The sequence below is a fragment of the Balaenoptera ricei genome, chromosome 7 (genome assembly GCF_028023285.1).
Source record: "Balaenoptera ricei isolate mBalRic1 chromosome 7, mBalRic1.hap2, whole genome shotgun sequence".
NCBI classification, from domain to species: Eukaryota; Metazoa; Chordata; class Mammalia; order Artiodactyla; family Balaenopteridae; genus Balaenoptera; species Balaenoptera ricei.
Genome location: NC_082645.1, coordinates 59,401,597 through 59,544,030, shown reverse-complemented (window position 1 = coordinate 59,544,030; position 142,434 = coordinate 59,401,597). Strand labels below are relative to the sequence as shown.

Below are 142,434 nucleotides of genomic sequence, written 5' to 3'. Positions count from 1 at the left end.
ATTATGGTTTCTTCTTTATATCTTTAGTGGTAGAAAATCTTTCCTGCTGGTCTTCAAGTGATTCTCATAGATCGCCGCTCTGTAAACAGTTGTAATCTTGGTGTGCCTGTGGGAGGAGGTGAGCCCAGGGTCTTCCTACTCTTTCATCTTGGCCACACCTCTCAAGTCCTTTTTTTAAAAAGTGTATTGAAATCTAAGTGGCTGGGAGTAATATTATTCCAGGAAAACTTTGATCTTGCTTTAGTGCATATAAAATGTCATTTGCAAATATTGATACTTTAGGAACAGTAACATATTACTGATGTAACCAGGGGCCACAAACTCATTTGTTTATGGAGGGAATGAGTTGGGCTGGATACAGGTGGAGGAAGAGAGAAGTTAAGTAACTTGCCTAAATTGAAGCAGCCGGTGTGTCAGAACCAGATGTGGTACCAAAGTCTTTGACCATATGTTCAGAAATCCTTCCATTGCACTAATAATTAGAGCACTAACAATTAGAGCACTAATAGTAGCCCTCATTTATTGAATGACAGCCGTATATGTCTTACACCCTTAACAGTTTATAAGCATTATCTTTAATCATCAAAATAACTTTGTTAATGAAAGGTGGTAACTTCATTTTTTTAGAAACTGGGATGCAGAGAAGTTAAGTGATTTGCCCAAGATTCCACAGCTAGTAAATGTAAATCAGAGTTCAAATCCAGACGTATCAGTTTCAAAGTTCATGCCATTTAGCTACACCATGCTGCCTCTCCCTGGAATGGAAGTGGAACTAAAGGGTTGTAGCTGAGTTTACACGCTTACCTCTCTTTCCAAGCTGGAGGAGGGAGAATTCAGCCCAGGGCTACATAGGAGAACACTGAAGGTAGCTGGAGGGTTTGTCCTATTTCATAGTCCTGTGTGGAGAAGAATAGGGAAGTTAAACTAGGGACCTCACTATTAACATTTTAAAAATCTCAGAGCTAGCTGGAGAAGCCCTGTTATTGAAGAATACATTTTATTTTATTTTTTTGGCCACGTGGCTAGTGGGGATCTTAGTTCCCTGACCAGGGATTGAACCCGGGTCCTTGGCAGTGAAAGCATGGAGTCCTAACCACTGGACAGCCAGGGAATTCCCATAGAATACATTTTAGAAAAGTTCAGAGACTACATTTAGGTTTTAGTCAGAACATGTTAATGGCAATATTGCTACATTGATGTTTCTAAGATATTGTGAGAAAAAAAACCCTCCAATCTGATCAAGCTTCTGGAAACTAACCACACATATTCAGTAAATACAGCACACTGAGGAACATGTTAAGCAAGCAAACTCCAGACTGTGGGCAACTACAGGACAACAACCTGGTTTCTTCAGCAAATAAAATGCAAGGAAAAAAAAAAAAGATAGGGGAGGGAAAAACCTACAGATTAAAAAAAAAAGACTTAAGAGGTATATAAACAAAACACAATGTATGGCTCTTGTTTGGCTCCTGATTTGAACAAACTAACTGTAAAGACATTTATAAGACAACCTGGGAAATTTGAACACTGACTAGATATTTGATAATATTAAAGAATTATTGTAAATATTTTAGGTATGTTAATAATTATTCTTTTAGAAATACATACAAAATTGTGAGGGCTTTGGGCTTTCCAACTTCCCTGTGTCATTTGTGATATTTTTAGATCTTATTACTTAAAAAAAATAAATTTTACTTATTAATTTTTGAATAGGTAATACACTCATTTGTAACAAGATTCAACAGATAAAAAGAATGAACAGTGAAAACTAAGTCTCCCTTTGACAACTGTGGCCAAGTCACCCAGGAAGTTCCTTTCCCTGGAGGCAACCAATGCGTATCCTGTTGGAATCACTCGATGTAATTTATTATGATGAGAGTAGTAACAGATCCAACCTAATTTTTTCCCAAATAGTTACTCAGTTGTTCTAAAACTATTTAGTGCATTATTCACATTTTCCCAGAAGAAATATAACTTGAAATATAACCTTTACCAAATACTAAATTCCAATATATATTTCATTCTATTTTATATCTAATCTTTCTATTTTGTCCCATCGTCTATTCATGAACCAGTGTCACATTGCATAAATTACTATAGTTTTCCAATATATTTCAATAGCTGGTAGAGTGGTCACTTTATTATTCTTTCTTTTCAGAATTTTCCTTCTATCCTTGCTTGCTTATTTTTCCACATGTACCAGATCAAGGAGTGGCAAACTTTTTCCATAGAAGGCCAGAGAGCAAATATTTTAGGCTTTGCAGCCACTATATCTCTATAGCAATTAGTCATCTCTGCCATTGTATAGTGAAAGCAGCAATCAGCAATAAGTAAGTCAGTGGATGTGCCTGTGTTCCAACAAAACTTTATTTACAAAACCAGGATGCATTAGACTTGGCCCATAGGCTATAGTTTGCTGGCCCCTGAAGTAGACAAACTCATTTGCCTAGTTAAAAAAAAATCTTAGTATTTTTACTGGGATCTTGTTAAATGTATAGATCAGTTAGAGAGAATTAATCTATACCTTTATGATGTTGAGTCTTTCTATCATAGAATGGGAAATGACTATTTGGTTAATGCTCATTTGGTATCCTTCAGTAATATTTAATTTTTTCCTATATATTCAAATATACATTCAGATTTAATATTTTAGTTCTCATTATTAGAACATTAAATGTCTATGTGTTTAGCTCTTCCTTGGCTATTTTCTATATATATAATTTTCTCTTGAATCCTCTTTATCACTGTTCATCTCTGTTTCATTTTTCTTGCTTTTCTTAATCCTGTCCTCGTGTTTCTTACAATGTTTCCAGTAAAGTATTTCTCCTTTGTGTTGTCCTCAATGTGGGCTGTGTTGGAATGCTTTCAGTTGCAAGTAACATAAGCCAACTAAAAGTGGCTTATAAGTTGAGGAAATTTTATTATTTCATATAATAAGAAGTTTGGAGACAGAGAAATTCCAGAGTTGGTTAACTCATGGTCTCAATGATGTCAGGGCACAGGGAAGGTGAGCTTCTCTCTGCTTCTCTTAGTTTCTCATACGTGAAAACAAGACGGTGGTGGCAGCTCCACATGTTACATTATCATGTGACAGCATATGAAAAGAGAACATATTTTGGCTTTGTATCTTTTTTTTTTTTTTTTTTTTTTTAAACTGTCAGGCAATTTTGAGATCCTGCTTTTTTTTTTTTTTTTTAAATTATTTATTTATTATTTATTTATTATTTTAATTTTTGGCTGTGTTGGGGCTTCGTTTCTGTGTGAGGGCTTTCTCCAGTTGCGGCGAGTGGGGGCCACTCTTCATCGCGGTGCGCGGGCCTCTCACTATCGCGGCCTCTCTTGTTGAGGAGCAGAGGCTCCAGACGCTCAGGCTCAGTAGTTGTGGCTCACGGGCCCAGTTGCTCCGCGGCATGTGGGATCCTCCCAGACCAGGGCTCGAACCCGTGTCCCCCGCATTGGCAGGCAGATTCTCAACCACTGCGCCACCAGGGAAGCCCTGTATCTTTTTTAAGACCAAGGAACACTTTCTTAGAAGCCATCCAGAACATATGTTTTATCAGCCAAGGTTGTATCACGCCTGAACCAGACTCTGACAAAGAGAATAGAAATACCAGGCTTGATTTAGACGAATTGGTACTTACCCTTGGGACTAGGGAAGGGCCCATGAAGAGTTTGCCCCCAGAGAGCTTATGTCCTCAGTCAACCCCCTCCAGCATGAGCCAAGGATGCCATGTTCCTTAGGCCACCCCCACCATTGGCCTAGACTCTCTCTTTGGAGATATGCCTCTGCTGGTCAACCAGAAAGTGCTTCTCCAGCCCTATCCTGGAGGAAAATTTCTTTCAATGAGAAAGTTCAGTCCAGGTAGAGAAAATCAATGAGTTCTCATGCTAATATATTCTTTGCCTTTGCTTTCGCTGTTTCCTGCTGAGAAAGCCCTTCTTACTATTTCTATCTTCAGTGAACTACAGCTCATCTTTTAAACTGAGCTCAAAGCCTCACTATAGGAAGCCTCCCTTTGACTACCTCCCATCTGATGAAAAGTTTTGTTTACTTTACCAGATGATAAAAGTGATACATGCTCATTTAAAATACTACAAAGGTGTATAATTAAAGTAATAAAAAGTCCACTAACTCTCATACTCTAACTCTACCCCTCTGAGATAACCAGTGTTAAGATTTGGGTATGTATAGTACCATTTCTTTCTCTAGACAAATACAAACTGATACAAACCTATGTACATACACATGCGTTGTTCTTTTCTTCTCTCTCACACACAAAAGTGTTACATTATACACCAGATTTTTCAGTTTGCTTTCCCTCTTCCTTTCATTTAATATGTGATGAACATACTTCTATTTTAATAGCAATATCATAGTTCCCAATTAGATGTTTGTGACAATGTCTAATTTTTATTTTCTATAAAACTCCTAGAGGAAAACATAGGCAGAACACTCTTTGACATAAATCACAGCAACATTTTTTTTGGATCTGTCTCCTAGAATAATGGAAATAAAAACAAAAATAAACATATGAAACCTAATTAAACTTAAAAGCTTTTGCACAGTAAAGGAAACCATAAACAAAATGAAAAGACAACCTATGGACTGGGAGAAAATATTTGCAAACGATGTGACCAACAAGGGCTTAATTTCCAAAATATACAAACAGCTCATACACCTCAATAACAAAAAAACAAACAACCCAGTCAAAAAAATGGGCAGAAGACCTAAGTAGACATTTCTCCAAAGAAGACATACAGATGGCCAATAGGCTCATGGAAAGATGCTCAATATCACTAATTATTAGAGAAATGCAAATCAAAACTACAGTGAGGTATCACCTCACACCGGTCAGAATGGCCATCATTAAAAAGTCTACAAATAATAAATGCTAGAGAGGGTATGGAGAAAAGGGGACCTTCCTACACTGTTTGTGGGAATGTAAGTTGGTACAACCACTATGGAGAACAGTATGGATGTTCCTTAAAAAACTAAAAATAGAGTTGCCATATGATCCAGCAATCACACTCCTGGGCATATATCTGGAGGAAACTCTAATTTGAAAAGATCTATGCACCCCAATGTTCATAGCAGCACTATTTACAACAGCCAAGACATGGAAGCAACCTAAATGGCCATCAACAGATGAATGGATAAAGAAGATGTGGTATATATACACACAATGGAATACTACTCAGCCATAAAAAAGAATAAAATAATGCCATTTGCAGCAACATGGATGGACCTAGAGATTATCATACTAAATGAAGTAAATCAAACATCATGTGTTATCACTTCTATGTGGAATCTAAAAAATGATACAAATGAACTCATTTACAAAACAGAAATAGACTCACAGACATAGAAAAGAAATTTATGGTTACCAAAGGGGAAATAAATTACGGTGGGGGAGATAAATTAGAAGTTTGGGATTAACAGATACACACTACTATTTATAAAATAGATAAACAAGGACCTATTGTATAGCACAGGGAACTATATTCAATATCTTGTAATAACCTATAATGGACAAGAATCTGAAAAAGAATATACATATGTGTGTGTATGTATATATATGTATATATATAACTGAGCCACTTTGCTGTATACCTGAAACTAACACAACATTGCAAATTAACTATACTTCAATAAAAAATGATTTAAAAAACCCAAAAAAACTTGCTGTATTATTTAAGACTTCCAAAAGGAAGTGATTACTAGTGGTATCTTACTCCTGGTTTAAATGGAAATGTATTTAACAATTTATTACTTAATACGATGTTTGCTCTCAGTTTTTGCTAACTAATCTTTATCATGTTAAGATGGAATCCTGCTAAGCCTACTTTATTTCAAGTTTTTATTAGGAAAAGCTGCTGAATTTCAGCTTATGTCAAATGCCTTTGGATGTAATTCCACTTAATCCATGATTTTTCTCATTTAACTTGTTATGTTTATAGGTTTTTTAAAATGTTGAAGCATTTTACATTCTTGAAATAAGTTTTTTTGGATACGGTATTATTTTTTCACTATGCTGCTGCATTCCATTGGTAATACTGTATTTTATTTATTTAGAAATTTAAAATCTATACCTATAACTGAAATTGCTCTGTAGTTTTCTTTTCTCTACTTATCAAGCTGTGCCTCTATAGCACACTAGTCATGCCTCTACATAGTACTTATTACCATGATGAAAATTGTATATCTAATTGTGTACGCATCAGCAAGTGGAGAGCAGGGACCAGGTCATATTCAATTTTCTGTTCTTTGTGTCAAGCACAATGCCTAGGACATGGCAGAAGTTCAATGAATCTGTGTTGAATGAAGGAATCAACAGCTTTGGGAAACATTTTCCTTTCATCTAATTTTACCTAGTATTGGTAGTTAGCCATTTATTATCTTTATACCTCTTTTCTTCCAATGCCATGTTTCTATCTTCACTTGTTCCCTTGCAGAAATACCATTATTGAATGCAATATTGCAGTTGAAATGAATAAACTAGAGCCACATATATCAACATGGTAGATCTCAAAAGTATAAGGTTAAACAAAAAAGCAAGAATATGAATAGCGTAACACTCTCTATATAAAGTTTTTAAAATGTAAACAATATTGTGCACTTGTGCTGTTGGCTCTCAACCCCACTCCAGCCCTTTCTGTGCACCCTTCTGTATTGCAAAGGGCTGGAAACCTGTGAACTACATGTTGCAGTTTCCCTTGTTACCTGGCTTCTAGTTAGGTTTTGCCAGTGCCAGGCAAAACCAAAGAAAGGGAGATGCCATTTTCCTTTCCATTCCTGGCAGTGCTTCCAGCACACGTGGCAGCAGCAATAGTAGGAGGTGACTGAAAATGAGCATTTCAGTAGTATCGGTGGCTATTTTAGCAGTGTCAGTGCCAACCTGTAGCACCCCAACAGGGAAGAATGCAGGTAAGTAGATACTCTGATCTCATTTTTCTCTTCCCCTCTACTTCTGGCCAGCACTTTCCACTGTCCAAAACTGACCGGAAATCAGGTCAAGAGTCCAGTGGGGCAGTGTGTACAGCTCAGCTTTCTGAGTTCAAAGAAAGGTGCAGAATTGACCTGGAGGGGCAAGTGGATGAAACTGATCATAGCCTCCTCATCCCGTTTACATCTCCAGCCCTTTCTATACTTCTATAACCAATTCTCAGTATTAAATCTCCCTTGTGTCTACTACATAGTTTCTGTTTTCCTGACTGGACAGTGACTGATTCAGTATAGTTTATGGATAATCACATATGTAGCAAAGGAACAATAACTTGCATGGGAATGATAAACTCCATGTTCAAGATAACGGCTCCCTCTGGATAGAAAAGAACAGAATGGAGTTAGGGATAAGTACATAGGCATCATCTTCTGTATCTAAAATATTTAACTTCTTAAGCTGGGAAGTGAATATATGGATATTTTAAATTATTCTCTATGTTTGTTATATGATTCTCTATTTTTTCATATGCCAGAACTATTTTAGCCATCCTCATAATTACATATGTGTGCTTATATATGTGTGTGTGTGTATATATACACACACAGACATATATATGAATAAATCAATGAATGAAAATGAATGAGACCTGACTCTGAATTCTGACTGTCAGATCTCAAAAGTATAAAGTTAAACAAAAAAGCAAGGAAATGTATAGGATGACACTATCTATACAAAGTTTTTAAAATGTAAACAATATGGTGCCTTTGTGCTATTGGCTCTCAACCAACTGAGAGCCAACTGAGGTAAGTTAAGCTACATAAGTTCTCTCAGACTTTGCATCCTCACCCATAAGGATAAAGATAACAGTGTCTACCTTTCACGATTATCGTGATGATTAAGTGGGATAATATGCAAAATGTCCTAGCACAGTGCCAAGAACATGGCCAACCATAGTTTCCTCCCTCCTGAACTTTCAGGAAGAATAAGGACTTGACTTTGATAAACTTTGAATTACAACAATTGTGCTCTGCCTCGAGGAGGTGCTTGCTTTATTTCTTCTTTAAAGCCTTTAATGTTTATTTTCTGATTACAAGAGTGGTAGTTGTTCAATGTAGAAAGTTTGAAAAATATAGAAACATATGGAGATAAAAATTTAAATATATGGTAACTCTACCCCTCATAAGTGCTACAAATGTATACAAATCTTAAAAATTAGAATAACACTATATAGTTCTGTGACATAGTTCTTTCACTTCACAACGTAAGGTAAACATTTTCCTGTGTCATATATTCTATGACATCACTTCTGCAGGCTGTATAATATTCAGGTGGCTGGGATGTTTAGGTTTTTCTAATATTTCACTCTATAATTAATGCTGCGATGAACTTCCTTGTTGATAAGTCTTTGCTCACATTTCTTATTATTTCCTTGGACAAAATACTTGTCGGAATCTTGGTCAAGTTGCATGTGCATTTGATGTCATCTTATGCCTTTGGCTATCTTGCTTTCAAGAAAGATTGTACAAAAAGAAAGAAAGAAGATCGTACCAATTTACACTGCCTCTAGCAGTGTTGGAGACTACCACTTTGCCACATCAGGAAACTACTTTTAAAAAGAGAAATTAGAACAGACATGAACTTAATAGTGGAATTTACCACAATCGATTCTAACTAGTTAGCTGTTTAAAGAATAACAGCAAAGTACCACATCTTCACAGAGAAGAGGACTTCCATGGGCCATTGAAATCTAGTTTTAACAGGCTACCATGCAGAGGGATTCCAGTCATGCTTTCAAGGGTTAATTTCTATCTGGAATCAACTAAACATTGACACTAGCTAGAGGTGATTTGGAACCCAACTGACCTGTGGATTTTCTAAATTCAGACCTGATAGTGATACACTAGTTGGAAAATGGTGAAAGACGAGCCAAGTACTCTACTCTGTTCCTGGCCGAGGCCTGAGACTTGGGCTTCTTGGGTCTTCAACATTCAGTTCTTAACTTTTCTCTACCTCCAGATTGAAGGGTCTTAGATCCACTCTAAACTGGTTAAATGAGAAAAAGGAAGATAGCAAAAAACATCAGCTAATAAGAGCTTTCATTCTTTGTTAATTAATTTCTGCAACTCTAACCCTCTGGCACCTGCCAGCTTCACTGTACTGGAGCCAACGGATTTCAAACATAATTAAAGTTAATGAGCTGCTCTTTGTGATAGGATGCTGAAAACTTAACAGCCATAATTAGTAGGAAGTGTGAAGTGGGGAAAGTGTCACTTGCTGATAAATAGAATTTCCTCATCTTGTAGATACAAGAATCCTGCCCATATGTGAAAGTGATGCTCTATTGAGTCAAAGAAGATGTATGACTGGGTTTACAAATGGGAAGTAAATTGAAGAACAAGTACCAATCTTGAGAATGATATCCCTAGGCTAAAATCAGACCCCTCCCCCAAAGTAGCAAAATTAATGTGTCAAAACGTTGGTAACAATTCATGGCAAAGTCTCAGGCAACCTTAGAGAGTCGGTCATTACAGTCGATGGCCCAAAGTAGGGCATCGACTTTCCGTTCCTTGGTAACAAAAATAAACATGGGAATTATGGGTACTGAGGAGACAAACACTAAATTGGCAGCCTCTCTCTGTGAGTTCAGATTGGGCATGATTTTTCAGCGTGGAGTTCTTGGAAGCCAATGCAAATGAAGTCTGGAAATGGCTCAGTGGCTGAGAGGAAGTGACGAATCTGAGCAGGTGGAATCTCATCTAAATGTGGGGTTTCCCCCAAGGGATCCTGCATTCTATTTTAAGATGATTTTAGGTGGTAAAAAGTCAAATGTGTCTTTTTCATTTTAATGTTTATGTATTTATTGTAATTCATATTTAAACCATTTGACTAGCACATCAAAACCTTCATTTCATATTTATAAGAATAATATTTTTTTTCAAAATAATGTATTCAGGTTTAAAAAATGAGATGAGTTTAAAAATTAATTAAATAGTAATATAGGTGGAATTTTGGTTCTGTCCCAAATTGAAAATTTGGAATGTTGGGGAAAATTTCAAGGTAACTATTTTAGGAGCTTCTAATTATTTCTAGGGCTTTGAAATGTACTACATTTCATCAAATCTAAGAAGCTTTTAATTGTACAATGAACCATTATATAATATGTCTTGAAGAAACAGAGAATGCTGCTAACTGAACTATGGCCCATGCTTTCTTAGCACTTAGAATTTTGTTTTGTATTCAATGAAAGCTCTCTTTCATTCACACTAGGTACAATTTTTTTTAAATCATATACTGCAGTACTCTGTTTCTGTGCCTTCCCGTTTGTACAGTAACTTTTAAAAAGTATTTATTTACTTATTTATTTATTTGGCTGCGTCGTGTCTTTGTTGCGGCATGCGGGCTCTCTAGTTGTGGCATGTGGGCTCTAGAGCACAGGCTCAGCAGTTGCCGAGCGTGGGCTTAGTTGCCCCGTGGCATCTTAGTTCCCTGACCAGGGATCGAACCCTCATCCGCTGCATTGGAAGGCGGATTCTTAACCACTAGACCACCAGGGAAGTCCCTGTACAGTAACTTTTGATCTAAATCATAGTGTAATCTTTTTGAAGACATTTTAACGACGATAAATTTCAAGTCTTATGGCACTGACAATGTACCTAACTGAACTGAAGTGACAGCTGAGCTCCTTTGATCACGGTTGATCATGAGAAGGCAATGGCAAAGCTTTCTAGCTGCGTCCAATTTCAGAGGTGAAAAAGGTGAAAAAAATGTGTGCCTTAGAATCAGTGACATACAATAACACCTTTTTAAAGGTCACTAGGAATTGTTTCTCTTCTTGTGCCCCAGGCTTTTTTTCCCCAAGAGCAGAGATCACCAACAAAGGTAAGGTAATTTAGAAAGCCTTAAAGGAAATAATGAGTTAGATATCAGAGCCCTGTGACACTTCATATTATCGTGTGATGTACAGGGTCCTGACTCAGTCATAGCCCAGCTGGTGCGATGGAGCGACTTCTTCACGCAGCAACTCATTACAAAATTGTGATGTACATGCAAGATTCCCAGCCAACTTGAGGGTAGAATTTATGCAGGAGTCACCTCTGTGGCTTCATGCCTTGCACAAAACAGGTAATAGACGAATGATAGTTGACAGGACAATTAGTTGTAGACAATTTACAATTTCCCTTCTCAATGAAATAATCTTTCAGTAGTGATATTCTTTAATAAATGCTCACTATGAGTGAGCATTATGAAGACATACTATAAGCCAGAGCACTGTTCTAACTGCTTTATATTTATCAACTAATTTACTACTTAACAACACCAAGGTAGATCTGTTATTATCCCTATTTTACATATGAGGAAACTGAGGCACAGAGCCATCAATTAACTTGCCCAGGATCACATACCTGTGAAATGTCAGAGCTACATTTGAACGCAGGCAATTTGACTTAGCATTCATGCACCTAGCCATTATACTTTATTGCCTCTACCATATAATACTGAAGAGCTATAATAAAAGAATAAAAATGCATATGATTGTCTAAATACACAGCTACTCAGTAAATGTACAAAGTAAACCATGCTCCCTGGATTCTCAATAAACATTTGTTTATTGATAGTTCAAAGAATGAGTGTTTTAAAATGAACAATAACAAAACCCATGCTGGCAGCGAATGCAGGTTGGAAGACTGATCTTAAAGCTTTGGGGACTTCCCTGGTGGTCCAGTGGTTAAGGCTCCGAGCTCCCAATGCAGGGGGCCCGGGTTCAATCCCTGGTCAGGGAACTAGATCCCACATGCCGCAACTAAGACCCCACATGCCGCAAATAAAGATCCCGCACATGGCAACGAAGATCCCATGTGCTGCAACTAAGACCCACCAAACAAACAAACAAATAAATAAATATTAAAGAAAAAAAAGCTTTGACCATGAAGTCAAGGCAAAATGTCAGACCAAGACAAAAAGTTTCAGGCTCTCCAAAAATCACCAACAATGGATGCACTACTCAGGAGTCCTCACATGGGCCAGCCACAAGTTAAGTCCAGGCCTGATCTTGACCACACAGCCCTGAGACAATATTTGGAATTTAGCGAACTACAGCAACAACCTTGAACTGAAATCAAGTATTATGAAGTCTCTCAAGTTATCATCTGAATTCTGGCCGGCTGTGGTGAATACTGCATTAGGAAAGTTAATTAAACTGAGGAACTGAATTTTTCTTTTTTAAGGAAATGGCCATTGGGTGTTAATCAGCTGTAAAGAAGAAAGCAGAAAGCTTCTTTTAAGGGAATCCATAAAAGAGCTTTGCTCTGTAAGCACGGTTGCCTCATCTCTGACCTCCATAACTGAGAAAGAATTTGGCTCCTGCAATATTCTCTGTGAAGTTAGCAGCTTGAATCACTGCCACCAGCAAATGAGTTTTCTCCACTGAGAATGAATTCTCCTGAACTGATGAAACAAAGGTCTATGTTCCTGAATGGCTATTATTTATTTGGAAGATTGCTACAGATACTGAAAAATCTGCTTCCCACCTCCACCCACCTCCTGCAAGCTGTGGTATTTAGCCGCTGGTCCTATGGAACAAAACACACAGAAAGGAAAATCTGGCCAGGCAAGTGATATGCCCGGAGTGAAATGTGAAACTTGCCTTACGAATACAGAGACACACCAAATGAGGGACTTACTTATTGTACTACTTCATACCTTTGAGATAATCCACATAACTGAATTATTGATTTTGGATTGTGCCAGATATTTGGGGGCAGGCAAGGAAGAGGGGCTGAACTCTACTGATTTTGAAATCTGAGTCAGCCGTAGTGAATTACTAGACAACTGCCACAGGGAACATCCGGAAGTTTCCATTTCTCTCATGTCAGCAGTCTGGAGATTTTCACATTAAAAAGTTGTAACACACATCACTGTAAAAACGGATAGATGTTCCATTACCACTGTTAGTTGTATTTCCATCACTACCCAGCACAAACTCTTGGTAAGTTTGCCTTTTGTGAAAGCATATTCCCCTCAGGTGAGTTGGCTGGGAATAAGGTAATGTCACTTCTTCCCGCTCCAAGGAAACCATTTAAGGCATGTCATCTCCAGATCCTGTCTAATCACATGGTTCTATAAAAACAATGTATCATTCAGAGGAGTCCATTTCCATCCATTCAGATCTTATGCCCTTTAGTGTTCTGATTATGTGTTCTATTTCAAATGAAATAGCCCTAGTCTCCTGAATGCTGAAAATAAAATCTTTTTGAAGAAACAAAAAACAAATAGTTATATATGTAACAATATTTCTGTTGTGTATTTATTTATTTTGGCAAGCGCTGTCCCTGGCTCATAGTAAATACGCAATAAATATTTATCAAATAACTAAAGCAGAAATGTGCGGTGGATATTAGCGATGCAGCTAGATATTTTGGAGATGCCCCAAGCCCAAGCCATCACTCATTGTCTTCTGGTCACTTTTTCTCAATGATGCCTCCTGAACTGCTCTGGATCCTTCTGTACCCTGATCCTGCTATGACAGCCAAGGTTCCATTAGTCACCTGGAGAGCTGCTTCAGTTCCCCCCACATCGTTAGGAGCCTAAGCTCTGCATCTCCTCTCTCTGTGTTCTGCTGTGGGTCACCCAGGTGCTAGGGGTACAGGGTGGGGCTGTGGGGGGCACATGGGCCTATCCATTAGCCCCAGGTACCCTAGAAACCTTCCATGGTGACTCCTTCCCTCTTCTCCCCTTCACCTGTCACGTCCCATCCATCTGTCACTTTTAAGGTGACAGCAGCTGTGCCTATACAAGAGCGTCCAGAGACAGCCCCAATGGAAAAATGGACATAGGACACAGACAGTTTTCTAGGGGAAAATACACAAATCTCCAAGAAAAATAAACAGAGAGAACAGATCCCACTGGTTATCAAACAATGCAAAATTAAAAGTAATAGGATATACCTACGAAAGACAAAAAGTAAAACGAATGAGGGAGAGGATGAGGAAAATGCAAAATCCTGGTTGAGGAATGTAAATTTATACAACTTACTGAAGGACAATTTTATGTATAAAATCCCTAAAAGAAGTTTACTGTTAAATTCAGGAATTTCACTTCTAGGAATTTTCCTAAGGAAAAAGAAATGAGATGAAGTGTATATCCATGGATGTTCAATACAACAATATTTATAATAGCAAAAATGGGAATTTGGTTAAATAAATTTTGCTACATTCTTAGAATACTATGTAATCCTTAGCATATAACTATATATATATGTGTATATATATATTTTTTTGACATGGAAAGATGTTTTAAATATTGTACTTAGTGAAAAAGCAGACCACAGAACAGTTGGTTGGATGGGATCATATTTTTGCAAAAAGATTTCTAGCATGTTTTGGTTAGGTAAAAGTCTGGAAGGATATATACAAAATATTAAAGGTGGTGAGAGTATGGAAGATTTACAGTTTAATCTTTCTGCTAATATGTATTTCTACTTTCTGGCAAAATATGTGTGCTATTTGAGTAATAAAAAATAACTGCTCATGTGTAGTGAAAAATATAGATGTTTTCATTTTTCTATTTCTAATAAGAAAACCCACAAAATTATAGTATTTTAAAGCTGAAAACTTTCATAAAGAATACTTTTTCTTATTTTACAAATAAGTGGACCGAGGCCCTGGGAAGTTAACTGACTTGCCCAAAAGTGTCACCTAGAGGCCAAGTCAGAGTGAGGGGCTGAAAAGGAAAAACCCACCCAATTTTCCCCTCTTAGGAACTGGGAAAAATCCAGTTCTCCCCTACTCTTTATTATTATTTTTTTTAAGTAGAAAAGGATAGCTTTATTACTTTGCCAGGCAAAGGGGGACAAAGAGGGTTCCTGCCTCAAAAAAATATGTCTCTCCTCTACTCTTGTGTCTTTCTTTACTCTCACCCAGAATACCTTACTTCTGGTCACCAAATATGTGGAAGTTTTTCTCCACACCAGGCAATTCTCTGTGACACCAGCTGGGTACCCTACAACTTAACTAAATTCTGACACTAGCATCAGATCCCACAAGTTAAGGGCACGGTCCCCCAAGCCTGCTCCCACCCCATTTCAGATGTCAATTGCAAGTAGTAGGTCCCCAGATCATTCACAACTTCTGTCCAATTTGGCTACAAAACAGAGGTTCCCACAACCCTTTCCTCAGGTTCGATTAATTTGCTAGAGGTGCTCACAGAACTCAGGGAAACACATTTACCAGCTTATTAAAGGAGATGATAAAGGACACAGTAGAACAGCCAGATGAAGAGATACATAAGGGTAAAGTCTGGGGGGGAGGGGTCCCGAACACAGGAGCTTCTGTCCCCGTGGAGTTGGAGTGCGTCACCCTCCTTGTGTGGCTGTGTTCGCCAACTTGGAAGCCCTTCGAACTCCATACTTTTGGGATTTTATGGTGGCCTCATCCCATAGGCATGATCAATCATTAACTCCATTTTCAGCCCTTTTCTCTTCTCAAGAGAATGGGGGGTGGGGCTGATAATGCCAAGCCTCTAATCATGGGCTTGGTCTTTCTGGTGACCAGCCCTCGTCCAGGAGCCATCCAGGAGCCCACCCAGAGCTGCCTGATTGGCGGGGTGGGGGGGGGGGGCTCGGGGGGGGGGAGGCGGGGCAGAGACCAATATACATATTTCCACTACACATCACAACTGCACAGGGGCAGAGTCAGAATCTGAACCTAGCGGCAGCTCATTGCTCCTTCTAAAGCGACATGGTACCTCTGAAGGGGGCCCAAGCACACGCGTGTTGCCAGGAGGGCTGTGTGGCTTGTGTGTCTGTAGGCACAGCCACTCACTGGCTCTCAGTAGATCTTGAAAATGATCCAGACCACAGGCTGCTGAACAGCTGAAAGAAAACTCTCAGAGCATGAAAAATGCTCCGCCAGTCTGCCTGACAAGCTGTATTTTCCCATTTGGCAGATGAAATCCTCTCCCGAAAAATGCTATATTATAAAGAACTCCTTTCTCTGAGGTGTCAATGACATCTTTCATAAGGAAGGCTCAAAGGTGATAAAGTGGATGGCAAGAATAATTAAGCAAGCCCCTCAGCCAGGAGGAGACTAAATGGACCAGCCTCCATTCAGTGCAGTTTGGATCACATGAACAGATCAGCTAAGATCAATAAAAGAAAAAAGTAATTAGAGATTCTTACTGATGTGTGCTGCCCCTGCCATGAGGTTAGTTCCTGAGGTGACATGGAGAGGCCTCACTAATTCAGCTTTGGGATCTGGGTGACACTTTGAATTGATCCCTGCATCTTTACATCTATATAGGGGGCAATTAGCCTACATGTGGTGGAGCTCTTAGGCAGGGCACCCTCCCCTTGCCCCTCCACCCAGCCTCCTCCTTCCTGTTACTCCCAGCCCCCTTAGGCTTCCTCCAGGGACTTGGACCAAAATCCAGTAAGATTTAAAATCATTTTCCTCCGGTCAGGCAAAGAGCCATCTTAACATCTTTGTGCTGGTTAGAGGAATATTTTCAGCTCAATAACGATAAAACTTTCAGTTACTGAGTTGATCTGGCAGCTATATATTTTTCCTGAACTGGTCTTTTGCACTTTTTCCTTGAATTGATTGTTTCTCCTTGCTTTCCAGGGGACCTTGGGCTAGGAGGGCTCAAGGATGTCTGGGGAACTTATCCAAATGGTGAGCCCTACTTGCATTAGTTTGGATTAGGTTAGGCTGCATTTACAGAAGAATACACATATCTGGCTTAAATTGACAACAGTTTCTCATCAGTGGTTCTCCGTCCTGGCTGTATCTGAGTGTTACCTGGGGGGCTTAAAACTATCGATGCTTGTGCCTCAGCCACAGAGATTCTGATTCCATGGGCCCTGGGCGCTAGATTAAAAGAAACCACACTCTGTTCAATTGCTTTTAACCCTGGTGACACATTAGAATTACCTGGGGGTGCTTAAAAAAGCAATGCCCTGCTGGGGCTCCACCCTGCGATGCTGATTCAATTGGCCTGTTGAGGGGTCCAAGGGCCGGTAGTTTTAAAGCTATCTCAGGTGACACTTATGTGCAGCAAGGGTTGAAATCCACTGACCTCGATGCTCTAAATTAGCTTGAATGACCTGACTCAGAGGAGTTCCAGAATATTGAAAACACTTGCAAATGAAATCGTTGAACTCCATTGATCATCTTGAAGGAACTGTGAAGAATGTGTTGGAAGAATATTAGGAGTGGTTTTGGAAAGCCTTGAGATGGGCAAATATGATCCCAATTTTCAAAAAGTCAAAAAAAAGAAGGTGCTCTAATCTGTAGTTCTGGCATTTTGGCATTAAGCCTCAGCAATATTTCTTTTTATTAAAACTATGGTTTAACAGCAGGGACCCATATGTACCTGCACAGGTTCAGCAAGAAAAAGATGCACCGAACTAACTATATTCCTTATTGCAACAGGGTTGCCTGATTTTTAGATAAAGGGTGTGTGTGTATAAGTTCATTAAATTTCAGAAGGCATACGGCAAAAGTGTGTATGTGTGTTTGTGTTAAGGTAAGGATCCTTAGGTAAGGAAGATCCATGCTTCTCAAGCTTTATTGTGCAGTGAATCCCCTGAGGATCTTGTTAAAATGCAGATTCTGAAGGTCTGGAGTAGGGCCTGAGAGTCTGCATTTTCACAGGCTCCAGGTTGTTGCCCAAGTCCAGACTCCACACTTTGAATAGCAAGGGTGTAGACTGCACAATAGTACAATTCGTGGGTTAGTAAGCAATTAAACAGCTGTATCAAAAGATTGGTCAGAGAGGGTGTGGAGAAAAGGGAACCCTCTTGCCCTGTTGGTGGGAATGTAAATTGATACAGACACTATGGAGAACAGTATGGAGGTTCCTTAAAAAACTAAAAATAGAACTACCATATGACCCAGCAATCCCACTCCTGGGCATATACCCTGAGAAAACCATAATTCAAAAAGAGTCATGTACCACAATGTTCATCGCAGCTCTATTTACAATAGCCAGGACATAGAAGCAATCTAAGTGTCCATTGACAGATGAATGGATAAAGAAGATGTGGCACATATATACAATGGAATATTACTCAACCATAAAAAGAAATGAAACTGAGTTATTTGTAGTGAGGTGGATGGACCTAGAGTCTGTCATACAGAGTGAAGTAAGTCAGAAAGGGAAAAACAAATATCGTATGCTGACACATATATATGGAATCTAAAAAAAAAAATGGTTATGAAGAACCTAGGGGCAGGACAGGAATAAAGACGCAGACGTACAGAATGGACTTGAGGACACGGGGAGGGGGAAGGGTAAGCTGGGATGAAGTGAGAGAGTGGCATGGACATATATACACTACCAAATGTAAAATAGCTAGGTAGTGGGAAGGAGCTGCATAGCACAGGGAGATCAGCTCAGTGCTTTGTGACCACCTAGAGGGGTGGGATAGGGAGGGTGGTAGGGAGACGCAAGAGGGAGGAGATATGGGGATATATGTATATGTATAGCTGATTCACTTTGTTATAAAGCAGAAACTAACACCATTGTAAAGCAATTATACTCCAATAAAGATGTTAAAAAAAATAGGATAAAAGAATTTCATTAAAAAATGGGAAAAATGTCATTTTTTTAAGGGAGCAGAAAAGAACAAAACAAACTTAATTCAGTGTTTGTAGACCCAAAGGTTAGAAGTACAGTGGAAAATCTTGTGTCTGGATTACTATTTAGGTGTCAGGTTTGCTAGAAGAATCGAGAAAGAGCTCTAACACCGAAAAAGAAAAAAAAAAAAAAAAGATTGGTCAGTGGGTCATTGTCATCATGGGGGGAGGTTTCTGTGGTTAGGATCTAGTGTTGTTTAAGAATATTAATAGTAGCTTAGACATTTATAGGATGCTTATCAAATTTTCCAATGACATGGAATGGAGGAGAGAGCTAGTGACAGAATCATCATCCGGGTAGCTTTCAACAGGGTCTTTTTCTCTGACCCAGAAGGATAGATGGCTCATGTCACAGTCTTTTAGAACATGCTTTCTGATTGGCCATATAACTTACTAGATGAGTGGTCTTAGGCAAATCAGTTACTCTCTTGGACTCCCAGTCTCCTCTGTAAAATGAATGGGATTATTAGTTCGAATTCTGTTAGTTGCGTGTGACAGAAAATCCAGCTCAAACTACAGTGGTCCCCCCCCCTTATCTGTGAGGGACACATTCCAAGAACCCTAATGGATGCCTGAAACCACAGATAGTACTGAATCCTATATATACTATATTTTTCCCTATATACACATACCTATGATAAAGTTTAATTTATAAATTAGGCACAGAAATGAACAACTATATGAAAAATAGAACAATTATAACATACTGTAATAAAGGTTATGCGAATGTGGTCTCTCTCAAAATATCTTATTGTATAAATTTAATGCCTTTTTCATCTTAACACTTATCACACACTGTGGTCGTAACTTTTGCAATCTGAGGTGTGACAGCAAAACTTCACAAATTTTTTTTCTCCTTCATAAAGGAGAAGAAGGTTCATTTTTACCTAAGGTTCATTTTTACCTTAAAGGTTCATTTTTATAAATGAAGGTTCATTTTTACCTAAGATCTTAGTAACCTTAGCATGTAATTTTTCTTATTAAGTGGAGAACTTGCACCTTTTCACTTAGAGGAAGCACTTTGTAGCATCTCTTTGGCAGATCCGAAATGCTAGCATCACTACTCATGTGCTTGGGGCCATTAGTAAGTAAAATAAGGGTGACTTGAATACAAGCATGGTGGTAAGGGAGATGGGTAAGTGACAAAAGGGCAGGATACACTGCACAAAGGGAGGATTCACACCCCAGGCAGGATGGAGCAGGGCAGCATAAGATTTCATCATGCTACTCAGAAAGGCACACAACTGAAAACTTATGAATTATTTCCTGAATTTTCCATTTAACATTTTCAGACCGAGGTTGACCACAGGTAACTGAAACCACAGAAAGCAAAACTGCGGATTAAGGGGGGACTACTGTAGTTTAAGGGGAAAAAAAAGGAATGAATTGGTTTCTTTGGGCACAGTTGGATCCAGCAGGTCAAATTGTATTATTAAGGTTCTCCCTCCCTCTCTCTTTCTCTCTCCATCTCTGTGTTCTACAGGACTTTCCTTGTCTTCAATCTGCCTGCAGGCTTTCTCACGTCATGGGGAAGAGGGCACCTGGCAGCCTCCGGGCTTGTTAGTTTAACAAAACACATCTATCAGAGAAAAGACTAAATGGTCCTATGGGGGTCCCATAGCCACCTCTGTACCAATCACTGAGGCCAGGTAAGAACAGATTCAGGCTGGATCATGTGCTTGCCACTGAGGATGGAAGGGACAGGACACCATAAGGGACATTCCAGTCCAGCACACTGGGAAAGGGGTGGTTTCCTCGAAGAAATGATGCTGAGTGACTCAATACATTCAGGCAGATATCAGCAAATCCTCACACCTAAACATCACAGAATGATGAGGGCACAATTCTTTATAATACAATGCTACTGAGTTGGCATGAGATAAGTTTGCTATTCCTGGTCTCTAAAGTCCCATTTTGTAAGACCGTAAGCTGTGCTTGTGTAACATCCTCCAGTATCAGTATTTTTTCTGGAGAAAATTCCTTGAATTCAAAAGGTTGATGGAGTAGGTATTTAGGCTGTTGGGTGACCCTCAAATCACACTTTCCCTCCTCAGAGGCAGGTCTTGGCGGAGCAGTGGCATTTAAGGAGGCCTGCCCACACTGCACCCTGCTGGGAGAGTACCTGCCCACAGTCTGCCGAGGACCCTTCTGCCAGCCCCTGACGGCCCCTGACGCCTCCGTGCAGAGGTCAGCCTCTGCCCTTGGATCGGCATAGCTTGGCCTGAAAAGATGATGTGAATTCTCACAAGCTGTCTTGAAAATTAGAGCTGAAGGTTACAGAGGGAAATCCCAGTGACCTGTGGGATGAAGTAGGAATGAAGTACAGGGTGGGCTTCGTATAAATTAACAGAGGAAGTTGGTTGAGACTAAAAAAAAGGCAGAGTAGATGCACAGAGAGAAAGAGTGACAGAGGGAGGGTGAGACCAGTGGTCCTGGGAAAGGGGGGCAGGGGTACAGAGAGAGAGAGGATGAGGGATAGCTGTGGCTACCTATTCATCCACACAAGCCATGGGCTCTGCCCAAGAAATGGCTACTCTTCAGGAGGTCATCTGTGGCCTCAGGTTTAGGCCCTGCTTTGTATCCTGGCTAGTTGTGAGGAAAGATCACCTTACCTGTGGGTGACCCTCGGGATGGGGGTCACTGGAGCTGTAAATATTCTAAGAGGTAAATTAGAGACTTGAGATGGGAGTTACTGGGGCAGTTCTACTGGCACCACTGAGCCTGAGAACACGGTGGGGAGTGAGGCCCTTGGGGAGGCACCGGGTGACCCGGGTGGGGGGCGGGGCTGGAATGAGAGGCACGAGGGAAGGGCGCACTCCTGTGGACCCAGGGAGGAGAGCAGGAGAGGGAAGAGCTTCTGGTGCGGAGAGTGCGGGGGAGGAGAGAGAAAGGACATCAGGAAGCCCACGCCAGGTGCAGTGACAATGAAATCTTTCTAACACTCTGGGACTAGGGTCAGACCTGCTGTTCTGAAAATGGCCGGAAAGCCAGGTACGCTGAATCAGTGGGAGGACAGAGGGCTGTCAGAGCTGGCGCTGGTGATTCTCAGTCAGTGGCCAGCCAGCTCATCCAAGGCTTTTTTTTTTAAGCTTTTGGCCACACCCCGCGGCATGTGGGATCTTAGTTCCCCGACCAGGGATCAAACCCATGCCTCCTGCATTGGAAGGCAAAGTCTTAACCACTGGACCACCGGGGAAGTCCCAAGGCTTTTTAACTGTTTGGCCTCTTACAGCTAACCACCTGGGCTTGGGGGCCCTCTTCATTAGGTGAGTATCTACCTGTCCTACAGATACCTTGGAAGAGCTAAAAACACCCTGAAAAGGGCATTTGGTTTATTGAAAACAAGGAAATAGAATCTGGGTCCCCTTGCCCAGTGTTCATCTGTTGGGCCATTAGTGAGGACTCCTTAGTCATAGCTAATGGGACCCACTTCATTTACAATATTTATTCCGCAAATACTACTGACAGTCTACTGTGCTTGGCCCTGGACTTACAGTGGAAAGACAAAAATCAACAAGAAAACCCCAAATCAAATAAATATATAAGTTACAGTAAACTCTATGGAGACAAAAAACAGAATACTGTGAGAGAATGGGGTAGAAGGATAGTTTGGGTAAAGTCTTGGTAAGGTCTCTGGGAAGCACTGCCATTTAAGCTAAGACCTAAAAGATGAGAAAGTGCTATTTGTGGGAAGAGGGCTTCAGGTAATGGAAATACTAGGGTGAAGGTTGTAAGGAGGAAAATATGTAGTTACAGCATAAAAAGCAAGGAGAGCAGGGGTCAGAAATGAGGTTTGAAAGGGAGCCCAGACAGTGTGGGACCTTGAAGTCTGCCGCATACAAGTTACCCAAACTTAGTGGCTTAAAACAATAAACACTTGTTACCCTTATGGTTTCTATGGGTGAAGGATTTGGGAGAAGCTTAGCTGGATGGTTCTAGCTAGGAATCTAATGAGTTTTTAGTCAAAGTGTTGGCCAAGGCTTGACTGGGGCTGGAAGATCTCCTTCCAAAGTGGCTCACTTACATGGCGGGCAAGAAGAGCTGGTTGATGGTTGGGGAGCCTCAGTACCTTTCAACTTGAGCCTCTCCATAGGCTGCTTGAGTGCCCTCAAGACACAGCTACTGGAGTCTTCCAGAGTGGGCAAGACGCAAGAGAGCAAGGTGGGTGGCAATGCCCTTTACAACCTGGTTTTGAAGGTCACACACTGTCCATTCTACCCCATTCTCTTTGTTGGAAGTGAGTCACTAAATGCAGCCCACATTTCAGGGGAGGGAGTTTATCGTTCACCATGGGAACGGAGGAATGTCAAAGAATTTGTGGATGTATTTTAAAAGCATCACCTAGGCCATGATAAGAGACCAGTTGAAGCAGAACTTAGGGCTTTGCTATAAGGCTGCAGGGGGAGCTCATGGAACCCTAGGGAAGGCAGAAATGAAGCTGAGCATCAGCCAGGGCTGAGTCCAGGGGCTGGAACGCTCTCAGAACACTGCACCTTTATCTCTAGTCCTCTCCTGTTCACTTCATTCTCCTTTCTCTTCAGATTGGCTTTCTTGCTTCCCCTGTCCACAGGGTGGCATGTGACATGCACCTCCCACCCCCAACCCCTGCTCCTGAGATTGCAAAACATACACAGACCAACTAAGTTCTCAGTCTGAATTCCAAATTCCTGGGCCAGAGAACTGGATTAGCCCGACTTTGGTTAGATGTTTCCCTCAGGTCCAAGCAGCTGTGACCAGGCAGTGGGGACTTGTAGTATAAACATGGCTGCCAGTGCCCAGCTCTGTGGAAGGGGGTTCCTGAGAGAGGGCGAGCTGGGCGGCATCCCAGCAGTGTCTAACCACAGCCTTTCTATCCGTCTTGTCAGTCTGTCATTTCATCCCACACAGCCAGTAGATTTTCTACAGGTGGTAGTTCCATCAGTTGGAGCCTTCTAGAAGTAGATGAGTTTGATCACAAGAATTTTGAAAGTGTAGTAGGTCCTGCTCGTTAAAAAGGCCCCTAGAAAGGACTCATGAGCATTTTATGGGGTACTTTTGGAGACTGTTAAATAAAATGGTTTAGTCATAAAACAGTTGGAGTTAATCAGTTGAATCAAAATATAAGAGGGCTGTTTCAGTGAGTTAGCTAGTGTAAGTCTTATTAAAATTAGAAATGGGAGCCAATACCAGCAGCCAGACAGCACATGAACAAAGATCTTAATAGACATATTAAAGTGGTTCCCCGGGCAACCTACCAGTGAAAGGCAGGAGCTTTTATTTTGGAATAGCTGCTGCAGAAAATGAGGGCACCAAAGACTCAATCTCAGCATCGTCACTGGGCTGTTTTCAGGCAGGGACTTCCATTCTTCCAGCAGGGAAGTTAGGATGGTGGGCAGCTTCAGGGTCTACACACATATTAATAGTTGCAGGAAGGTAACTTGACATTAGATTTCAGAATTTCACGTGACTTCCCCTTGGTTGAAGTACTTTTAGATGGGGAAAGAATCTTTTATTCACTCCCTAGAGGTAAATGTACAGAGCAATTATCACGAATAAAGGTAGCACAGGGCCTGGCACCAGAGACTATCATAAAAGCAAGCTTTGCTCAGATGTGCATTGAACATATAAAGTTGAGAGGAGGAGATGGCAGAAAAGGAGTTTAATGGGACTGAAAGCAAACTTTAAATTCCTAACACTTTAGCCTGGGGTCAGTTTTGAATGAGAAGTGTGTTTCCTTGCATAAAAAAATGTCTGGGGATAAAATAGGTAAACAACAGGAACCTACTGTAGAGCACAGGGAACTATATTCAATATCTTGTAATTACCTATAATGGAAAAGAATCTGAAAAAGAATATATATGTGTATATGTATAACTGAATCACTTTGCTGTATACCTGAAACATTGTAAATCAACTATACTTCAATAAAAAATGGAAAAATATATACATAATAAAAACATATGCAAATAAAAAATGTCTGGGGAGAGTCTACTACGGCCTAGTTTAAAAGGAAAAAAAGTAGAGGAGAAATATTGCTTTTGAGTACTTAAAAGTTAGAACTCTTTTAATGGGCTTCATCTATAGAAAATATTTTCTGAGATGTGGGCCGTAGTAATACACTCTAGTCTGGGGTCAGATAGCTGAAAGGAAATGGTGGTGGTAGGTGTGGGCACCATAGTCAAGGAACTTTGAAGGGAGGACAGGGCCAGGTTTGTTTTGGGTAAGGTAAGGGGAGCTGACTTAGTTTGAGTCATCTTTGTGGCCTATTGTGCTTTCACATGATAAACACAGTCTCAGAACTCTTCCCTTTAATTTCACTGATTGTTCATCTAATGCCACTCACGAGTCAAGGCAATCCATCTAAAGGTAAGTGTACTTGTATAGGCAGGCGTTCCCATTAGAGAAATAAAAAACAATGGAAGAGTGTGTTAATTTTCACAGCCAACAATATTGGCCCACATTATTGGACTATTATTATAGTTAGTTTGCTGTCTATTTATGTGTCGGTTACTTTTTTAAAAAAATGATAGCATCAAGTATAATTATCAAGTAATCTTCAGGGCATAGAACGGAGCTTCATTCAACTCCTCAATAATAGCACTCATTACTATACTCTCTAAAAACAATTGGCTAGCTACTTGCAGCTTCCAAAAAGCTCCCAAATCTGGAAAACTGCAAATTACATAGTAATGATTATTGAGGTTCTGTGGTAACTTCAGTCATACTTTCAATGTAATTGGTAGAGCACAAATGATTATGAATTATGAGATATATACAACCTATTTACAGGGAACTCACATAGTTATTTGTGGTATGAATAAAGCAAAGCTTAAATTGAATGTTAATTTTAATAAAAATCACTTTTAAACTTCATTTTCATTTGAATGGATACCATCTGTTTCAAGGTACTAGCACAGAGCAAAATAAAAATGAACTTCAAAAATACAATTATTTGTTGTTTCCCACTCTCTCAAATCTAATGCTGAAAGCTCATGAATGAAACAAGAGATGTTGATCCAGCATCACTTTCCAGGGCAGGGGATTATCAAAGACATCAATAGGCATTCATTAAGAATATTAGGACAACAAAAAAGCAAACAACCCAATCGAAAAATGGGCAAAAGACCTTAATAGACATTTCCCCAAAGAAGACATATAGATGGCCAGTAGGCACATGAAAAGATGCTCAACATCACTAATTATTAGAGAAATGAAAATCAAAACTACAATGAGATACCACCTCACACCAGTCAGAATGGCCATCATTAAAAAGTCAGCAAATAACAAATGCTGGAGAGGGTGTGGAGAAAAGGGAACCCTCCTACCCTGTTGGTAGGAACGTAAGCTGGTGCAGCCACTATGGAAAACAGTGTGGAGGTTCCTCAGAAAACTAAAAATAGAATTACCATATGATCCAGCAATTCTACTCCTGGGCATATACCCAGACAAAACTATAATTCAAAAAGATACATGCACCCCTATGTTCACAGCAGCACTATTCACAATAGCCAAGACATGGAAACAACCTAAATGTCCATCGACAGATGAATGCATAAAGAAGGTGTGGTACATATATGCAATGGAATACTACTCAGCCATAAAAAAGAACAAAATAATGCCATTTGCAGCAACATGGATGCAACTAGAGATTATCATACTAAGTGAAGTCAGAAGGAGAAAGAAAAATACCATATGATATCACTTATATGTGGAATCTAAAATATGACACAAATGAACTTATCTCTGAAACAGAAACAGACTTACAGACATAGAGAACAGACTGGTGGTTGCCAAGGGGGAGGGGGTCAGGGAAGGGGTGGAGTCAGAAGTTGGGGTTAGCAGATGTAAATGATTATACATGGAATGGATAAACAACAAGGTCCTACTGTATAGCACAGAGAAGTATATTCAGTATCCAATGATAAACCATAATGGAAAATATCAATAATATAAAAAAGAATATATATATGTATAACTGAATCACTTTGCCGTACAGCAGAAATTAACACAATATTGTAAATCAACTATACTTCAATAAAAAAAAATCAGAAAAAAAAGAATATCAGGACTTTTTCCTAAGCTTACTAAGCTAAAAAAGCTCTTGAATTCCAGTTTAAGTTTTCAGATTTTCGGTCGTTGTTTAGCTTTAGAATCATCTGAGCAAACTCGAGACTGACATTTGATCACAAGTAGTTTTCCTGTGAGGCAACTCCAGGAAACACCAGTGAGGGGCATGAGGTCAGGAGGGCAAGGAAGTGAAGGAAGTGGGCAATTGGGGGTTGGTGCCGCTGAGGCATCTGGAGATGACAAGGAAGTAACCTCGAAGTTGTCCAGAACAGGGGGCAAGGAAGTTGGGGTATTTATTCACTAACACCTTATCTGGAAGTGTCTAAGGGATGCTTCCAGGGCATTAGCTCTTCAGGCTTGCCTTGTGTAGAAGAGGACAAGCTGGCGAGATTGCTTCCTCAGACAGAGGATCCCATTCTCCAAAGCACCCCTAAACTGAATGTTGTTCATATGCAGCAGACTTTTTACTAACATTTTGGGGTAACAGAGGGGATTTATATCTAAATGAACATATTTATTCTAAATACACAGAACATTACACTGAATATTAAACACTGCTATTCTTAAAGGTCCTTGCCATCTATCCCCAGAGAATTTCTCACCAGCCATCCTTTTCCTCACCATTTGTTATATGTTGAATTGTGTCCCCCCCAAAAAAAAGATATGCTGGAGTCCTAATCCCCAGTACCTCAGAATGTAACCTTACTTGGAGATAATGTCTTTACAGAGTAAATCAAGTTGAGGTCATTGGGGTGGGTCCTAATCCAATATGTCTGGGTCCTTATAAGAAGGGGACATTTGGACACAGAGACAGATGCACATAGAGAGAAGATGATAAGAAGAGACACAGGCAGAAGATGACCATCTACAAGCTAAGGAGATAAGCCTGGAATGGATCCTTCCCTCAGAGCCCTCAGGAGGAACCAACCCTGCCAATGCCTTGATCTTGGACTTCAAGCCTCTAGAGCTGTGAGACAATAAATTTCTGTTGCTTAAGCCACTGGTACTTTGTTAAGGCATCCCTAGGAAACCAATACACCATGGTACCCAGATCCCCCCTCTACCAAGACTATTCTCTTTCTCTCCTATATTCCTGCAATCTTGCTCTTTTGCACAACAGAGGAAGATTCTAATTTTCTCTGATTTTACTGTGAAAAGCAACTGAATTCTCTTTAACTAACTCTTTCCCATCTAGGTTAATCTGCAAGGAGCCTACTTGTTCATAACCAGTTACATCCATTAGGCTGTTCTTGTAAAACAAAAGAGTAGTTCTCTTCCTACCAGTCACCTTCTGGCCTATCAGAATAAAGACTTCTCTTTGCACCTAGATTTGGCCATATAACTATGCTCTGCCCAGTGGAATATAAACAGAAGTGTTCTCTGGTAGCTTCCAGGAACTTTTCAAGGAAAATGACAGGAGGTATGAGCCCTCTACCCTCTTCTTTGTCCTGTCTTCCTTCTTATTAGTTAGATTATAGACTTTGGCTGGACATGGAATTGTCATTGAGGACCAGGAGGAAACCATTCCTTGGGAATGGAGGCCATGCCTTCTAAAACAAGATCGAAGGAGCCTGGATCCCCGAGGACGTTATGGAGCAGAACCTGGGCTGCTCATTTTGGGATTTTTACATATGAGAAATAAACTTTTTTTTTAAGTTGCTATTTACCCACCCCCCTCCCTGCCATTCACAACTCAACCCAATCCCAACTGATACATTCCTTTAGCTACAGCTCTATCACAAATTAGAAAATTATTTAGTGTTCGCCAGTTGGAATTTCTTAGAGAAAGATAGATCTGTCTAGCCCCCTCTTTTAATGCTTGCAGTAGAGGTGACTGGCTTCCACCAGAGATTTTGTTCCCTTTCCACTGTGTAGAGTTGTGGTTGGGAAGGAGCTGTACAGTCTGGACTACGTTTCCTAGTCTACCTTGCATATAAGTGAAGCTGTGTGTGTCATTTATGAACCAAAGCTCTTAGGAAGCACCTGTTCTCACTTCTGCATCCTTTCTTTCCCTGTGAACCAGACAGAAGAGAACTCTGAGGCCACCGGAGAGGGTAATTATATGGGAGGAGACTGGTATCCTTAGTTACCATGTAGAAAGCTGGCTGCCAAATATCACATAGAATTGTAATATGAAAGAGAAATAATTAACACAAAATTGTAATCAACAATAAAATTTTTTTTAAAAAAAGGAAGAGAAATAAGCATTCTGTGTGTTAAGCAACTGAAATTGAGAGGTTTATCTGTTACAGCAGTTAGCGTTACCCTACCACAATGCAAATTTGTACATCAGGGTCCCCCTTCCTGACTATGGGTTGGCTGCCTGTGGTAGACTATATCACTGTTTAGCAATATCTGGTTTCCTTCCCCAAGGAAGGATTATACTTCCCACCCCCTTGATTCCAGGCTTGGCCATGTGACCTGCTTTGGCCAATGAAATGTGAATAGAACTGATATGTTTCATATCCAGATGGAAACCTTTTTAAGAGTCAAAGCATGATTCATCACCAGAAAGGAAAAGATTAGCAGCTGGCCTGCGACCCATTCTTTTTCTCCTGGGGATACCAACAGGTAGTAGGGGGGATTCAAAGACAGAAACTATTCCTTGTAAATGTGCTAAGCACACCTCCTGATGGCAGATAATGGAGAGTCTTCACCTATAGAATGTTATTAGCAGGAGGGACTTGGTCTGTTTGGTTGCTTACGGTCAACAAATCTGGAATTTATGCATTCACAGGGCATGGCCCACTGGGAAACTCTCAGTCAGTTATGTCATGACTAGAGTATAAACTGGAGATATTTCATAGCTGAAAGGCTCCCTTTTTCCAAGTGATGCCCTTCTTAAAACCTAGATTTAGATTTTAAATCTAAACAAGAATATTTTCTAATCCAGAAAGAAAGGGAGAACTGCAGTGACAGTCCCAAATTTCTCCATGTTCACTTGTATCTTAGAATTGCCTGTATCTTTTTTTTTTTGAATTTTAGAATTTTATTTATTTTTTATACAGCAGTTTATTAGTTATCCATTTTATACATATTAGTGTATACATGTCAACCCCAATCTCCCAAGTCATCCCACCACCACCACCCCCGCCACTTTCCCCCCTTGGTGTCCATACGTTTGTTCTCTACATCTGTGTCTCACTTTCTGCCCTGCAAACCGGTTCATCTGTACCATTTTTCTAGGTTCCACACATATGTGTTAATATACGATATTTGTTTTTCTCTTTCAGACTCACTTCACTCTGTATGACAGACTCTAGATCCATCCACATCTCTAAAAATTACCCAATTTCATTCCTATTTATGGTTGAGTACTATGCCATTGTATATATATACCACATCTTCTTTATCCATTCATCTGTCGATGGGCATTTAGGTTGCTTCCATGACCTTGCTATTGTAAATAGTGCTGCAATGAACATTGGGGTGCATGTGTCTTTTTGAATTATGGTTTTCTCTGGGTATATGCCCAGTAGTGGGATTGCTGGGTCATATGGTAATTCTATTTTTAGTTTTTTAAGGAACCTCCATACTGTTCTCCATAGTGGCTGTATCAATTTACATTCCCACCAACAGTGCAAGAGGGTTCCCTTTTCTCCACACCCTCTCCAGCATTTGTTGTTTGTAGATATTCTGATGATGCCCATTCTAACTGGTGTGAGGTGATACCTCATTGTAGTTTTGATTTGCATTTCTCTAATAATAAGTGATGTTGAGCAGCTTTTCATGTGCTTCTTGGCCATCTGTATGTCTTCTTTGGAGAAATGTCTATTTAGGTCTTCTGACCATTTTTGGATTGGATTGTCTGTTTTTTTAATATTGAGCTGCATGAGCTGTTTATATATTTTGGAGATTAATCCTTTGTCTGTTGATTCATTTGCAAATATTTTCTCCCATTCTGAGGGTTGTCTTTTCATCTTGTTTGTAGTTTCCTTTGCTTTGCAAAAGCTTTTAAGTTTCATTAGGTCCCATTTGTTTATTTTTATTTTTATTTCCATTACTCTAGGAGATGGATCAAAAAAGATCTTGCTGTGATTTATGTCAAAGAGTGTTCTTCCTATGTTTTCCTCTAAGAGTTTTATAGTGTCTAGTCTTACATTTAGGTCTCAAATCCATTTTGAGTTTATTTTTGTGTATGGTGTTAGGGAGTGTTCTAATTACATTCTTTTACCTGGAGCTGTGCAGTTTTCCCAGCACCACGTATTGAAGACACTGTCTTTTCTCCATTGTATATCCTTGCCTCCTTTGTCATAGATTAGTTTACCATAGGTGCGTGGGTTTATCTCTGGGCTTTCTATCCTGTTCCATTGATCTATATTTCTGTTTTTGTGCCAGTACCATATTGTCTTGATTACTGTAGCTTTGTAGTATAGTCTGAAGTCAGGGAGTCTGATTCCTCCATCTCTGTTTTTTCCCCTCAATGTTGCTTTGGCTATTCAGGGTCTTTTGTGTCTCCATACAAATTTTAAGATTTTTTGTTCTAGTTCTGCGAAAAATGCCACTGTTAATTTGATAGGGATTGCATTGAATCTGTAGATTGCTTTGGGTAGTATAGTCATTTTCACAATACTGATTCTTCCAATCCAAGAACATGGTATATCTCTCCGTCTGTTTGTGTTATCTTTGATTTCTTTCATCAGTGTCTTATAGTTTTCTGAGTACAGGTCTTTTACCTCCTTAGGTAGGTTTATTCCTAGGTATTTTATCTTTTTGTTGCAATGGTGAATGGGATTGTTTCCTTAATTTCTTTCCAATCTTTCGTTGTTAGTGTATAGGAATGCAGGAGATTTCTGTGCATTAATTCTGTATCTTGCAACTTTACCAAATTCATTGATTAGCTCTAGGAGTTTTCTGGTGGCATCTTTAGGATTTTCTATGTATAGTATCATGTCATCTGCAAACAGTGACAGTTTGACTTTTTCTTTTCCAATTTGGAGTCCTTTTATTTCTTTTTCTTCTCTGATTGCCATGGCTGGGACTTCCAAAACTATGTTGAATAATAGTGGCGAGAGTGGACATCCTTGTCGTGCTCCTGATCTTAGAGGAAATGCTTTCAGTTTTTCACTATTGAGAATGATGTTGGCTGTGGGTTTGTCATATATGGCCTTTATTATGTTGAGGTAGGTTCCCTCTATGCCCACTTTCTGGAGAGTTTTTATCATAAATGGGTGTTGAATTTTGTCACAAGCTTTTTCTGCATCTATTTGAGATGATCATATGGTTTTTATTCTTCAATTTGTTAATATGGTGTATCACATTGATTGATTTGCGTATACTGAAGAATCCTTGCATCCCTGGGATAAATCCCACTTGATCATGGTGTATGATCCTTTTAATGTGTTGTTGGATTCTGTTTGCTAGTATTTTGTTGAGGATTTTTGCATTTGTATTTATCAGTGATATTGGTCTGTAATTTTCTTTTATTGTAGTATCTTTGTCTGGTTTTGGTATCAGGGTGATGGTGGCCTCATAGAATGAGTTTGGGAGTGTTCCCTCCTCTGCAATTTTTTGGAAGAGTATGAGAAGCATGGGTGTTAGCTCTTCTCTAAATGTTTGATAGAATTCACCTGTGAAGCCATCTGGTCCTGGACTTTTGTTTGTTGGAAGATTTTAAATCACAGTTTCAATTTCATTACTTGTGATTGGTCTGTTCATATTTTCTATTTCTTCCTGGTTCAGTCTTGGAATGTTATACCTTTCTAAGGATTTGTTCATTTCTTCCAGGCTGTCCATTTTATTGGCATAGAGTTGTTTGTAGTAGTCTCTTAGGATGCTTTGTATTTCTGTGGTGTCTGTTGTAACTTCTCCTTTTTCATTTCTAATTTTATTGATTTGAGTCCTCTTCCTCTTTTTCTTGATGAGTCTGGCTAAAGGTTTATCAATTTTGTTTATCTTCTCAAAGAACTAGCTTTTAGTTTTATTGACCTTTGCTATTCTTTTCTTTGTTTCTATTTCATTTATTTCTGCTCTGATCTTTATGATTTCTTTCCTTCTACTTACTTTGGGTTTTGTTTGTTCTTCTTTCTCTAGTTTCTTTAGGTGTAAGGTTAGATTGTTTATTTGAGATTTTTCTTGTTTCTTGAGGTAGGCTTGTATTGCTATAAAGTTCCTTCTTAGAACTGCTTTTGCTGCATCCCACAGGTTTTGGATCATCGTGTTTTTGTTGTAATTTGTCTCTAGGTATTTTTTGATTTCCTCTTTGATTTCTTCAGTGATCTCTTGGTTACTTAGTAATGTATTGTTTAGCCTCCATGTGTTTGTGTTTTTTATGTTTTTTTCCCTGTAACTGATTTCTAATTTCATAGCACTGTGGTCGGAAAAGATGCTTGATATGATTTCAATTTTCTTAAATTTACCGAGGCTTGATTTGTGACCCAAGATGTGATCTATCCTGCAGAATATTCCGTGTGCACTTGAGAAAAAGTATAATCTGTTGTTTTCGGATGGAATGTCCTGTAAGTATCAACTAAACCTATCTGGTCTATTGTGTCATTTAAAGCTTGTGTTTCCATATTAATTTTCTGTCTGGATGATCTGTCCATTGGTGTGAGGTGCTAAAGTCCCCCGTTATTATTGTGTTACTGTCGATTTCCTCTTTTAGAGCTGTTAGCAGTTGCCTTATGTATTGAGGTGCTCCTCTGTTGGGTGCATATATATTTATAATTGTTATACCTTCTTCTTGGATTGATCCCTTGATCATTATGTAGTGTCCTTCCTTGTCTCTTCTAACAGTCTTTATTTTACAGTCTATTTTATCTGATATGAGTATTGCTACTCCAGCTTTCTTTTGATTTCCATTTGCATGGAATATCTTTTTCCATCCCCTCTCTTTCAGTCTCTGTGTGTCCCTAGGTCTGAAGTGGGTCTCTTGTAGACAGCATATATATATATGTCTTGTTTTTGTATCCATTCAGCGAGCCTGTTTCTTTTGGTTGGAGCATTTAATCCATTCACGTTTAAGGTAATCATCAATATGTGTGTCCCTATTACCATTTTCTTAATTGTTATGGGTTTGTTTTTGTAGGTCCTTTTCTTCTCTTGTGTTTCCCACTTAGAGAAGGTCCTTTAGCATTTGTTGTAGAGCTGGTTTGGTGGTGCTGAATTCTCTTAGCTTTTGCTTGTCTGTAAAGCTTTTGATTTCTCTGTTGAATCTGAATGAGATCCTTGCTGGGTAGAGTAATATTTGTTGTAGGTTCTTCCCTTTCATCACTTTAAATATATCAGGCCACTCCCTTCTGGCTTGTAGAGTTTCTGCTGAGAAATCAGCTGTTAACTTTATGGGAGTTCCCTTGTATGTTATTTGTTATTTTTCCCTTGTTGCTTTCAATAATTTTTCTTTGTCTTTAATTTTTGTCAATTTGATTACTATGTGTCTCGGCGTGTTTCTCCTTGGGTTTATCCTACCTGGGACTCTCTGCGCTTCCTGGACTTGGGTGGCTATTTCCTTTCCCATGTTAGGGAAGTTTTCGACTATAATCTCTTCAAATATTTTCTTGGGTCCTTTCTCTCTCTTTGTCCTTCTGCGAGTCTTATAATACAAATGTTGTTACATTTAATGTTGTCCCAGAGGTCTCTTAGGCTGTCTTCATTTCTTTTCATTCTTTTTTCTTTATTCTGTTCCGCGGTGGTGAATTCCACCATTCTGTCTTCCAGGTCACTTATCCGTTCTTCTGCCTCAGTTATTCTGCTATTGATTCCTTCTAGTGTATTTTTCATTTCACTTATTGTATTGTTCATCTGTTCGTTTGTTCTTTAATTCTTCTAGTTGTTCATTCTTTAATTCTTCTAGGTCTTTGTTAAACATTTCTTGCATCTTCTCGATCTTTGCCTCCATTCTTTTTCCGAGGTCCTGGATCATCTTCACTATCATTATTCTGAATTCTTTTTCTGGAAGGTTGCGTATCTCCACTTCATTTAGTTGTTTTTCTGGGGTTTTATCTTGTTCCTTCATCTGGTACATAGCCCTCTGCCTTTTCATCTTGTCTTTCTGTGAATGTGGGTTTTGTTCCACAGGCTGCAGGATTGTACGTCTTTTTGCTTCTGCTGTCTACTCTCTGGTGGATAAGGCTATCTAAGAGGCTTCCTGATGGGAGGGACTGGTGGTGACTAGAGCTGGGTGTTGCTGTGGTGGGCAGAGCTCAGTAAGACTTTAATCCGCTTGTCTGCTGATGGTGGGGCTGGGTTCCTTCCCTGTTGGTTGTTTGGCCTGAGGTGATGCAGCACTGGAGCCTACCCGGCTCTTTGGTGGGGCTAACGGGCAGACTCTGGGAGGGCTCACGCCAAGGAGTACTTCCCAGAATTTCTGCTGCCAGTGTCCTTGTCCTCACGGTGAGCCACAGCCACCCACTGCCTCTGCAGGAGACCCTCCAACACTAGCAGGTAGGCCTGGTTCAGTCTCCTATGGGGTCACTGCTCCTTCCCTTGGGTCCCAATGCACACACTACTTTGTGTGTGCCCTCCAAGAGTGGAGTCTCTGTTTCCCCCAGTCCTGTTGAAGTCCTACAGTCAAATCCCGCTAGCCTTCAAAGTCTGATTCTCTAGGAATTCCTCCTCCCATTGCCGGATCCCCAGGTTGGGAAGCCTGACGTGGGGCTCAGAACCTTCACTCCAGTGGGTGGACTTCTGTGGTATAAGTGTTCTCCAGATTGTGAATCACCCACCCAGCAGTTACGGGATTTGATTTTCTTGTGACTGCGCCCCTCCTACCGTCTCATTGTGGCTTCTCCTTTGTCTTTGGACGTGGGGTATCTTTTTTGTTGAGTTCTAGTGTCTTCCTGTCGATGATTGTTCAGCAGTTAGTTGTGATTCTGGTGCTCTCGCAAGAGGGAGTGAGCACACATCCTTCTACTCCGCCATCTTGAACCCATCTTGGAATTGCCTATATCTTTTGAATTATTAATACATTTTAGTATCAGGTAGGATCTATGATCCCTGCATGTTTGGTCTGACAATTCAACTCCTTGTATTATCTCAGCCATTTTCTTGTTTTTGTTTTTTTGGTTTTTGTTTTGTAGTGACCAGCAATGCTCCAGTATGTGGTTGTCCCTTCAACCTCTCCTGGATTGAGGACAATCTGGAGAGGAACCCCCACCTGACATGTTATGGACAGGGAGTATGATCAGGAAATAAGCCTGTATTCTTCCCCCATCCCATGTTCTTTGAAGCCACTAATAATGTGGGTGTTGTTTCTTAAGGTAGCATAACCTAAACTATCTAGACTGTCCTGGCATCAAGCACCTGCTCCTGGCCAAGTGCTGGGTTGGAATAACATGCTTAGGCCCATACCTTCATCAAGATTGTCTAGGCAGGACAGTCCCAGAGAAGGGGATGTGGGCAGGTAGGTATAGGTCATGTTTACTGCCTTACTGCCACTTTATTTCTGACCACTGGCACTCTCCAAAGTCTTCTGCAATAGGACTGAGCAGATGTATTAGTTAGGATTTTTTTGATTGTGAGTGTCATAAACTCAATTCAAATGAAACTGGACCACTATCTTACACCATACACAAAAATTAACTCAAAATGGATTAAATACTAATACATTAAATAATGTAAGAAACCATAAAACTCCTGGATGAAAATATGGGTGGTAAGCTCTTTGACATTGGTCTTGATGAGGATTTTTCGTATCTGACACCACAAGCAAAGGCAACAAAAGCAAAAATAAACAAGTGGGATTATATCAAACTAAAAATCTTCTGCACAGCAAAGGAAACCATCAACAAAATGAAAAAGCACCCTACTGAGTGGGAGAAAATATTTGCAAATCGTGTATCTGATAGGGAATTAATATCCAAAAAAGTATAAAGAAGGCATACAACTCAACAGCAGAAAAGCAAGCAATTTGATTAAAAAATGGACAGAAGATCTGAATAGACATTTTTCCAAAGAAGATACACAGATGACCAACAGACACATGAAAAGATGCTCAACAACACTCTTCGTCAGGGAAATGCAAATCAAAACCACAATGAGATATCACCTCATACCTGTGAGAACAGCTTTCATCAAAAAGATAAGTAACAAGTGTTGGTGAGGATATGGCAAAAAGGGAACCTTTGTGCACTGCTGGTGGGAATGTAAATAGGTGCAGCCACTGTGGAGAGCAGTATGGAGGTTCCTCAAAAATTTAAAAATACAACTACCATATGATCCAGCAATTCCACTTCTGGGTACTTATCTGAAGAAAAGAAAACTAACTCAAAAAGATAAATGCTCCCCCATGTTCACTGCAGCATTACAATAGCCAAGACATGGAAGCAACTTACACGTCCATTGATGGATAAATGGATAAAGAAAATGAGATATATATATGACTATTATTTAGCAATAAAAAAGAAGGAAATCTTGCCATTTGCAACAACAAGGATGGACATTATGCAACATGAGGGCATTATGCTAAGTGAAATCAGCCAGAGATAAGTCAGAGAAAGACAAATGCCACATTATCTCACTTATATGTGGAGTCTAAAACACAAAAACAAAAAAATCCCTAAGCTCATAGATGCAGAGGACAGATCGGTGGTTGCCAGAGTTGGGGGTTGGGGAGTGGGAAAAATGGGGTCAAATGTACAAACTTCTAGTTCTAAAATAAATAAGTCATGTGGATGTAATGTACAACATGGCAACTATAGTTAATACTACTGTATTGCTTATTTGCAAGTTGCTAAGAGAGTAGATCTTAAAAGTCCTCATCACAAGAAAAAAACATTTTTTTGTAACTATATATGGTGATGCACGTTAACTAAACTTATTGTGGTGATCATTTCACAATATATCCAAATCCGGCATCATTATGTTGTACACCTGAAACTAATATGTCAACTATACCTCAGGAAAAAAACACCTCAATTCACACCAGCTGAAACATTCCTTATACCCACACTCTTATGGGCCCCAGAAGTTTTGGCCAGGCCCAGAATGTGCATGCAGTGGTATAAAATACAGAATGGGTCAGAGGACTGATGGTCCCTGGCTAGAATGAATATACTGTATTTCTGCTGGCCGGTGCCACTGCCTTGAATAATAATGACCTTCTAAAGGTCAGATCTCCGTCTTGAGGACCAATGAGCTCCAACCTGCCTCATCAGGCACCTCAGGTTCCAGACCCTCGGCTTGTTGCTGACCACAGCTAGCTGTAAGCCCCCGCCAGTCCGCAGCTTCTCTGGTTCCCAGCTCCTGCCCTGAGTCTAGCAGCCGCTGCGTCCCCTTTGTTTACCCCAGCTCTCGGGGCTCTCTGGCTCTCTTGGGCCACTCTCTGCCAGCCTGAATCATCTGCTGCCTCTACCCCAATGTGAGGGGCAGCTTTTGAGAGGCTGAAACACCGTTTACACCCCTGCGTCTGGTAGTTGAAGCAAGCTAAATAGGAAATCAAACCTGGGCTGGCCACGGCTGCCGGCTGGGTGTGAGTCCACCGTTTGCCCACTAGGTGGCGTCTCTTGAGCCTGAGGAGAGAAGAAGAGCTTTTCTGTTAAAACAGCACAAAGGAAGTGTTCTGCTGCTTTGCTTTTTCTTTTCTATTTTTTTCCACCCACCACCATCGCCACCGCCACCACCTCCAACCCTAAAAATAACATTAAAACAAGGCACCTTTCTACTTCTCCCTCCCGGGAGGATTCCAGCTTCTCTGACTGCCCGGACTAAATTTAAGGCAAGAAGGCTGTTCTTTTATCAAGTCCGAAACGACGGCCCAGTGAGTTTCATTTGTTGTTAGGTTGTAATTGGAGCCCGCTGAGAACCTGTAACCCTCAGCCCATTCCATTCCTTCCTTTCACCTGATTTTCTCCAAGACCCACAATTAAGTTTAGCCACAGGTGTTATTTTTTTTCTCTCTCTTCTCTCTCCTCCTCTCCCCTCCCCGCCTCCCCTTCCACTCCTCTTCCTACTCATCCCTTTTCTCCAGGTGTTGTTTTGTTTTTTCTTTTTTTCCTTCTAGGAAAGGGTAGGGCAGCTTGCCTACTATCAGGAGAAAATAAGATTCTTGGTGCTTATTCTGCCATTATTGTAAATTCGTTGTAAAGATTTCTAATAACCCTAACTCTTGGGGGGGGGGGCATAAAACATGAACCTGTTCTATTTGTCTTCCAGTCTGTAGCCCCAAATGTTGAAACTTTCTTTCTCACTATGTAGGGGGTCCCTTGGCAATAGCTTAGATTCCGTAACTTACTTTTCACTCTTGATTATTAAAAGACAGTCCAGCTTTTCAAAGCTGTCCACTGCCCCGTCCGTACAGGCTGGCGGCTCACCGACCTGAGTGGGAGGGGAAGGGCCGCGAACTGCTGGTTCTTCTTCCTTCTGCCCTCGCCTCATCAGGGAAGGGCTTGTATCTCCTCTGGGAGGCCGCCTCCCCTTCAACCTCCAGGCTCCAGCTGCTCCGGGGTGGTGGGTCTCAGCTCACAACCCTGACAAATCCCTTCTCTCCTCTCTGGAAAGGTGGTGGGCCTGGAGGGCTGGTCTGAGGCTATGGCTGCTGTTAGAAGGGCCGGTTCTACCACCTCCCAGTAAGCTCTGGGCAAGGTGGGCGCCCTGGCGGTGGTGTAGCATGTGAAGTACTTACGGCTTTTTATCTCTCCAGTTGGATCCTAAGTACCGCTTTTGGGGCAAAGAGAAAAACCCCACCTGTTAACCTGCCACAAAGCACCTAACCATCCCTCACACCCTCTTCCCTCCCCCTTCCACATGCTATGAGGACCAGGAGCACAGGCAGACTCCGAAACAGCTCACCAAGCCACACCCTCCTGCCATTTGTTCACGCCTGCTGGAGTGGCCTGAGTAGCGCAATGATGGCCAGGTTGTCCTGGTGTCGGAGCAGAAGCATCTGGAGCCCTGGCGGCAGGATACCTTTGTCCTTTTTCACCCTTTTCTTGGAGGCCTTGAAATGTACTTATGAGTGGGGAAAGTACCCTCAAAAGTTAACCACTCTGAAGCCATGTCATTGGAGTCTTTGTTCTAGCCAAACTTAACCCAGTAACTTGAGGTCCAGGCAGAAGGCAGAGCCCTTCCCACAGAGCCATTGGACTCTAGTCCCCAAACACCCCCATGGGGGTTCCACTCTGCTATGTGGCTCCAAAGCTATGCCAGCTTGTGTTCTAAATTTCTCAGTTTGTAGTGAAATGAATTCTTTTCTTACCACCTCCTCTTCACAGATTTCTGGTATTAGTTCTCAGGAATAACCCAAGGTCTCCTTTTCCAAAAAACTAATCTCAGTAAGACATTCCCTGATGAACTTCACAGATTCCTCATCACACCAACTCATTGTCCTTGGACCATTAGCTGTCTCTTTCCCTCAGATGAGGATTTTGTCAGGAAGTACCTTGGCCTCAGTGCACATTTAACTCATGGTGGATTTTACCCATAGGCCCCCCAAAAGCTTCACATCCTTATCCCTGGAATCTATGAATGTGTTACATGGTAAAAGGGAGTTTACAGGTGTGATTAAGTTATGGATCTTGCAATGGGGAGATTACCTTGGATTTTTTAAGTGGTCCCAATATATTCACAAGGGTCCTTATCATGGAAGGAGCGAGGCAGGTGAGTCAAAGATGGAGATGTGAAGTAGAGCCATGAGCCAAGGAACTCAGACAGCCTCTAGAAACTAGAAAAGGCAAGGAAACAGATTTTCCCCTAGGGCCACCAGAAAGAATGCAGCTCTACCTTCAGAACTGTAAAAAAATTAATTTATGTTGTTTTTTAAGTCACTAAATTTGTGTTAATTAGTTACAGTACCAATAGGAAACTAATACAGCCCTCCAGACAAGTTCAGCCATTATTAAAGAATCTTGGAAAAACCTAGTCTGGGCTTCCAAGATGGGGCCTCCATTCCATCTGTTGTGTCAAGGCCAAGATTGCTAAGGCTTCTCACATGTTGCTTTGCTCATGGAGTCCTTATTGACTAGGGCTTCATCACCTCACCTGACAGCCTGTCCAGGGTCAAGAGTCCATCCCTGTAGCCCAGGGGATGGAATACCCTGATTGGCCACACTTGAGTCAGATGACCAGCTCTGGAATCAGAGAGTGGGCTCATTCCTCCAATTACACAGGGCAAGAATGAAGAAAGGATATCCTCTCAAAGGAAAATTAGAGTGTTATGATCAGAAGAAAAGAGAATAGATGTAGGGCAGGCATAAAACACAGATGTCCACTATGCAGACTGAGGGAATCAGGAGATGGAGTTTTGCAGTGGTTTTACTGGAATATTAAAGCAACCTTGTATTATGAAAAATTCCATTCTTCAACCCAAAATAAAGTGAGATTCCCTTTATTAAACTGCTTTACATCATTTGGTCAGATTAAAGGATTTTAAGATTCTTGCAGGTAAATTTGATGCATGTATCTAGTTTCTTTTATCTGTAAGAGATAACAGAATCCTCATAAAGCTTAGAAGCAGGGCCCCTTGATGTGACTGGAACATTTTCTGTTTAACAAAGTCTGCCTTATCTAAGAGTTACCTTTTCCAGCTTCAAGGCAGCAAATCGCCTGAATCACTATGCTTTCAAACCAGCCTCACAAATGATGCCCAGGAAGCAATGTTAGAGAGCCCATTCTCAGAGAGGGGTTATTAATAAGCTTCAATAAAGGAAAGTTCAAACACGTGCAGATCAAGGAAAAAGAAAATGACCCAAATGGAAGGTCTGAGATGTAAAAAGGAATCATGCACAAGGGAGTGGTAAATATGTGGGTATATCTAAGCAAAAATCAATTGAATAAAACTATTAATAATGTATAAATTATAGGGTTAAAAAAGAGATACCCAAAATACTGGATAACAATGGTGTATATATTGGGAGGAGGATGATCAAAGCAAAAGAATTCTAAGGTTCTTTTGTGATTCATGAGGAGAGTAAAATTATTAACTTTTGAAACAGTAAAGTATTCATGCTAATATCTTTAGGGTAGACATAAAGAGTATAATTTATCAGCAATTATACCCTCATAAGTTAAAACTGAAAAGCAAGAGAAACAAAAAACAAACCTCAATTAATCCAAATCTTTTACAAGAAAGAAGAAAAAAAGAACAGAAAAGGTGGAACAAATGGATAGCACAAAATAAGATGGTAGAATTAAATCCAAATATATCAGTAATCACAATAAACGAAATTCTTCAGTTAAAAGACAAAGATGGTCAGATGGAAAAGATGATAAAATCCAGTTATTTTTATATGAGACACACCTAAAGCATAAGGATACAGAAACATTATAGTTCAAGGAAGAGAAAATATATATTAGGCAAATTATATCTGCCTGTCAGACAAAAAAGACAAGAAGGCAAAAAAAAGTGGGTCAGCACATAATGATAAAAGTTTTAGATCACCAGAAAAATATGACAATTATAAACTTGTTTATACCCAATAAACAGCAAAAATTAAACTATAAGGAAAAATAGACAAACATCATATTTAGAACTGAATGATAATAAATTATTGTGTGTCAAAACTTGTAATATACAGCTAAAGGAATGCTTGTAGGGAAATATATATCCTTAGATGCTTCCATTAGAAAAGAAGATAACGTTCAAAATTAATGACCTAAGCACAGAACTTGAGAAGTTAGAAAAAGGAATAGCAGATAAGCCTCAAAAAAGTAGAAGAAAGGAAATAATAAACATAGAAGCAGAAATTAATGAGGTAAAAAGCAATCATATGATTGAGACTATTGACCAAGACAAATATTTTCTGAACAGCTTAATGAAACTGACAAACTTCTGCTAAGGTTAATGAATAAAAAAAGAAAGAAGACACAAATTACCTCTATTAGGGGAAAAATGGAGAATATAAGTACAGATGCAACAGATTAAAAAAAAAGAAGATATTGTGGACAACTTCATAATAACCTGAAAACTTCAAAATATGTATAAATTCCTGGAAAAATGCAACTTGCAAAAACAGACTCAAGAAGACATGCAAAACTTAAATTGTTTATGTATAATACAACATTAATTAAACATTCATATATTAGAGAAACTCTTAGCAAACTAGGAATAAAAGGAAACTTCTTTAACCCAATAAAGTGTATCTACAAAAAAAACCCAAAAAACCCTAAAGGAAACATAAAACTTCACGGTATCTGGTGAAAACATTCCCTCTAACATCAGAAATAAGGCAAGATGCCTGTTACCAACACTTCATTTCCTCATCATACTGGTTATCCTGGCCAGTGCAGTATATCAAGGAAAAGGGGAAAAAAAGGTATAAGGAGCACGGAGCAACTAAGCCTGTGCACCACAACTACTGAGCCCACGTGCCACAACTACTGAAGCCTGTGGGCCTACAGCCCATGCTCCGCAACAAGAGAAGCCACCACAATGAGAAGCCCGCACTGCAACGAAGAGTAGCCCCTGCTCGCCTCAACTAGAGAACGCCCGCGTGCAGCAAAGAAGACCCAACGCAGCCAAAAATAAAAAAATAAATAAATAAAATAAATTTTAAAAAAATAATAAAAATAAAGGGTAAAACAGAAAACAAAACACAACACACACACAAAGGTATAAGGATCAGAAAGGAATAAACAAAGCTGTCATTATCCATAGATGGTATATTTCTCTATTTGGAAAACACTGAAGAACTGAAATTGAGTTTTAGAAAGTTTTCAGGATACAAAATCATTACTGAAAAAGGCAGTTACATTTCTATTTATCAGCAACAATCAGTTAGAAAATGTAATTTTAAAAAGATGCCATTTAAAATAACAACAATATAAAGCACATAGGAATAAATCTATCAAAAGCTGTGCATGTCCATTATGAAACTTTATTGAAAGACATTAAAGATAACCCAGTTAAATGGAGACATAAACTTTGTTTAAGGTTATGATATTCAATATTGAAAATATGTTAATATTCTTCAAATTGATTCACAGATTCAATGAAACTCCAATAAAAATTCCAACAGGATCTTTTGGTGGAACTTGATGAATTAATTCTAAAATTTATAAAGAAGACTAAAGGGCTAATAATAGCCCTTTCATTCTTGAAGAAGGACCAATCACAAACATCAATTCCAGGTAGATTAAGGACTTACATGTGAAAGGTATAAAACCATAAAACTTAGAAGCCAATATGAATATGAGAATATCTTTATGACTTTGGGATAGGGAAGAATTTCTTAAAGAAGGCACACAAAAAAACAAAAACTGTAAAGAAATATGTTGATAAATTCTATTACATTAAATTTAAGAAATTATATTTTCAGAAAAAGACCATTAGTTAAATGAAAAGTCAAGCCCCAAATTAGGAGAAGATATTTATCAAACATACACTCAGAAGGAATTAGTACTTGGAATATATAGAGAACTTCTAAAAACTATAAGAAAAAGGCAAACAACTAAGTTTAAAATTGGACAAAGGGTATGAATTAGGCGTTTCAAAGAAGAGAGAACACAAAAGGTTCATAAAATGTGAAAAGATACTCAATCTCATTTGTAATCAGGGAAAGACAAATTAAAACCACAAGGAGATACTCTTTTGTACCCACCAGACTGGCAAAAATTTTGGGCCAAGTGATGGTGAGGTTATGGAAAACGTGCATTGCTGGTTGATGTGCAACTTGGTTTGACCACTCTGCTTTACTCAGTCAAGTTCAACAAGTACTCTACGACCCAGCAATTTCACTTCTAAGTATTAAACCTTAGAAAAAATTTTGCACATGAGCACCAGGAAACAAGTGCAAAGAATACTCATAGCGGAAAACAGTATGGAGGGTCCTCAAAAAACTAAAAATAGAGTTGCCATATGATCTTGCAATCCCACTCCTGGGCATATATATGGAGGAAACTATAATTCAAAAAGATACATGCACCACAATGTTCATAGCAGCACTATTCACAATAGCCAAGACATAGAAACAACCTAGATGTCCATTGATAGATGAATGGATAAAGATGTGGTAAATATATACAATGGAATGCTACTCAGCCACAAAAAAGAATGAAATAATGCCATTGGCAGCAACATGGATGGACCTAGAGATTATCATAGTAAGCAAAGAAAGTCAGACAGAGAAAGACAAATACGATATGATATCACTTATATGTGGAATCTAAAATATGAATGAACTTCAAATATGAACTTCAAATATGAATGACACAAATGAACTTATCTCCGAAACAGAAACAGACTCACAGACGTAGAGAACAGACTTGTGGTTGCCAAGGGGGAGGGGGTTGAGGGAGGGATGGAGTGGAAGGTTGGGATTAGCAGATGCAAACTATTATATATAGGATGGATAAACAACAAGGTCCTTCTGTATAGCACAGGGAACTATATTCAATATTCTGTGATAAACCATAATGGAAAAGAATATGAAAAAGAATGTATATATATGTATAACTGAATCACTTTGCTATACAGTAGAAATTAACACAACATTGTAAATCAACTATACTTCAATAAATTTTTTTTTAAAAACTAAAAAAAGAAAGAATGCTCATAGCAACATTGTCCCTAAAGGCAAAAACTGGGGAAAAAAATCGTATATCCACCTTCACAGAAGGAATAAACCAACTTAAGTATATTCATACCAATGAATAGCATCAAAGCCATAAAAATGAATGGATTACAGCATAATCAAAGATGAATCTCAAAAACATGAGGCTGCCACACAAGGCTGTGCTTGCAAGTTATGGGAGTGGGCTCAGTAGGTGCTAGAATCTACTACATGCTCCACATGCCAAGCTGAACACACTGGCACAGGGATGCCTATCTCTGAAGGAAGGGGTGCCTTTAAAAATTTTTTAACAGTCCAAAGGCTCTTTATGGGTTAGCTCTGGCCCTACAAAATCATAATGTTGAAAGACAAGTCAGAAGTGTATATATTCTGTAATATTCCATTTATACAGAGTGCAAAACCAAATAAAACTAAACCATAATGATTCATATACGTGTGTTAAAACTATATAGAAAAACAAGAGAGTGTTTAACACAGAATTCAGAATAGTGATCATTTCTTGGGGAAAGGAGAGCAACCAATTATGGAAGAGTTCCTGATGGGGGTGGAGAGCTCTTAAGGTACTGAAGATGCTCTATTTCTTTGGCTGAACAGTGGGTAGTCAAGTATTCTGTTATCGTCATTCTTTACCCTGTACATGTATATTTTAAAAGCCCTCCTTATGTAATCCACATGATTGATTTTAAATAAAAGAGATTCCACCCAGGAGTACTGCCTGGAGAAGGGGTATCAACATAAGGGCTGGACAGGGTATATTGCTAGGGGCCCAGAGCTGAGAGTCTGAGTCCTAAGTGGTCACAGGAGGAGAGACTTTGATGTCTCATGTGCGATGAGGTGGAGGACTCCAATGGGATCCTTCAAAAGTGCTCCATGAAAAAGCAAATTAAAACCACAGCAAGATACCACTATTAAGAGTAAAAACAATACAAAGTGTCAATACAAAAACTTGTACACAAATATTCATAGTAGGTAGTGTTATTTATTATAGTCAAAAAGTGGAAACAACCCCAATGTCCATTAACTGATGAATGGATAAATAAAATGTATATCCATACAATAGAATATTATTCAGCAATAAAAGGAATGAAGTACTGATAAATGCTATATCATGGATGAACCTTGAAAACATCCTAAGTCAGATGTGGTCACAAAAGACCACATATTGTGTGATTTCATTTATATGACATGTCTAGAATAGGCAAATCTATAGACAGAAAGCAGAGTAGTGGCTTCCAAGGGCTGGAGAGGATGTGTGTGTGGGAATGAGAAGTGTTTGCTGATGGGTATGAGGTTTCTTTGTGGGATGATTAAAATGTTCTAAAACTGATGGTGGTGATGGCTGTAGAGCTATATGAATAGTCTACAAGCCAGGGAATTGTACACTTTAAATGGATGAATTACATGGCAAGTGAATTATATTTCAATAAAGCTGTAACAACAAAAAGAATGGCTAAAATTTTTAAAAACTGACAATACCAAATGTCAGCAAAAATATAGACCAACTAGAAGATTTGTACATTGCTAGTGAGAATGCAAAATGGTACAGCCACTTCAGAACTAGTTAGTTTCTTATAAAGTTAAACATACTCTTACAATATGATCAAGCAATCTTACACCTAGTTAATTACCCAAGTTAAATGATAACCTATATTCACACAAAAATCTGTTCACTAATGTCCATAGTGGCTTTATTTTAATTGCCCTAAACTGCAAACAACCCAAATTTCCTTCTATGACGGAATGGATAAACAAACTGGTACATTCATACAAATGGAATACTACACAGTAATAAAAGGAACAAACAAATGATACAGACAACAACATGGATGAATTCCAAATGCCTTGTGTTAAGTGAAAGAAGATAGACTCGAAAGGTTACATATTATATGATTCTATTACCAAAATGGGAAAAGCAAAACTCTAGAAACAGACAAATCAGAGGTTGCCAAGAACGGGGACTTGGGGAAGGTGCTACACACAAAGGATATAGGGGATTTATTGGTGTGATGGAACTCTTCCAGGTATTGTGGTGGTTACATGACTGAATGGGTTTGTCAAGACTCACAGAACACTACACACACTACACTATAAAGAGTGACTCTTACTGTACCTTAATTATATCTTAATAAAAAAAATAAACCATTCCCCTCAAAATATTGTCCCATGAGAAGAAAATCTCAGACCAGGGGCCCGGATGCCAGATGCCAATTTAACAGTTACCTCAAATTGTGTCTTTGTTACTTTGACCCCTTCTCCTCCTAGACCTGACCCTAGATGGGAAAATACAGTAGCTAGGGAGTAGAAATGAGGCTGAAAGAGTAAACAAAGCAGCTGACTTTACCCCACCACCAGCCTCACACCCATCTCCCCCCAACCCTCGTGCCAGGGATTGCAGCCTGAAAGGTACCAGAGGGAGGAAGGGGAGGAGCTCTATATTGTATACAAATTTGAGGTCTTGCTTATCACAGTGACCTGGACATTTAGTTGCTAAAATGAGACTGTTCTTGTGACTGAGAGGCCAGGAAAGCTATGGGATCGGCCTGAATTCAAATGGAGGCGTGGAAACAATCAGCCCACAGAGGGGATTTGAAGGAACAGTAAGAGAAAGAATAAAGTGACTTTATCATCACCTCCTTATGGAGCCCAGTTTGTTTAATACAATAGTTACTTGTACAATCAGTATGTTAATTACAAATGACTCATTTAATCCCTACAAGTGCCAAATAGGGAACTCCTTGTATTCCAAATGAGTGAGATAGTATTATCATAGCTTAATAGAATATTGTAGAAAATGGACCCTATTTCATAATGATCCAGCACCAAAATATGTTTCCTGAGGAAGTGAACTGGGCCCACTGTACAAGCATAAACAGCAGGAAGGCACAATTCTGTGCTCTCAGACGTATTCAGATACCACAGACACCAAGTGATGGAAGATCCCCACGAGAAGGAAAATTTGTCTGCCATGCACACCTCTGCAACCCTAGTGCTAGAACACTGCCTGCCACAGAGGAAGAAAACATTTGTTGAGTAACTGAATGAATGGAACTCCAAGATTCAGATAGGAAAATGAAAAACAGGAATGGCTTTTCTTTTTCCAGGTGTGAATTGCAAATTTTATTTAATTAGAATCCCAATGATTTTTAGACAAGGGGCTTGGGAACCTAAGACTGTGGGTTGAGTCCCAACTTAATAAAGGTACCGAGCATCACCTAAAGCCAGCTAGTGGAGAGTGAATGGGCTGTGGTGATCTCAGTAACTATAACTGGAAACCTCTCTTTCTGCATGAAACAGATACTAAAAGAAAATTTTGTTCAAATTCTCCACGGAGAATATTTTTATTTGTTTATATTCTTCTTGCATACTCTAAAACGCACAGTGTGAATTTCCTTTCTTCAAAAACAGTTGTGAGCCTGGTCAGTTTATCTGACTTCAGAAGGTCTTCGGAAACATTGCCTTAGGTTTGTGCTAAGCAAGTCACAGAGATTGGTCATGAGCTACTACAAAATTACAGGGCATCTAGTTATTATGCAACAGTTACTAGAAAAGCGTAGAGAACACCAGACATACAGCCAGACAGAGAGGGTAATAGAAGAGCAGATGCTATGTAAGTAACAGGATTTCCATATATACGTTATGTACAGTATCAGAGTTCTCTTACAGACAGTAAACTTATTTTTAAATCATTATTTTAAGGGCACTCTAATATAAATACAAGTCTCACTAATTTTAATCTTTTCTCTTTGGCTCACAAGTGCACGAAAATACCATAATCAGTTTTCAGAACTTACTGCGTTAATATATAAATAAGATACATTACAAATGGGAAGAAAATACAAGACGCCTCTTTAACATGGTAAATCTCTGAATATAAATAAGCAAATATTTCATATACCTACTGTTAAACAGTCATTGAAATCATTACATGTGTTCTTCCACTCCACCCCAAGGTCAGACAACAGAAATATCCACAATCTATACAAATTAATCTCTAAAAATACAGCAATAGTACACCTGAAACAATGACTCTGCTACTGTTTTCCCCTCACAGAATACTAATGGGAATGGCGGGACTCTCGTCAGCCAGTGGTGCTTTTTCTCATCCATCATCACTTCAGGCAGGAGAAATACCGACAATGAAGTCAACTCCTGCCAACAGCATTTCCCTTGGTCCCTGACACCTGGCATATTGAAAAACATCTTTCCAGGGGTTGTTGCGCAAGCTGGTTTGCAGCATGTCTGGCCCCTCAGTAACTGCTGAAGGTAAAGTGAATTCTCATGGAGTGGGAGACATACTGCGATCTATTACTAAGCCACACTCACTATACAGACATATATTTATAGAGAGAGGTATATATAGCTGTACATATATACTGTGCTCCTAATGTGCAACTTTTGAAAAAGAACATCATTTCCTGCTAACTCTAACAAGCTTAAGTAAGGTTTTAACAGTATTCTTCAAGATATTATGTTTTCCCTCAATGAAATGGCCTATGTGTTTCAGCAACATATAGAGTTTGTTCTAGAATACCAGAGGGGAAAGGGAAGTCCCAGAAACTCGTGTTCTATGGACGGCAATTACAGATCCTGGCCCAGCCTCTCTATTTCCTCAATAAGGAAGTCGATATCAGACTGGGTAGCGGCTGGGTTGGAGATGACCATCCGGAAGAAGTTGGCCTTGTCCCCCTGAGGCTGGTAGCCAACCATGGTTGTGCCAGACTCCATCATCAGGGCTTTGATTTTCGGGGCCACCTTGTGAGGGAAAACACAAAACAAAACTCAAGACTGATACACCATGCTCTTTTTCAAAATGCAACCCATTTCTTAGTTGGAAAAAAGAGCAATTTTATTACTTGTACAAGTTTCTTCCTTGGCTAGTATCTAATGACTAATTTTTTAAATTGACATGTAGTTGATTTACAACATTGTGATAGTTTCAGATGGACAGCAAAGTGATTCAGTTATACACACATATATATATTCTTTTTCAGATTCTTTTCCATTATAGGTTATTACAGGATATTGAATGTAGTTCCCTGTGCTATATGGTAAGACCTTGTTGTTTATCTATTTTATATAAAGTAGTTTGTATCTGCTAATCCCAAACTCCTAATTTATCCCTCCCCCATCCCCTTTCCCCTTTGGTAACCATAAATTTATTTTCTATGTCTGTGAAGTCTGTTCCTGTTTTGTAAGTTCATTTATATCATTTTTTTAGATTCCACATTCACATTCCATGTGATATTTATCTTTTTCTGACGTACTTCACTTAGTATGATAATCTCTAGGCCCATCCATGTTGCTGCAAATGACATTATTTCATTCTTTTTTATGGCTGAGTAATATTCCATTGTATATATGTACCACATCTTCTTTATCCATTCCTCTGTCTATGGACATTTAGGTTGTCTCCATGTCTTGGCTATTGTAAATACTGCTGCTATGAACAATGGGGTGCACGTATCTTTTCGAATTAGAATTTTCTCTGGATATATGCTCAGGAGTGGGATTGCTGCATCATATGGTAACCTTTTGTTTAGTTTTTTTAAGCAACCTCCATACTGTTCTCCATAGTAGCTGCACCAATTTACATTCCCACAAACAGTGTAGGAAGGTTCCCTTTTCTCCACACCCTCTCCAGCATTTATTATTTGTAGGCTTTTTGATGATGGCCTCTAATGACTGTTTAAGTCTACCCAATCACACATTCCTACAGAAAGTACTGTGCAACTGAATTTTGAAAGTCGGACATAGGACAATGATAATAAATTCAAAATCAAAAACAAAAATGAAAAATTCACATGGCCAACAACACAAATTAGGGCTTCTGTATAATCCAGTGCCTAGGATACTGTCTGGCGCATGGCTTCTGCTCAGCAAATATTTGCTGAATGGTTAGATGAATGAAATATTATATAAATTAAATACAATACAAACAACTATAAGTAATATATAAACTAGATATAGAAACCGACAACTAGAATGAATCAGCATTAGAGCAGACTTGAACTTAGTAAAAGATATTTTAACAGACATAGTGTAATACGAAAGTTCCTAGGAATATGTATGTTATTCAACTGCCCTGCATATGACCCCTCTAATGACGAACACCAACCTAAGGCAGGGATGCGTCCCCCAGAGGTTCCCACGGATCTGAACCACAGTGAGGGGACAATTCAGACCCAAGAAGACTATAACAAGATGTTTCCCTACCACCCCAAGCCTTTAGCTTTTATTTCTCCTCTGTTAGAAAGACACATGAGAGTGAGTATGTTCTGACCAGCCAGAGAAACTGCAGAGGGTTAGATGAGACAAGGAGTGATTCCATACCTTGTGTAGTTTTTCCCGTCGCTCAGGGCTATCCAGAAGGCCCCTTAGGCTTTGTGGAATATACCAGAAACAGACATTCGTGTGCTCAGGCTGTGGAGATTTTCACAGACAAGCATGCATACAAACAAAACAGAAAAATTATGAGAACTTGAGAGAAAGCTGTCCCAAAACCCCTATGGACCCTTGGCAGAAGTCTCTCAGACAAAAAAAAAGGATAAGAAAAGGCTTCATGTTACTTCTACACCTGGGAGAACAAAGCCTGGTTAATCCCATCATCTCTGACAAGAGAGCTGTTTCCCATAACCCATTTTCTAGGTGACTAAAGTTACCCACCTTTCAACACTGAAATGTTAAAAAAATTACATTTGGGTCATTTTAAAAAGGGGTATTATCCATCTTGCCATTTTGTAGTGCCTAATGTATAGAAGATTCTCAAAACATAGTTAATTTTATTGGTACTGAATACTTTGAGTTTACTCTATCGATAATGAACTTTCTCTGAAGACTCAGGATTATCATAATGAACATTAAAACTGGTTCTAATTTATAAGACAGGGCTTATTGAGATGCCTAGAACTGTTTAGTGTTCCTGCCCTAAAGACTCTCATGCTTTTTAAGTCCTTCTGTATTCTTGTTATAGTTTTTCAGTTTCCTTCCTAGTTGCTGTCTGCCATCACTGTGCCTGCCTCTCATGGTCTAGAGACACTACATTTGTTTTAACCTGCTAGTAGAATGTTTAAATTAGTGTAAATGACGAGAGTGAGGTCCCAGAGGTGAAACGTGTGAGCACTGTATGACTGATTTGAACTGCTCAGGGCTCTCTTTCGCTCATTTGGAGACTCTCCAGTGTGTTCCTAGTAGTTTAGGTGCCTGATAAATAGACTGAATTGAATGCAGGCGGTGTTTTATTACACTGAATTATGAGTGGATTTCCTTTTGTTCAGCACTGGTTCCTATTCCAAATTTCTTCATTCAACTGCGAGCTCCAATAGGGCAGAGACAGTACCTGTTTTGGTCACTACTCTATAATCCAGCTCCTGGCCTGGGGCAAGGCACACAGCAGGCACTCAGCCAACACTGGTATGACAAGTACCTTACTGTGTGCAATGCAGATCTGAACTCAGGGCAGAGACAATTGTATCTTGCTCTCTTCATAATGAATCTATTGTAAAGTAGAACTTTAGAACCAGTCTTGGAAGACAAGGATATACCCATCCTATAAGCTTCTTGGAACTGAGGAACACTTTATCATGGAGGTATAACACCATAATAAGACCCCAGAATTATACAGGATTCAGACCTGCCAAGGAAAGACCTCTTGCCTACGAAGGGCTGGCTGAGAACTATTTCTTTATTAGAAGAGGTGAAGGGGAAAAGTCATCCCAATGCTACCGGAAGAAACACTCATGGACACAGAGGGAAGTAAATGAAGAGTGCTAGAATGAAAATTCAGAAGCAGCTTCTGGCAATGTGGGACACTACAGCTTCAGGAGCTTCCCTCAAAAGATTTTCCAGAAATGCTATACATCTAGTCCAGGATGACAACTTACCTCACCATCAAAAACCATCTCAAATTCCTCTCTGTTTTTAATCTTGGCATAGAGGTATTCTGCCAGCTCCAAGCATTTGTTGATCTGATTTTCAAAGCCCACTGTGCCCTGTTTTAAAAAAGGAAAAGTCATGTTTGTTGGTGACAGGCTGAATTTCCCTGTGATGGCATTGACAGGGCTATGCTGTCTTCGTCTATCGGAAATATACATAAGAGTATTCTTGGAGATGGTTAACAAGAACTATCTCATTAAATGTGTGTGGCTTTCTCATAGCTCTGCATGCGATAAAGTGTGCCTCATCTCTTTTGAAGGCACTCTAGTCTCTGGGCAGTTATTCTCAACAGGGCTTTTAGTTTCTTGCTAGTAATTCACAGCCTGAAGCCCATTTCTGGTTTGCTTTAGGATAATGCCACCCAAACTGCTGTCTATGGACTGAGGCCAGTCTACAAAATGTAACCAGTCCATGATAAGATGAGCCCCAAAACTGAGATTAAGTAATAAGAAACTTTTATGGTCATTTGACAGAGTAATTTTATGCCTACTGAATTGCATGTTTAAAATCGGTGTTCATACTTTGTATGGCTTTTTATTTCACCTTTCTAGCAATTCATTTATTGTAGTGCACAATAAATGAATTTAATGAAGACCAATTTATTGCACTGCTCTATGAGAGGTTAGAAAAACCCCAGCTGGTTCTTCACCACAGATAGTTGGAGAAATACTACTTTAGAACCCACCTTCCGCAGCAGGAAGTCCTGGCCAAACACGTCCCCCTCCCTCCCAGGCAGGTTACCTTCCACGTAACATGGTATTACCCCTTTTTGGTGAGAGGCAGGCAGGCAGGTGGGGAAGCACTGGTCTCAGGATGTGCCCTGAGATGGCAGTAGCTCCATCTATTGACAAACTGAGCATGAGTTTCCAAAGCCAGCATGGCTGATTAGTAACAGCAGCATGGGGGTTGCTGAGTGGGTCGGTGTTAACAAGGAGAGCAGATGCATGAGGCCTGTGGGTTGCTAATGTGTCTGGGCCAAGTCCAACACTGGCAAAGCAGCAGTTGCCTCTGAGCATGTGCTCGGGCCAGTCTACTTCCTTCTTGGGAAGGAAGCCCGCACCAGGTCCCACCTCGGTAACCAATACACTTTGAGCTAAACTTCCAGCAGACGGTTCAAGTGGTTATTGTTAGGCAAAACCAAGGCACAAATTACTGAGACAGGCCATGTGGTTATCATATTTCTGAATGATAGGGCTCTTTCTCTTGTTGCAATTTATGGCTATTTATATGCTTAAAATACCTATGATTACTTTGTGGTAGAAATCAAATTCAGACTATTTCTATATTAAGACAAAATAACTTAATGAGGAAAAAAACTAATGATCCATCAAATTCTTCTTACAGAAAAAACATTGGACTAGATGTTTGGCTGGAAAGCCTTTTTTGTTTTGGTATTAGGTGACCCGATCTTATATATGGAAATTTATTAAAATTACTTTACAGTAGAAAATAAAATGATGGTTGCAATATAAAGCTGTGAAATAAAAATTGCCCTTACTTGACTGCATACAAATACTTTTGAAATAAATAGTCCCATGGTATTCCTCTCCCTCACCCCCACTGGGGGAAGTTCCAGTAGTTTGCTTTTTTTTCTAGACACAGAAATGCAACCTGAAAGACTGATGAATGCAGACATAGCACGCCTCAGTCTCGGATTTCTTAGAATAAAGTATGCATTTTCTAGAAGAGAGTATAGAAGTACAAATAATGGGAAAGCCATTATTTAAATAGAACTTAAAACTGTCATATATATTTCCCATGATTTGAGGCCACATAAAGGAACTCAGGATTCTGCACAGAATAATGTAGTAATTTTATCTTTATCTCTTTCTCTACATCTGCACTAAATAATTTCAGCATCCCTAAGGACTGCTGTGGAAGTCCTTATCTTGGCAAAATTTTTAGTGCTTATAAGAGAAAGTTATAAGAAAAGTCATGCTAATTCAAATTGAGGAGACTGAATGGAAGGAGAGAGAATTTGACATAAGGGATGAAGTGATTTCATTTGCAAAGAAAATACAGTTAACTCAATTATCTAGATATTGATTTCACACATAATGAATTATCTGGGATATATCTTTGCCTCTCTTTTGCCAGCTAGCCTGTGCAAATTACATTTCTGCTCTATTTCCTGAATGCCCTCCTTCGTACCTTTGCTTTCCACATCAGCCAGAACTTGAAGATGTCCACATGGCGGCCACACTGAATGGCTTTATCCCCAGTGTCGTAGGAGACGTCATACTGCTTGTCTGGCTGGAAGAGGTACCCCGCACACATCTGGTTGCATCCTTGGAGGATACCCTGTCATGGAAATCAAGACAGGTGTGCATCTGTATTCACAGGGCAGAGGTGAGAATGGTTTTGAAACAGGGCAGGCCAGACTTAGGGCCACATACAACCTTTCTTCTAACGTCTCATGAGGCTGTGCACTTGTTCTGATGTCCTTCTCCAAAACCACCCTTGGAAAAACCTTTGCCCCTTCTCCTCTATCACTCTGATTGGAAACCGATCTTTTGCCTCAGATGCCAACAACAAGGGCCCACCCTAGTGTCCCTCTAAGGAGCATCTGGAAATGTGCATGGGCGTTTTGGGTCATTTCACAGGCTGGAAGTGCTATGGCATTCAGTCAGCAGGGGTTGGGGACATAAACTTCCTGTAGGGGGTGGGACAGTTTCATGCGTGGAAGAATTTTCCTCCCCCAAAGCACCCCCTAAAAAGTGTTCCAATCCTTTCTGGGAGCTCCTATGAAGTTAACAGGCATCCTACTTAGGAGTGGAGTAAAAAGCTTGTACAGGTACTGGCCCCCACAGGTTGGTGACAGGCTTTTGGGGACGCCTCAGTGTGCAACAGTTTTACTGGAGGAACAAGGCCCGCTGGGGCAGGGTCCTATTAGATTCTTAGGAAGAGAATATACTACCTATTGTTCTAAGTGCCTTTCAGGCATTTTATCAGTGCGTTGACATGGTTAAGAACTCAAGCTTTGGAGCCAGAGTACCCAAGTCTGAAATCTGGCTGACGTTTGCTAATTTGGGCAAGTTACACAACTATCGTCATTTACAGAAGCTTTTTGGTCAACATTCCTTGTTGCCCTAGGTTGACATTTGTAGCTGTGGTTCCAAATAACTTGCTTCAGCTCTTGGGACCACAAACTCATGCTAAGAACTAAAAGTATGTCCCAGTGACCACTTTTTGTCCTCACTGAGGTGAGAGTTGGCAGCTCACCCAATCACTCTCACTTTTGTTTGAACAAACACGAAGGAATGTGAAATGAAACAATGCCCTTGTATTTTCTATCACTGGCAGGGCCCTGGGGGCTGAACAAGGAAGAAGGACAGTTCAGAGCAAGGGCCAAGAGGATATGCTGGGTTAGTCGAAGGCTAAGATATGCAGGTGGGAAAGAACAGCCGTGGCAGGCCCAGTGGGGCTGTCAATCTTGTGAGTGTCTCAGCCAGTACTGTAAAAAGACCCCATGCTTTTCTCTTTTTTGTGCCTTCTCAAGGGTGTGCAGGCCACCAGCTCATCTCTGGGGGAAGGGCAGACCTTTTCCTTGACCAGGATGGCGGAGCACTGCAACAGCACGCCCATCATCTTGTGAGGATTCCAGGTGACTGAGTTGGCCCTGAAAGAAACACGTGATGCTCTGAGGAGGAGATGCAGGAGTCAGCAAGAGGCAACCGCCCTCCTGAGGACAACATCACCCACTGCAACTCAAGTCAAGACTCAACTCAAGTCAAGACTGAACTCAAGTCAAGACTCAACTCAACTCAACTCAAGTTTTCGACACCTCGTCCCCTAAATTGACTAATCAAGTGGTAAACAAATATTTTGCAGGCAGTCTCAGAGTACTAAGTGGCAGACTGCCTCTTCTAAATAACTGCTATTAATACTAGCTAACATTTACGAACAGCATTTATTACGTATCCTATTGTTCTAAGAGGGTTACAGGCATCTTATCAGTGCGGTGTCATGGTTAAGAGCTCAAGCTTTGGAGCCAGATTACCCAAGTCTGAAACCTGGCTCTGACATTTGCTAGTTTGGGCAAGTTACATAACTCCTTTGAGCCTCAGTTTTCCTGTCCGTAAAGTGGGGAGAACAGTATCTGCCTCAAGGAATTGAATAAAGGATAAAATGAGTTAGTAAATATATAATGCTAATAACCATGCTTGAATACTTAATTCTCACAACAATCCTATCATATAGGGACTATTATCACCTCTATTTTAGATGGAGAGACTGAGGCACAAAAGGGTTCAATACATCACCCAAAGTCACACAGCTGGGAAGCACTGGAGCCAAGATTCAAGTTCAGGGAGTCTAACTGTCGAGCCAGTGTTCACATCCTCTCCACTAGACTGCCTCCCTCTAGGCTACAGACTCAGCTTCTTTCTGCCTTTCCATTCTTACTAATAAATTGAACTGGTGATGCTGACCTACCTGCTTATAAGGTAGTATGAAGACTGACACATAAAAGCAAGGATCATTTGGACAATTCTAGACTTTGGCTACTTAGCAGCATTGTTTAAATGTTAAATAAACATAATCTTGCCTGTTTAGGCTGCAATGATAGCTTAACAAGCGTGGTCTCCTAGCAACCACACCACTCCGTCGGATACAATTAAATGGTTAAGGAGCACAGTAGCTAGGACATTATGGAAACAACTACGTGTAATGTTTGATGATTAAAGCTTAGGTAGCTCCTTTCCAATGGCCTAGCCCACAGCTGGGCTCTATGCTTTAATACCTGTGAAGGATGTTTTCCCCAGACATAGCAATTGGCTCGGAATTATACTGCCTCTGCTCTCCCTGGAGCTAAATTCCTGCTGCGAATTTTTAACCTCTTCATCTTGCTTAGGTGCATAAGAGGGAAAATAATTTTGTGTATACATGACCACAGGCGTACACTGTATCTCAAGAAGAAGAAAGAAAGGCATGATGTACTTTCCCCCATGTGCATAATAAAGAAAACCTTTATGAAAGAGACTGTGAAAAGTTCTAAGAAAAGTTGACTAAATGTTTATCTCATTAAAAAACATCAGTGTCGGACTTCCCTGGTGGCGCAGTGGTTAAGAATCTGCCTGCCAATGCAGGGGACACGAGTTCAATCCCTGGTCCAGGAAGATCACACATGTTGCAGAGCAACTAAGCCTGTGTGCCATAACTACTGAGGTTGCGCTCTAGAGCCCGTGAGCCACAACTACTGAAGCCTGCGCGCCTAGAGCCTGTGCTCCACAGCAAGAGAAGCCACTGCGATGAGAAGCCCATGCACGGCAACAAAGACCCAGCACAGCCAAAAATAAATAAATAAATAAATTTATTAAAAAAAAAAAAATCAGTGTCAAGCCTTATTTAGAAGGTAGTGAATTTAATCCATTTTCTCATTGCTATCATTCACTGAATCATTAAACAATTACACATAGGGACTTCCCTGGTGGTGCAGTGGTTAAGAATCTGCCTGCCAATGCAGGGGACACAGGTTCGAGCCCTGGTCCGGGAAGGTCCCACATGCCGCGGAGCAGCTAAGCCCGTGCGCCACAACTACTGAGCCTGCGTGCCACAGCTACTGAAGCCCGCGCACTTAGAGCCCGTGCTCCGCAACAAGAGAAGCCACTGCAATGAGAAGCCCGCGCACCACAATGAAGACCCAACGCAGACAAAAAAAAAATTAAATAAATAAATAAATAAATAAATAAGTTTAAAAAAACCAATTATACATAGATCTCACAAAACGTCTTAAATGTTTTTTCAATGTCCTAAAGGTCTGAAGTAAATGATTCTTTGGTGCTACAGGTGGAAAGTAATAAGACATGACGTGGATTCAATTTCCTTCAGAAGACATATGTACTTTAAAATGTTAGAAAAGAAAAAGTCTAGTGCAAAATGTTTCAAGTTTTCCTTGACTCAAAGATGGAAAATGGAAATTGCCCGAGAAATCTAAAGTACAGCTGGACTGGCTCATCTACATTTAAGATCTTGTCCTCCAAGTTAAGGGTCATATAACCATGCTTCAACGAGTCAGTCTCACTCCCTTCGATACTGGCCTTTCAAAACTGAAATGCAAGGGAAGAGGCCCAGGAGAGGTAACAAACACTGAAGCCACGGGAGCGCTCTCCCTGATGCCTGCTCCCCGTCCCCTTCTCCACCCTCAGTCCGCTCTTACTGCTGTCACTCTGCTCCAGCCACAGTGATTTCTGTGACGGTCCTTCCTCCAACTTGCCAAGAACAGTCCTACCTCTGGGTCTTTGCATTGGCCCTTCCCACCGTCTGGAACACTCTTCCTTGTATTCATGCTTCCTCTCTCCCTTCAACCCAGTATCTGCTGAAACACCTCCTCCTCAAAAAGGCCTCCAACTACCCTGTCTAAAATAGCATGGCTTGACAGATGAAATATCTCTTTGCTTATGAGACAAGTTAGGTAAGCTGAGTGTCTTACCCTTTTCCCAGCTTAAAGGGAAATGTAAGCTTAGTGAGAAAAAAGAATGAAATAAATCAGCGCCCCTTTCTGTGCCCTTGACAAACTCCCATTTAGCCTCCAAATCCCCACACTGGTAAGTCTCTCTTCTCTCCTACCCGGGCACCTTGCAATCACATCTATTGTTGAGCTTATCACATGGTGTGGTAACTATCTGCATACTTGTCTTTTTCTCTTTCTAAATCGTGAATTGAGGCAAGAACTCATTTGACTGGGAAATCCATCATCTTTGATTTCCCAGTGCCTGGCATACAATAAGTGCTCAATAAATGCCTACTGAACAAAAGTGAGCTTAGAGTGAATAAGACGTTGGGAATCGGGGCAGGGACGTTAGGGACTCGGCGGCACAGCGTGTTGCGTGGCCTGAACGGAGGGAGGCCCTGTGCTCAGCCCTTACCTTTCTATGCCGCTGAGTTTATGGCGGTGCTTCTGAGACATGAGCAGCCCGCCACCCCAGGCAGCCTGTGAGGACAGAGAAAAAGAGAGCGAGAGGGAGCAGTGACACTGAGGAGTCCACGCCCGGTCACTTCACATCTCTAGCGAAACATGAGCGAGAATGTACACGGCGAAAAACGTAAGCTTCTCTGACAGAAGGAACCCACACGGATTGTTCCACCAGGGGCCGTTGTGCTTATTCATCGTTTATCACTTCTTCAAAAGTTCCTCCTGGTTAACGTCAGAGTCGCAGTGCAAGTGACACAGGTAAATAGGGGCTGAGCCTGCGGTGCTGAGACCCAAGGCCCAAAGTGCTCTGGAAAGCCAGGGACACTTGAGGAGCCAAGGGGCGGAGCTCCGGGAGCGACACAAAGGACTAGAGACTGCCGTCTGATTCTGCCCAGAGCAGAATTCTAAGGACTCCTGAAAAACTCACAAGGCAGCAGCCCTGGTGGGCTTGGAGGTCCCACAACCACTCCTGCAATAGCAAGACATTTTTATGTGTCCCCTGATGCATGGTGATCGAATATCTTGGGACACCATGTGACACAAGAACAGCCTTTGTTATCATTTGTCCAATAGCAGGGCAGATCACCCCACTGTCTAGTTGTGAGAAGTTCAACCCATAAAAGAATGGAGAGAGAAAAAGGAAAAAACACACCCAGTCACACGTGTGAAAATGTACGTCTTATGTTCCTAGGAAAATTTGGAACTAAATCTCTTAATTGATAACACCTTCCATATACTGCCTTATTTTTCCTACATGTACCAGATATGCATTTCTTTCTTTCTTCTTTTCTTCCTTTCTCCTTCCTTCCTTTTTTTTTTTGGAAGAAAAGTGTCATAGATGGCTGGACTGAAGGCAGATATCTGAGTGCCCAGATTCAGACTCATGGTCACTTTCTATACGTTGTATCTTACATCTTTTCCCTCTGAAATCAGTTGTCCTTCACTCTTAGACATTTGTTCAGACAAAAGCTTTCCGGGAAAGTGATAGAGATGAAATTCTAGGATGAATCGCAGATGACAGCAATTGGCCAGTAAGGACTGGGTGAGCCCCAGAGGATGGACAGGCGTGAGGTGTGCACCTGTCATGAATGGCCTGCTAGGGGCCAGAGAAATGTAGTGGGGAGAGAGGCAATGGGAGAAGCTGGAGGCAACTTATAAAGCAGAGCTGCTTCCACCCCACGACAGGACCAGGCCACTCTGAGTTACAGCACTTACATCGACATGCAGCCAGAGGTTGTATTTCTCACATATATCTGCAATCTCCTGTATGGGATCAAAAGCGCCATAAACAGTCGTGCCGGCAGTTGCATTGACATACAGAGGAATGTATCCCTATAAGGTAAGAGGGACAAGCTGATTAGTCTTTCTAACCTCCCTCCTTTCCACATGAAGGAGAATTACTATAGCATTTATTTCCAGCAGAGATCAGCTAAGCTGGTGTGTTATCAGATACTATATCTGGGACTATTCTCTGTAGCTCATTCACCATTCCTTCATTTATTCAACAAATATTTTTGATGACTTTCATGTGCCAGGCCCTGTTGTGGATGCTGGGAATACAGCAGTGAGCACAAAAGACGAATATTTCTGTCCTCGTGGAGTTTGCATTCTTGTGGGGAGTGACTGACAGTCAACAAAATTAAATAAGCAAAATAAATAGCATGTTTAGTAGTGATAAGTTCTATGGCAAACAATAAAGCAGGAAAGAGTAATAAGTGGAATGATGGGCAGGTATCTGAGTGTCATCTGGACATTCTACATTTTAGAAGCTGTGCTGTTCTAAGTGTATTGATGTAATAATAATACTGAAGCATTGTTTGGTTATTGAAAACAGGTCTATACACCGTTTCCCTAAGAGTAGATACAGTAAAATTTTGGTGTGAACAAGAAATAGATGAGAAAGTGAAGTAATAGAGCTCAGACAGGGTTAGGGAAATCTATGAGTTCTAGGAGCTCCCCCTCTGCCCCTTGCTCAGTCCTAGCGACATTTCTATCCGTCTCTGCTCAGACCCGGCAAACAATCATAGTTAGAGAAGGAGGTACAAGAATGTAACCAAAACAACGAGTTGGTAAATGGCCTGACAGGTACTTGGCAGTGCCTCGTGGATATATCTGTTCTATGCGATTTTTCTGTTTAAGAGAATTTATTGAGGCTGGATTCACCAAGTATTATGGGCCAACTGCCAGGGCATGCAAGCAATTTGCTAAATAGAATCCTAACCTTAAATGATATTTGTTAAAATGAGATTATACCTAACAAGTAGCAAGTGAAAACCTCAGTTAGGCTGCATCTTCATGAGACGCGGATAGTGGATTTATTGAAGTACATCGAACTAGTCATTTGGCACAGTGAAGACAGAACAAGTGGTTTAATGACTGAATTTTCCACTTTTCAAAAAAAATTGATATTGTGTAGACACAGCTTTAAAGCCATGTCAACACACAAGTTGAAAATAAGCAAACATCTGAGAAAAGAATTTTAGAAACACAATAAAATTATCTCTTATATTATCAAACACTTTTATTGTCTAGGGCAGAAAGAAGGTATTTTAAAAAATCTATATTCACCAGAGTTTAAATGCACCATAGAGTACATACCTTTTGCTTGGCTTCAAGAATTTTTGCCTCTAAATCAGCTGGAATTATCTTCCCCCTGTAATTATTGTAAAAGGAGAGAAATGAAAATGAACAATCAGTGAGATTGCACATGGAAAAAAACTTCAGCAGCAGCAGAAAGTAATTTAATCAGATATTTTCAACAGACCATTAGCAGCTTGGCACACTGTACTGAGTCAGTCCTTAAGCACAATAAAACAAATTTAACAGATGAGCACATTTAATACATCAAGAACCTAATATTCACTCTCCCCTGCCTACCTTTCATTGCACTTTATCAAAATCACATTGTCGGTTCCAAAGCCAAGTGCAGCCCCAGCTTTCTTTATGGAATAGTGACTCTGCAACAGAGGCTGGAGGTTAGATGTTAGACAGTCCCTTGGAAAACACCACAATGCATGAGCAAGAGCACCCAACTCACGTGTTCTGAGGTGAAGAGGACCAGCTTGGGTACGGCCGCCATGCCCTTTGTCTTAACTTCCGGGAAGTACTTGTAGCGAGCAGCCATGATGCTGTACATGTTGGATATGGCTCCCCCTATCGGCAAGCAGACACATTGGGAGCTGTTGGGACTCCCTCAATACTGTTTCTAACAACAAAGGCTGACGTGGTGTCTCAAGAGACTAGGGAGGTCAGAAAGGGGAAGGACAATATCATGCATGATAGGTTTTGCTGGCTTCCTTATTGCCAGGGCTTCCCTCTGGCCCCTTTGCCCTGGAAATATAAATAATCACACTTATTACCAAAGCCATTTAGGCAATTTGGCTGGAGGTGATTCACGTACTCTGGTGCCTGTCCCACCTTGAAGCCTAGACAGGAATATAAGGGGTGGCAGAAGCAGCGGCTGCAAAGAGACAGGTGAGTTACAACCCTCCTGCTTCCATTTTCTGCTCAATCTATTTACTGAACAAAGATGAATCTTTTCTCTGAGTCAGAAAGACAGAGAAAGAGAGAGTAATAGAGCCTATGGAAGGAAACAGTGACATTGCCTGGATACTCTCCTCAAAGAACAGCCCAACTGAGTTATTGAGTCATTTAGAAGAACTCCAAGTGTATTAAAATAAAACCAAACTCGTGTTTACTTAAATCAAGATGAAAGAACTGAGGTAACCAGGTACGTCTGGCCAACACAAACGAGTCATGTTTGCATCAGTTACCTGACAAACAGGCAAATTCATGGACTGATTCAATTGCCTGAACAATTGCAATTTTTATTTTTTCTCTTCCCTTTGTACACAATCACACTGTCTCTGACACCACTCCAAACTCCCTCCTTTCTACAAGATTATCTGTCCTTGTTTTAAAGATTCTTATTGTATCTATATTGAACTAGAGATTTAAAGTAGATATACTATTTTGGCCATAATTGATCTGTCCACTGATAATCTTGATTCTCTGATCCCCAGCTTAATCAAACTGCTATTGACAGACCAGAGCTGTTTAGCATGATTTAGACACAGCCTTTGTCAGTTTGTACAGGTTTAGGCACAGCCTTTGTTGGTTAGTTAGTACACATAGAATGTAGCATTCTTGCTAGTCTTCACTCTGACAAAGGTAAGAAGGCAGGACTATTGAAAAAATTGTTATTCTTCTACAGACTCACTTTGTGTTTAGTGTTCTCACAGATCCCAAGGATCCATACTGCAAACCTTGAGGAGAGTCGGGGAAAGAGAACAGAAACCTACCAGGAGAAAATATCCCATCACCATCTTTACTTGACCATCCAACTATCTCTCTCATCTTCTTAAGTGTTATTTGCTCCATGAGGACAAACACTGGTGCAATTTCATATGTAAACCTGGAAAGGTGGTGAGAAAAAGAATGAAAATAAAGAAGTCAAACCACTTATTTGGGGAACACAGATAACCAGTTTAGTATTTGTACTTGGGTTCGAATAAAAGATGTTTAAAACCACTAAAACAATTAATTTCCTGGAAATGCACTGTCATCAATCATAAAATGTCAGAAACCAGCCTGGGTTACCGAGAGAGGTGGTGGAAGTACCTGCTCTGTGTGTGATTCTTCACCAACAAAATAGACTTTCATCTCAATGGAATGTCTTAGGTGTGGTCCACCCAGAGAAATAGAAGGAAAGAAAATGACTTTTCTGGGTCCCTTTCACCTCTAAGATTATATAGGATGATGCAAATGCTAATTGAAAAAATGTATTCTAAATTCTATATAAATGGTTTGCAACATTTAAAAAAACTGACTGCCAACTTCACACCTGTAGAATTTATAAAACCCAGAGCCAAAGTCTATTTTTAAATTTTTTTTGGCCGAGGTAGGTGGCTTGCAGGATGTTAGTTCCCTGACCAGGGACTGAACCCGCGCCCTCGGCAGTGAAAGCACGGGGTCCTAACCACTGGACCATCAGGGAATTCCCAAAAAGTCTATCTTTTAAAAACAATGTAAATATCTGAAAGCTAACCATGAAGATAATTGGAAGTATTGACCTAGGTTTTAAAGATCTCAATATAATCATCTACATGGTTTTTCTACTGATAATCCCTAAGGACAGCAATGCTTCTATAATTCTCTGAAGTCGATATCTGTCAAGAATAATTATAAGTGATGATTTTCTAATTACCAATTACAAAAAAACAAGAAGAATGTCAACTGGCATACACAGCTAACTGTGGGCATCAAGATATTCTGGTAGGGGCTTCCCTGGTGGCGCAGTGGTTGAGAATCTGCCTGCCAATGCAGGGGACACGGGTTCGAGCCCTGGTCTGGGAAGATCCCACATGCCGCGGAGCGACTAGGCCCGTGAGCCACAATTACTGAGCCTGCGCGTCTGGAGCCTGTGCTCCACAACAAGAGAGGCCGCGATGGTGAGAGGCCCGCGCACCGCGATGAAGAGTGGCCCCCGCTTGCCGCAACAAGAGAAAGCCCTCGCACAGAAACGAAGACCCATGCAGCCATAAATAAATAAATAAATAAATAAAATTAAAAAACACAAAAAAACCAGCAAAGTTTCACTTCAATGTGATTCTTTAAAAAAAAAAAAAAAAAAAGATATTCTGGTAGGGTAGCTTTGTCTTCTAACTAACTGACTTAAAAGTAGCAAGCCATGCTCTTCTCAAAGCCGTTCAAAACAGAAGCACAGTCTGGTGACTAATCATTGAAACAAAATCATGGTGCCAAGGCATAGGGCTTAAGAGAAATCAAAGAAGGTCCATCTACAGAAAATTAAACCAGAAAACAAAAAGATATTTACTAACTGTGAGACTCTTTGTCTTTCTTCTTTTTGCTTGGCCTTCTCAAGCATTAGAGTTTGTGGGCTCGGCTCAGACAATGCTCACCGAAGGGAGATTCCTAGATTGACTCAGCCAAGTGATATGGGGAGACTTCATCCCTGGTTAGGGTGTTTAGGCTGAATGCAAATGCTGAGAATTAATGGGAATTTTTGCTGGCTTCATGATTTAGAAAAGCTATTTGCAAGGATGAGATAACAATTGTTGTACAAAGACCCAGGTGAAGGTACTAAATTTTAATCATGGAGAAAAATAAAGCAATCAAATTAATCACATGGTGGTAAAAGAGGACAAAAAGATCCTGAAGGATCCTCAGGGTATATCTCTTGGTAGAAGAATTTTGTTTGCAAAAAGAATATGTCCATTTTCCTTGGGAGGACCCTTGAAATTTAGGAGGAAGACCCTTGGAAATCATGTGTTCAGTTACCATCACCTCTGGAGGTCACAATCATGCTTTGGTTCTGCTCTGAGCCCCATCACCGTAGCAACCAACACTCCCTCATGTCTGATGGCCTGATAAAGGAAGAAGAAGAGAAGGATTCCTGGTTTAGCCTGTGCTGAGTGTACAAGGGGCAAACTCATGATGTGGTTCTAACCATTCTTGAACAAATGCATTATCAACAGTGCCACTGATTGTTGGAAATGTTGGAATGGCAAAAATGTTTGCATGGTGAAGAGGTACTAGTGGCAGTGTGTGTGTTTAAGTCTCACAGTACCAAATGAGAAGGCTCTCTAGGGTAAGGCAAGGAACCAATGGAATCATACACCATAATATCAGAACCTTATCAAGGATTGGATGAAAGCTGGACCAGAGTCAAGTCAGTGCAGGAACCACATGGGGAAGGGAGAAAGGATGGGGTTGAAGGCCAGAGGGTTGGTCCACTTCAGGATTTGAATCAATTTAGGCCCCAGGTTTGCATGAATTAGTCTTCTTACCAGGAATATGGCTATTACTCTCAGGATCAGAAGGAAGAGTCTAGAGAGTTTGATCGTGAGATTATCTGATCTCATCTATCTCAGGTTCCTTATTTATGCCAGGTTCCTGATTCTGAAACCTTTCTTTCAGTTCTGTTCAACAAATATTTAATGAATGACTATTTTCTGCCAAGTAGCTTTTTACGTACTGAGGAGACAAAGATGTCATAAGACACAATTCCCAACCTTGAGGAGGAAGCTTACTAGGATGAATCCAGCATCTTGGCCTTAGCTGCATCCTATGTGACAGTTGCTGCCTGGGTCTGAAGGACCAGTTACCCCACAGCTAACACCAAGCTTATTCCGATTCGTTACCTTAGTCCTGACATCCTCTCCTGGAAGCTGGTAGATTGCCCCATGGCTGTTGATCCTCAGCCAGGCCTGTCACATGGGCTGACGTGGTGCCCCTGTTCCTGACACTTCCTCTGAACTTGCCTTCTCATCCTGGGCCGTGTTTACAACTGGGAGTCTGCCTGCACCCAAAGCCTTAGAGAAGACCTTGAAGTTCACCCTAGAGCAGTGGTTCTTAACTTAACTGAGATCACAGACACCTTTGGGACTCCCAGGAAAGCTATGGTCCCTCTCTCCAGGAAGAAAATGAGGATATGCACATCATTTTGTATACCCTTGTAGCAGAGTCTCCTCTTGCACCTGGGACTCCAGGTTTGGTACCCCTTCCGTAAATGACAGATGAAAGTGGACAAAGTCAAGAGATCAAAGGTCAAATATGGATTCAGAAGAAGCTGGTTTGATGCTAAAGTCATAGTACAAGATGACATTTCAGAATCGGAGGATAAGAAACTAAACCTGCTAAAAGCTCTAGGTTGAAGCATAAGAACATGGGATTGAAAGTAAGCGTTTAAAAACAGTATGATTGTGACATTCAGGGAGTGACACTAAAGGATAGTTTTTATATTCTGAGTAGGGTAGTGAGTCAGCCCTGTTTTCGTAGTTCAACTCACCTTCCCAGTGGGATTAACCGAGGCAAATTGATTGTTAAGCTGATTTTCTCTTATGGCAGAATCTGCTGGTTGCTAACCAGTATCAAAATTTCCCGTCCTTCATTCAGTTTTATTTGGAGTTGCAATTCATCCAGATCAAAGACTGTATTTTCTAGCCTCCCTAGGTGTGGCCATTGGATTAAGTTCTAGCTAAAGAGATGCTAGGAGAAATGTCTTGTGGAGCTTCTGAGAAGGTTTCTTAGAAGGAAAGAGTGTGTTTCCCTTTTGCCCTTCCTCCTTCCCTCTTTTCTTTCTTTCCTTCCTTCCTCCTTCCTCCTTCCACCTGCACTCCTTCCTGAGATCTGGAACACAGAAATGATGGCTGGAACTCCAGCAGCTAAATTGCACCATGAAGTAACTTTGAAGATGAGAGCCACATGCCTCAATATGAACCAGTAAGGCACAAGGATCCTGCATCCCTGGTGACTGACAAACCAGGAACTTCTTTAATGAGAGGAAGAAATAATTTTCTATGTTGATTCTCTAACTTGACACTCCTCTTAGATTTTATCCTCCTTATGGATGTGGTGGGTGGCCCATCTTTACCTTAAAAGATAACACACCTGAGGGGGAGCTTAGTGAGCCCCTTTGGTGTCCAGAAATGATGAGACACAGAAACAAAAGAGCTGGGAAGTTGAAGGGAGGGGTTGCAAATGGCAACAGTGACCTGTGGGTTGGCTGCCTTTCCTGGGTGTGTGCATTGTACCTTGTATACACTGGGCACTTAAGACTGGTGTCTTTTTTAGTCTTCAGAACCACTATGTAAGGTGGATACAATTATTCTTCATTTTTCTGAAGAAGAAACTGGGGTTCAGAGAAATTCAGTGAGTTGTTTCAAGATCTCACATGTAGGATGTTTCCAAGCTGGAATTCCATGTCCTTTACATCACAGCTGCTTTTCTATGACAAATGAGAACTACTTACTGCAGGCTCCTCTGTAACAACCTGCGTACTAGTATAAAATGACTGATAACCCCCATAGAAAATTTCTCCTGTGTAATTTCTATGAAAATAAAGTGCTAGATACTTGAAATCATAACCTCATAACAAAGGGCTGTGATAGATCTTGCCTCTAGGATTATGTATTAATGTCAGGTGCTTGAAGGCAGGCTGTTGTTTACACCTGCTCGGTGGCCGTGTTTTGGAAGAAAAGAGCTGTACATGCCATGGCCAGCTGCACACTGGTGACGTTTTCTTTGGATCTTCACTGAGTCCTAGCTTGGAAGAATATATCTCAAAGCTGAATGCACAGGCAGGTGTGAAAGCATGGGCATAAACGTTCCTTCTATTCTAACCATCAGATACCTTACACTTTGTCACTTGGATTAAGATATTGGATAGTTCTTTTAGAGAGAGTATACTGAGGAATGTAGTTATTATTCTCGATTACCAGTGCCATCCAAACGCAATGAAGTACAGGTCAAAAAATTGAGTGTATCACTAATTAAATCCTACTCTGCCAAAAAAGATCCTTTTGCCATTCTTACCCAGGCTTATTTTGAACACTGTTCCCAGCTGGAGAAGGAATTGTCACAAGGGAGCAAGTTTCTGCACAAGCTCCTGACAGCACTGCCACATTTCATGATCTTCCAGGGGAACCGGCTTAGAACAATTTCTAGATAATAGTTATTACTTCTTCAGACAATGCCTTGTCTCTAGAACTGACAGAAACTATTTCAGTATTTTAAATAACCTTTGCTATCGATCTGTTGGAATTGGATCATATTTTATAAATATCCACTGTTCAGTACAGCTGCAATTACTATGTGCCATTTAGTTGGACTGGCCTTGACCTCAGATGGTTGGACAATATTTTAGCGTTTCATGGCTGAGCTGAGGTAAGGGAAGAGTAAGGGACTTTCATTTTATGAACACATACAAAAAAAAAAAAAAAAAAAGGAGAATTTGTGAGATTTCCCTGGTTAAAGAAAAGACTTTTAGGAGAATATGTGGTCAGAAATGGTTCAACGGGGTGAATTCCTTTTATTTACCTTGAGACTGAGCTATATATATTAGGAAATCACAGCTGAGAGGCCTACAGAATACACACTTAAAGACACTGGGCGAATTTGGTGCCTATATTAATAAGGGTACTTGGGCCTTAATGGGTATGTACCTTTATTTTTCCCATTTATTTTCTAAATAGTTAAGTTTTTTTTTTAAAGCTGTACTTTCTAATTAAAATCATTCCTTAGTGTGAGATGTTTCAGTTAAACATTACTGTCTTTTTTCAAGTTATAATTAATATATTATGATGTCTGTGCTTGCTGATATATTTTTATTTCACAAACCATAAACATAAAGACTGCAAAGGGGAGATTTTTGTTGAGGAGATCATACAGGTGATTGTATCTTTGACCTGAATTCCTCCCAGCCCTTCAGAGCCTCAGTGATCCAACATGAACGTTCTGTGACGTTAACCTTGACTTGCAAGTAGGGAGCAGGAAAACCATTTGACTTTTCAATCAATTTAATCTTTTATGCCTTTTAGCACTAATGGTTTCACTTGTCACATTTGCTTTTTAAATGCTGTTGTTGTTTTAAATTAGCAAACAGAGCAGGAGGCCTTAATTAATAGAAACTTTTCTGAATGTAGTTAAGTATTTTGAGTCACAGCATTAAACAGCTTTGGAACACACACAAATCAATATATAAGTTTAAAATGCCCTTTCAGGCTCTGTGGCTGGTAGTAGTTTAAGAAAAATAGAATACCTTGAGCTTTAATAACTTACATTCTATCTTGACGTCAAATGGAATTTCTCATTTTAAATAATACCACCCTTTCACCTAAATTCATTTTTCAAATCTACCACGAACTTAAAAAGCATACGGTTATTTTCCAAATCTTTCCACAGTGACTAAACTACGTAATTCTTATGTAGTTATTTTTAACTTACTGCGATAACCTTGTTTTATTATTTCCCTCTGGATACTTTCATAGAATGTGGTACCACTGTCTGGATACAGAGAGAGTGGTAAAACATTATCTTAGCGTTGAAAGAAAAGGCAGTACTTAGTAGGTTATGATACCCCTCCATCAACTTGTAACCTGTGCTTGTCTCCAAAGATGGCACGTGTGTGTAGAAGAAACTGTGGGGTGATTACCAGAAGACTACCCAGGTATTACTTGCACACACAACCCTCCTACCGCCAGGACCTTAGAGACAGTTTCAAATAAATTTACAAGCACTTAGAAACAAACAAAGGCTTTGCCTACTCAAGTATGAAAAAAATTTCACATTCAGAAAAACAATCAGTTATTTTGAAAGGGATATATAATTCCTTTCAAAGGAATATCACTACATGAATTGTTTTAGAATTTTTAGTTGAACAATAGGCTGATCAAATTGGTTTGTGGCTTTATGGCCCCTTAAGTTATGAAGAAAATATGACCTAAATGATAAGGAGCAATATGCTTGGGTGGGAAAATGGACCAAGATTATACCCCAGAACATGATCTCTTTAAATAGATCATTAAGAAATATGGAGTCTTTTAACATGAAGTTTCACACTAAACTTTGAAAGCTAGAGTTATTACTTCTTATGACCATGCTCTTATTAAACTGCATTATTCAATTAAAAAATAGTTTATCAAGTATCTATCATTAACTCACAGCTGTGATAAACCTAAAAGATTTTAAGAGAAAAGATGACTAGGGCAAACTGTAATAAAATTATTATAGAACCATTGGAATTGGACTCTTAATACAACAAGCCAAACTCAGACATCATGTTTGCTTACAAGAAAATAATATGTGGGACTTACATATTGGTATTGGCAGTTGATGTCAGCCATTCGCCGGCTAAACCAATGATATCCAATCCAGTGGAGAGCTGGTTGAAAAATCGAGGATGACCTAAAGAGGTAAGTAACAGACAAGCATCAAGGCAAATCCAGATTTTTCAAGCTGTCTTCAAATCAAAAGGTCCACTCCACTAGGCCACAGTGATGGGACCTCTAGCCCAATGGTCTAATAGGGTTGCCCAAGAATACTGAAGGAAGGGCACGTTGACCCACCCTATACCAACTTTAACATTGAAGATGTCTCCCAAACTTACATGTTTCTAAAGCATTATGCTTTTAAATTAAAAAAAATCCAAGGTCATAAAACAAGTAACCTGTCCAGTATCGTTGATTTCCAGATGAGCTCCTCTGTTGTACTTTTTAAAATACAAATCCGGATGTGGTGGTCCTGTTTTTCTCCATAAATATTTCAATTTTTAATTTAACACCTCAAGCTTTTATTCCCCAAATCAAGGTATGCTGATGGAGGAGGAGAGGCTGCAGGCCTCAGAAGGGGTCAGTGGCTCTGTGAACCGAACCAAGCCCAGGGTTAAGTGCCAGCTCTGAGGCTGATGCCGAGGCATGACATCACTCTCTGGACCTCTGTGTCAGTCAAATGCGATGTCAAGCATTGGTGTGTTTTGCCTACATATAGTCAGGCGACTGTTAAACTAGATGTATTGCTGAGATGACCTGGCATCTGCTCTGTGAAACAGGGGCAGACACAGCCTCATTCACTCATTGAGTTGTTGATAGAATAATTTTTATTATTATGTAACTCAAAAGTCCTTTTCAACCCACTCTATGCTTTATCAGGCTTTGTTCTCAGCAAATTCAGGATTACTGCCAAATTTTGGCCAACTTGGCGTTCACAGAAAAACTCAACCCCATAGAGCAGGCTTGGCTTGGCTGTCACAAAGGAGTCAACGCAATAGATTATCTAGGGGTGTGTGACAGAGAACTGGTGTTAGAAAGATGTGCTGACTGCTGTGTTTCCAGCGGAAATTGCTTTTGCCTCTGAAATAACTGTCAGAGAGCTAATGTTGGAATGTTCCTGGTCTAAGTCCCCTCTCTGAGGAAGTCTATCCTTCCCTCCTTGTGATAAGGACTCATTCAGAACATCTAGACTAGGACTTCTAATAGCAGAATATACCGATCCCTGCACCTCAAGAGTCCTCGAAAAATAATACTGATCTTTAGAAAGAATAAAAGAAGCATAAACAGTAAGCTTAGTGTAAATTCAAGGCCAGATTTCAGACATTCATGTAGATTACTCTAAATAGCTTAAACTGGTCCATTTTGCTCTACTCGGCTCAGTGCCAACAAAATCTATGAGATCTCCTACAACATAACTAATTTTGTTGAAGTCCATTTAAATATAAATATGTATATACATATATATATACATATACGCACACACACATAATACCCATTTGAAAACTTTTAACAACAAACATTTAATTTTAAGACAAGATTGAATTATAAATAAATGCAATCACACCATTTGACAATGTATCAAAATCACATCGCATAGCAGAGACAAAAGATGGACACGGACAGACAGACAGACTGACACAAATAGCCCTCAAACAAAAGCGAAACAGTATCTCACGGTCTATTAAAATATAAAAGGACACAAAGTCCCCCCAAACCTTACTTTCCTCTTATGGCTATAGCTTAATGAAGCCAAAATCTCATACCAGAATTTCTATCAAGCAACAAAATGACCTAGTTTAAATTTCAATTTCAACTGTCTATAGTCAACAAAAATACTAACAGATGATAGACATGGTACTGAGCAGCCCACAGCTTAGAGTCAGGTTGGAGAGAAAGAAAGAATAATTTTTTAAAGTAAAATTTTTGAACAAATAAGCTTCAAAAAAAAAAAAGAGATGGAGGAAGAAATCTGTTGATTAAGAGACATATTAAGCAATTGCAATGTGAGGGACTTATGTGGATCTTGACTCAAACTGTAACAAAATAAAACATTTATGACATTCATGAGACAATTGGAAATTTGAACACTGACTATGTGATATTAAAAAATTATAAATTTTTTTTGGATGTACCAATGATAATGTGGTTTTTTTAAGAGTCCTTGAGGATAAAAAATATTTATGAATGAAATAATACTATGCTGGAGATTTGCTTCCATATAGTATAGAAGAGAGGGGAGTGGGTGGGGTGTCAGATGAAACTACACTGGCAAGAGCTGCTAATAGCTGAAGCTGGGTGTTGGGTATACAGGGTTCATTACATTATTTTATTTTTGTGTAAGTTTAAAATTTCCATGATAAAAAGTTCAAAAAAGGAAAACTAAGGAAGTCAGCATGTCTACTGTGACTGAGGGCTGACTAGCGTTTCTCTCAGTTCTTGGAGAATGTATATACATTGGTTCCTTTTTCAGAAGTCTTTGTTAATCTGTAGGGAAATTTCCAAAGGCCATCATCATTCCTCCACAGACGCTTCCCAGATCAGTATGTTTTCATTCTAAAACCCTATTCGTTATTCTGGCTGTGCATTAATACTCTTAAAAAATATCTTCCACTTCCACTGCAGAATACCTGTGGGTTTACTCTATTGCTCCAGTAACTACATCTAAACTACAGACCAGCAACTAGGAAATGTGTTTTCCCATGAAAGCAACAGTACACTTTGCCAGGGTCAACACTCTGTAATGCAGGTTTCACATTGCCTGAAGACTATGAACTCTACAAATGCAAATATCTGCTTCTAGAAGCTGCTCTGAAGAACAGGGATGAATGGCTCCAGGCTATGTATCTAATTGGATTCACACACTCGACTCTAGTAGGAGTCCATGCTTCTCTGACCACGTGCTACTTCAGTTTTGTAGGCAATATGAGTTGCTATTATGACAAATCCATGTATTTTTCTTTGAGGGGCAAAACTATTCTGAGCTTTCATGATAAACGTACGTGGTCTCATCTCTCTGATAAAGTGTTTGTGGCGTGAACTGACAAAATAAAAATAGTGGACCAAAGCTAGTCAAGCTAAAACATACACGGAGAATTCTGACTGTGTTTTTTTTCCTAGCCAAATAACAACTTGATCTCCACCAGGAACAGATTAGCCATCAGACCAAGGTGAGATGTAACTAAATGGATGAGCATGCTTTTCTTTAAAAAGCAAACACAGACTTTGTAATATAGTTGAGTCTTGTCCATCTTGCAGTTATTCAAGGAAGCTACACCTATACCAGTGGTGTTGGCAGACTTCAAAGCTGTTTGGGATTCATTACTTAAAAATGCCTCTTTGGCCAGCCTCATTATTTCATTATAACCCTTGTTTTTGACATCCAATAGTCTTACTCAGTCCTATTACAACACCCTCCCCAGTCATATCTTCAAATGACTAGGAAGAGTGAGCAGGATAATAAAGGAGAGAGAGAGAAAGAAAAAAGAACAAGAGGCTACCAGTCATGGGCTCAGGGGCTCCTCTGTGGGGACAACCATGCTATGGACTGCCAATTCCTGTACATCAGTCTGTCCAAGAGCTCAGGAGAGCCAGGCTACAGTGGGGAAAGACGGTAGGGGGAAGAAACCACTGCTTGATTCCTAGGCTTAGAAAGAGCCAGACAGAGATCCCAAAAGTCCTTGAACTTGAGGCAACTGGAGAGTAACCACCTGGCCAGGATTGCTGAGTAGAGAGAGTTCCTATAACATAGAAAGGAGGCAAGAGGGCGTCCTCCAGGGCTCCCTGTTGGAGATAGGATTTGGTGCCTCAGGATACCTGAACTCCAGAGGATGGAGTAGAATGCAAAGGCTGTGTAAGTGTGTGGCTTTTGGGCCTAGCAAATAGAGGGTGTGGTGGGTTGAACTGTGTCCTGTAAGAGATTGTTCAAGTGTTAACCCCTGATTCCTGTGACTTTATTTGGAAATAGGGTCTTTGTGGATGTAAACAAGTTAAGATGAGGCCATACTGGATTGGGGTAGTCCAAAGAAGAGAGAAACCTGGACACAGACTCTTGGAAAATGTCACGTGAAGATGAAGGCAAAGATTGGAGGGATGCATCTACAAGCCAAGGAATGCCAAGGAATTCCCACAACCATCAGAAGCTGGAAGAGGCAAGGATGGCTTCTTCCCAAGAGTCTTCAGAGAGAGCATGGCCCTGCAGACACCTTGATTTTGAACTTTTAGCCTCCAGAACTGTGAGATAATAAATTTCTGTTGTCTTAAGTCACCCAGTTTGTGGTCATCTGTTGTGGCAGCCCTAGGAAACTAGTACAGAAAGAAAAGGAAATGGGCCCAATTCTCCCCAGTTTCAGGGACAGGCAAGGGTTGGATTTATCAGAATGAAGTAGGCATGAAAATGGAAGTGAGAAAAGAAGTAGAGAATGGATCATTCTGCTCTCTTTAGGTTGTGAATAGCCTCAAACCAAGAATTAAAAGTCTTTATACAGAACTTGACATAGCACCGTGTATCTGTATCTTTTAAATCTATTTTTACAACAATAAATAATGATGGGATTTTGTCACTGCGTCTGGTGGTTCTGAGGTCATGGAGCGCTTTGCTGCCTTCCTTCACCCGGGTTTGTGTTTCTCCTTCAACATGACTTTGACATCCTGGCAATCGGCAAAGGTCTGACGCAGGGCAAGGTTGCCACTGCGTGTCAACCTGGCTCTCACCCTTACCTGTGCGGACGCCATATTTCAGGGTGTCTCTGCAGTCGACCAGGATCTGCTCCAGGGACTCAGGGTGGTCAGAGAGTTCCAGGTTGAAGCCCTCCATGCCTTCCAGCAGCTGGTGGGGGTGGTGGAAGTCCAGCACCTTGGTGGAGCGATCAAATGTCTTGCGGACGTAGTTGAGGAGTATGTCTACCACCTCCAGCAGGAACTGCACAGTTTGCTCCTCCCCGTTCTTAGCCGGAAGCAGATCTGGTGGGGGGGAAGCCCATGAGTGGTTATCACCTGACTCGTATCTGGATTTCCTCAGTCAGCTTAGAAATCCCTAATATGCGTATCTTTATAGGACTTATTTTCTTCCAGGATATGCATGCATTGAGAATCTGATGTACCATCTCCCCAGAACAATGTACATCGGTGTATACACAGAAGCGCTGCATATATTCTCTGGGGGTTCACAGAGTTTCTGATAGTTAGGCTGCTCATAAATGAAACGCTTTGAGAAGCCACGAGCAGCCTGCCCCTGCAGTTATCCATTTGGGCACCTGTCAGGTGTGTGACAGACGGGGCATCTGTCTTGCTCCCCTAGTACCAGGTGTGTCTCTGTACATCTGGCTCAGACACTGGGCTTTCGGTTTGGTGTTATGATGTGCTTGATCTGTTGCTGGTGGCGGGTGAGGCTTCTGTGGGTAGAGGCTGAGGTCACACTGAAGAGGATGGTTCTTTATGTTGTCCTTAGACAGAAAACTAGAACTGGAAGGTGGGAGAGGGAACTCCTGCCTCTCTCTTGACCTTACCTTTTAGGGCTTGGCCTCTGGGATGCCAGAAGGTGACTCTGGGTTCCGGCCTCTGTTAGGCAGAGTCAGGCTGGGGGATAGCCAGGGGGGATAGCTGTAGGAGGCCCCAACTGAAGTTGTCAGCCATAGCTCAAGAACAGACTGGCTGTATATGATGCTCTGTGTCTATTCTTTGGATTATCTCTCCAAGGTTTAGTGAATCTTGTTTACTGTTCTGGTTTGGCCTCCAAGGCTTGTGGGGAGTTCACGGAAGGGGGAGGGGGGTGGGTTTACCTTTGAGCTGGTCGGGAAAGACTGGGAAAGCACCTCCTGAGACCCTTGTTGTAGGGGCAGCGGTAATGAGTGAAAGATCTTCAAAAGGAAAATGACCTTCAGGACAGCACTTGGTCATGAGGCCCAGCTACACAGCTTCCCACAGGGTGATTTTGTTGCTGTGGGCACCACCCTTGGAGGATAAATGCTATGGAGGGAATAGCTAGATTTTCTTATATGAAAGATTTCTTTGGATTCTGAGATTCTATGACTGTGTATTTGTCCCTGAAAGTATCTTTAGAGTTGGCTGTTTTACTTATTGTCCTCATCCAGCTTTCAAATGATGGAGACCTGGGCAATAGGGAAGGAGGGAGTATATTATATTCAAATGTTGGGAAAGCAGTTTCATGATGGTTCAGAGAGAATAATGACTTTTTTTGTAAAAGAAGCAAGATTTCAGGAAAAAGTAAAGAAACTCCAATAAGCAACCTACTGGATAGCACTAGGGCTGGGGGGTGGGGACTACCTCGAGCAAACAGGTTGGAGAAGTCGGTCTCTGTGCGCTGGAAGCGGCCATCCCTGTCGCTGTTTTCACAGGAAAGCAGATTCTTGGAGGACTGCCTCTCCTTGAAGGCGCTCACAAGCCTGCTCTTCTCTTCCAGGCTGTTGGTCCTTTGCAAGAAGCCTGTAGCACAAGAAGCTGGGTCAGAGGAAGGGCACCAAACTCCCAGCCTCGGAGGGTCAGCTGCTGGCCCAGGTCGACTCTCCAAGCAGGGTTCTCACTTTTCCTGAATAGAAGCTGAGTGTCTGTTTTATGTATAAGGGCTCTGGCACTGCTCGCCTCCAGGCGGGGAGGGGGCAGTGCCAAGTGTCATCAGTGGCACAGACCCAGTCATGCAAGAGAGAAAAACAGTAAGTGAAGCCCATTCTCCTCTGCGAACATGACAGTGAACGCAGAATTAAGTCAACTGGACAGCTTCCACTCCAGTAACCCGCCCCAGGATGGGGTTTTAAGGGAAGGGACACAAACGGAGAGGATGCTGCCAGCTCTGGGTTTATGGGCTGTGCGACCAGAGGGAGGAGGGGGTGAGGACCAGCACTGAGGACTGGGGAAGATGCTTTCCTTGGACACCAGGTAAATGCTACCAGGGTTGAATATAAGTTTAATTTTTCTGACCCAAAACTGAAGGGCAGCTTTCCCTGTACCACCCCCTCTCCTTAAATAAAGGTATTGGAGAAAGAGACAAGAAAGCCTAAAATTTTATGTGTGGTGACATTTAATTCCGTAAATACTTATTGAGCACCTCTTGTGGAAAAGGACTTTACTAAGCATTTAGGACCAGGGACAGATAAAGATAAATGAGACAGATCCCCTCTTGTCCAGGAGCTTGCAGATTGGCAGATGGTGACCAACAATGTAATAAAGCTAGAAAGCCATCCAAAAACTCCACAGAGATGAACTCTGAGCCCAGGGTGGGAGTCAAAACACCTCCCCCCTGCCCCTCAGAAGGAGTGGAAATCTCTCCCGCCTGAGGTGAGCAGTGCAAACACTACCAGTGGCAAACCCAGAAGCAGGCTGAGCTGAAAGGGCTGAGGCTCTGCCAACCAGGAGCACATTTCCTCTCTCAGTACCTCCACCTGTCCCTTCTGGGGCTCGGGACCTGCAGACCCGCTCCTTCCCTCAGCATCTCCTCCAATTCAGCCTCAATCTTAGTCCGAAATGCAACACCCTGAAAAGAGGAAGAAAGTTCTAAGCTTCTTGGTGACCCCAAAGCTGTATTTGTAGATACCAAGATCCTTGGGGAGTCACATACGTCACAAGGCAGGCTTGGAGGAAAGTCCCGGGAGGTTCCACGAGAGGCAAGTTAATCTGGGGAATTCAGCTTTACTTCCCCAGGGCTGCAATTCAGTGGTGAGGGGTGGAGGAAGGAGGGATGCAGGGGGAAGGCTGCAGTGATAAGAATCCTCCCACACACAGAAGCAGGGTCTATTTTTGGAGGGAAGAATAGGAAGGCAGAGGCACCAGGCCTTTCATTGTTCCCAGCACCTTTAAAACTTATCACTAAAGCTCTAAAGGACATCAGAAGGGGGGAAATACACTATAATAGAGCTCCACACTTGGATATAAAGATGGGGGGGGTGTATCTTCCCCTTCACCTCTGCTCCTACTTTCTGAACTCCTCCTCCAAATCCCCAGAGTCCAAAATGAGAAGCTAGCACTCATTTGCCAGAGGGATGCAGGACCACCTGGCTCCTGAGTGAGACTGGCCCCCTACACCCAGAACAGGCAGCAGTGGAATTTGTTTCAAGCAGGCTGAGAAGACCAAGTGCCCTAATGGAGGTGAGGTCCTGCCTAGCTGAACTCCCGCTCTTTGGGTCTCTGACCTCTGGTTGGTTCTGACTCACTCCCTGGGAAAGTCTCTGCCTTGAAACCCCTTAGCAACTCCTTTCCTAGGTGGGAAAGGACCTAGGACCTGCATTTGGGCTTTGGATACTATCTCCAAAGGAGTTCTTCTCACAGGCATTCCCAGAGGTGTCCTGATAGGAATGAAAGATGATAATTAACGACACAACTTTAAACCTGCATCTCATTCCTGGACCACACTTCCTGGCGTGCACAAGGAATTAGTGTTTTCTATACATCTTATCATTATTCTATGCAAAGCACACTTATATTGCATTATAATTTGTGTTAAAAACCATTAATTTGCTAATATAAACACTTAATGGATATTATTTTTGGAATATCACTTTTTTGGAAGGTATTTGTTTTCTAAAATATTGGGAGCCTCAAAAACAAGGTCAAGGACCCGGGCCTCTCTGGGCTCTGAGAGGCTCTGGAAGTTCGTATGCTTCTCCAAGGATAATGAGGTGGTGGATGACATTGAGGTCAGTGCTTTGATGACCTCCCTGGCTAGCAAGGCGTCCTGGAAACAGAGGTCCCTGAGACTAGAGCAGACTGTACTCCCTTTTGCTCTATACCTCAGCTATAAGGACCTAGTTTAAGGTAACTTAGCTGAACATTCTTAAGAGGCACAGAGGCAAGCGGAGGGGAGCCGAAGCTGCGGTAAGCTTTGGCCCGGTCGTAGCACCCTGGCTAGCTTCCACCTATGAGCCGAGGGCGATCCTGCTGCTGGTCCTCACAGCTGCCCCCAAACTCAAAGCCCTAATCAGCCCCGTGAGAGGGGGGAGGTGTGAGGAACTAGAGCACCTGGGTCAAGCTGGTTGTTTCCAAGTGGGGTTTCAAACTGAGCCTGGCAAAAGGGCACCTGGCCAAGGGGGCAAGTGAGGCCTGAAGCCCAACCCCCTTGCTGTCTCTTACCAAGCTGTAGCATGGAGTTGTATCTCCCTAGAGGAAGGGACTCTTCCTGATTTTTCTGGGCTATAAGTACCCTGCTAGATCTCTCCCCTACCTCAAACTTTTTTTTTTTTTAATTTCAAGAGAAGCCATAATAAATACAGAATATTTGAAATGTATGTTTAAAAGTTGGTGACTGACACAAAATTAAACACACACACACAAACACACGCACTGCATGGGCTAAATAAAACAGCTCAGGGGCTGTAACTGGCAGCCAGTCTGGGACCTCTGAATACAGAAGTGATGGAGGCCCAAGGACACACTGGGAAGTGAGCAGAGCCCAGAGCCAGAACTTAGGGCTCCCTGCATCTCCTTCTATTTAGGTCATGCTATCATGCCTGTAGCCACCCGGCTCTCTACCTCTTGGCAAGACCCTGGGTTTCTTCTGGCTGACTGCCTTCCCACGGGAAGCTAAGGGTTCCACTGGTGAGACCAGGGGCCTTCCTTGCAGCTTTGTCTTCCTGGGGGGTGGGGGGGCGGGGATCCAGGAGAGGGGGTAGGAGAGGGGGTGGGGTGGAATCTTGGCAAGGGCAATGGAGGGGTCCCCCAGGGCAGTGGATCTGGAAGTGAGAAGATCACCATTAGTCCCTCAACTCTCTTAAGGTGAAAGGTCAAACCAACCTGGAGAGTGTCAGGTCAAGAGGGCACCTTTCAAGCCCGTGAAGGTCTGGGATGAAGGGAGTGGGGGAATCTGTGTGTGGAGGAGGGGAGGGGTCTGTGGATTCAAGTCAAAACCAAAGACTGCACTTTGCCTCGGGTAACTAGACTAAAATGGAAAGCCAGAGTTGGCGCAAAGTATGGAAAACAAATCCTCCCGTTGTTTTGCTTCCTTTCAGAATCAAACCTATTGTAAATCCTCCTAACCTGTGGCCCCCAAAGCATGCGTATTAGCAGAAGGCAATTGCCCCTCAACACACTACCAGCCCTCTCCTGTCACAGGGGTTTCAACTTTCCTGAAATTAATGTTGGGGAGGTGAGTAAAAACAGAGAAGAAACTCCCTGAGGATGGTAGCCCCCAAACGCCCAGAGCTCTCCCTCAGGGGAAGCTGATGCAAACCTCTATTCCCCAATTCCTGTACCCCTGTGCCTGGACATCTATTCCGGGACCCAGGGATGCTCCTGCCCCTTTACCTTTTCGGGTCACTTCGGGTGTGTCCCCAAAGCGGCGTTTAGACCTTCTCTTCTCCCCAGACCCTGAGGGTCTGCAGTCGGGGCGGCAGGGGGCACCGCCCAGGGCCGAGGCCGGGAAGCGGGGATGGGGATGGATGAAGGCCGCTGGCTAGGCAGGCCTAGGACCGCGAGGAAAGCAGCACTCACCCCAAGCCTCCCCAACCCTGTCCAAGACCGTGTGGGCGCCCAGGGCTCGCTCAGTTCTGCTTGCCCGGCTGCATGACAATGACGGCTGCTGAAGCCGAGCGCCGCGGCCGCCGAAGGGACCTGGCGCGAAACGGGCCATTAAGCCGGGAATGGCGGCGGGGGGAATGGGGCTATTTATAGAACAAAGCTCGGCTGCCGCCAGCTGCCCCCGCGCGGGGACGCTGCCCAGGCCTCGCGCCGCGGGCCTCGCGTGCTGGGGAGAGGGCCAAACCCCGGGGCCTCCCCGCCGCAGGGCTGGGCTTTCCCTGCAAAACGGCTAGGTCCTGGAGTCGAGCAACCCTTGCTCACCGTAAAGCTGCTTCTGGGATCAAGGGGACAGAGCCCCAGAAACGCAGGGAGGGCGCCGCGCCGCAAGGCGGGGAAGGGAGGGTGACTCCGAAAAGCTGCTAAGTAACTCCTCTCGCTCCGGCCACAAACTCTCGCCTCCCTGGGGCCCCGGGATGCCGGACAGCTGGGAAGATCAGGCCCGGCGACCACCGGCTCGCCGGCCCACTCTCGGGCGCTCCGGGGGCTGGGCGGGCGTGCCTACGCCTGCGCCGCCACTATCTCCAGCGCGCAGCAGCTGACGGATGGCCTTTTAATAAGCCCCACGTTAATCTTACCCCGCCTCTCCACCCCCTGACCCGGGACGTCCGTATTTTCTGGCCCGATAAGGCTAGAAATTTTAGACGGTGAAATGTAGCAAGGAAAGCAAGTTCTCATTGTTCAGCCGGAGCCACTCAGCTGTGTCCCTTCGAACAAATCTCCCTTTTTCCTTAAAAAAAAAAAAAATTACACCCCTTGGGCGTTTTCATTTTAGATCCTTACGTCTCCGGAGAGCAGTTCTTTCTCCCGTCCAGCTCCCAGATCTATTTTCCTTCCTCTCTAGCAAATCGTGCCCGATACCCCCTTTCCGTCTTGCGGCCCCACGCCCCCTCTGCCCCCTTTCCCTTCCCTCCTCTCCTTCAAGGGCAAGCTCCGCAAACCCTCTAGCTTGCACCGCCCGCACCTCCTCCAGGCAGGCCACCGAGGGCTGCAGGCAATCCTTTCTCTTGGCCTCCAAGGCCTCAAAGAACGAAACCTGAATCCGTTTTGACATCTCGGGCAAAAATATACAGCCGAGGAAGCCACTTTCAACGCGCGATGGTGGAGAGGGAAGGAATACGACGCGCCAGCTACCGTCTAAGGCGGATGTCTTGCCTTGGGCCTGCTCTCCAGTAAACCCGGACCTTTTTATGCCGCCTTCGCGTCGCGTAGGCCGAGCGCAGGGGTCAGAACAGCCAAAGCGCCGGGCAAGATGAGCGGGGCTGTCGCGCGGGGGCGCTGTGCTCGCGCCCAGCTAGGGGAGCCCCGAGGTCTCAAGTAGCCCAGGACCCCCCCATCGGAAAAGGTCCCTCGGGGGCACGTCAGGAGAGGGCAGAGGAAGGTCAAGGCCAGTAGAGGAGCGTCTCTGCCGGGCGTAGGGGCTGTAGACACTAGAAAACAGACCCAGGAGCCAGGATTCCCTTCCGCGTACGTCCCACTCTCCCAAACCCGCAAAGCCCGCTCGCCTCGCAGCCCTTTGGGGCCCCAGCCGGCCCTTTCACTTACCACAGATCTTCAGCCCCAGTTTTCTGGTGCATCCATGGGCCACGCCGCACCAGGTGTCATACGCTAGAAACCAAGAGACGTGCGATCAGTGAGGCTCGGACAGTCCGGCACCCGGTCGAGGGCAAAGGTTTTCTGGGGAGGGTAGGGGCAGGTCTTCGCCAGTGCGCCTCATTAAAAAGCTCTTTCCCGAAAGGAGCTAAGAGCCAGATCTTTGGGCCGACGGGGAGACTCGTGCCCCCCGAGACCCCACCACACTCCCTTCCTGCTCCGACCTCAGGTACAGAACAGTGTCTCTGAGAGGCCACGCACCCAGCGCCCCGCCCGGCCTCCCAGCGACTACGATGGGGTAGCCGCCAAGGCGGGGTCGGAGTGGGACAGGGCTGACCGCAGGTGCAAAGGGCCAGGCCCGGCTCCTCGAGTTGCCCAACATCCACCCGCAGGCCCAGTCCCTTGGTCTCCGCCCCGCAGACTCGAAGGGCAACCACAGCGGCTGGGAAAGGGAACACAGAGACATCTGGGACCAACACGTCTCATAGTTTCTTGGCGGGTCTCCAGCCGAGTGGCAGCTTAAAATAAACTGGCATGAAATGGGGTCGCGGAAGAGTTCAGGAATTAATTGGGTGAAAAATAGTATTTGACTAGATGATCGGGCTCGCATGGCTGCTCTTCAGTGGGACCGGGGAGTCGGCAAGACAATAGCGCGCCTCGGGTCCTCATCCCCTGCCCCCTCTTCCCAACCTGCCCCTCATTAACCCTTCCCTCGGACGTCTCGGATCTGGAGCAGGCGAAGGCGAAGGGAATCAGACACTTTTTCTCTAGGTCTGAATCGCGGATTCAGGCGCTGCCGTGTTCTCAGACTCCTCAGTGTCTATCCTGCCCTCGGGGTTCAACTTCCAGCCAGAAGCACGGGGGTGCCTGCAGAGTCTGCATGCGAGCCGGTGTAGTGGGCCTAGCCTGAAATTCCCCTTGGATTCCTCATAGCAAGGCGCCTCCAATCACTCCCATCCCCCACCCCATCCGGGCCGGTGCCTTCAGCCGGGCGCGAGTGTTTGCTGCGATAAGGAGAGTGACATCCATTAAACCCGAGGCACAACAGAGCCCCAGCGGGGAGAAGAACTAGCCCGACGTCAATGAGAGAGCGTGTCACAGATGGAGTTCCTGCAACAGACAGTAGTAAATCGGTGCGAAAGCTAAACCCTAACAAAAATGCCTGGCAGGTAAAGAGCTATTTTCATCCGATAGAGTGCTTTCATTTTAAACGCCATCTCACCTAATCCTCATAACCCTGTGAAGCAAGAGGAGTGTTAATCTAAGACTCACTTTTACAAATAAAAACACTGAAGCTCAGAGAGGCTAGGAGAGTTTTCCAAGGTCACTCAGCTGTGGCGTTGGAGTTCAGACCCATTGCACTGCCTTTTAGAGTTGGGGATTGCAGTGAAAGAAAGGGAAAGAGAGATGGGAAGAGGAAGTGAGAGAGATCCTTTGCCGTAGCCAGAGTAAGGAAGACCGAGTGGCTGAGAACAAGGAGGAGGCGTCGCTGGAGCAAGAGGTCGAGTAAGGTTGTGCGAATTGAGCAACGCCACCTCCCAGGAGACCCTGGAGGGGCAGAGAAGCAGAGCCAGCTGGGCGGGCGAGGATGTGTCTGCAAGGGAGGGCAAGGATGGGTAGAGCCAGGCGTGCGCACACAGCCTAGAATGCTCACGGCGGCTGGGCTGTCGGGGCCGGCGGCGGCGTTCTCAGGACAGGTGCTGCAGGCTCTTCCTGGGCCGAGTTCTCGGCTATCTTCCCTCCGCCCTGGCGAATTCCGGGCGCGCCCGGCCATGAGCCAACTCGGGTCAGCTCCTCTGCTCGGTCTGGGACCCGCGGTTGGGCACATGGGCTCCGCTGCTGGTTGCCTCTGGGAAGTAGGGGCGCAGTAGGGGTGCAGGACTCGAGGGTGGGTGAACACAACGGCCGCCCACCCCTGCCAGACAGCAAAGAAAGGGGCAGGAAATGTGGAGAGAACTGGAAAAGAAATCCATCAGGGCCAGAGCAACAGACAAAGGCGCGCAGGCCTCCCGTTTCTCTTGGCCTGTTCCGACCAGCTCTGGTAGCCAGTGCCCGGCTCTCGCGCCACCAAGGCTGGCGGCTCTCCTGAGCCCCTCTTTGTTGTGTGGGTAATTGTAGCTTGCCTCGGGGGCGGGGAGAGGGAGCTGCAAAGGGAACTGGAACGTCGCCTAAGAATTTAAGAGAAGGCCTCCAGCCGGGAAGCCAAGGGCAGCACCTAGGGGTTGGATAGAGGGCTTACCCGATACCCCCCCGCCCCGCGCCAACCTTCGTTGATGGGAACAGTTGATGTTTTCTCAAGCTTATAGAAAGTGCTATAAAAGCGAAGCAATGAACCCTCCTTCTAACCACAATGCCATCCCTAAGCCCTTTTATATAGAAATTCTGGGGCCGTTACTATCTGGAGCTCATGGATTTGGAGGGAGCGCATTTCAATCCAAAGTGGAAAAAGGAAAACAATTCCCTCATCTCCACGCCTCTACAAAGATGTTGGAAATCAATCCGAATTAAAGACAGATTTTGGAAATGGGTTGAGGAGTCGCACGGAGCTAGGGGTGGGGAAGCATACATCTCCCCACCGCTTTTATCTGGTTCCCCTTTTCTTCCTCTCTCTTAGAGAGGTCTTCATTGCTGACAGGTCTCCCGCCCTGGCAAACCTTCTGGACTCCTCCTGGTTCCCCACTTCTTGCCACTCAGGATGCTGCCCGCTTTTTTTTTTTTTTTTTTGTCTCTGAAATGTAATTAATTGTCTAAAATGTCGAGGCTTAATCTCAAACCATTTTATGCTCCCTTCTCGCCCCTGGCTTCTTCCTCACTCGTCAATAGCTCGACGCAAATTTGGAGCAATTAGGGACCCCGAGTTTTCTAAAAGCTGCAATTAACGTCGAAATTTCCGCTGATTATAGACTTCGAGCACAACGCAGGAGTAAAGGGGGGGGGGGAGGGTCGGATCTCGGCTCAACGAAAGCCGAAGACAGAAAACTCTCTACTCCCGCTGAGGCTCCCAGCTCCTCACACCGCCCCTTGCGCTGACCCCCGTCGTCCCACCTAGCAAAGAAACCACACACAACACAACAAAAACAACACTCTCGCCGCGCGTCCTTCCCCCGCAGCGAAGCCTCCAAGGATCGCCGCCGCTCCGACCCTGCGTGGTTCCCACTCCCTTAGCGCCCTGGAATCGCCTAGCATCCCCTGGCAGTCGAACGACCTTTGGTCGGGACCTGGGTCAGGGCCCCATTTCTTTCTAGCCTCCATCATCTCCGCGCTCCCCCTTCCCTTTCCGCCAGCGCAGCCTCCTCACGTCCCAGCGCCCCCATCTTCCCCGCAGTCCATTTGATAGGAAACTGGAGCAGGACCTACTTGTGGGGCGCAGATTGGTAGTATTGGGGTCCGCTCCCGCGTTCGAGGAGGTTGCGGACGAAGAAGGGGTCGAAGACGCCATCTGCTCGGTTGTCCCCGGTCCTCTGCTGTCCGGGGTCCTCGGCCGGCCGGGCTTAGGAACAGGCTGCAAAGAGAAGCGAGAGCTGTACGGGGAGGGATTCAGGGGTCCGGCGCGCGGGAGGCGATTGAGCGGTCGGGGGCGCGGACGCTCCCGTTGAAGTCCGGGCTCGGGAGAGAGAGGCTAGAGGAACGGCAGCCAGCGGGCTGGGTCGGGGTGCGCCGGGCTGGGGACGGGGGGAGGAAGAGACGTGCGCGCGAGCTGGGGAGTCGGGCGCCCGCAACGTAGCCCGGGGCGGCTCTCCAGTCTGGCGGCGCGGCGGGGCGACCTGGAGCCCAGCGCTGAGACTAGAGGAGCACAAGGCCAGGGCAGGTCGCGCGGGTGCGGGGTACTGGGCTAGGAGGGCTAGGGAGGCTCAGTGCGCGGTTTTCCAGCCTAGCCGCGACAAGCACTATTGGGCTCTCAGCAGCCGGCGGGCGGGCGGGCAGGCGGGTGTGGGGGGGAGGAGGGCGCACGGGGCGGGCACGTCTGGTTCGGTGTCTGGTTCCCCTTGTTGTGTCTGGCTGATTCCCTGGAAAGAAGGAGGCCAACTGCTCCGGGGACCGGGGACTTTGGTGAGACAAGGTGAGAGGGAAAAAAGGGTCCGTGTCTTTACGTTCTCCCTCGGACTTGGCTGGGGAAGAAATACAGTCACCTTGTACTCCAGACAGCCAGAAAGCAGCGAGTCGGAACCTCGCTTGTCTCCCTCTTGCCCCACCCGCTTTGAGTCATCTCGAAGGCAAGAACGGGGTTCCATTCTTGTTTCTGTATTTCCTCTCCATACAACTCTCTGAGGTACCCGGATTTCTCGCTGTACAGACCCAGAGAGGGTGAGAGAGGCAAGAAAGGGGAATGTCACCGGGGAAACGAACTTGCGCCCAGCGCGCGGGAGGCGGCAGACAAGGATAGGTGCGCGGCGCCCCTGCTCCGCGCTCGGCGCTGGTGCGATGGTTTCCGAAGGCCAGGGGACAGAGAGTGCGGGCGAATCTGGGTACATCTAAGAGCCTGCAGAGTACCGCCCGCCGGCCACGTCCTCCACACCCTGCATAGGACTCCGCATCTAGCTCCGCGCGCGCTCTCGCACAGCAGAGCAGGCAGTGGGGAGGCCGGGTCTTCTGGGGAAGTAACAGGTTACCGCTCTGAGTCGCGCCTTCGGCTGCTGCTGGCCAGGAGCCCAAGACCAGCGCACGCAGCCGGGGAGCGGAGGGGGAAATCGCTCTCGCTCCACTTCTGCGCGAGCCTCAGCCTCTGTGCGTCCCCGGGGCATGAATCTCGCTGATGGCGATAGGATGATTGCGAAGGCTGAGGTCTCTGCGCCGCGCAGGAACGGAGAGCCAGGACCGGGGCGGGCGGGACGCACTCGGCTCGGGAAGGTAGATGGCAGACACTGGGGTGGGGATTGGTCAAGAAACCGCGGGTGAAGAGGACCCAGCTAACAGTCGCGGCTGGGCACTGGGAAGGTACGGGCGGCCGCGCGCTTACCCACCTAGGTTGGGAGACAGCAAGCCGGGCGCTCCGGTCGCTCTTCTGCGTAGCGCCCAGCAATCCGCCCCGCTCGGCCCGGCTCTGCCACAGGCGTAATCTGCCCGGCGTCACCTCCAGCTGCCGCCTCTCTTTCGCTAGCACCGTCCCGCACGGGAGCTTCAGGAAGAGAAGAGAGCAATCCGAAGAGGCGGCTTCTTGGCTTCGGGGGAGGCGGAGGCGGAGTGGGGAGGCGGGGACCGGCTCAGCAGGGGAATCACGAGGCCGCTGCTTGCGGGGGCAGCTCGGCAGAGCGGTGGGGCTCCTTGCAGGTGCCTGACCGCCTCTGGAGCTTTATAGGGCGATTACAAATCCAGATCACGGGTTTGCGCCCGGAAAAAAAAAAAAAAAAAAGGAAGAGAAAGAAAGCAAGCAAGCAAGAAAGAAAAAGAAAGAGCCCTATGAGTAATCCAGACCGTACTCAACACGCTCTATTTTTTGAAATAGGCAGAGTGTCGGGTAAGGCGAGGCAAGAGAGAATTTCTATGAAGAATTCTGCCTCGCTGAGCGCTTCTCCCTCCCTTTCTTCTCCCCCACTACCATATCTTCGAGAAGACAAGAGCAGTGGCTTTGCCTCAATTGCTTTCGCCGCGGTTCCTCCAGCTCTACGACCCCAAGATGCCTCCTTGAGCGAAACCGCGTTATGGGTCGTGTCCTTGCTGGCTCTCTACTGAGCCAGGATTGTCGTGAAAGCAAAGGAGGCAGAGACGAGGGGGGAACACTCAGACCCTAGAGGACTCCATCTCCTTTTCACTTCAGTTTCCTCGTCCAGCTCGGAGCCTCCCCAAGTACTTCATCTGAGCACAGCTACCCACTGCCTCCGCAGAGAAAAGGGTCCGATTTCCAATCCACTGTGCGCTCCCTCCTAGCTTTGGTTCCCTTGGTGATGGGGAAAGGAGTCCTCCTGATTGATCATATCTGAAGGTTAATAACACGCACGAGTGCCGCTCCACACACAAGGGGAACCCGAGCATAGAGGTGTCCTGGGGGTGGGGTGGGGGGAGCGGACCGGCCCTCTCTGCCTAGGCCTACTCCCCTCCACTCCCCCTTCGATTTCATGCTTTTTAAGGATTCTCCTTTTGCAATATTTAAACGTATTTAACGAACTGCCTCGTTCGGAAAGCCCCTCACGGTAAAAAGACGTTCACGGAAAAATTTCCACCAGATGGCGCTAGGCGGCCAGAGACCGAGAGGCCCTATGCTGGCCGGGTCTTTCCTCGTGCGCCAGAGCCAACAACTAGAGGGGCTGGCGGGGCTGTTTATTCTCTGGCCTTTTCAAGCCATCCCTCAGGCACCCTCGTCTCTAATTTATGTTCTCCTCTTTCCTCTACCTCAGTTTCTTTTTCTTGAGGGCAAAACAAAGTTGATCTTTGGGTCTGGGTGACACCGTGTAACCAGTGATTCCTTTACTCGTTTTCACAGTGATTTTTTTTTTTTTTTTCCTTTCCCTGTTGCGGTGCAGCAGGCAGGGGTTATATATGGACACGTCTGCGGCCTTGCTGGCCCACCGGAGTCCCGTCCCTTCTCTCTGAATGTCTTATTGCCTTTCACCATGACACAGTGGGAATGCCGAAAATCTTACAAAGCACTGAATATTCCGTAAGGGAGATCGAAGATTCCACCCTGAGAAGATGGAGTTCGATTAGTAAGAGGGATCTCGTTGTGAGGTTTGAAATAACCGCGTTGCCCTTGATACTAAAGGAAATACTGTTGCCCTCTCTTCCATCTTACAGTAAGAACTCGGGCACTTTTTAAGGACAGGAAAGCATCCCGAACGGCGGGCGTGGATAACCGCAGCTGCGGGTGCCAGAGCTCAGGACTGGGCAGGGTGGGCGTGCCCACTCCGCGCAGGAAACAACCTTCAAACCGCGCACCGCGCAGCTTCTCTGCCACGCTTGGAATGCGCGGTTTACTACGAGACTAGGCTCGGAATTCCACCCACGCCCCTTCCTCGAGCCTCCCTAAAAGAAATGGTTGCACCAATCAGGGAGCCCGGTGCTAGTGCTTGATCATTCAAGACGCCCTGGGGCAAGGAGGCTGGCGGGAGGAGGCAACAAATCCCGGCTCCTCTCAGGGTGTGCCGTACCAGGAAGACGCCCGCTCACCTTCAGTCTCCTCCGCCTTCTCCTAAGATCCCAGATTCCCCAGAAAGGAAGATTCGTTTACCTTCACCTGTGGCATCAGACTGAGAAATTTCCACCCACTCCCTCTTCTGACCCCGGTGTCCAAAACGCTCACCCCTAATGTTTTAGCCAATAAAATAATCTCGCCGGAGAAAGAAATCTCCTACAAGACTGTGTCTCAAATTAAAGCTGAGTCCGTCCAGCTGCGAGGACATCCCTCCCTTTCTCCTTTATGTAGGGGGAAGGGAGGAATGAAGGCTCTTGCTCGTCCTGAATTTTAAAATGTTTAATTAAATATGAGTAATTAATTAAACGGATGTTTATTAATCACCTACTTTGTGCCAGGCGCTGTTCTCATGGAGCTTACACTGTCCAGCAACTTATATTATCCCTGCACTCATGAACATTCCAGTTAGGCGGGAAGAGTAACAGAGTTGGGGACTTCATGGCTTTGATTTAGTTTCCAATTATCTCTCATTCCAACCCAGACTCTTGGGCTCAGCGGAGATGGTAAGGAACCGAGGGCCTGGAATTCCACAGTTTCAGCACAGCGAGTTCGGACGTAGGGCACGGCTCTTTCAGCACCAAGGACAGAGCCCACGGTTTGGCCGCTTAAGCCTCCGGTTAGCCGGCTTAGGTCTCCAGCATTTAGGAAACCCGCCCCGCTCTCCCCATCCGCCTCCCCGCAGTAACTGCTGGGTTTTGTTTCCCTTGTTGGGGCGCGGTGGTGGTGGAGTAGGTCGCCCCATTCTTGCCTCTCCGGTAAGAATTTGCAAGGAGGGTCGTTGTGGTTGTCTTTTGGCTCTTCAGAATATTTGGGGATCTATATTTTTGTCTGTATTTTTTCACTCTTCTTTTTATCTTTTATGACTCCCGGGGGAAGATGCTTTGGATAATGGGGGTGGAAAAAAGATATCCTCTCTAGGGACTCTTGCCGGTGGTGAGGGGTGGCCCGGAAGGGAGTGGTATCCGCTCAGCTGTTTCGTTTTCATTTGATCTAAGGTTTAGCGCTTTGAAGAAATGGGAACAAGACGCCCAGAGGCAGAAGAAGTGGGGGCGGGGGGGGGGGGGCGAGGGCGACCCCTCTGGTCTCTCTCTGCCGGGCGTGGAGGTTTTGCCAGCCTGCAGCCCGGGCTACTCGATTATGTCTTCCGAGGACAACCTTCCTTTAGGTCAAGGATGGCTGGGACTTGGGAATACGACCCTCCGCCCACAATGCCCTTTCCCCGGGAGGTTTAAAGATATTCCAAGTGGATTTGGATTTGGAGCTGAGCCTTTCGTCAAAGGAAAAAAAGCGAGTGGGTGGAGTAAGGAGTGGAAGGGGCACCCAAATGGGCTGCGGGGGAGATTTTTTATGCGTAAAATATGGTCCGCGTCAAGGTGAGTAAATATGAAACGTCAATCTTTTTTTTTTTACGCATTTAGCATTTTTAGCCTTCAGGAAAGGTAATTTAGAGCCACAGTGTTGATTCATTTCAGCCTGCTCGTTAAGGTCTATTTTAAGCATCTAGTTTACGACCAAAAAAGAGGGGAAAAAAATGGCAGTGCTCACCTTTTAAACGTCTGTCTCCCGAGACGAGGGCTGTGGGCAGCGTTAACCGTACACTCGGCTTTTCGTAAGTGGGAGCGAAGGTCTATTCGGTGTGTTTGTGTACTTTAAAGATAGTTCCCCAAATCATTCTGGACTTTCTTTGGGAACCATAGCTAAATCGACACCCCTACCCGCCACAGACCACGTCACACTCACTCCGGGAAAGGGTTAAAAGTGTGGCGAGAGAGGGAGAATTCCAGCCAGAACGCCGCCAAAGAGGACTCCGGAAATTGCAACCTTTTCTTCTAAAGAACAGCGCTGAGTTCCTCAGATAATCGTCATATGGTCCCTTCCCTCTTGCTATTCAGAAGATGAAAATATTCTAATATTAAAGAAATTAATCAAAGAGGACAGAGTAATTTGTATTTGGGCACATCTTAAGACGCCCAATTCTCGCTATTTCAAACACGACGACGGAGGGACCGCCAGGTGGCGATAGATTACAATTTCTGAGGGAACAACGGGTTCCACAAGGGAGCAGTTCTTGAAGGAAAACTGCTGGCAGGCCCTTTCCAGTTCACACTCATACTCTGCCATATTTCACAAAGCAGGGCCTTTTTTTTTTAAATGCCGAGAGATGCTGCCGGAAGTGGCTGGAAACACTCAGAACCTCTGTCCCTTTGGTGAAAGAGGAGGGGATGCAGAGTATCCAACGAGTATCCAACAGGGCTGCTCCTTAAAGGTAGCCTCAGGACGGGAACTCTGGTATTAGGCAAGGTGTCTCACTGCGAAACTGGACACCAGGGAAATAACAGATCTGGATTGCAATTCTGACAGCTTCTAAGATGTATCTATGTTTTCAGTTCTCTCAACAAAAACTAAGGCAAAATCAGTCCTTCCCCAAAAGAGTGGGATGAAGAAAGATGATTTCCCAAATGAGATGCTTTTTAGTGAAACAGAGTATGGAATAGCGATACAGTTGAGCCTTGAACAACCTCCGGGGGTTAGGGGAGCCAGCCCTCACACAGTAGAAAATCCACGTATAACTTAGAGGTGGCCCTCCATGTACAGAGTTCCTCAACATCCACGGTTCCTTGGTATCCTAGATGCTGCATCCACACTTTCAACCAACCTGAAATCATGTAGTACTGTAGTACTTACTATGGAAAAAAATCCGCATCTAAGTGGACCCTCACAGTTCAAATCTTTGTTGTACGAGGGTCCACTGTATTTTATCTATTTTTTTTTTTTCAGTGTAAAAGCTCTTGAACTATTTAGAATAACAGGTATTTAGCCCTTGTTTTCAGATGTAGGTGCCTAGGACTGCTGTGTATGAGAGGTTCTGGAAGGTTCTGACTTAGTTGTGGAGAATCTGATAAATTTCTATTCCCGATAAGATTCCTTCCCTATCTGGCCTAATCCTTGGCCAGTTACTCAGGGGAGAAAACAGAAGCTTAACAGGTGGGATTCATCATTGCTGTTTTAGCTCAGTTTCTTTCTTGTCAAGAACTAACAAGTAAGAGCTCACTGGAATTTATTCACACCCAAGGTTCTTACCTGTGTCAGCTGCAAATCAGTGCCTTGGGTTTTCCCAGAGCAATTAGTTACCTGGAGCTCGTTCTTTCTTACTTTCAGGTGCAAGGCTGAGGTCTTGTTTTCTCTGCCTTTGGATGAGTCAGGGATCCTTTAGAACTGCAACAACTTGAAATCTCAGGAAGTCCCTAAATATGCAGATTAAATGATAGTCAATATCTTTTCACTGGGGCTATAGTCACATTGTCTCAACTACATAGCTAGGGATAAACCACAGACATGCGTTGAAGCACGGGAAGACTTGAACTGGTAAAACTTTTGTTTTCTTCCCTGAATCAGAACCGTATACTCTCCCCTCCCCATCACCCCCCCCCCGCCCCCCCCTCGCCACACACACACACCAACCTTGATATCGGACTTGGCCATGTGATTTGCTTTGGACACAGGAATAGAGCTGAACTGCAAATCCATGAGTTTTGAGGTAATGTGTGATGCATCATTTCTGTGGCAGTAGCTGACGAATACAGCCTCTCACACCAAGGCTGCCAGGGAGAACCAAGGTGGAACTCAGAGAAACGTCTTGGCATTGGCTGCCCAGGATTGCTTACTGTGGGTGGGCCCAGTCTGGCCTAATAGCGGTGGTGGAGGGGGTGGGGCACGTTAGCGACCTCTGACCTCTCTCTGTCTCTCTCTCTCCCTCTCTGTGTCCGTCTGTCTCTTGCTTTAGAATCATGACTACAGAAATAGTTATATTATAGAGGTGAAAAATGAATCTCCTGGAAATTATGTGGTGTGTTTATCGTCTGAATTCTCATTTAAGCATCACCTGAGATCATCTGCTTTGCAGACAAAGAAACTGAAGTCCAGAGAAGTTTCCGGATTTCCCAGAGCACACACTTAGTGAGAATCAGGCTGGAAACTCTTCTCCCTTCAGTCTCAGTGCCCTGTGCACTGCTCAGTGAGGCCTCCCAGCTCTGCCACATAATAATCATTTGGCCTTGGAAAATCACTTAATCTCTCTGGACTCCCATAATGGCAGGGTTAGGGTATCAGATGAGACCAGATAAGGCTTCATTCATCTGAAATAATTAATTAGTAGTGTTTCATGACTCTTCTCACAGGGCAATGTTCTCCTGTTGTGAATGCTATGGACTCAAGGACCTCTTGAGGTCTTCAAGGCAGCTTGTTACAGGAGGAAAATCAATAACTTTAGTCAGACTTGAGTTCAAATCTCAATTCTACTTATCAGCTATTATTTAAATGCTCTCAGTCTAAATTTTCTCATCAATAAAATGGGAGCTAACATTAGCTTTGCAGGCTTATTTGATGTCCTTAAAACCCATGTTCACAAGTTCAGTGGTGCCTGGTTTGTGGATTTCAGTGTATGTCAACTCCTACTCCTGTTCTTTCCCCTTAGTTCAACAGTGATTTTGATCCATTTAAATGTTTTCTCCTTGGATGTATAAACTAAGCCTAATATGTGTTTTATTTTTTTATTTCAGTAGAGCTTCGTCATCCCTTGACATGGACTTGAAGGCTTCCTCTTCAGCGATTTAGAGGCTTTTTAATCTACAGAGAGTTTTGATTCCTAAAGGAGAAAATTTTCTGATGGAACATTCAGACTCAGCTGAGAAGGGGTGAAAGGGAGCCAGGTTTGTGTCAATGTCTTCACTCTGCCCCAATGACACTGACCTTCTTGTTGTTTCTTAAACATTCTTGGCATGTTCCCATCTCAGGGACTTTGCAATAAATATTCCTCTGCTTGGAAAGCTCTTCCCTCACGTATCCATAGGATTTGTTCCTTCTCATTCTGGTCTTTGCTCAAATGTTATTTTCTCTATGACCTTCCTTTATCCCTCTATTTAAAATTGCAAATCTCCCCCAGTCATAGAACTCCCTATTCCACCCTGTTTTTTTCCTCTAACACTTTCTTTTTTCTTTACCACTTGACATATTGTATGTTTTACTTATTTATTGCTTCTTTCTTCTCACTAAAATGTAAGCTCCATGAGGGCGGGGATTTCTTTTTAAACCAATGTATCCCCAGCACAGAATGGTTCCTGGAACACTATAACCACCCAATGCATATTTGGCTGGTTTTTATTTTGTGCATCTGAATAGACAATATATTCTTAAGATCTTCAGGTGGCCATCTGGAAGGCACCTAGTGCCTGCAGAATGAGTATGGAAAGTCGTTTTGCATCACTTTCTTTTCTTCATCTGGATTCAGATGAGGAGGTGAGAAGAAAAAGTAGACAAGGAAGAAATAAGTCCCCCATAGTCAGAACCACCTAGGAGACCTCAACTAGCCTATGAAGGAGCAGCCGGTTACATTAGTATTCAAACCCCTGCCTTAACAGGTGGCAAAAGATCTCAGTTTTGCAAGTTTGTTTTGAGACCAGTTTCTCAAAAGTATTCTTTTAAATCCATTTCGTACATAGGATTTTTAATATTTTTCCTCTTATTTTCTTTCATTGGTGGGATGTGAGCTAAGGGAAGGTGGCTGTAGGATAACGATGTTGTCTGCTGATTTAAGTATTCTGCCCCACCTTTGGCTCAGTTCTTCAGATGCCAACAGGACGAAACTGAATTTGGTGCCTATTATGATGGGAAAGAGATTTTCATCCTAACACACTATCCAGTGGTAGACAAGGAACTGTGAAATGTATCATCTTAACAGGATGATTGTTTTCAAGTAATCCTTTTCATGGAAAGACATTCAGAATAATTTTTCTTTGAGGCGAAGATACATTTAGAGACCTGGGGGCATGAAACGCCAAAAGTCTTGTTACAGAGTAGAAGAGGGGGCAAGCTAAAGTATTCAAAAGGCGGGGGAAGGAGCTCAGGAAAGTTAACCAACTATTAAACTTTTTTTTGGATACAGTTATGCAACAATAGGAACTATTGGGTTGGCCAAAAAGTTCGTTCGGAAGATGTTATGGAAAAACCTGAACGAACTTTTTGCCCAACCCAACACATAATCAATGCTAAAAAAGCAAGGTCTTTTGGAGGCTATAGGTGATGATTTGCAATTGTTTCTACTTAATTTATCCAACTGGGCATAAGAGTAAGCAAGTTTGTGAGTGTACTAACTGGTTAAGGTTCTATGAAGATCAGCATTTCTGTCTCAGACAATATTTCTTTTCTGAACTTAATGACCTATTTATTTACTTATTAGTATTGATTCTCATCAGAAGCTTCCAGCACACCAAAAAGTGTACTAAGGCCTGCTAAAATGCCTCACGTACAATGGGCAATTCGTGAATATTGCTTTATTTCCTCCCTTCCTTGTGTAAACTTTTCTGTTCCTAAGGTCAGTTTTACTTTAACTTTTTTTTTTAGTCTTTTTAAAAATTGAAGTATAGTTGATTTATAATGTTGTGCCAGTCTCTGCTGTATAGCAAAGTGACTCCGTTGTACACATGTATACATTCTTTTTTTAATATTCTTTTCCATTATGGTTTATCCCAGGAGATTAGATATAGTTCACTGTGCTATACAGTAGCACCTTGTTGTTTATCCTGACTTTCTTTTTAAGTTTCTTTTTAAAAAAAGTACATTTCTTCCTTTAAATTAATATATGATTGTTAAAGAAAGTCTATGACTTTATAATGAACAAAAATGAAATAACCTCATCACCCATACACAACCATAGTTAACATTTTCATTAATTTTTCCCCCAGATTTCATCCCGCCCCATTAGAGGCTTAATTTAAAAGTTTTTAGTATTGAACAGTTATCTGTACACACATGTTCACAGCAACATTATTCTCAATAGCCAAAAGGTGGAAGCAATCTAACTGTCCATCGATGGATGAATGGATAAACAAAGTGAGATATATATACACAATGGAATATTATTTAGCCACAAGAAGGGATGAGGTATTGAAACATGCTAGGGCATAGATGAACATTGAAGACATTATGCTGAGTAAAATAATCCAGTCACAAAAGGATAAATACTGGAGGATTCCACTTACTTGTGGTACCTAGAGTAGTCAAATTCATAGACAGAAAGTAGAACAGTGGTTGCCAAGGACTGAGGGTAGAGGGAAATGGGGAGTTATTGTTTAATGGGTACATTAAACAATAGTTTAATGCTTTGGTTTGAGAAAATGGAAAAAGTTTTGGTTTGAGAAAATGGAAAAAGTTCTTGAGGTGGACGGTGGTGATGATTTCACAATATGAATGTGCTAAGTGTTACTGAACTGTGTGCTTAAAAATGGTTAAATGGTAAATTGTATATTTTAGCACAATAAAAAGCTTTTAGTTATAAAAGTGACACATGCCTATGATAAAAAAATTAAAATGCATACATTGAAAAGTAAAGCTTTTCTTACCTACCTCCCCTCCTCACTTGCACAACCCAGAGATAACCATTCTAGACAGTTTCATATTTCTACTTTTCACATACCTGCACCTGTAACTGGCACAAGGATCCGCCAATTCCTCTTCCTTGACTTTGAGTGGCCATGACCCTTGGGGACCTGACGGTACCCTAAGGAGTCCAGTTAGGCTTACAGTCTTAGAGGATGTTATTGGTGTCATTATGCTTGCTATGCTGTGGCAGATACATACAGTAGGATGCTCTCAGCTGCAAAGTAATAGAAAATCGGAAACAAACTGGCTTAAACAGTAAGAAAATTTATTGTCTTACGTAGGATATTCAGAGGTAGGGCAGGCACTAAACCAGAGATGACTGTCAATAAAAATGTCATCAAGGACCAGGTTCTTCTTTTCTCTCCTCCGCTGTCCTTAGCATTGGCTTCAGCATAAAGCTTCCCATAGTTCTAAGATGCTGCAGGTACGCATGAGGGCTCTATGCTTTCTTGTCTCATGTTTTATTAGCTGAGACTGACTGAGTTCTGTCCATGTCTAGTAATAACTAGTAGTAAAGGGATATTGCTCTAAGCGTACAAAGTTTCAATTATGTAAGATGAATAAGTTCTGGAGATCTAAGGTACAGCATGGTAACGATAGTTAACATACTTATTATTATACACAGGCCTACCTCATTTTTACTGCATTTCACAGATACTGCGTTCTTTTACAAATTGGAGGTTTGTGGCAACCCTGTGTCAAGCAAGTCTATTGGGGCCATTTTTCCAATAGCATTTGCTCACTTTGTGTCTCTGTGTCACATTTTGATAATTTCTGCAATATTTCAAACTCCACCAGCAAAAAGATTATGACTTGCTGAAGGCTCAGACGATGGTTAGCATTTTTTAGCAAAAACGTTTTAAATTAAGGTATGCATATTATTTTTTTAGACATAATGTTTTTGCACATTTAATAGATTACAATATAGTGTAAACATAACTTTCATATGCACTGGGAAACCAAAAACTTCATGTGCCTCGCTTTAATGTGATACTAGCTTTATTGTGGTGGTCTGGAACTGAACCCGAAATATCTCTGAGGTATGCCTGTACTTGAAATTTGCTAAGAGGATAGATCTTAAATTAAATCTTCTCAACACACACACACACACACACACACACGTCACTATGTAGAGGTGATGGATATGTAAATTCACTTGATTGTGGTGGTGATTTCACAATGTATATGTGTATCAAGTTGTTCACCCTAAATATATATAAAAATATAATTTTTATGTCAATGACATTTCAAAGCTGTTACAAACAAACAAACTAGTAGCAAGTGGGATGGGAGTACCATGATTAGCTTAGATTTATCACCTAGGTTGAAAAGGGTGGAGGGGGAATCAACCAGTGTCTGCTATAGGCTGTCTCCTGGCTCAAAAGGGTGCATTATGAACAAGGCTATGCAAGCCCATCTCATCTCCCAGTGCTTTACTTAACAAGCCTCTCCAACTTCTGCACACACACAGCCCCACCCCGCATTATAACATATCCCATGTCAGCTGGGTAGTTTATTAGGAAAGCCAATCAGAGCGACCTTTGTCCTCCTTAGTGTGGCCTTGGAGGCTACATCTTACTTGCCTCTTGTGAATTCTCAGTACCTCACAATATAGGACACTTGCCCAGAACTCCAAAACATTTCCAGTGGATCCAGGCTTTCCTCCACATCTGGCACCATGAGCTCTGGTCAAGCGCTCCCCACCCCCCTCTCCTGCTTGTCCAACATCAGTATTCCAGGCAAAATACCCAAATTACATATACCTTACATGTAATTAACCAAGGGTATAGTTAAAGGGAAAAAACACACTTCAATTAAAGGGAATGTAGGTTATCACCTTGCTTAATACACAGCTGACCCTTGAACATCATGGGGGTTAGCGGTGCTGATCCTCCGTGCAGTCGACAATCTGAGTATAGCTTATAGTTGGCTCTCAGTAACCGCCGTTTGGCATCTGTGGTTTGGCATCCGTGAATTCAACCAACTGTGGACCGTATAGTGCTGTAGTATTTACTACTGAGAAAAGTTCACATATAGTGGACCCGCACAGTTCAAATCTGTGTTGTTCAAGGGTCAACTACATAAAGAAATGAAGGGTAACTGAAGGCTATATGAGGAGCACAAAAGAGAGGCAATTCTAATTCCATGTTTGGACTGCTGGAGCGTGGTCCAGATGGAACCAACTGCCACTCACTAAGGTTATGCTATATACATTCTCTAAGGTATTAGATGGTCTTTACTTAATAAATCATTCCCTTTTCTTCAATCTGCTCCTCTCTACTGGAACCTTAGGGAGGAAAGTACAGTGAAGGGTAGGGCATTAGAGTAAAATGATCTGGATTTGGAATACCTTATGCTCTTCTTTTCTAACCCAGGCCCTGCGAATGGCTGTGAAAGAAGCGTGGTGAGAAGGACAAGGGCCGTTCTGCCAACAATAAGGTAGTGACCAGAGAATACACCATCTCCATTCACAAGCACATCCATGGAGTGGGTTTCGAGAAGCACACCCCTTGGGCACTCATAGCGATTCGGAAATTTGCCACGAAGGAGATGGGAATTCCAGATATGCTCATTGACGCCAGGCTCAGCAAAGCTGTCTGGGCTGAAGGAATAAGGAATGTCCCATACTGTATCCATGTGTGACTGTCCAGAAAATGTAATGAGGATGAAGATTCACCAAACAAGCTCTATACATTGGTCACCTATGTATCTGTCACCATTTCCAAAAATCTACATTCAGTCAGTGTGGATGAGAACTGACCACTGATTGACGAAGTTATAAAACCATCAAAAACAAATGACCTGGATTTGAATTTGCCAATTCTCAGGTTTATGATCTTTAGAAAGTTACTCTCAATCTTTCCTAGGTCTCAATTTCTTCACACGTAAGTGGGGATAATAACATCTACCCCCATGCAGATGTTATGAAGACTAAAAATATTAACATGTGGAATTAACATATAACATTACCATATGGAATTAACATATGGTACAGTGTCTAACACACAATAGGCTATCAGTACATATGATTATAATCCTTCCTACTAAACATGCTCATCTTAAATATTTAAAAAGTAATACTCTTTTTGCCTTATGTCCTCCACAACACTTAATCTTTCTTCTTACCTTCAATGTCAAACTCCTTATTTTTGTTTTCCTCACTCCAATTCACTCAAACTCACTGAAATATGGCTCTCCTTCCTCCCCCAGTCAACTGACACTGCTCTCCCTAATGTCACCAACCACCTCTTTGTTTCCATCCAATCATACTTTTTAGTTCTTACCTTACTTGTCCTCTCTATAACTTCTGGCCAAGTAGATCTTCCCAGATCTTGAAACTCTTTTCTGGATTTCTGTACTCAGATGTCAGTTAGGATGCTTTTGGCAGCAGGTAAAAGAAACCTCAATCCAAACTGGTTTAAACAATAAGAAAGTTTATCTCACTTAACAGTAAGCTCAAATAGAGGGCTGGCTCCAGAGCAATGGATACCATGATTGAACATCACCAGGAATCTAGGTTCTTTTTGCTTTACTGTCCACAACATCCTAAGATTAGTTCCTCTCATGATCACAAAATGGCTGCCAGCAGTAAGGAGTGCAGCATGCTTCCCGGTTCCCAACCAGAGGAATGGAGGAAACTCTCCTCCCAATCATGAAATAAAGTCCTTGATCTGACTGGGCCAATGGAGGTCACATGTCCACTTTTGGAACAGTAATAGTCACCAGAGAAATGCCATGCACTGATTGGCTGAGGGTATCTTTTCTGAGTCCCATGGCTATGTGTGTGGGGAGTGAATATCTGAACAGAATCAGGGGTCTCTTAGCAAAGAAGCAGGGTGAGATGATGCTAAGCAGGCGACCAATGGTATCTACTATATTCACTTTCCCGATTTTCCTCTTGGCTATTCTTCTCAGTTTCTCTTTTGTGCATTTTTCTTTCCTGGACTACCACTTAAATGTTGTTTATCATTTAAGATAATTCTACTTTCAGTCCTCTTCTATTCAGACTATACTTTCTCTGTGAGCTACCAATGCCTTGTCTTTGATTACTATCTTTAATTAAAGAGATATCTCTGTTATGTGTTATCTCACTGAGTGTAAGCTCCTAATGACTCCTAAATAAGGTGTATATCATCAGCCAAAGTGTCTCTTCCAAGCTCCATACCATAAATTCCAAAAAAACACACAATACTTCCTATGGCCAGCAGAATAATCCCCCACCTCCCAAAGATGTCTATGTCCTAATCCCCAGCACCCATAAATATGTTAGGTTACATGGCAAGGCACAATTAGGGCTACAGATGTAATTAAGGTTGCTAATCAGCTGACATTAAGATAGGGAAGATTACCCTGGACTCTCCAGATGGACCCAAAGTAATTACAAGCCTTTAAGGTAGAAGAGGGAGGAAGGGTGTTGAGAATTTAGCTAAAATATTTCATAATATTGCTGCCTTGGCATTCATTTTGTGTGGCTAAGTGGCCTACAGGGGCCTTGAAATGACACTAGCCTCTCCCTCAAGTGCATGCCCAGATAACAGCCCATGTACTAGACAATAGCCTGCAGGTCACAAGTGGAAATTCCAGATATGACTTTCCCAGTGCCCCTGGTGATAAGCAGTCTCTCCTGCTTCCCAGCTCCTTCCCCGGTGCACCCCCCTTAGATAAGACCTCCACAGAAGTTACCAAAACTCTGCTCTTTTTAGTTTGAATCCACCAATTTGGACTTAGCCTAGGAACCCCAAAAGCACTCGACTGTAGACCCTAAATAAGACATGCGCCCAGGGTCCTGCTGCCCACTCTCTCCTGCACCTTGACACCCCCCACCCCCCATCCCGTGGCCCCTCTGAGGTGTGCCATGTACCTTCTCTAGGACCCGTGAGTAATAAATTTCTCTATTTCACTTTCCCTTGTGGTCTACTTAACAAATGCTAATTTCACAAAAATCACAACAGGGGAGAGAGGGCTAGAGAGATGGCAATGTGAAAAGGCGTCAGTCAGACAGTGCTGGTTTTGAACATGGAAGAATGGGGCCCTGAGCCAAGGAATGCAGGAGAGCTCTAGAAGCTGGAAAAGGCAAGGAAACAGATTCCCTCCTAGTGCCTCCAGAAAGAATGGAGTCTTGCTGATACCTTGGTTTTCGCCAAGTGAGATCCATTTTGGATTTCTGACCTCCAGAACTGTAAGATAATCAATTTGTACTGCTTTAAGCCACTAAGTTGCTTTTATTTGTTACAACATAAAAAACAATATACTTCCTATATTCAACCTGTGTAAGTGAACGACCATATTCTCCAGCAAATCTGCTTTTCTTTCTGTGCTCCTTTTTCAGGGGATATCACCACTATCATGCATCCAGTTATCCAGTTGGGAGTCATCCTTGACCTCTACCTCTCCCCACATTTAATTCATCACCGATTTCTGTCTGTTCTTTCTACCTCTAAAATAACACCTTTATTCCACTGCATCTCTGCTACTACCTCTTTCAGGCTACAGTACTGAACTGCTAGGATTATGTAACAGTGGAGTTTTGTATTCCACTCCAGTCTGTTCTCTATACTTTCATATATTTAAAAATGGAGATCCATAGGAAGAAATACATTTCACATCAAGATCTAGGACACACACACACACACACTCTGAACGAAAAGTTTCACAAAACCATAATTCCCATATACTCTTTTGCAATGTGTGCTATTTTCTATTCTATGTATTTAATTAAAAAAAAAAACCCAGCTATTTGTGACTCACCACAGTGATTTCATATCTGACCAATGGATCATGACCTGTAGCTTGAGAACATATTTTTCTACCTGGCTACTAGAATGCTCTTTCTAATATACAATCAATATTTTCCTTAAAATCTCTCAATGGCCTCCCACTACTTTAAGGATAAAGTTCAAACTTTAACACAGCTTGTAAGATCCACCATTTCCCAGCCCCCTTATGAACATAGCTTCATCTGTCTCGGCTCTAACTGGTTCATTTTCATTTTGCAATCCAACCATACCTATTTACTTTCTGGACTCAGAATGTATCTACTGATAGAATGCTCTTCCCCACATCCTCTTCTTGTAGCTAATTCCCCCTCATTCTACCTTCTCAGCTTAGACTCCACTTCCCTCTGAATGCTTTCCCTGGACACCCGGCCCAGGTTAGGTACCCCTCCTGCATGCTCCCTTAGCACCCTGGACTTCCTACCACCCTGCATTTCAACTGTGCCAGTGTTCTTTAAGAGCAGGTATACATAGTAGGCCTTCAGTAAATATTGATTGAATAAATGAAACTATTTTGGTGGGTTCCCATCTTAAGTCCATTGAGTGGACATTTCGTACATTTGCAAATTGTTGAATATTTGGATTCTTTCCCACCACTGTAACATTCTGAAGAAGGCAAAGGTCTGGAACTGAACTGTCTATATAGATACTTGTTTGCTGATTCATTAAACAGTTTCTACAGTTTAGCTATGTGTGAAGCAGCACAGAACACGGGTTCAAGATTCACTAGATCTCTCATACTGAAACATAACCTAGCATCTCGTAGTCTTAATTTCCTCATCTGAATTCCACTACCCCAGTCAACATTTACCCTTGGATATACCCAGCATCCCAAATTCAATTTGTGTAACTGATGGGGACAATATAGTAGCTTGCTCATAGGACTGAGAAGCCAGTGAGTTAAATAATATAAAATACTTACATAAAACAATATAAAAATACTTTGCAGATTATGTTTAGCTACTAGATTTTATATTTAGCTACCACATACAGACACGCATGCCTATGTCAGGTTATGCCAACACCCTAAATTACACTGATTAAGGAGTGCAAGTAGGGAACTTCCCTGGCAGTCCAGTGGTTAAAACCTCGCCTCCCAATGCAGGGGGTGTGGGTTTGATCCCTGGTCGGGGAGCTAAGATCCCACATGCCTCACAGCCAAAAAAACAAAACATAAAGCAGAAGCAATATTGTAACAAATTCAATAAAGACTTTAAAAATGGTCCACATCAAAATTAAAAAAACTTAAAAAAAAAAAACAAAAACAAACAAAAAAAAGGAGTGCAAGTAGGATGAAGAATATGGATAAAGGGTATATATCCATAAATATGGATTATCCTGCATGATCAAACCTCGCAACTACTTAGATGTAGCTATAATATGATCTGTGATATCATGGTTTTTTATTCAGAGTTTTTTCCTCAGAACTTGCTTGTTCCTTTAAAAGAAAACTAAAGGTTCACTAGTGTGACTAATTTAGTCTGCAATATCAGTTTTAGGGTATTTAATGACCTTCTTATGGGGAGAGCTCCAAAATCAGGTAAGTGACATCAGATTGACATATGATGGTTTTCCTATGGTAGGAAGGAATAACAAAACAAACACCTCACAAATGAAAAGAACAAGTGGTTCTTGTGGTCTCCATCAGCCAGTCCTTCAGTGCTATCTGACTATTTATGTAACTAGATTATACATACCTATCTTCACTTCTTTCAGATACTCCTATAAAATGGTGTGGCCGAATTCCTCCCTCTGAATGTTAGCACGCTACAAAATGCCCGAAGAATGAATTACGCTTTAAGCATTTTGGATATGACATGATACTGTGCTGATATAAGAATAAAAATTCAAACTGCCTAACCCCAAATCAGATTGGCACACTCAAAACAAATTATTTAGGAATATTTTTCTCATTTTTACATCAGTTACCTTACAACCTAATTTGAAGATGGTGGAAATTCATCAAGGAATACAGAATCAGCAAAATAATGTAGATTGATACATAAATAGTATAATAAAGTCTTATAAATATTTTATGAAAGAATATAAACATTGTCATTAACTTTCACCTCATTCATTCACTTGGTATACACATCCCGTTATTTTCCAGGCACTTATCCAGTTGCTAGGTATATAACAGTGAAAAGACAAAGTCCTGCTTATGGAGGTTACATTTTCTGACAAGAAGGGAGAAGATAAAAAGAACAAATAAATTAGGGGAGGGATAAATTGGGAGTTTGGGATTGACATATATACACACTGCTATATTTAAAATAGATGACCAACAAGGATCTACTGTACAGCACAGGGAACTCTACTCAACATCCTGTAATAACATAAATGGGAAAAGAATTTGAAAAAGAATAGGTATATGTATAACTGAATCACTTTGCTGTACACCTGAAACTAACACAACATTGTAAATCAACTATACTCCAAAATAAAATAAAATAAAACCTTAAAAAAAAGAACAAATAATAAGAGAGGTTCAGGTACTGATACATGCTATAAAGAACATGAAACAAATGATATAAAATGCCTAAAGTAGTGGACATGGGAGGGGCTTGGAATATGGATTCTGGAGCCATAATGTCTGTATGCAAATCTAGGCTCTACCGATCAACAGGTATATGATGCTGGGCAAATGACCCACCCTCTCTGTGCCTCAGTTTTGTCATCTGTTGCATGGGGATAACAGTGCTAACCTCATGGGTTTGCTGGATTCAACAAATTAATGTGTATAGAACAGCACCTGGCACATAGTTAGTGCTATGTGTTTTCAATGATTACTTCCCTCTCTGAGTAGCTCACCTTGAGCTAAAATCTAAATATTAAGAAGGAGCTCAAACTAATATGGATAAATTAAAAGAACTCTGTACCAAATAAAGAACAGTTAGACTGAAATGCAGCTCTCTTCTTTATATTTCCATAGTATACAGTAATGAACACACATGAAGATTAAACGATAGCAGCAACTCTCATCACCCATCTTCACATTCATCAGAGCTTTCTTCACTTGGGTCCTCACTGCTCTCCCCTTCACCCTCACCGCTACTGTCTTCTTCACTCTCTTCATCATCTTCCTCCAGATTTTGAGCTTTCTCTGCCACAGAAAGGGAGAGACTTGCTTAAAATGTTTCTTAATATTTCTACCCTGAAAAATCACAATTCTCCTTGTTTCCCTGCCACTAAGACATACACATTTTTGGAATGTGAGAACTGAGCTGAAATATGCTAACTGCATGTAGGGTCAAAGCGGTTGCACAAAGAAGAACATATTCTTACTGGCATAAAGATGTTTGTGGATTTAAAATAAATTTAAAACATTGACCTATAAAAGTATTTTTTACTACTGTCAACTTAATTCTTACTTAAATAGAATAAGAGTAAAGTGAGATTCAGGGTGATTTAGAGGGTACTGGCTTTGCTTGGAACTGTGGGATAATCCCTTTAGTGCCTGGTGCAGTTAGCAGGTTCTGTTCCCTCTGAGGACTCTGTCAGTGCCCAATACCTTGTGCCCAGGGAGCCTGCTTTGCTTGGGCAGTTCCACCCCACAGAGGAAAGGGAGTCATCTTGACCATCCACAGAGGACAAGCCGGTTTCATGAAACCATCCAAGACGATCATTTAGCCTTTTCTTAACCACTTCCTGAGGATATACTTTGCCAATCTCCTGGGATAATGGATTTTTAAATAGTGATTGCTCATAGTTCTATGAGAAAGAAGTAATTTCAATTTTTAAATTTACCCATCAGCAGCATTTCTTCAATAAGTGAGAAAAACTCCTTGGCCTCCGGATTTTCTGGTTCATAGATTAGGACTGAAAATGGACAACAGAATGCATGTTATTAGTGTTCGAAGTGTTTCAGCAAACAGCCTCTTCAGGATGAGACTGAAACTGTCAATGAGAGTAAGTGAAAATGCACAAAGCAAAACCACCAACAATTATACCATGGGTATATCTAAGTGCAAATAGAGAAAACGTTCTACTTATCTTAGGTGCTTTGTAAGGGAAATAATCCTCATTCTAGTTTCTACCTCCTGCCCAAAGAAGGAAATCTCTATCACTATGAGGCATGCCTCATGGGCCTGTAGCCAAAGTGTTTCTTGACTATAAGCATTCCCCAAACAAGGTACAAATCCCGCAAAACATGGAGACTTTACTAATGACACCCTAGTCATCGCCTACTTAACAGCACTCTCATCTCTTCATCAGACCCATTGTTTTTAAGTGCTATTTATTCCTTTTTGCTGATCCTTTATGTGAATGTGTCATCTTTCCTTTGGACCATATCAATAGATTTTTTTTTAGACCTGTTAGTATGTTACCAATGTCCTAGAGGCCAGAAAGATTTACACCTTTTGTTTCAGAGTTTTCTAGACTAGTTTATTTTTTCAGGTCTTGCTCTACAGATCTCTCTCTCTGCCTTCTTCCTACCTGCCTTGAGGTGTATTCATAATTCTGCATCATCCATTTAAATGTTGTGACTCCTGCGTAATATCTTGATGGCCCCCAGGGGGCACTGAAACATCAAGTGTGCTATTTGCCTGGCTAAGAGTGAGACAGAGAATTGTGGATGGTTCAACTAGGCCCCAATGGCTCAGAGGGCCTCACCCCATATGGCTTTCATCCTGACACACCAAACCAAGGTCTTTATTTCCTAATTCCTAATATAACAATGTACCATCAATCTGGGTTAGCATGAGTGTGCACCTGCTCAGAACATGCTTTTAAGGCTTCTAGGGGTATTTATACATCTTTTAAGGCTTCTGATAAAAGTGACTGTTTGTACATTTTAACTTAGACTAAAATAATTTAGCAGTCTAAATCTTTCTCTGAGGCTAAGCCTCTTTCTAGAGCAGAGTTTCTCCAACTTGCTCCTTGAGATACTAGTTTCTTAAGATGTTAATATGTATCTGGGAAACTAGGCTAATGAAGTTAATCAGGTAAAGCTTACAGTAAGGAGCAACTGCAGGATTTTACATAGCCATTAATATGCTCATAACTACTATGGATCTTACAGAGAGGAGAGTGTGGTTTCCCCAATTTATTATCCCCATGGAATCTGTTTTTGGTGGAACACTTACTAAGAAATCTTGAACTAATATTCCTTGGAACACAGCTTAGAAAATTTCATGTTGGAGTTAGGATTATTCCATGGGAGTGGAGTATGGCATCAGCTGTTCTCAGGGTTTAACAAAAACTGCTGGCAATTGTCAATTTTCAGAGTGAGGGAAAGGTATCTGCTTTGAAACTTAGCCCTGCAATATCCATCCTAGGTGATAAATAAAAAACTCTTTTTTACTCTTTGACAGGCTAGTAGGGTTTGTAAAAAGGCAAGAGAAGCCCTTAGCACATGCAGTTGATGTTCTGGGAGTTGTTTCCCAACCGGGGCCCATAAGCAGAGGCCGGTATGGACCCTGAAGAAAGACTGTCACAGATGTGAACCCTGGCTCTGCCACTGTCTAGCTGGGTCACCTTGGGGAAAGTATTTAATGTCTCTGTACCTCAGTTCCCTTATCTGTAATAATACTATTGACCACATCAGGCTGTTCTGATGAATCAAACAGATAATACAGATAAAGATAAATACTTAATTTAGTCCTTGGTGCATGGTAGGTGCTGAATAAATGTTGATTATTAGTTTTCCTGGAGTGGTTCTGGGCCTGGAGAAAGGCTCGGTTCCCTCCTAAGTGTGCAGTGGATGCCTCCTTCTGGCTGAAGGGCTGGGGCAGGGAGCTGGGGATTCTGCTGCCCACGGAGCTCTAAGGCCCTCAGACAGGAGGCTATTCTAGGGTAGACAGACTGTTGGTCTTGTTCACTGTTGCAGCCCTAAGAGAGTACCTGACACAGAGGTGGAGCCTTCAAAACATTAAAAAAAAAAAAAAAAAAAAAGGAATAAATGAATATAGACAACTGAATAGGAAGCAGTCCTTTTATGCCTTGATAAAATTATACTCTAGGCTAATAAGAAAGGGTGATTTATTTTACTCAAAAATAAATAGAAAACTTTATAGGAACTTTCTTTTCTCAAGATACATCTGTATTTGTGTTAGACCCATAATGATGAGAACCATTTTGGTTTTCAGGCCATTATTCTTAAACATTTACAATCATTATAATTGACAGAGTAGGTCTTCAAGGCTTAAAAGTTATTTTTGTAGAATCCCGGGCTGCCTGTGAGCAGAAGTGTTGGCACCCTGCGATGACTGGGCTGCAGGTAAAGAGACCAAGAAATGGGAAGATTGACAGAAAATCTCACAGTCAATCGTGAGATAAATGAAGAAAAGTACTTGGGACTCTTGACTTGCAGTCTCATTTAAAAACCACTTTTCCAAGGCTTCACCAACAACTTTTTTAGAAGGCAGGATAAAAAGAAAAGAACCCATTTGCACCTGGGATGCAGGATGGGAAGCCCTGCAGCCACGTGAAGATACAAATGACTATACCGTGATTGGACGGCAAGGAAACACACCAGGAACTGGAGACTTAATTCAAGAGAATGGATTTGTAAAACATTTCTGCAGGGACAAAGATGCAGTATTTCATATAAACTAGTTGCCTTAGATACAAATAAAAAATATATTAGGGGCTTCCCTGGTGGCGCAGTGGTTGAGAGTCTGCCTGCCAATGCAGGGGACACGGGTTCGAGCCCTGGTCTGGGAAGATCCCACATGCCACGGAGCAACTGGGCCCGTGAGCCACAATTGCTGAGCCTGCGCGTCTGGAGCCTGTGCTCCGCAACAAGAGAGGCCGCGATGGTGAGAGGCCCGCGCACCGCGATGAGGAGTGGTCCCCGCTTGCCGCAACTGGAGAAAGCCCTCGCACAGAAACGAGGACTCAACACAGTCATAAATAAAAATAAATAAATAAATAAAAGAATGTGAATTTCTAAAAAAAAAAAAAGAGAGCTGCCTGACTTTAAGAAACACATTGTTTAAAAAAAAATATATATATATATTAGTCAACTTATAGGAGCCATTTCAATCTGATTGATTCATAAAGGCATCTCTTTTCCAAGTCTCTGCCTACTTAACCAGAAATATAAGCTTATTAATCAAATGAGGAAATGGAAATATAGCAAGAAATCATAGGTTCTCGAGCCAGACCTGGGATCTAATCCTAGCTTTACCACTGGGTAGCTGTGTGACTTTGGGTGAATTAGTTCTCCTTGCTAGCCTCACTTTGCTCATCTGTAAAATGGGGTTAATCATATCTGCCTCATGGAATTGCTGTAAGAATTAAACAATGTATGTTTAATGTTCCCATAGTAGGTGTTCAATATATACATATATAAATACATAAAAATGTAAATACACAATCTATGTTTACATGCATAACTTTATAAATATATGTATAGAGAAAGGTGGAGTGTTCCATGGAAGAGCTAGAAGATGGGGGAAAAAAGAGACCAAAGAATATCTATGCTGTAGAGAACAGACTTGTGGTTGCCAAGGGGAGGGTGGTGAGGGAGGGACGGGTTGGGAGTTTGGGGTTAGTAGATGCAAACTATTATATATAGAGTGGATAAACAACAAGATCCTACTGTATAGCATAGGGAACTATACTCACTATCCTGTGATAAACTATAATGGAAAAGAATATGAAAAAGAATGTATATATATATATGTATAACTGAATCACTTTGCTGTAGAGTAGAAATTAACACAACATTGTAAATCAACTATCCTTCAAAAAATTTTTTAGAAAAAGAATATCTATGCTGTAAGAATTTACATATAATATTTTGGGGTCCATGCTAGATGAAAACAATTTGTTTTGTCTGTTGCTCTGAACACAGAGAGGGACTTTGGGTAAGCCCTCAGCCAAGTGTTCCTATTGGCATCAAAGAACTAGCACTTCCTTCTCCCTGGAACACAGTCTGTCTACAACTCTCTGTTCTTCCTTGAACTTGCCTGGCTTTGCAAAACCGGGGCCTCCCTAATTTTTACATCCTTGGCTGGCAATCTGCCTCAGGGGTAGCCAATCTTACTTTGCACACCCCTGCTCTCTACCCACGTTCTCTGGGCCTTTTTGCCCACATTTCCCATCAGCCTCTTCTTCCTCTTGGGAGCAGCTCTTTCCCATTTGGCTGCCTGGATCACGGTGCCTGTCTTAGGGCACTCCATAGCTTCTTTTCCTAGAGTTTAGTCCTTAGTTTTAGAGGCACCACTATTTGCCATGGACAGAAAAGAGTAAACAGCATTACTGGAAGAGCCGTAAGAGTGCAAACCACATCTGATATCAACCCCAAAAGGGTTTAGAGCATGTGTGCTCTGAGTTTTGCTTTCTCTCCAGCTCCCAGCATAATGTCTGGTACAGAGTTAGTGCTCAATATTTATTGGTTGGAAGGAAAGGAGTGAGTTTTTAAAGGAATATAACCCCATTAAGATATATCAGTTTGAACTTTTTCATCCCCATTGACCTGGCGCTTAATGCATGTGCACTGGTATGTCAGGTCCATAAGCATTATACTGAGCGCCTGCTGTTTACAGTTTGGGCTAACAGCCAAAACTTACTGACAGATGTGGTGATATCAGTGTCTATATTTTGTAAGCTTTGGCCAGAGGCTTTTCTAAAATGATTGATGAATATAAAAATATAATACAATATGTAAATTTTCCTACAATTAGGCTCCACAAGAAAAACTCAGAGAACTGGGAGCTAGAGCTACAAAATCACTCCCTTCTATACCAGCCACACAGAGAAGAAAAGTAGTTGAGGGAAAAGGAGGCTGGGGTTCCAGTTCTGGCTGTGTCACTTGCTCCCTGAGCAGGGCTGCACAAGCTGCTTAACCTCTCTCTGCTTCAGTTTCATTATTTATAAAAACAGAGCACTGGACATGATTCTCTCTCTAAGGACTCTTTCTGATTGGAAATTCTGTTTGTGGGCCACCAGAAACAGTTTTGATTGAAATATTTTAATCGATGGCTCTAAAGGTCAAAAGTGCTTGAAAGGATTAAACAAGGCAAATTATTTTGGATATGAGATAGGTAGTGTTAAAGCATTCAAGAAACCCATTTTAAAAATTAGCCGATGATTTAAGAATACTGTATCCACAGTGGGGACTCTGTGAGGCAAGGGAGAGTAGACCCCATGTCCCTACACTACATTTTCACTAAAAGATTTTAACCATAAGACAGGTCTACAATAGTTAATATTTCAAGTCCATTATTAATAAAGTTTAATTGTAGAGTTGCCATTTTCTCCTTTAAAATAACTAAGACTAATGAAGTAAGAGAAAAAGATGGGCAAAATAGTTGAAAAGATTATGGATTTTGACAGAGAGCTGGAATCTTTCAAAATCATTAGATAGACTTTCTAAAATTGGAAAATACAATCCTTGAAATTAAGAATTCACTAGATAGTTTTAACAGCAGATTGGACACAGCAAAAGAGAGGATAAATTAACTCAAAAAACAGGTCAATAGAAGATATCCAAACTGAAGCATAGAAATAGAAAGAACTGGAAAAAACAGAGCTGAGTATAAGATACATGTGGGACACCATGAAAAGAAGTCTAATTTATGTGTAATTGGAGACCCAGGAAGAGAAGAGAGAGAATATGGCAGAGGCAATCTTTGAAGATTAATGGCCAAGAAATCCTCAAAGTTGATGAAAACATCAACCCACAGAGTTAAGAAACTCAGCAAACCTCCCAAACCTTTCTTTGCTTAAATACAAAGAAAACCACCACCATTTTGAAGGTCAAGTCAAACCACTAAAACCCAAAGACAGAAAAATAAGGTAGTTCACATCATTCCTCTACTCAAAAGTGTCCAGTGGTTTCCCACCTCACTCAGAGAAAAAGCCAAGGTCCTTAAGCTGCGAAAGGTGTTATGCAATCTGCACAACCCCTGACCTGTAAGCTCTCCGACCTCATCTCCTATCACACTTCCACTGGCTTATTCTCAGCACATTTGCTATTAGTCTTGCCTGGGACACACTTCCTCCAGATGACAGGACTCACTTCCTCAACTTCTTCAGGATGTTTGCTCTAGTCTTCCAGTGAGGCCTTCCTAGACCATCCTACTTAAAACTGCTGTCTCCCTCCCAGTATTTTCTACTCCTTCTTCCCTGCTTTATTTTTCTCCATAGCACCTATCATCTGTGACACGCTAGTTACAGATAAATTTGTTATCTGTCTGAAACTAGATATACATGTGGGATTGTTATCTGTCCAGTGCCTAGAACAGTGCCTGGCACACGTAGGTACTCAAATATTTGTGGAATAATTGCATGTTAAGTAAGGCTTCCTGCACTACACAACACTTCTTTGAATCTAAAGGCATAATGCTACTAACCCGTTATCCTGAGGCTAAGGATTTTGACTGATTTTCTAATGGTGTAATTAGTCTCTGTCATTTTATCCCACTCAAAGTTACTCTAGAAGTCTAAATTAGTCCTTATACCAATTTTTACTATCAAGGATTCACTGAGACACTATCAGAGAATTCATTAGATGTATGATAATCAAACCATCTTACATATTATGGAATGTATTTGGAAACAGAGAAGATTGGAAAACGGAAAAGTATTTTGTACTTACTCATCTGACATAATTTTTTTGCCAAACGGTAGTCTTGGCCCATTTCTGCTCTCAGGAACTGGAAAACATTCAGAAATTCTTCAGCTATGTAGTTTCACAGAGAATTTAAATGTCAATTATAAACTCCCTAGAAAATATTCCATTAATGATTAACTATTTTGCTTTTAACTTTTACTTGTTTTTCCAGGACTGAGTCTGTAATCAGGCAGTTAATGAGGACTATTTAAGGCCACACAGACTAAGTATGATGCCTCTGCTTTGCTGCAGCCACACAGTGTACACACTACTGAACAGTTTGAGAATACACAGGTTGATTCAACTGGCATAGACTCTGAAGACTTTAATCACTTTAATATCCCTTTGGTTCAGATACAGCTTTTATTTGTGAACTTAATCCATAATTACATGACAATACTTAGTAAAAAATATAGATTTACAATTATGTATATTCAATATTTTCCAGTAGTGATTGCCCTTATACCATCTAGTTTTGCTTTTACTATTTTTATTGTATTTTTTTTATTACAAAGTAATATTTGTATGTATACTTTTGTAGGTAGGAAATTTAAATGCTAAATAAACACATTCTGTCCCCAGTTAAATAGCATCTATATTTTTCCATTTAGAGATGTTTATTTTTAACATCTCCATGAACATTGTTTTAGTATTTTTTCCATAAATGAACACATATATATTTACAAAAACTAGGATTATTCAATAACTTTTAAAAAATACACCACACATCATGGTCATTTTCTCCCCATGGAATTAAATATTCTTGTATATTCTTTTACTTACTAAGGCTCCACAATTTACTGATCTTCTATTATTAGTTATTTAGACACCTTCCATTAAAAAAAGAAGCTTACACTCGGTTAATTGTTCTTGCTTGTGTGTCACATATTCTGAAACATTTGCAGGTACACTAGGTTTACTCTGCAAGAGATAGGGACATGAAGTAATATTAAAGAGTCTTTGGCTTGTTTTGATCTGCATATGAGTATTAAGAAACTGAGGCCGCAGAAAGAATCACTAGAATGAGCAGATGGAATACTCACTGGACCTCACACAGGGCTGAGAAGAACTCATGTTCTCTCCAGCCAGAGTGGAAGGTTCTTTTAATACAGAGAGCACTGGGAAGAGTCCTCATAAGGGTATTGCCTTAGTAGTGTCCCTACACTATAAAGGTTGCTCTGGATCCTCCCAACAAAGTTAAAAAGCAAAACTCAAAAGGAGAAACCTATTTCCAAGTAACTCAACAGTCCCAGATCAAAGTCCAGCAACAAAAGTTTGTATCCAAGGACATAAAATTTACAACATCTAGGATTTGGTAAAAAATTACCAGGCATGCAAAGATGCAGGAAAATATGACCTATAGGCAGGAGAAAACTTAATCAATAGAAACTGACCTAGAGTTGACAGAGATGATAGCATTGCAGACAAACATGTTAAAATAGCCATTATAAATATATGCCATATGCTCAAGAGTAGAGAAAATCTGAACATGATGAGGCGAGAAATGATAGTTACAAAAATATTTAAAGAAACCTTCTAGAGATGATAAACAGGATACCTAAAATGAATATATATATATATATATATGGGGCTAGGGAGGGAGAGGGAGAGAAGGAGGGAGATGGACTTAACAGCAGATTATAACTGCAAAGAAAAGATCATGAACTTGAACACAGAGCATTAGAAATTTCTAAAATAAAATACATTGAGGGACTTCCCTGGTGGTCCAGTGGTAAAGAATCTGCCTTCCAATGTAGGGGACATGGGTTCGATCCCTGGTTGTGGAACTATGATCCCACATGCTGTGGGGCAACTAAGCCTGCACACCACAACTAGAGAGCCCGCGTGCCACAACTAAGACCCAGTGTAGCCAAAAATAAATAAATAAATACATATTTTTTAAAATATATAGAGAAAAACAGGAGACAAAGGGAACATCAGTGACTTTTGGGACAATATTGGGTGGTCTAACATATGTATAATTGTAGCCCAGATGAAGATAGGGAGGGCGGAGATCAGAAAAAATATTTGAAGACTTAATTACTGAACATTTTCCAAACCTGGTGAAAACTATAAACTCATAGGTCCAAGAATCTCAATGAACAGAATAAATAGGCCACATCAAGGCATATCATAATCAAATTGCCAAAAATAATACATATGAAAAAAATTTGGAAGATGGTAAAAAAGACATATACATGTAAATAAAAATAACAGCAGACATCTTGTCTAAAGCTATGCAAAATGTGAGAAAATGGAGCAACCTTTCAAAGTACTAAAAAAAACCTGCCCCCCCCCTTAGAATCTCCAGCTATCAAATCCTTTAAAAATGAAGGTGAAATTAAGAATTTTCAGACAAACAAAAACTGAGAGAATTCATTTCCAGCAGAACTGCATTATAAGAAATAGTAAGGGGAGCTTTTCAGGTAAAAGGAAAATAATATCAGGTAGAAATTTGGATCTACACAGAGCTATGAAGAACACCAGAAATGTCTTCCAAAAAAAGATATTTTCCATTAAAAAAAATCACTTTAAAAGATAGCTAACCATCTAAAACAAAAAGAACAATGTATTGTGGGGCTTATAACACATGTACAAGTAAAACATATGACAACAAAAATACAAAGGATGAGAAGGGGGAAATTAAAATATACTGTTATGAAGGTCTTATGATATACATGAAGTTGTGTAATATTAATTAAAGGTAGACTGTGACACCACAACAAGTGAGGTAAAACTGTTTTGTTCTCCATAGAATTATCAGCAAACGTTTATGTACAATTTTCGCATGTGACGTTTCAGGCTTCAATGCCTTTGCCAATGTTGTTTCCTATGCCAGGAACACCTCCTTGATATGTTTACCAGATGAATTCCTACACGTCCCTCTTCAAGTTTCTAAGATTCCATTCATGTCTCTTCCTCTAAAAATCCTTCCTTTACCCCCCGTTTCTCCTGCTTCTTTTCTCAATTAGTCACTTAATCCTCCCAGTTCCCAGAGAACTTTACAAACACCTCTACTAGCACATATTTCATTTTATTATAAATTGCATTATATACAAAATATGTGCCTGTTAGTTCTCAAGGGTAAGGTCATGTCTTTCTTATTTATCTCTAAATATCCCAAGTAACTGGCATGGTACCCAGTAAGTAGAAAGTTTTTCTTAAAGCAGTCTTTGAAGAGTTTTATGCCAAAACTTCTCTTATTCCTGCTTCTGCCTTTACCAGAATACTCTGAGTCACTTCTAGAATCTTCTCTCACCTCTACCCTGGTGAAAGTAGTAAGAAAGATGAGCAACGAGGTAAGCATCTGTGTGTGGGCAAGGATATTTTAACTATTTTTTTTAGTCTGCAAGACTATATACTATTCAGCTATTTCAATATTTTTAAGTTTCCTGAGTTATAACATACGAGTAAAACTTACTTCTGTCATTAACTCTAATGGGGCATGAGTATCCTTATTAGGGTTACTGTCTTCCTCATTATCTTCATCACTGGTATCATCCTCACCATCATCATGTGTTGATTCAGACAACTTATCATCGGTATCCTCAGGGGAACATTCATTATTTTTCTCCTGCTCTGTAATGACTACATTTTTGCTCATTTCACCTAGAAAAGAATACATATAATTTAATCAATAAATATTGAAACGTATTCAAAAATTTAAAATGGTCACTCCTAAATTATAATGTAGCAAGTGTACATGTTTACTATATGCCCTCCTGTTCCGGATTTTTTTTCATGACTAAACATCACTGCAATAAATTTACCTGATTTCCATTTCCGAAAAAGGTAATAAAACTGCTAAGTGAAACAGGAAAAAACCCAAACCGATAATACTGAGCTGATGTTAGTGTTGTTTGGTGCTTGAAATTGTAATAAATGGAAAACGGTTTTGTTTATAAAGAATATAATAACTTCCAGAAAAAAGAAATTAATGCTATTCTATCCACAGAAATACTTTTCTTAAATTGTTCTTATAGGAATGCAAATGCAAAATAAAGAGCTTGGAAAGTAAAAGTAAGACTAAAGAGGTTGAAAAGTAATTCTTCTTAGGCAAGTAGTCACTGCTTGGATACTTGAGAATAAAGTTCTCTCTCTCTCTGTATACACACACACACACACACACACACACACACACACAAATTAGGAAGAGATACATGTGAAGTGTTCCAGATATAACCAGAAGTTACATAACATTATTAATGATTTTTCTTAATGTCAAGTCATAGTACCTATGACCAAACATAGATGACTGAAAAATAAAAGATAAGCACTACTCTGACTACCCATTTGGTGCCCAGCACTATGTTGAGCCCCAGGAATACAAAAATGAACAGTCATTGACTTCAGGGTGCTCACATTCTAACTAGGGAGTCAGAAACATAATGGATAATTATAAAACAGTATGGCAGTAAGTGATAAAGATGCGTACTAGGTACATGGGAGCCCAAAGGAGAGCCCCATCCTGGTCTGAGTGGATTAGTTTTTCCAAGGAGAGGGGACAGCATGAACCAGTGAAAAAAGAATGTGTGTGGAGCTACAAGCACTTTGTTGTTGCGTATGGGTCAAAGTTGAGGCTGAAATGGTGACAGATGTAGCCAGAGGGGTACAAGCTGATAATGGAGTCTTGTGGGCCTTGGAGTTAGAACTTTATCCTAAGAATGAAGGATTTAAAAGTAGGGAAACAAAGTAGTCATGAAAGATTTAAGTAGGGAAACAAGTATGATCAATTCTGAATTTCTGAAGGAATACCTGGATACCAGGGTGGAAAGTGTATTTGAAGGCAGACAGAAAAAAAAAAAAAAACAGCAGGGAGAGAGGTGGTTAGAGGTGTCTTTAAAAAGTCCAGGTGAAAGAGATGGCTGACAGGTCATTGTTAAAATAGGGATTGAGAGGAGGAGACATATTAGAGAAATATTTAAGAGGTAAAACCTCCATGGCACAAGCTATTGAAATATTTTCCAAATTTCAGTAATATACTATCTTCATCCATTTTGCCACATGAGAGTATCACCTATACTATTTACTTAATTTTTTTTAATTTACTTTTTTTTTTTTTTTTAATTTATTTGTTTATTTTTGGCTGTGTTGGGTCTTCGTTTCTGTGCAAGGGCCTTCTCTAGTTGCGGCAAGCGGGGGCCACTCTTCATTGCGGTGCGCGGGCCTCTCACTATCGCGGCCTCTCTTGTTGCGGAGCACAGGCTCCAGACGCGCAGGCTCAGTAGTTGTGGCTCACGGGCCCAGTTGCTCCGCGGCATGTGGGATCTTCCCAGACCAGGGCTCGAACCCGTGCCCCCTGCATTGGCAGGCAGATTCTCAACCACTGTGCCACCAGGGAAGCCCCTAATTTACTTTTTTAACTTAGGAATTTTGCCAGATCATAACTATTATCATCCACAAAACTGATGGAGGTACTTATGAAAGTAAGATATAATAATCATAGCAAATATTATATGCCATTACTCTTCTGAATACTACATATATTAACTCATCTAATTCTCTCACCAGCTCAGTGAGGTGTGTACTATTTTTATCCCATTCATAGATGAAACTGAGAGACAGGTTAAATAACTTGCCCAACTTCACACCACTAATTAGGGTAGATCTGGGAGTCAGTTTGGCTCTGGAGTCCATATTCTTAACCAGGTCTTATATTATTTTTTTCTAATACACATTAAAATATACTACTATTAAAGTAATTTAAAAAAAATTTACCCTGTGTTTCCTAAAATTATCTCTTTGGGAAACACTATTGAGCTTGCCAAGTTTTTTGGCTCTACAGATGAATTTCACAGTTTCAACCTTAACTTGTGCTACATCATCCCCTTCTTGTAAGACTTTGAGTGTCTGGGAAGTCTTGAGATGTCTTCTTTGATGGGAGTGTGGCCATGAGCTACTCTAAATAGTGTAGAAACACTGGTGTTAGAAAGAAGAAAATGAGGAAATCTAGGAAAGGTTGAGAGAAGACAATGTTAAGAAAAAGCAGGCCAAAAAAAGAAAAAGTTGGGAAAACTCCTCACTCGAAGCAAAAGGTACTATCTATCCTCAAAAGGGATAACAAGTCCTTCCAAGAGTGGGATGCCTGGGCTATTCAGTCTATCTACCTGTTTCCTTTACAGTCTCTGTCGGCTCATAGCCACTCTAATCTTCCAATGTGTACCCAGCCTGTTCACCGACTCATCACACTGGTCATAATAGGGAATTAAGAACTTTATGTGATGTCACAGGAACTCATTCAATTCACAAACACTGAGTATCATGAGAGAGGTTTCCTGATCCCTAGATCTAAGGTAGTTCTCCCTCTTCCAGGTGCCATTTATTTATATTATAGCACCCATCCCAACCTGTCACTGTCTTATTTGTGTTTGTTTATTATTAGTGTTTAATAGTTGGCTATCTATGTGAATTCCATAAGGGCAAGGATCTTGGCCATTTGCTAACTATTATATCCACAGCTTCTAAACAAGTGCCTGGCACTCAGTAAACCACTGTTGAATGGACGGAACTTGTTAATGCTTTCACAGGTATTTCAACTCATTCTAAAATTGAATACCCTATCATTATCATTTTATGTAATGTATACCCATGGATCCCACCTGACTGCATATCAGAATCATCCGGTACCTGAGTTTGAAAAATTACTGATTCCCACAACCCGCTCCAGACCTACGAGCTGTCGACATCCCAAAGGTCCTAGAGAAGGAGGGCTGAATTAGAAGCTACAGTTACTCAAATAAAACTAATATTATTACCTGTCCTTTCTTTTAAGAAGGAAGATGACCGTATCTTAGACTGTAGATTTGTTTCTATATATTTATTTTCAATACTCTTTGGAGATACTCTATTTTCGGTAAAATTCTTTAAAGAGACTTTACTTTCAATATTTTTTGAAGCGACTTCCTTACTAAATGTTAAAGTAGATAGTGAAAAAACACTTTTCTAGGTCACAATTCTGTTTAAGGTTCTATATGGGTTCATACATACATTTAATATAAACACGCAATATAACACACCAACAATAAATAGCTAAAATGCAATATCTTCTTTGTGGAAAAGCATTAAAAATAAGTTTTACTAATGATTAAAATTCTATTTCTATTGGGCATTTGTCATTGTGTAATGATTCTTAGAATCTTTTCAGAGTTAACATAGAGCATATACGCAATCCATTACCTGAATGTTCCTGGCATATCATTGTGATATGATGGAATAAAACTATTTAAGGAATACTAGCCTTCAGGTTTCTTTTTTCTTTTTTTTTTTTAAGTTTGTAAGTCAGTTCTTACCATTGCTAAATGCTATGCTTCGGACTTCCCTGGTGGCGCAGTGGTTAAGGATCTGCCTGCCAATGCAGGGGACAAGGGTTCGATCCCTCGTCTGAAAAGATCCCACATGCTGCGGAGTACCTAAGCCCATACACCACAACTACTGAGCCTGTGCTCTAGAGCGCGCGAGCCACAACTACTGAGCCCATGTGCCACAACTACTGAAGCCCATGCACCTAGAGACCATGCTCCACAACAAGAAGCCACTGCAATGAGAAGCCTGCGCACCGCAACGAAGAGTAGGCCCCGCCTTGTCACAACTAGATAAAGCCCACGTGCAGCAACGAAGATCCAACACAGCTATAAATAAATAAATTTAAATTAAAAAAAATAAATGCTATGCTTATGGAGTCCAACACTAATATTAACCCCTGGTCATAATACAAAGTAGCCTGCTTTTTCATTAAATGGCTGAGATAAAAATGGGTTAATTTTCTCTTTTAGCCTTCAAGCCTGATACCTCATGTCAACAGATAACACACTGAGACAGAGGATTCTTGTGTGGTGCTCTCTGTTTACAAAGACAGGCACCCATGTTGGCGGAAAAATAACCCCAAGTTCGTTTTTTGTATCTCCTTTAATGTGATTATTTTAATATGTCTCCTGTACTGAGTTTAAAAAATTCAACTTCTAGTTTTCATGGAAAGATATAAAAAGATGTAAAGTGTTATTATTTTTTCCCCTAAGTTATGGTAGCTCTGTTTTATCCCTATTGAAATGTGAATCTAGAACATTAGTAGTGAAGTTAGTGATTTGCACAGTGCTTTAGCAAATATGCTGAACAGCTTGTTATATTCTTAATACTATGGGAGGGAATGAAATCTTCACCTCCCCAGTATATGCAGCTAAAGCAAAACCCCACTCTGTTGATGAAAAATACAAAGCAAAGATGATTTACATTTGTTCTACCTCTGCCCTCCTTGATTTTCTAATTGTGAAAGAGCGCATCCAAGAAGAAACCCTACACATGAAAAGTTGAGAAGTCACTTAAGTATTCAGTTTCTAGCATGGTGAGAGTCCTATTATGCCAAAGATCACCACAAGTAATTACTAGAATTCATATACTCTAATATCTAATCTAGATAAAAGGAGGATTTCACTGCCTTTTCCCAGCCACGAATTACAGTGTTTCAGTGAATCTAAGATACCATTTTTTCTTCCTCTTTTTTTTTTTAAATTGAACTATAGTTGATTTACAATGTTGTGTTAGTTTCAGGTGTACAGCAAAGTGATTCAGATACATATATATACACACACACATATATATGTATCTTTTTCAGATTCTTTTCCTTTATAGGTTATTATAAGATATTGAATATAGTTCCCTGTGCTATACAGTAGGACCTTGTTGTTTATCTATTTTATATATAGTAGTGTGTATCTGTTAATTCCATATTCCTAATTTATCCCTCCCCACTTTTCCCCTTTGGTAATCATAAATTTGTTTTCTAGGTTTGTGAGTCTGTTTCTGTCTTGTAAATAAGTTTATTTGTATTATTTTTTAGATTCCACATATAAGTGATGTCATATAATATTTGTCTTTCTCTGTCTGACTTATTCACTTAGTATGATAATCTCTAGGTCCATCCAAAGATATCACCTATTTATTATAAGACATACTGTTATTAAGAAAGAAAAAGCAGTGTCAAGTAGAGATGTTAAAATATGCATGCTTCAGAATCTATGAAATATGGTACTTATATATTCACTAAGTTATATCCCTAAAGAAGGGAATTTAGCTAGTCTAGTTCTGGATATTTGAATAATTTGAAATGCCTTTAATAATCTTAATGTCCTAACGTGGAGGAAGCCAACATACTCAATGACCTGAAGATAAATAGGATATTACTATTTGAGAAGCAGTGAACATGCCATAAAAATACATATGAGAAGCGACCAAATCATCATTTTAACAGTAAAATGTGAATTCCTTTTCTGCTCACTTTCTGATATAAAGTCTATCTTGTATACAGTCTCAAAGAAGCAGAGGACCAAACTCCAACCTGCTCTTCAACTATCATCTGTTGACTTCATTTGAGAAAGTGACATTATTTATGATAACAATGCTTCTAACCATTTAACAAAAATAGATAACCAGTATACTCTAAAATATGTTTTCTTTAAATACAATTACAATTGAGGAAAGATTCAAATTTTTACTTTGGAAGATGGGAAGTATTTACTTTAGTATCTACTAAGGTTAGAGAATTAGTCAAGTTAGATATCCCACTGGAACATATTTACACCAGAGGGTGGATAACCTAGGTTTTAGAATTAATTAGTATGTTAAGCACACTAGGCATATTTATGAAATGTCCCCAAATTTCTATTGGAATAATTTTTTAAAGTTTATATTTTAAACTTTGTTTTAAAATGATTTACATTTATCAAACATGAGGGACTTCCCTGGCGGTCCAGTGGTTAAGACTCCGCACTTCCACTGCAGGGGGCACGGGTTCGATCCCTGGTCAGGGAACTAAGATCCTTCATGCCGCAAGGTGCGGTCAAAACAAAAACAAAAACCCCAAAAAACCATGAGCCTAAAAACAAAATTAATTAAAACTTACTTTTCTGAGACTGTCTTCGCTACATTTAGAGAGACTTGTGTTGGTGAGGTATAAAGTTTGCTTGCCAATGTTGGTCTGCATCTAAAGAGGCATTTACTTAAAGTGCAAAAATGGGAGTAAAAAATAATGTGTCATACATTTTAGAAAAGATAAAATATACGATTATGGAATAACCGATAGATGCAATTTTTTCAAACTGCAAGAGTTGAGTGCTGTGGGTTTGGTTTACCCATTTTCCCCTCACATCTTTATGTGTACTTGACAGCTTGATGAAAAACCCAACAGATCAAAGGTCCAAGATCTATAACACTTTGTCCAGCATTAAAGACATACTTTACTTTTACTGCTGAAAATAGTTTGTTAATTAAGTGCCATTTTTTGGGTAGACAAAATCTTTGACAGACAGGATCCATGAGGAAAAACGGAAATGAGTTATTTGGGCTTTGTGTACAGAGAAGTTTGAAACTCCTGGTTTATAAAGTTCACACACTCCTTGTGGCTCGGATTAGAATGAAGAATCAATCAGAAGATTAAGGCAAAGAACTGGTGGGGAAAGAAAATTTCTAGTTCTCCCTAATCCAACCTGGATAGGACCTTTTGGGAAATTCCCCTTGCCTGTCAGACTACGGAGCCAGAAGGGGGGTGGAGAGTGGAATGTAAAGCTATACTGAGAAAATCCATCAACTCTGTAGGTCAGTCACACTGCTCCTCAAGTAAAAGTCCCCCATGATTTTCTGTTTTCCTACTTGATCTTTTTTTTCCAGGACTGGCTCTGTTTACCTTCACCTCTGGGTGGAGTACCTGAGGTGACAAAGCCATGCACCTGTGAAGCTTACTGGCTACCTACCTATCCCTCTCTCCCCCACTCCAAACAACAACCAAACCAAACCCAAACCTAAACTCTTCTCTGCAAGTGAAGGGAACATGATCATACTGCCCTTGCAAAAAGCAGTTTGATAAACAGATGCAATTATTAATGAGATCAAGAGAACAGGCCATCACTCTGCTTTTCTATTTCGGCCCAGACTGCATTTGATTTACCCCCTGGGTTTTAACTACCTCAGGATGTGGGTTACCCCTTGCTCCAGTTCCAACACTGCTTATCACAGCCTATGAACATCGGGGTTCATAGACATGATAGAATTTATTTTCACTAATGACTACTAACTCCCATTAGTATTACTGAAAGTTATATCCTATTTCCCTCAAAGACTACTAAAATTTTTCTTAGATTTTTAATTTAAAGATATTCAACCATGTAATAGGATATATAATAAATAATTACATCCAGATTAATATACTTAATGGGGCATTTATTTTTTTCTGGTTGTCTATAACATTTAATCTGAAATAAGCACAGATTCTCTGTCATTGATCTGTAATACATTACCTTCTCTTTAGTATAAAAATACATCTTTACTATATAATTTACAACAAAAGTCAAGGTGGACCCTAATTTTAATTTTTAGCTTTGACAGTATGAAAACTGAAATATATGTTGCATAAGGTATAATTTTTCCCAGCCAATAATATTCAGAATAATTCAAAATAGTATCAATTTGAATAGAATCCCACTAGAACGGCACCTACCAATTTATCAATAATTGATCCCCATGAATGTGTTTTACAATCAACTTTCAAAGTGTAATTTTTCATGGAATAAATAATTGAATTTTTTTCAGGGGAGAGGAGACGATCATAGCAGGAAGGGCTCTGATGAATTATCAGAATCAGTGCCTTGAACAAAGCAGGTACTTAATATTTAGCTACCAAATTGAAACCGGGCTATGATTCTTTTTTAATATCAATCTCTTCAACTAGTTGGGGTGATTATTTTCCTAATTTAGTAGTAATGGTTCTTCTCATAGTAAACAAAGAGTCTGTTTGATTTTAAGGTAAGTATTCCTTTAAAATGATATTCTCAAAGAAGAGAGCAAGTATCAAAGTGAAACAGGAATGAGTGATGAAAGTTATATAAGTAAAATACAGAATACTTAGTGTTTAAGCATTTAAAAAGTAGGTTTGAATATTATCTATACCCCTACATTTTTATCAAAATTCAGTTCTCATTTTAAATGTCCTCTTATCTAAGTAACAATTGCTTTGACTGAAGCAAAAGCTAAGTGCTAATCCATGCATTTCTGGCCTTTCAAATTTAATTGGGTGACAAATGATTGCATTATCTAGTTCTAATTGCTTAAAAGGCATGTGATAGATCAGATGCACAACCAGAGACATCTTCTTACTCTAACATTGCTTCATTTGGTTCAATCATCACTTTTTCCGAAAGAGAAGAAAAAAATCAACCCAGTATTTTATCAGTAGTGATGTGCTTAATAGAAATTCCTGACTGGCAAATATTTAGGCATTGTTTGAGTGACAGACAGTATAATAAAGGATTTAATTGCTAAGTCTTTCAACCACACTCAACCATCCCTGTAGACTATCTTCTTAATATTTAGGACAAAAGGGTGGTCAAACATATTCTTTTTAAGTAATAAATCATTTACCCTTTGGATCAAACACTAGCAATCGGCCATTCTGTCCTTATTTTGGTGCCTAAAAGAGAAGCAGAAATAAAAACTAGCATTATCAGTATTATTTTAGTTTGAGGTATTTGAAATAATTTATTCATAACCTTTATATGAACATTTCTATTATCTAGGCTAAAATGTAATTTTATACTAAAGCCAATTATTCCAAAACTATATAAACTGATGGTAAAATAGAACTAAAGCATCCTAAAAACTAGTTTATATACTCTTACCTTTACAGCTTCTGTCTTGTCTAGATGATTCCTGCAAAAAACCAAAATATTTACTGCTTTAAACACTTGTATAAATTTAGAATATAAATAAAATAGAATGCAGAAGTCGGTCTGTCAGCAGGGTAGTAAGCATGTATTTTGGTTTTGTTTTTAGTAGCATTACTTTCATCCTAAGTGAAAAACATCATTCTTCTGGTTTATGAAATTAGATTTTAAAAAAGCCTAGAGAAATTAATGCTTCCCCTTTTCCCCATTTCACCTTGGAGTTTACATAAAAAGAGCTATAGGAAAAATTTTGCATGTTAGAAAAGTGATGTATTAAATTAGCCTCTAATTCTCTGTTACCTTTTTGGGTTTATGTAACTTGGACCCTAGATCTGGATCCAAATACAATACAGCAGGTTGAGGTGCCCCTTTCCTACTGAGCTGACCCCTAGAAACCATAAATTCAGTATGGCGCATGTTTACAACACTGCTTTTGCCTCCACTTTAACAAAGCAAAACAACACATAAACCAAACTACCTGCTACATTCCAGTTCATCCGTGTTATGAAAAACACCTTTACAGAGTGTATATTAGCCAGAACTAGAAGTTTTTCCATATTTCAAGATACAGTATTTTAAATATTATTTCAATAAATGCATTTAGAAATTAACCTTTGATTTTCTCCAAAGATGCATTTAAAAATATAATTCTTACCTTATAAGTTCCTTTATGAGTTTATTAATACTTACAATGTTTTCTCTTTGAATGTGTACCTTTTTAAAGTTAGTCTATATAGACTGATTTTCCTATAACTTAGCCCTTTATATACCTGGATAAATTTCATTCTAATTGTAAAGAGAAAAATCAACTTTTAAGGGTTTTTTTTTAATGTATGAGAGATGCCACACTTAAATTTTTCATAAGTAATAATTCACTTGCCTCTCCTCCCCTAACACTTGTCCCCATATCCCAAGCCAGGCTTTAAAAATTATAAGTAGTAATACCTAGGGATTTCTGGAATATAAAATTCAGGACCAAAATTGTAGACAATAAAAGAGAAGCTTCATTTATTTGCATTAAGTTTTTCTCTTTTTAAATGTGTCTCCCTCACACTGATTTGCACTCTGGAATAAAGCAGTAGTGCACAAACTTTTGCCGTAGGCTTTGTTTTCTGGGGAACCCTGCTCAAGCCAGACATTATATATGTATTAATTTGATTATCCCTCTGAGAAGCTCACAGAGAGCTAAAGTCCATCAGAAAAGCAAGGCATCTTTTTGGGAAAAACAGCTGTAGAAGACCAAACTCTAGGATAAATAAAAGATTTTACTTCTGATTCTCTACAGCAGTGGAGCTCAGAAGCCAAAACAATGCAGTAATGAACCAAATAAGATCTTAACAGAAGAAATCTAAGATGGCCTCTCCTGAGAGGTACTTACATACCACAGATGCCCACATTCTGTGGGTACCCATACGTCTGGGTCTCCCCTTTATATTTAGAGATTTCCTTTCCTTTCTAGCTCTAGGGTCTTTATGGATTGCTACATTCTACCCTTCACCTGGATGAAACATCAGTGCATAAAATTCTCCTCCCATTTTCACCTGGTAAAGAAAAACCTAGGATGAACAGATCCCAGCCCTTGATGGAAACCCAGTCTCTGCTAGGTCTAGCTTTATCATTACCTAGGAAATGTTCATTCAATCTCCTTTCATAAAACTGAATTCTTTGGGAGGCAGTACGGAGTAATACTCAAGAGCTGGGGCTCTTCAGAAATAAACCCACACACCTAAGGTAAATTAGTCTACGACAAAGGAGGCAAAAATATATTATGGAGAAGAGACAGTCTCTTCAGCAAGTGGTGTTGGGAAAGCTGGAGAGCTGCATGTAAATCAATGACAATAGAACACTCCCTCACACCATATACAAAAATAAACTCAAACTGGTTTAAAGACCTAAATTTAAGACATGACACCAAAAACTCCTGAAAGAGAACATAGGCAAAATATTCTCAGACATAAATCATAGCAGTGTTTTCTAAGGTCAGTCTCCCAAGGCAAAAGAAATAAAAGCAAAGATAAACAAATGGGACCTAATCAAACTTAAAAGCTTTTGCACAGCGAAGGAAATCATAAACAAAACAAAAAGACAACCTATGGAATGGGAGAAAATATTTGCAAACAATGCAACCAACAAGGGATTAATTTCCAAAATATACGACAGCTTGTACAACTCAATATTAAAAAAACCAAACAACCTGTGAATTCCCTGGTGGTCCAGTGGTTAGGACTCTACACTCTCACTGCCGAGGGCCTGGGTTCAATCCCTGGTCGGGGAACTAAGATCCCACAATCTGTGAGGCATGGCCCAAAAACATAAACAAAAACAAACAACCAACCCAATCCAAAAATGAGTGGAAGACCTAAATAGACATTTCTCCAAAGAAGACATACAGATGGCCAACGGGCACATGAAAAGATGCTCAGCATCGCTAATTATTAGAGAAATGCAAATCAAAACCACAATGAGGTATCACCTCACACTGGTCAGAATGGCTATCATGAAAAAGTCTACAAATAATAAATGCTGGAGAGGTTGTGGAGAAAAGGGAACTCTCCTACACTGTTGGTGGGAATGTAAGTTGGTGCAGGCACTATGGAGAACAGTATGGAGGTTCCTTAAAAAAACTATAAATAGAGTTACCATACGATCCAGCTAATCCCACTCCTGGGCGTATATCCAGAGAAAACTCTAATTCAAAAAAGATACATGCACCTCAATGTTCATAGCAGCACTATTTACAACAGCCAAGACATGGAAACAGCCTAAATGTCCATCAACAGATGAATGGATAAAGAAGATGTGGTATATATATATTATATATATATGTATATTTACATATAATATATATATAACATATATATATATAATATTCCATCATATATATATGATGGGATACTATTACTCAGCCATAAAAAAGAATGAAATAATGCCATTTGAAGCAACATGGATGGACCTAGAGATAATCATACTAAGTGAAGTCAGTCAGAGAAAGACAAACATCATATGATATCACTTATATGTGGAATCTAAAAACATGATATAAGTGAACTCATTTACAAAACAGAAACAGACTCACAGATACAGAAAACAAATTTATGGTTATCAAAGGGGAAAGTAGGGAAAGGAATAAATTAGGAGTTTGGGATTAGCAGATACAAACTACTATATATAAAATAGAAAAACAATAAGATCCTACTCTATAGCATAGGGAACTACATTCAGTAACTTGTAATTAAGCCATAATGGAAAAGAATATGAAAAAGAATATATATATATGTATGTGCATATACATATATATACACATATATATATATATTTGAATCACTTTGCTGTACACCAGAAACTAACACAACATTGTAAATCAACTATATTTCAATTAAAAAAAAAAAAAAAAGAACTGTGCTCTTGAGTAAAGACACTGGGTTCACGTCCCAGTTCTGCCACTTCCCATGTAAGCTTGGGTAAGTTAATTTCTGTAGGCCTCAGTTCCTCTGTCTGTAAATCAGGGATCACAATGGTGCCAACTTCATTGGATCATTATAAGGACTAAATAGATTAAATAGGATGATCTGGGTAAAAAGTTTAGCACAGTGCCCGGCACATAGGAGGGACATGGTAGAAACAACTTGATGTTTTATCCAAACGAAAAACTGGGACGTTGCCCTATGGGGCTGATTAAGATTGCTTAGGGAAATAAAAAGGAGGCTTTACTGCGATTGAGACAAGCAGACTAGCTCTAAGGACTTTTAATTAATTAATTAATCACATAAGCCCTAAAGTAATGATACTTGCTTAGAAAGATCACTGACTCCAGGGAAAAAGGAGAGTAATTGAGAACACAGGTAAAGTTAAAGCAGAGACTGATAATTGGTCAGAAAAAGGTACGGCCATTGCACAACTATGTATTTTTCAATTGAGTATTAATAGCAAAAAATCTCTCTGAAAGGAAATGTTTTCATAAAGGAAACTGATAATATTGGTTGACTGGGGAGGAAATAGAGATAGCTGCAGGACTGGGGTGGGAGGGAGTTTTTTTTACTTTACGTCCATTATACCTCTTGAACTTCAAATAAAATAAATGTATTATCTATTAAAAAATACGATGTAAAATTTGCAATACCGTTTGTATCCACCTCTTTGTTTATCCACCTCTTACAGGCACGTGAGCTGTTATGTTGGCCTTGTGCTACTTCAATTCTCTCCTCCACCCAGTGGTACCTGTTCAAATTGGAGTCATGGTTTCCAGAAAGAACAGTACGTAAGTGCACACCTTGTAGATTCATAACTACTGATTATGGTTAATGTTAACATCACAACATTCATTTAATCAGCACTTCGACTCTCTACCAAATACACCCTCTGCCTTTTGGAACATGGGCAGACTCTCCTGATGTCTTTCAACAATCCGGGTGGTAAAAGGAACAACACAGTTAGGTAACTCCTAACTTTCATGTAGTATTCAATGTGTATTTAAAACAAACGTTTGATGAGCACCTACTATGTATCAGATAAGTCTGTGATAAGCTCTGGGCATACAAGAGAAGCTCAGAATTTTATAGGGGAAACAAAGTACTAACTTCCTATATATATGGGACAGACCAAGCTTCAAAGTAATATACTAAATGCTTCCCTCTAGGGGCTCCAATGTAATTTTCCATAATGCCCAAACAGGATTAGTCAAATCCCTTCTTTTTTGAGCTCATGGACTGGAGATACCCAAGGAGAGTCAGAAGGCATTGGAGGCGGAATTGGAAAGATAGAGGGAGAGAGTCCAGTCAACAGAACTGTCTCTGAACAAGCTTCAAGTTCCAGAATCCAGTTCTGAGGCCTATTCTCTGGGTTTGCTATATTCCCCCACGTATTGTAATTTCTACAAATATCCCTAGAATAAGGCATTGTCTGCCTATAGCTCATCCCCCCTTATGTGGTTGACAGATCCAGCCCCCCTGAACACAAGAGCAGTGCTGTCCTAGCACAGACCCATCATGGTAATTCATAAGCTAACACAGTGACTGAACCAAGGATTGAGCCTGTGATCCAAACTAAGTTCACCACACCTTTTTCTGAGGCTTTTCCAAGTGGAACTGTCACAAAGGTAAGAGAATATGAGAGTAGAGCTTTCAACTGCCATGGTTCTAGGTTTCAGGAAGAAAGTGGCCTGAGTGAAGCAGAATATACAAAAGAATCAGAGATGAGAGATGAAGAGATGAGGTAGAGAGAAGGACAGGGACAGAGGAGGGGTGGAGTGTGTGTGGGGGGCAGAGACAGACAGACACAGACACATTCCTGATGGTATTTGAGTTTCCAGATCAACCTCTGCCTTTACCATGGGCCAACTGATTTCTCTATTTGCCAAAACAAGCTGGAGTTTTGTCATCTGAAACCAAGAGACCTTGACTAATACAGCTCCTACTCCTTGAAACCAAAAGAAGCTAACATACCTGCTGTCATGTAATAAGAGCTACAATACTATAATTAACATAGACCATGGGAGCACAGAGTGAGAAGTGATCAATTCTACCTGCAACGGGGCAAGACTGAGTCAGGCTTCACAATGAAGGTGGCATTTATTTAACCAAGTCAAGATCAAGTCAGTAGATGGGAAGAGTACTCCTGCCGTGTGTTAGACAATGGCAGTAGATGTAGCCTGTCCTGGTGGTAAGTCATTCCACCACTCTGTAGTTGTCTGTCTACATATTGCTTATGTGCATTTCCTTGGTAGATCCTTTTCCTTTACCTGCTTCTTGTATGTGGGATCAAATTTTAAAAGTTATTACCATGTGCTAAATATTTTAACCAGTAGGCAATGGAAAGCAAACGAGGCTCTGAATAACAATCATATGATTAGATCTATCTTAGAAAAGAAATTCTGTGGAGGGTAAACCCGAGAGAGAATGGGAGTTGGAGAGACCAGTTAAGAGGCTATTACAACAGCCCAGAGCAGGGGCTTGCAAACTATCACCTATGGGCCAAATATGACTCTCTGCCTACCTTTATAAATGAAACTTATGGGAACACAGACATGCTCTTTGTTTGTACGTTGTCATGGGAGCTTTCAAGCTACAGTGGCAGACTTGAAAAGTTTCGACAAAGACTGTATGGCCTGCAAAGCCTAAAATACTTATTATTTGGTCCTTTACAGAAAAAGTCTGTCAAACTCTAGTCTAGGGAGAAATGATGATGCACAAGGCCAGGAAGGTACACTTGGAACAAAAAGAGAGGTGAAACTGAGACTCAGTGGACATAGAAGTGAGGGAGAACAAAAGAGTTTGATGGTTCCAGTTTGGATGACCAGGATAAGGACCAGAAGAGCACATTCTGGGGGATAATGAGTTTGTTTTCGGAAATTCTGAGTTGAAGGTGCCTGTAGGTCATCTGAAATCGTGTTCTATTGAAAAGAGAGTTAGAACTCAAGAGAAAAGATGATGTATGGGATAGCTGTGAGAAAGTGGGGATGGATGGCATGGCCTACGTAGAATAAGAAAAGGCCAAGCATAGAATCCTGGTAGAGGAAAAGAATCCGTTAAGGAAATGCACATATACAATATGTGCATTTCCTTGCACAGAGAGGTGGAATGAATGCACCACCAGGCCAGAAGTTTCTGGAGAGCCGAAACTGGCTGTTACCCATGAGTGTGGGTGCTACACCACTTTAAAGGTACTCAGATATTCACTGATTGAATAAAACCATTGGAACGATGTAAAGTAATTTAATTGGCTTTAGAATGCTCTTATAATTTAAAAAAAAAAGGCCCATAGAATTGGGAGGGATCATTCTAAGAAAAGAGCTATGGAAAAGCAGATATAGATTTATTTTAAGAAAAGAAGTACTGAAAGCCTTACATAGAAAGATGGGTAGTATTAATCAGAAGATGAGTGTATTTAGATATTAGATAAGTATAAAAATGTACATGACAAAATGATTTGAAAAGGCATAATTATGTGATTACGTATGTTTGAAAAATTCTGTGTATTATGTAAATAAAAATGTACTTTGGGGTTCAGGTCACAGAAGGGTGGGGGGTCATCATGGGCTCATTTCTAAAAGAAAGGTCTTGCTTCTTAGCTTCTTAGCTGTGTGAGCCTGGACTCTTGGTTGCAAGTTACAGAAACCATGCTCAAGGTAGCTCAGGCACAAAAAGGGAAGCCCTGGCTCATAGAATCCATGAGTTGAATACCCAAGCTGCGTGGAAGTCAGGACACAGTGGCTACAGCTGTGTTCAAGGAGAGGGTGGGGCTTAGGTGGGGGCGGGGCTTAGGTGGGGGCTTTCCCTTGTTCACCTTCGCTTCTCCCCACCTGGGTCTCATCCTTCTCTCTCACTGCAGACAGATTTTCCATAAGTAATGCAAAACATGGCTCCCAGCAATTCTTAATTTTTATGTGATACGGCTCTAGCTTTTAAGGAAAAATTGCCTCTCTCAACAACCAAAACCCCAGGGAAGAGGGGTTAGTTAGTTCAGCTAGTTTTTTTGGCTACAAAGAACAGATAAATTCAAGCCATTAAAAAAAAAAAAATCTCTAGTACCTAATGCACTCCATGTCACACAAACTGGTGCTCAATAAATATCTGTTAAATGAATGGAACAGGAAGGAAGGCAACAAGAAATCAAAGGGAAAAGAACATATTAAACTAGAGTTTTGCTGTCCAACATGGTAGCCACATGCCAAATGTGGCAATTGAGCACTTGAAACATGATTAGTTCAATTTGAGGTATGCACACCAGATTATAAAGACTTGGTACCAAATAAAGAATGTAAAACATCTCATATCCCCACTCTTCAGGTAAGTGTTCACTAACCAGCACCCAATAGGGCCAAATAGGTTTTATTTGGATTCTATAAAGCTTCAGAAAACCGATTTATAAAATGAGTTACCAATATTTAAAATTCAGATTTCAAAAAATTCTCATTTTAGGTTTCTCTTATAATACTGATATTTTTTTTTCATCTCACATGTGCAATTATTTTAGCCTTTTGTGCTATTTGTTTTTATAAGCTACCTTTTATTCTAATAGGCAAAGAATGATTTAATAAGTAGGCAGCTACATGCTCAGGGCCTGAAATTGTGGTGAGAAGGAGAGACAGAGATGATTAAGCACCATCCTCCATCCTAGAGGAGCTTAGTGGGGAAACATAATAGGACAGGCAGAGGGCAATATTTCATTATATAGTCTCAAATGTGTATAAAATGGTTTCAGTGATCATCTATCAGTTACATTCATAATTAAAACTGACCACCTGTAAATTTTATATATTTCTTTTACAGCATAATATAGTGCAAGGAGCTCAGACTCTGGAGTCTGACTGCCTATGTTCAAATCCCAGCAAATTGTGTGATCTTGAGCAAGTTCCTTAATCCCTCTATGATTCACTTTCCTCAAGTGTAAAATGAGATAAAAATACTAATAGGGACAGAGTGATTAAATAGGGACAGAGTGATTAAATAGTTAATCCCCCTAGGGGACTGCAAGTAAAGAAAAAAGTATGGGAGACCCCTGTAAGTTAATGATCACTCAAGAAGGCAGGTTTGCTTAGCAACAAAACCATGCAACAGAAGCATGAGACAAGCCCCAAAACAATAAAACAATAGTGGAATGAGACCCACATCCTGCCCAGTGAACTCAGTAAGTTAATGATTCTTAGGACACACTCTTCTGCGTGCATAAAAAACAAACATATAAGGAAAAGGTGACATTATACTGAAACTTGAGATGATTTACCATATTTTAGTATATGTTACCACCTTTTTGCTCATTTCCATTGCACCATGAGAGTCTCAGTTTGACCATGTAGGGATAAGAAAACTCTCCCGCCCAATGTGGAGGAGGAACTGATGATGGAAGCGTGATGTCTACTCAAGAATGAGGAAGAAGGGGGGCTCCCCCTCTCCCACTTTTCCTTTGATTATAAAACTGTAGCTCACTTAGTTCTGGGCACAGCACCCTCTTGCCTGCCCTCCTGTAAGCCTCACAGGCGTCCTGTTCTAATAAATCACTTCTTATCTATCACTTTGCCTCTTGCTAAATTCTTTCTTCATGGAGACAAAGCACCAGAGCTCCTTGGAGCCCCTCCAAACGCCACCTAGTGGTTTCAATACTACCTGCCTTACAGAGTTACTGTGAGGGTTAATATAAATAGCTAATAATAAATAACAGTAGCACCTATCTCCTACTACAATGATAATCACTCCAACTCTTCCTCTTCCTATTACTATTGTTATTATTACCTACAGCCTAGCAAGGACAGTGCGGAAGCTGAACCCTGACTAAGGAAGTCCGTTCTAAGTGCACAATTGGGCCTGGCTTGGGCAATGAAGGGGGAGAAAATATTGAAGACTGAGCTCAAATGGTGGTGCTGAATGTGTGTGGTGGTGGGGTAGGACGCTCTGGAATTCTGGAGTGGTGCAGTGGAATCCGACAAAGGTGTTGGAATTCAGCTCTGGTAAACTCTTAACACTTAAAGAGCAGTGCTACTGTTTTCCTGAGATTTAAAAAAACAAAACTTCAATTAGAAAAAAAAAAAATTAACAAGGTGGACTTGGTGATCATTGTACTTGGTTTTTAGGAGAATGAAATAAATCAAAAGACATTTTCAGTGTCTTTTTCAGATTTATTTTTAAAAAGCAACTTCCAGGGGTCTCTTGGGGGTAATAACAGATTCCTCCAATTCACCTATACCCTCTGGGAAGTCAGACGATAAATTTATAGTGATGCTATGTGTTAACTAAAATGCTATAGGGGCACTGTGTAGTTTGAGTAGTCAAAAGACCCCAGGATCTTGATTTTAGAAATCTCAAGTCAATTTCGTTATCTCACAGAAGGCTGAGACTAGACCTTAGAAGTGATCCGCTGTCCAAGCCCCTCATTTTACAGAAGATGAAAACAAGGCCAGAGGAGGAGGTTAAATGATTTGTTCAAATTCCACAGAAATTTTTTATGGCAACTCGGACTAGGGAGTAATGACGTGTTAACTACAGCCAGCTGAGTGCTCGCTCCTATTGGCCATTAAGAAGTTTCAAAAAAAAAAAAAAAGTAAGAAAAAAAAGGGGGGGTGCCTGCGGGCAGAGGGAAGTAGCCGGAAGCCCTTGGATGGAACGTGGCTATTTCCATTGTTTTTTTGGGGGGGGGAGGTGGAGGAGTTGGCGCGTGCGACTCGGCAGGTCAGAGAACGGTGGTGTAGACACGTCTGTCAAAACTGCCCAGTTATCACACCCACCCGGACACAAATATCCCTTCCTCAGTGCCCGACTGCAGCCAGAGGAGAAAGCCAATTACGAGCTGCACCTCCGGCCGCGCGGATCCTACCTCCTCGCGCGCCGCCTCGGCTGCGTTGGAGCGCCAGAGCCTGAACCTGGAGTAGGCAGAGAAGTTTGCGGGCTCAGGCGCCGGGCCTGGGGGAGCCCGAGGTGAGGACTGGGTCAGGCTGCTCGCTGGGATGGGGAGAGGGCGACCGTGGTCGATGCGGCGCTTCTTACCCGCCTGTGGCCCTCTCACGCCGACTAGCTTTGAAGGGTTGACACAGAAAGCTGCTAGCCCAGCTCCTGGTCGGCTCGGTGTTGGGAGCGAGGAGCCGTAGACGCCGCGTCGCCATGGAGACGAGACTGCGCGCGCCGGGGACTGGGAAGCTGCGGAGGGGCGAGGGGGAAGGGGCGGGGCGAGCCTGGGGCAGGGCTGAGGGGCGGGGCAGGGCTGAGGGGCGGGGCAGGGCGGGGGCGGAGCATGATCCGGGAGTCTAGGAAGGTAAGCCCCCAGTGACCCGTGGCCTGTAGAGGTCGGCGGTTGGAGTCCTATCGCGCAGAGAATTGACTGCATACACCGTCAGACACACTCATTTGAGAGTCCGCATGTGCACCAGTTACTCTGAGAAGGGCAGAATGGAGGGGGATTGGAATTTCGTTGTCCATACCTGATCTTATTCATGGCGGGGAGAGGGGAAAAGGCAGGGCGGCCTCGTTAGTGTTTTAAACCTAACCTATGGAGTAAAAGATGTCTTGAGTTGGGAGAGAGGGTTGTCCGTGGATGTGGATGAACCGATGTCCCCTGCAGGACTTGTTCCCCCAACCTTAGGTTGCCCTGAAAAGATTATGGGTTTCCTGGAGGGCTCTGGCGGCGTTTCCCCACAGATCAGATTCAAATGATTAGAACCAGGGACCCTCCTCTCCCACTAGCGGGGGATATGAAATTGACATTGGCCAATGGAAGGTTTTACTGCTTAAATAAGTGGTTTGGTCACAGAAGAGGGTGGAGAGCATTTCTATTAGAAAATTCTAATTGTCCCTCAAGCTTGGCTTCTAGGAAGGAATTGGTTTTCTCCATTTTGGTTGCAGGGAGTCACCAGGGTCGATTTGTTGCTAGGCACCGTGTTTTGAAGGAAGCCCATTTTCTGGAATCAAATCTGGATGCGAATTTCACTAAATAGCTATATGAGGTATAATCGCTATTTAACCTCTTAGGTGCCCTCTGGGAATATGAACTTTGGTAGATGGTTGTCAGATTCAAATGACATAAAGTATATAAAGTTCTGACATGTAGAGATGCTTTAAAAAATGGTAAATTTTATAATTATATTTTAATAAAATGGAACCAGGTGGACCATTTCAGGAACCAAGGGTATACGGAGATTCTGTTATTTTAAAATTCTCCTGGGATTTCCCTGGTGGCGCAGTGGTTAAAGAATCTGCCTGCCAGTGCAGGGGACACGGGTTTGATCCCTGGTCCGGCAGCGGGGCAACTGGGCCCCTGCGCCAAAACTGCTGAGCCCGCGCACCTACAGCCGGAGCTCCGCAACAAGAGAAGCCACCGCAATGAGAGGCCCGTGCACCGCAACAAAGAGTAGCCCCCTCTCGCGGCAACTAGAGAAAGCCTGCGCGCAGCAGCGAAGACCCAACGCAGCCAAAAATAAAATAAAGTAAATAAAGTTTTAAAAAATTCTCTTAATCATCTGTTCACATTCACTCTAAATCTCCTTGGAGCCCTGGATGGTAGGAAAGAGGCAAAGGGAAAAAGCCAGAATGGAAGTTTCAGCATGGATGTTTCTTAGAGCGCTCAGTGAAATCCTTGACAAATACATCCCTAGCTTGATAAGGACATAGCAAACTACTACCTCCTCTGTTATCGGAACACCCTTATATCTTAAGTTTGACTGAAGACTTTTTGTTCAATAAAGGCCAAGGAAAATTCATTATATTTCTTGATCAATACCTTTTAAAACATTAGGTCTGATGAATTTGCTTACTGTTGATAAATGGGTAATGTCTGACTGGCTATTCCCATTGTCCTGCTCCAAGGAAATGTAAGAAACCCCCAAATCTAACTGATTAAACTTCCTCTTCACCCCTCTTTCCTGCAACAGAAGAGCTCAAGCCCATTTGTAGAATGCAGTGATTTCATTATTTATTTATTTATTTAATTTATTTTTGGCTGCATTGGGTCTTCGTTGCTGTGCGCGGGCTTTCTCTAGTTTCGGTGAGCAGGGGCTACTCTTCGTTGTGGTACGCGGGCTTCTCATTGCGGTGGCTTCTCTTGTTAAGGAGCACGGGCTCTAGGTTTGCAGGCTTCAGTAGTTGTGGCTCCCAGGCTCTAGAGCACAGGCTCAGTAGTTGTAGCGCATGGGCTTAGTTGCTCCGCGGCATGTGGGATCTTCCTGGACCAGGGCTCAAACCCGTGTCCCCTGCATTGGCAGGCGGATTCTTAACCACTGTGCCACCAGGGAAGCCCTCATTATTTATTTATTGTTCCTGAAAGAAGGGACAAAAATAGTTTAATGACCTTGGAGAATAAAAGTATTTTCTCCACATGGAGAAGTGGTTAAACAGATATGGCTTCCATTTTGGGTCAGGGTCTTCAAGTGCAAAGTGGGGATGATAACATTACTTGCTCAGAACATGAACTGAGAGAAAATAAGCCCCTGACACAGAGCCTGGCACATGACAATTGATCAGCAATGCTTAGCTATTATGATTACTTTTACTATAATATTATGTATGTGAATAAAAGTCTCTGCATCCAGGGTAGCTGTAAGGATTAAAGATCATTAGGTAAAGTGCCTGGCCCAGGGCCTATTTAAACCCATGTTGGTTATTTTATTTCTCTCTGATGAAAAAACATTACATTTCATCTTTGTATAACTTTAAAAATAATTCACCTGAAATATTTTTTTGTTTTTTAAAAATTTTGTATATACATGAGATGATGTTCACTAACTTATTGTGGTAATCATTTCATGATGTATGTAAGTCAAATCATGATGCTGTACACCTTCAACTTATACAGTGCTGTATATCAGTTATATCTCAATAAAACTGGAAGATTAAAAAAAGAAATTATGAGAGAAAGGGAGGTGTCCCTGCCCCTCAATATTCTGTGATTAGATGTCACCACTGGTGTATAATTTCTATCAGTTGTGGGCTTCTATGTCACTGTTCCTCAAACACTGAGTGAATTTGGCCAGTTCTGGGGCCCTAGACCTTTGGATGCTTTGGAGCTTTACACCTGTAGGCAGAGGACTAAGCAATGTGGACTTAAGTGGTGTATTTTATAGTGAATAAAAGGATGGCAAGCTTAAAAAAAGAAAGAATTCACCTATCTCTATAACTTTTGTACAGAAGTTATTTTCGGTGTTATACTCAAGCGTAGAGCACAATTTAGCTCTGGCTGGTGCATTCAGGCCGCTGAATAAATTACAAAAGTATGTATCTAGTGAGGGTTTATTCTAACAAAGTGAAGGGGAAAAGCCAAACACACTTATAAAAATGTTCAATCACCCCACGACAACTATCTTAAACTCACTGTTTTGAATGGTTAATTTTTTTTATCACAGATCTAATTGTTAGCAGAGCATCATAAAAAATGTTTAACATTTAGTGTTTTTCTGATTATAAAAGTAGTACGTGCTCATGACAGACAGTTTGCAAGATGAAGAGAAACACAAAGAAAACAATAAAAACCACCTTAGTCAATAATTTTATTTTTCCTTCTAGCCTTTTTGTGTGCGTGTATATATTTACTTTATAAAACTTGTATTAGATAGTGTACACATTGTTAGCATTCCTCTTTGCTTAACATTCTCTCCAATGTCTTAATATGTCCCCAATGTCTTTAATAAGTCTTCAAAAAACATTTTTAGTGGCCATACATTATATAGTATGTATAAACCACAATTTATCCATCATTTATTCAACCAGTCTCCAATTCGGAAATTTCCGACTCTTCTCCGGTAATTCCTTCTTTCAAGAGTATTTATTGAGTGCTTATTTTATATTAGACACTATGCTAGGCCTAAGATTTAAGTGGCGAACAGTAACTATAAAAATACGGTTTTGATGACATCTTTGTAAATAAATCTTTAATGGCATCTTTCATTCTTGGACTGAATTCCTAGGATTATGAAAACATAACTTCAAAAAGCAATTTTCCAGCTTCAAAGGCAAACTTAAGGAATAAAATTCTGAACTGTAAAATATTAACTTTTTGGAAAATTACCAACAACAGAATTAATATTTATTTTGTGCAAAGTGTGAACTTACCCAGAAGATGCTTTCTCGTTAGTGTCTGTGAAACATCAAGGGTATTTGAAGTGTATTGACTTTGGCTTTTCCCTCTAATTCTTTGCAGGATTTGCAGGTTTTCTCAATAGTGTGAGATCGTTTGAAGTATATGTAAATTGCCTTGCTTCCTCCTCTCACAGTTAAAATGTTAACTATTTTATTTCCAGCTTTCCTCTTGTAAACATAAGGCTTTTCTACATTTCTTTCACTAACCTTCCTGTGTGAACCATTTTGTATCTTTACACTTTTTAACCTAAAGGCAGACTTCTTTTTTCTAAACCCAAGTTATAACATATACATTCTTATAAGACACTAGATTTAACATATTCTGTGGTTAATTTTGGCCAAGAAACATCATGTAAGTTAACCAATGTATTTAGGGAATTTCATAGTAGAGGTTATTAAAGGTAATAATCCCCCCCAAACACACACACAGACACACACAGACACACAGACACACACACATCCTACTATTCTTTGACGATTAAATGTTCATATATAAGGTTGAACCCTATGAAATTGCCATTTGTGAATTAAAAATGGTCAACCAACTTCATATGGTTCTGTCTATATAAATATTTCATTAACTAGTTTATAATTTTTCAACTTTCTCCAAATAGTGAACTTCCTGATTACCATACTAAGGATACTAAGGATACTAAGGATATCCTTTATTATTGTACAAGAT

At 41.3% G+C, this 142,434-nt stretch overlaps 2 protein-coding genes and 1 pseudogene across 7 annotated transcripts; 1 reads left to right on the top strand and 2 right to left on the bottom strand.

Annotated features, from left to right (window-relative positions):
• Positions 1–49,629: 49,629 nt before the first annotated feature.
• Positions 49,630–87,055, bottom strand: GAD1 (glutamate decarboxylase 1). Of its 3 annotated transcripts, none has more exons than XM_059927244.1 (16): positions 86,950–87,055; positions 83,545–83,607; positions 77,764–77,922; positions 76,198–76,440; positions 71,527–71,617; positions 64,213–64,325; positions 62,949–63,064; positions 62,789–62,868; positions 62,510–62,564; positions 61,127–61,243; positions 59,865–59,929; positions 56,539–56,617; positions 55,150–55,299; positions 52,947–53,054; positions 51,397–51,486; positions 49,630–49,818 (listed from the first exon to the last, which is right to left on the bottom strand). In XM_059927244.1, exons 1-16 carry the CDS (start codon positions 87,029–87,031, stop codon positions 49,645–49,647), a joined length of 1,785 nt encoding a protein of 594 aa, XP_059783227.1. In that variant the 5' UTR covers positions 87,032–87,055; the 3' UTR covers positions 49,630–49,644. The 3 variants fall into 3 exon arrangements, with proteins under 3 accessions (XP_059783227.1, XP_059783226.1, XP_059783228.1); XM_059927243.1 differs by lacking the exon at positions 86,950–87,055 and adding an exon at positions 83,979–84,078; XM_059927245.1 differs by lacking the exons at positions 49,630–49,818; positions 51,397–51,486; positions 52,947–53,054; ... (6 more) ...; positions 62,949–63,064; positions 64,213–64,325 and adding an exon at positions 66,261–66,297 and having other exon boundaries at positions 86,950–87,031.
• Positions 87,056–98,247: 11,192 nt separating this feature from the next.
• LOC132368779 (large ribosomal subunit protein eL31-like) lies at positions 98,248–100,915 on the top strand (annotated as a pseudogene).
• Positions 100,916–106,833: 5,918 nt separating this feature from the next.
• On the bottom strand, positions 106,834–137,835 carry ERICH2 (glutamate rich 2). Of its 4 annotated transcripts, none has more exons than XM_059928075.1 (8): positions 137,506–137,835; positions 127,156–127,186; positions 126,899–126,947; positions 117,915–118,102; positions 115,348–115,414; positions 114,479–114,562; positions 107,677–107,748; positions 106,834–107,032 (listed from the first exon to the last, which is right to left on the bottom strand). In XM_059928075.1, exons 4-8 carry the CDS (start codon positions 118,095–118,097, stop codon positions 106,911–106,913), a joined length of 528 nt encoding a protein of 175 aa, XP_059784058.1. In that variant the 5' UTR covers positions 118,098–118,102; positions 126,899–126,947; positions 127,156–127,186; positions 137,506–137,835; the 3' UTR covers positions 106,834–106,910. The 4 variants fall into 4 exon arrangements, with proteins under 4 accessions (XP_059784058.1, XP_059784060.1, XP_059784062.1 ...); XM_059928077.1 differs by having other exon boundaries at positions 137,676–137,835; XM_059928079.1 differs by lacking the exon at positions 115,348–115,414 and having other exon boundaries at positions 118,001–118,102.
• Between the last annotated feature and the right edge of the window lie 4,599 nt (positions 137,836–142,434).

What these genes read in the sequence shown, in the direction of transcription:
- GAD1 (XM_059927243.1), bottom strand. Translation starts at nt 84,078, where the DNA reads ATGAGACGTGTTGGTCCCAGATGTCTCTGTGTTCCCTTTCCCAGCCGC. An exon ending in TGATGGGATATTTTCTCCTG is followed by an intron (nt 63,065 to 64,212) that starts GTAGGTTTCTGT and finishes GCTTGCCGATAG; the next exon opens with GGGGAGCCATATCCAACATG. An exon ending in ACCTCTGGCTGCATGTCGAT is followed by an intron (nt 59,930 to 61,126) that starts GTAAGTGCTGTA and finishes CTGTCCTCACAG; the next exon opens with GCTGCCTGGGGTGGCGGGCT.
- ERICH2 (XM_059928075.1), bottom strand. Translation starts at nt 118,097, where the DNA reads ATGAGCAAAAATGTAGTCATTACAGAGCAGGAGAAAAATAATGAATGT. An exon ending in CATTAGAGTTAATGACAGAA is followed by an intron (nt 115,415 to 117,914) that starts GTAAGTTTTACT and finishes TATCTCTTGCAG; the next exon opens with AGTAAACCTAGTGTACCTGC. An exon ending in TGAAGAAATGCTGCTGATGG is followed by an intron (nt 107,033 to 107,676) that starts GTAAATTTAAAA and finishes TTTCTGTGGCAG; the next exon opens with AGAAAGCTCAAAATCTGGAG.